This window comes from Heptranchias perlo, chromosome 31, assembly GCF_035084215.1.
Source record: "Heptranchias perlo isolate sHepPer1 chromosome 31, sHepPer1.hap1, whole genome shotgun sequence".
NCBI classification, from domain to species: Eukaryota; Metazoa; Chordata; class Chondrichthyes; order Hexanchiformes; family Hexanchidae; genus Heptranchias; species Heptranchias perlo.
In genome coordinates, this window is record NC_090355.1 from 6930306 (window position 1) to 7051563 (window position 121258).

Below are 121258 nucleotides of genomic sequence, written 5' to 3' on the forward strand. Positions count from 1 at the left end.
CTATGATTAATCGAACAATTCCATTATAATCCAATGTATCATGCGACTACCAGGATGGTAGAAGGCGAACTAGATGGACCTTGGGTTTTTTTCAGCTAGCAATTCCGATGTTCCTATGCGTCAGGTACTTGCAGTTTGGGGTAAGCACATGTGTAAACTCTAGACGCCACATTGTGTGGCACTGGACCATTAACAGTCACACTGTGCAGCAATGTCACCCCATTCTAATCACTTCAATTAAAACTAAGGCACAAATGCACATTGTGAACATCAGATTAATAGTAGATTTTAAAGAAACAGTGCCTAAGGGATTCATTAGTCTTAAATTCCTTTCACTCACCATGTACCCCTACTATACTGACTTCAAAGTTCTCTGGACACTGTGGACCTATAAATCCTCTGGGTAACCATTTGACAAAGTCCTACAAATCCAGTCTGACCAGACACCCAAAATGACGCAGATTTAACAAGGCATTGGTCAGACTACACTTGGAGCAACTGGCCTCGAGACAGAGGGTGATTGCCATGGCGGAGTGCCTGACAGCATCAGTGCCGCGAGCAATCAGGACCAAGCGCCCAGCCACATGAGGGGCACTGGTGCCCACACCGTCTGGTACTGTCTGACTGCCGATTGGGCAGACTTGACGGTAGATGATGTGGCCAACTGCTTCTTTGCCTCAGCAGCTGAAGTCGTAAACTAAATCAATTCTTACAGTTATATAAAGCTCTGGTTAAACCCCATTTGGAGTACTGTGTTCAGTTCTGGGCACCGCACCTCAGGAAGGATATATTGGCCGTGGAAGGGGTGCAGCACAGGTTCATTAGAATGAAACCGCGACTAAAAGCGTTAAATTATGAGGACAGGTTGCATAGGCTAGGCTTGTATTCTCTTGAGTATAGAAGATTAAGGGGTCGTCTAATTGAGGGGTTTAAGATGATTAAAGGATTTTATAGGGTAGATAGAGAGAAACTATTTCCTCTGGTGGGGGAGTCCAGAACGAGGAGGCATAAGCTTAAAATTAGAGCTAGGCCATTCAGGGGTGATGTCAGGAAGCACTTCTTCACACAAAGGGTGGTGGAAATCTGGAACTCTCTCCCCCAAAACGCTGTTGAAGCTAAGTCAATTGAACATTTCAAAACTGAGATTGATAGATTTTTGTTAGGCAAGAGTTACAGAACAACGGTGGGTAGATGATCTAATTGAATGGCGGAACAGGCTTGAGGGGTTGAATGGCCTACTGCAGTTCCTACGTCCCTATGAATCTAGAGTCTGTGACCCTTTCATCCATTAAGCAGGGTTCTGTGAAGATAACTGTAATGGTACAGTTAGGTAAAAGCAAAAGGCCTTTAGTTTTACAATGTGCTCCATGTGCTTAATTATTTCATTGTATATCAGTGCCTGTGTTGGATTGATAATTTAATATGTCACAGCATTAAAATTAATGTATAATCAGTTATCAGAATTATTTACTTATCTGAATAGCAACATTTTGCCAAACTGTTTGGATAAAAGGTGTCCCGCTGTACTTGTCAGGGATTTATTTATACAGAAATTCTTACAAAGAAAATCAATTACATGAAGATTAAAACATAAACCTTTGGAGAAACGGAGAAATAAGGGATATTGATTTTAATAACTGCTCAAGCTCTATTTGGGGGTCCGTTTGTTGTTTCAATACTGTAGTTGTAGGTGTCAGCTGTGACTCAATGGTAGCACTCTCGCCTCTGGGTCAGAGGTTGTGGGTTCAAGTCCCACTCCAGAGACTTGAGCACCAAATCCAGGCTGACAATTCAGTTCGGTATTGAGGCAGTGCTGCACAGTTGGAGGTGCCGTCTTTCAGATGAGACGTTAAACCGAGATCCCCGTCTGCCCTCTCAGGTGGCCATAAAAGATCCGATGGCATTTTTCAGAGAAGAGCAAGGGTGTTATCCCTAGCGTCCTGGCCAATATTTATCCCTCAACCAACATCACATTGGTCATTATCTCATTGTGGGACCTTGCTCAGTGGAAATTGGCTGCCACGTGTCCTACCTTACAACAGTGACTACACTTCAAAAGTACTTAATTGGCTGTAAAGCGCTTTCGAATGTCCTGAGGTCATAAAAGATGTTATATAAATGCAAGTCTTTCTTACTGTGGTTGATAAATTATGGACGTTGTTATGAAGACTGTGGTATAGAAGTCAGCTTGTGGTCTTGAACCCTGACAACTTCCTCATCACTCAGACACTAGTGTCAGCTTGGCTCAGTTGGTGGCATTCATGTCTCTGAATCAGAAAGTTGTAAGATCAAGCCCTGTTCAAGGACTTGACTACATAGATAGGCTGTTACCTCACTGCAGTACTGAGGGAATCTATGGATGAGACGATAAATTGGCCCCGTCCACCAATTTAAGTGGACGTAAAAGGTCCTATCGCACTATTCCAGGAGCAGGGAGATCTCCTGGTCTCCTGGCTAACATTCCTTCCTCAACCAGCACCACCAAGAAACAGATGAACTGGTTATTCATCTCATTTGCTGGTTGTGGGACTTTAGGATGCATAAACTGGCTGTCACGTTTGCCTACTATGACAACAGACACTACACTTCAAAAGTAATTGGCTGTGAAGTGCTTTGGGATGTCCCGAGGCTGTGGAATAAAATTTCTTTCTGTATTCAGAATCTGCTTCAATAACTTGTCAGTTTAAACCTACTCAAGACAGACCTTCTGAATTATTAAGTTTCTGTATTCATTAGACTGCTACTAATGAATAGAACAAAGTTAGATCAAGTCTCCTTGCAAATATTACTGACCAAGTGATTTAGAAATCAATTCATTGCATGGAGCTGTGCACCTTCACCAATGAAATCTTACCTGTCTTAAGGAACTGGTTACGTTCTTCATCGGTGTGGATGCCAGACAGAGGCATGGGACAGTATCAAAGACGTAACCATATCTTAGCTACAATGCTGCTGTATCAGGCTGAAGAAACGCTGGGGGTAATTTTTAACTTTGAGCGGTGGTGTAAAATGGGCAATATCGAACTAGCCATCTGTTACACACAACACCCAACATTCCTGTCAACAAAAGGGGAAAATCAGGAGAGATCAGTAACAGACGGATGATTCAATATCGCCCAAAGTTAAAATTACCCCCTCTCCCCGTGTCTGAACGCCGTCTTCTACAGTGACCAAGTACACAGAGCACACTACATGCTGTGAAACAAAAACAGTTTTTTTTTTACTTTCAATCTTTAATTTAAAAAGCCTTATAAGATGTCCCATTATTGTTTGTTAAACATGCACAGTCAGTGTTTCTTTTTAAATTGATATCCACCATTGTGTATGATAAAAAAATAAATTGGGGTAAATTACACTTCATTTTAATTATCTCCAGCAAGTTCACTTTGAGCCGAATGGGATGCTTCACTCATTGCTCTCGTCGAGGCCGTTGTCTTCAAAACTCACTCCAGTGGAAGCCTTTGTTCTGAATGAAAGAGGATAAAGACTGTTTGGATCTATGACAGAGAGTGCAACCTTCAATCTGTACAAAGCACTGATGGCGCCACCTCTTTGCAAAGTATAAAACTTGGACTGTCGGTGCTCAGCGTAGCTGAAAACATCAGGGAGCAGGTTCCACACTTAAAAGGGACAGGGCTATAAAGGCAAATTGCCTTGTGAGACACCTCTCTTTGAACAGGGTGAAAGGAAACATCAGTTGCCATCACTAATCTTTCTTCGTATTTTTTCATTATTGTCTTCACTTGGCATCAGCAGCAATGTTCTGGGCCATTCCTGGAACTGATGGACGCCTGAAAATTTCCTCGCGGCGATGAAGCTCCTACAAGTGTCATTTGTGAGCCACACCGCTTTGAAACAAAAAAAAAAGCCAGAGGAACCAGTGGCGCAGTGGGTTAGACACTGGCCATTCACTTCTTGGACTTGAGTGAAAGTCTAGCCCAGGCCGGTGACAGGAAAGATTCCTCTGGCTGTAAGGATCCTTTGTGAAATGACTTTGCGCGGTCTAATAAAGGGGTTGGGCCTACAGTACAAAATTGGCACTCATCACTCTGGTCAAGGCTGATCAGAGTACAGTAGCCTAGTGGTTATGGTACTGGACTAGCAAACACTAGAGGTTGTGAATTCAAATCCCTACATGGTAAATTGTGAAATTGAATTCAGAATGACCAAGAGAGCTGCTGATTGTAGTAAAAACGTAACTAGTTCGCTGCTGCCCCACAGGGAAGGTAAACTACCACCTCTACCTGGTCTGGCCTACATGTGACTCAAGTTCCACACTATGTAGTTGACTCTGAACACCCTCAGGACACCCAAGGATGGGCAATAAATACTGTTATTGCTAGTGACGCCCATCCAAGAACAATTAAATAAAAAAAGAACTGGTAATGTCACTCAAACTGGCCCACAGATGGTTGGTGTGGGAAATGGAACAAGTGGCAAGCTGGTGCAACAACAACTTGCATTTATATAGCACTTTTAACATAGTAAAACATCCCAAGGCACTTCATAGGAGCGTTATCAGACAAAAAAAAACAGTAAGGCCTCCATGGCCTCGCCCCCTCCGAGATCTCTGCGTTCTTCCATTTCTGACCTTTTGCGCATCCCTGATTTCCATTGCCCTAACATTGGCGGCCGTGCCTTAAGCACTGGCTCTAAGGTCTGGAATTCCCACCCTCTCCACCTCTCTCTCCTCCTTTAAGACGCTCCTTAAAACCTACTTCTTTGACCAACTCTTGGTCACTTGTCCTAATATCGCTTTATATGGCTTGGTGTCAAATTTTGTCTGAGTGCCTCGGGACGTTTTACTACACTAAAGGCGCTATATAAATGCAAGTTGTTGTTGTTGTTGTTGTTGTTGTAGTGGGTGCTCTTCTAAGGTTGGGGTTTGGACAGAGAAACAGCAGCTTTACTTTGCATCAAACTGTACTATACCTTGCTGGAGACAGGAAGGGCCTGAAATGGAAAGTGTCTCATTTCCCTCACTAACATCCCTCACCTCGGTGACTGCAATAAGAAATGAAGGCTATGGCACTGGGAGCTACCCTCGTACACCTCACCGTGGTTAACCCAAAGGCTGTGCCGAAAAAGCCTGGGACGGGTCTCCTTGCACCCGGAGTGTGAGGGTGAGTGGATTAAAACAACTGAGTAAGTGGGTTACCTCTTACTGCCTGGATTTATAAGGGACTCTCCTACGAGTCTCTTCTTGGCCACTGGTGAAGACCCATTCCTCTTTCTCTTGGAATCAAAGTCTGCAATGAAATAGCCACACACAATTCAATCATTCTTTTAGATTACAGCGCCATCTCGAATTAAAACAGTTGAATTAACCTAGAATTTTCTATAACTGAAACAGAGAGGAGGATGCAAAGAGGCTCCAATGTGATTTAGACAAGTTGGGTGAGTGGGCAAGAACATGGCAGATGCAGTATAACGAGGATATATGTGAGGTTATCCACTTTGGTTGTAAAAACAGAAAGACAGATTATTATCTGAATGGTGATAGATTGGGAAAAGGGAAGGTGCAACGAGACCTGGGTGTCCTTGTACACCAGTCGCTGAAAGCGAGCATTCAGGTGCAGCAAGCAGTTAGGAAGGCGAATGGTATGTTGGCCTTCATTGCAAGAGGATTTGAGTACTGGAACAGGGATGTCTTACTGCAGTTATACAGGGCCTTGGTGAGACCACATCCGGAGTATTGTGTGCAGTTTTGGTCTCCTTATCTGAGGAAGGATGTCCTTGCCATGGAGGGAGTGCAACGAAGGTTCACCAGACTGATTCCTGGGATGGCAGGACTGACGTATGAGGAGAGATTGGGTCGACTAGGCCTATATTCACTCGAGTTTAGAAGAATGAGAGGTGATCTCATCGAAACATAAAATTCTAACAGGACTAGACAGACTAGATGCAGGGAGGATGTTCCCGATGGCTGGGGAGTCCAGAACCAGGGGTCACAGTCTCAGGATACAGGGCGTGCCATTTAGAACCGAGATGAGGAGAAATTTCTTCACTCAGAGGGTGGTGAACCTGTGGAATTCTCTACCACAGAAGGCAGTGGAGGCCAAGTCATTAGATGTATTCAAGAAGGAGATAGATATATTTCTTAATGCTAAAGGGATCAAGGGATATGGGGAAAAAGCAGGAACAGGGTACTGAGTTAGATGATCAGCCATGATCATTTTGAATGGCGGAGCAGGCCCGAAGGGCCGAATGGCCTACTCTTGCTCCGATTTTCTATGTTTCTATGTAACATAACATAGTGTGCATAAAAATTATCGACATTTCTACCATTCCAAATTTCTTCAATATATTTAAACTGTTAGAATCAAAAAAATAACTGGATAGGTTCAATATTTCAAAGTATCACGCTGAAGATTTGATGAAGCCAAATTCTTCTAGATATTAAAATTATTTTTCAGCTTCCCTCAATGATTTGCGGGGGGAGGGGGGATAAATTTCTGAGTACGCACTGGTGACAGGGAACCTCGGTTTCCGACAGCTCCTGCGACTTTGCGCTATGTGTTGCCAGTGTACTCGAGATATTACCTACGTCCCCCGCCTGTGAGTAACTGAGTCAAACAGACCTGGAAGAACACAGCGTTTGATACCCGTTCTGGGCAGGGTTAGCCGATCTCAGTGATAGTGGTCCTAACAACTGGTCTCATGGACGCTCCTGGGTTAGAGAGGGGAAAATCATCCAGGGTTCCCAATCTTGATCACTATCCAGTAAATCCTCCGAAAGGTCGGGGGGGGGGGTGTGTGAGAGTGTGTGAGTGTGAATGTGAGTGTGTGTGAGAAAAAGAGAGAGAGAAAAGAATGTTGGGTGAGGAGGCCAATTGAGATGTGATGCCCTCTACAGTCGAGTAGCCTGATGACATACACCATTAGGTGTCAGCCATGGCTCAGTGCTAGCACTCTCGCCTCTGAGTCAGAAGATTGTGGGTTCAAGTCCCAATCCAGGGAGTTGAGTGCAAAATCTAGGCTGACACTCCAATGCACTGCTGAGGGAGTGCTGCACTGTCAGAGGTGCTGTCTTTCGGATGAGACAGAGAAGATCTACCCGATCTAATCGAAGAAGAGCTGGGGAGTTCTTCCCAGTGTCCTGGCCAATATTTACCTCTCAACCAACACCACTAAAACAGATGATCTGATCATTATCTCATTGCTGTTTGTGGGACCTTGCTGTGCACAAATTGGCTGCTGAGTTTCCTACATTACAACAGTGACTACACTCCAAAAGTACTTAATTTGCTATAAAGCTTTTTGGGGTGTCCTGAGGTTGCGAAAGGCGCTGTATAAATGCAAGTCTTTCTTTTTTTTTAAATCAAGGCTTACCCATCAATATTGGCCAGTTGGGTAGGGTACCAGAGGGCTCCCCGTTGCTTGTGGAAATTGTTCTTCAGGGAAGATGCAAGGCATTCGGGAGAGGAAGGGAGAAAATAATTTTACATCAAATCATGACAAATGGCATGGTGGTAATTGTAGAGAAAACCATGACCACTGATCCGATCCTATAACACTAGGCCCAGTGGGGTTTCCACCTGCCTATCTACTTTCAGCTCAGGTCAATCACTGAGGCAGCGTGGTTGAAATAAAAAGGCAATCGGTAAAGGGGAGAAATAGATTAAAAACAGAAAATGCTGGAAATACACAGCAGCTCGATCAGCACCTGTAAAGATCCCGCGTCAGAGCGCCATGACTGTCCTTACCTGCTAGAAACATTCTTTGTGTCCTCTGCATCGTCTTCTCAAAGTTCAAGGCGTTGCTTTCTTCAGACGCTGCAGGGGGAAAATGTGGCACTGAAGTACAAGCTTAGGTATTCGTCAGGGCACTGCCCCTCTGTGTGACGGTGAGGATCGACCTGCACTGTCCATATACAAAAGAGTCATCAGTCGCATCTCTCAGCAGTTGTGATCGCTCAAATCAGCCACGACAGTGACTTAGTGATTGAAGTCAAGCAGCCAGCTCATTACGAAGGAAGGTTAACACAGGTGATGCTCTTTTCCTCCTCTTAGGTGTCAGCTCTGGCTCAGTGGTAGCATTCTCGCCTCTGAGTCAGAAAGTCATGGGTTCAAGTCCCACTCCAGACACTCAGGTGGATGTAAAAGATCCCATGGCACTATTTCGAAGAAGAGCAGGTGAGTTCTCCCCGGTGTCCTGGTCAATATTTATCTTTCAACCAACATCGCTGAAACAGATTATCTGGTCATTATCACATTGCTGCTTGTGGGACCTTGCTGTGCGCAAATTGACTGCAAATTTCCTACATTACAACAGTGACTACACTTCAAAAATACTTTGTTGGCTGTAAAGCACTTTGGGACGTCCTGAGGTCGTGACAGGCGCTATATAAATGCAAGTCTTTCTTTACTTCTTTCCTACAGTGACATCCCACTCTGCCAGGCTGCTACAGTGTGCTGCAGAGTGGAGGCAAGAATAAATTAGGGGTGAGGCCCTCTCACAGGCTGCTAACAGAATGTTGGTGACAGAGGCCAGGGAACAGGACATCTCTTAGCAATCTGACCCAACCTAGAGGACAAGAGATTGGAAGGAAGATAAAAACGAACACAAAGAAAATTGCAGACAAATTTTGCAATTCAATTTATCTCGAAGCTCCACTCCCCGAGACAATCGTATCACTTAGTTCATGGCTCGATAGGTGGATTGAGATTAAAATGTAAGTATGTTCTTTAAACTGTGCTGAGAAAGGTTGCAAAGAGTTAAAACACTGCTACTGACCAAAATAACCACCTTCACTCTCCACCTCTGCCCCCCCAAAAATATTTGGGCATTTTCCCTTTTCCTAGTCCCCCCCCCCCGCTCCCCCGTACCTTTCAGTTGGTTTTGTAGGTCACGTACTTGATCCACCAGGTGAAACATGACAGACTGGATCTCCGCCTTGGCTTCACAAATGGGCAGCTTGTAGAGGTCAAAGGTTAGTCCCAGGTCATCTTGGCTGAGTTTCAGTATGATTGTGTTGTCCAGGACTGTGAGGCTGACAGCGGCCTGCTGGAAAGCTTCTCTGTGGGGATAGCAGAAAATGTGAGCGGTAACGTTGAGTTATTATATCGAGTATTGGCCTTTCGTGATTTGCAGGACAGTGTGTCAGGATCTTTCACAACAGCTGACTTGACTTTCTCACTGACGGTTATGGACCTATTTTATCAATTCCTTACTGATTTCTCTCCCCATTGACAGGACCTTCCGAATAAATAGGATTTTAGTATTAAAATAAAATACTTAGTGAGAGTGAAATGCCTCAGCCACACTGTACTGAGTTACACAGGAACAGAACTAGGCCATTCAGCCCCTCTAGCCTGATTCGCCACTCAATCTGTACCTTAGCTCCAGTTACTCGCCTTGGTTTCATATCCATTAACACTCTCTGATTCAGTTAGTCCATTTTAGTTCCCAAGTTGGCTCACTGCGTGGCTGAGCCACACAGCTTTGGAAGATTCTGGTTAAATGCTCAGACAGCTGATCCCAAATGGGGTAGCGATCGGGACGCCACAATTGAAGGTACAATAAGAAGGTTGAATTCAGCTAGACTTCCCACTCCTGATCGCTGTCCAGTAACCCCTGCTGGAAGTGTGTGTGTCTGGACGTCAGGTGATGCCTTTCCTGTCAGATAGCCTGCCAACCCTCACTAGGCTTCTACATGGAGGATGGCCACCTGTGTGAGGAACTGCATCGTGCCTGGGACCATGGAGCTGGCAGCCAACAATGAGTCTTTGGGAGGAAGGGTGGAGAGAACAATCAGCAAGCAGAACTATTCTGGTTAAATGGTCAGTGGCTTAACAGATCGTATTACACAGATTTCATGTCCAAATAACTCTCCTTAACAATCACAATGTATTGTAAGAAGTTGTCAAGTATATGACTGTGTGTGTAGGTAGATACTGCAGGCCACTGAGTTTGATGCCTGCTCCAAGGTGCTGTCATGCTAGCAGTCAGAAAAGGATCTTTCTGTGACAATGTTCCCTTGTGAGCTTTTGCAATGCATTTCTGGCTTTTCTTTTTATCTTATCCTTTCTTCCTCTTAATTTTTTTGATCTCTCGCTGGCCCCGTCCCCTCTGCTCAGAAACTTTGTGCACCCAGGCATCAGCAATGCCGCACTTGCTTTGTGGTTAACCAACTGCCGCAGACTCCCATCTATTCAGGTGTCAGCTGCGGCTCAGTGGGTAGCACTCTCGCCTCTAAGTCATGAAGGTTGTGGGTTCAAGTCCCACTCCAGAGACTCACTGGATAAAATGTACGTCAGGACCGTTTGCCTGGCGCCAACAGCACAATGGAAGTGAGTGAAAGTTTGCTACACGTCGGATTTATGAGAAACCACAGTGAATGCTCACGATCTGATTGAGGTGTTTAAAATGTTGAAAGGATTCGATAGCGTAGATGCAGAGAAAGTATTTCCTCTGGTGGGGGAATCAAGAACAAGGGGACACGATCTTAAAATTAGGAGGAAAATCGAGAAGCACTTTTTCACACAAAGGGTAGTAGAAATCTCTCCCCCAAAAGGCTTTGGATGGTGGGGCAATTGGAGCTTACAAGACTGAGATCGATAGATTTTTGTTGGGTAAGGGTATCAAGGGATATGGAGCAAAAGCAGGTAAATGGAGTTGAGGTACAGATCAGCCATGATCTAAGTGAATGGCGGAGCAGGCTCGAAGGGCTGAACGGCCTACTCTTAGATTTCCATCAACTCTCCTTTCCCCTGAGGAGTTAGTTACACACCTGGTTCTAGTGTGGTATTCTTCAGTGGTTTTCACCCCATGCGCGGATTTCTGAAAAAAAAATTAAGCACTGTTATCTTCCAGTGTAAAACATGGAGCTTAATGGCAGCACAGTGGAGTGCTGGTGAATCGTGCTACAAAGGGGATGAACCCAGCTCAAGTTGGGAGAAAGAACTTGGGAAAGTAGTCAACAAGGTGCTACGATTAAGCATCACCTAGGCATCATCCAGCTGGGGTACTTGCAATGATCTGGGATCAGGTCATCCACCCTATACCACTCATCTCAGCTGAAGGAGGCATGTAGGCCAAGAGACACTCTAGTAGAGAGTAAACGGGGCAAAACTAAAAAGATAATACAGTCTTAGGAAAAAGCGAGCGTCAATATTCCTCTTCATTAACTCGAGCACTGAATTTTCACAACATGACTCCAAGCTGCAGGTTCTCAAACTCTGCCATGTTGCCACAGAGAGACACTGAGTAGAGGACATGTTCTCAAGGAGGGACAATTGGAAGAAGAGTCATATCAGGGCCATACTCGTGTAACTTCTGCCGCACTCACAATCCACCCCGGCCCACCAGACTCTGCTCTCTCTCTCAGGGCCATGTGCAATGACAGTATCATTACTGAGCCAATAGAATCTGGCCCTGTGTGACGGTTGCCTGGGCAATGGCGTCAGACTGCACCTGGGCGGGAGCCAGTCACTCACAGATTGGCATTCTATTGTTCTTCCACTTAATGTCCCATGACATTGATCAGGGTGGGTCACAATTTTATAGCAATAACGATGTTAACAGCAAAGCATGATGAGTAAAGTGAGTCAAGAAAAGTATTTCGGAAGTAAGTGATATTTACAGGATGTGCATACTATACGCAAGACTTTCACTATATCTACATAGTCACATAGAGTTACATAGAGTGTACAGAACAGAAACAGGCCACTCGGCCCAACTGATCTATGATCCACGTGAGCCTCAACTATTCCTTGTGGTAGTGAGTTCCGCATTCTTACCACTCTTTGGGTAAAGAAGTTTCTCCTGAATTCCCTATTGGATTTATTGGTGATCACCTTATATTTATGGCCCTTAGTTTTGGTCTCCCCCACAAGTGGAAACATCTTCTCTACGCCTACCTTATCAAACCCCTTCATAATTTTAAAGACCTCTATCAGGTCACCCCTCAGACTACTCTTTTCTAAAGAAAAGAGCCCCAGCCTGTTCAGCCTTTCCTGATAAGGATATCCTCTCAGTTCTGGTATCATCCTTGTGAATCTTTTTTACACCGTTTCCAGTGCTTCTATATCCTCTCTATAATATGTGCACAGTACTCCAAGTGTGGTCTAACCAAGGTTCGATACAAGTTTAACATAACTTCTCTGCTTTTCAATTCTATCCCTCTAGAAATGAACCCCAGTGCTTGTTTTTTTTTTTACGGCCTTATTAACCAGCGTCGCTACTTTTAGTGATTTGTGTATCTGTACCCCTAGATCCGTTTGCTACTCTACCCCATTTAGACTCTTATTATTCAAGCAGAATGTGGCCTTATTCCTCTGACCAAAATGTAACATCTCACATTTATCTATATTGAAATTCATTTGCCCATCTAAAAATCTAGGTTCTAGTAAACATTGCCTACAGTCAGTTGATAAAAGACAAGTATTTTTATAGATAAGATGGTGACGGAGTTAGTGGATGGACTTCAGAAACTTGCTCTGCGGGGCCATCTAGTGGTCATGGCCTGCAGCTACACTGTGACAATTGACATATCAAAATTGAATGGGAAATGTTGACACAAAAGCATGACCAAAAATCTGGACAATAGGAACTAAGGTTTGTAGACAGGAACTATGCACCATATGCAATACTTTTATCAGTATATAGATATAAAAATGTGACCAATTGTCAGCAGCAGAATCACACACCTATCTATTCCACCAGCAATGATTCTATCTCAATCCTCCAACATTAGGAAAATATGTAGATTTTTGTCCTGCTACTTACATGTTCCTCCAGCTTTTCCGGATTGAAACCTGTACTCCAAACATCCACAACATTTGTAACACTGCGAAGGAAAGATGAGACAGTTGTTTTCAGTACTTTATCTTCCAGAGTCATATACGTAACAGGAAAATGAGAGGATAGACTTGGAGGCACAGTGGAGTACGATCCTTTCAACTCAAGGACTCCATTTAGGATCCAGCTCAGAGTAATGGGGAGTAAAGAGTCTCCTCTGAGATCTGTAAAGGTTCTAAGTGAAAATGAGTGCGCCAGTCTGTGCCCAATGGCAGTTTGGCTCACTTGATGGCACAGTTGGTTCTGGGTCATTGGCTCAGTTGGTAACACTGTTGGTTCTGGGTCAGAGTCCCTAACTGGAGCGCAAGTACATAATCTAGGTTGACACTCCAGTGCAATGTTGAGGGAGTGCTGCATTGATGGAAGTGCTGCCCTATTTCTTCCTGTTCAGGTGGACATCAAGGATTCCATAATACTAATTGAAGAAGAGCAAGGAGTTTCTCTGCTATTCCAACTGGCATTCTTCGAAAACCAGAGGACACAGATTTAAGGTGATTGGCAAAAGAACCAAAGGCGGTGAGGAAAAACTTTTTTTACGCAGCGAGTAATGATCTGGAATGCGCTGCCTGAAAGGGTGGTGGATGCAGATTCAATCATGGCTTTCAAAAAGGAATTGGATAAATATTTGAAGAGAAAAAATTTGCAGGGCTACGAGGAAAGAGCGGGGGACTGGGACTAACTGGATTGCTCTTACAAAGAGCCGGCACAGGCTCGATGGGCCGAATGGCCTCTTTCTGTGCTGTAACGATTCCACAATTCTTCAATAGGTTTCTGTTTGTGGACACAGGAGGCATAGAGTAACTATTATATCGGTCTACATAACAACAGTCACTACATGCTGAAAAATAATTCATTGAGTTAAATAAGGAAAGAACTTGCATTTATTTAGCTTCTTTCACAATCTCAGGATGTTCCAAAGCCCTTCACAGTCAGTTAAATATTTTTGAAGTGTTTTCACTGTTGTAATGTAGGAAACTCAGCAACTAATTTGTGCACAGCAAGGTCCCACAAACAGCAATGAGATAAATGACCAGATAGTCTGTTTTGGTGATGTTGGTTGAGGGATAAATATTGTCCTGGACGCCAAGAGAACACCCTGCTCTTCTTCGAATAGTGCCATGGGATCTTTTACATCTACCTAGAGGGGCCTCAGTTTGACGTGCCATCTGAAAGACGGTAACTCTGACAGTGTAGCACTCCCTCAGTACTGCACGGAAGTGTCGGCCTGGATTATGTGCTTAAGTCTCTGGAGTGGGGCTTGTACCCACAATCTACTGACTCAGAGGCCAGAGTGCTACCACTGAGTCACAGCTGAAATCTAAGTGTTTTGAAGTGTTTAAATGACATAATAAGGCATGAAATAATTAGAAGGGTAATTTTCTTAATTCAGTACATTCCGCAAAGAATCCCAGTAGGTCTGCGATTACTTCTAAGTCTAGATTGGTGACGGCTCGTGCACTGTCTGTCTTTTGGATCAATAATTCTGCTGTTTCTGTGAAATTATCTCCAGCATTTTTTCTACTACTGAGCTTTGTATCATTGCCTTGAATGAACTCCTTCCATTTGGTTACTTGCTATGTCCAGGCATAGCCTCTATATTAATGGAGCTCCTCATATATTAACCATAGCCTCTCCTTGCTCATTTCGTTGAGGATTCTAAGGCCTGTCCCACTTATTCAGGTGCGTTGTACACATTTGAGCCTTTGAATTTTTTATTATTATTACACTTGTTTTTCTGACCTCAATGGACAATGGAATCCTCAGACAGATTGAGCCTTCAGGGGTGAAGAATTTATTTCAAATACCTGCCCTTCCCCATAACAGTGTAAATTTGCAACGCCAACTCATTTTCTCCGTAGTCTTACAGGATTGGAGGTAGGGAGGAGTCACAGAAATTACAGCAGAGAGGGAGGCCATTCAGCCCACTGTGCCTGTGCTGGCTCTTCATCTAGAGCTATCTAATCCCAATTTCCCTGCACTTTCCCCATACCCTTGTTACAAAGGAGGTGGATGAGGGAGAGATTGAGGGTAGGAAAAGAAGATGGAGGGGGAAGAAGGAAAATATTAGAAGCAACGCTGCCTGGGCACTGATCCTTGGGGTCACATGTGGACCTGATACATGAGTATCTGACATCAGCAGAGCAACTGGTGAAGTAAGTGGCCAGAGGTGGGTTTATATTAGTAATTCTGTGCTCAGCAGACCAATAAAGAGGAGAAACTGAGCAGGGCGCAAATTAATTCTGACATGTTCCTTTGTGCTTCCTGTGGCCAACTCATGGGCAAGCTGGGACAAAGACCTGGGAGCAGAGTGTCTGCCTGCCATTTCCGTCGAGAAATGGTGCAGGGAAGAGGAGAGCTGAGGGAGCAGGGGAGGGGGACAGTCCAGTAGAAGATTTTTTTCTTGGAATCGATCTCGATTGTAAGCTTGTGATATTTCACATTTTGGTGGGCCTCATAGGATTAAAATGAAAATGAACTGCAGAGTTCCAAGTGCAATTTCGCAACAATGTGCGGGTACGTGTGTGATTTTCAAAATAGGGTCTGGTAGGTGCTGGATCTGGATCACTGTCATTCTAACATTAGTGTGATGTTTCTGTAGTCAACACTAATGGAAGCTGTTTTCTTTCTCCACAGATTCTGCCTGACTTGCTGAGTATTTCCAGCATTTTCTACTTTTGGGTTACTGGAGATTTAAATCTAAGGGATCGCTCGGAGTGGGCCAGTACTTGGAGGGGTCCCTTAAGTTGTGCCATCCTTTGCAGGGAGCCCTAAAAATGTGCCAATACTTGCGGGGGGGTGGGTTCGGTCTTTGAAAGTGTCCCAACCATTACAGGGGCCCCCGAGGATGCATCAATTTTCATAGATAGTCCCTGCGAATGTTTGCTCAGCTCTCTGAAAGTTTGCCAATCTTTGCAGGTGGCCCATGTGTAAATATTCGCAGGCCCTCCTCCCACATAGAGAAGTTTGAAAAGCACCGAAGTCCTCTTTTGGCTGACCCCCAACATGCAATAATAAAACAAAATGCTCAATTATCTAAGTACAGAAAATATCCCAGATCTGTGTCTTTTAAGATCTGTGAATGTTACACTCCTGTTCCAGTGAAAACCTTGGATATTTCAATATAATTTTTAAAAGGATGTGAAATTTAATAATTTAGCCAAAAAAATACCTTTCTGTAAATCGCTCTGAGGATGGTTGCTATATAATTCCTTGCATTTAATAATCTCAACATTAAGAAGATGTGGTTGTTGGCACCCCTGCAGAATGCATCCACTCCAACAACATTACCACCTGTTCAGTTTTAGATGGGGCAGTCTGATTTTTATGTAGCGCGTCCAAAAGTTTCTAAAATGAAAACTGGTCACCAAGAGTCTGATTTTTTTACAATAATCCATTTTCTCAGTTGCTTCTGTGTCTTATACTGTTTCATACATCAGTTATTAGTGAGTTACTGAGGTTGCTAGTTATTATTGAATTACTGCAGTTACATGTTTATTAGAGTTACTGAGGTTAATAGTTGCTGAAGTTTCTAGTTAATTAGAGTTAGTGAGTGTATTAGAGTTGATGGAAGAGTTTTGTTATTAGAGGTTTTAATTGCGAATTATTGATGTTTTTGGTTATTCGAGTCACTGAGGTAAATCCTAAAAGCACAGTCTTGTGTGTTTGCTTTCTCAAAACACTAAAAAAAAATGACTTTAGATAACTTCAGACCATAACCACTGCTCCAATTTTTAAAAAAATTGGACAGCAGGTGCTGGTAATGGTTCTGATGTTGCCATTTACATCTCTTCTAGACCCATCTTGTGTTTCTTAACCTGTCCCATTACCACCCTCCTTGCCTTGCACCATCATCCCTTTTGTCATTTAATCACTCCTGCCCTCCATCCTATCACAGACCTTCCCTTTTGTTCTTTCCTCCCCTCCCCTTTCCCTGGCTCTGTACTTGCTTAAAAACTTTAACATCTTCCAGTTTTGACGAATGGTCATCGACCTGAAATGTTATCTCGGTTTCTTTCTCCGCAGATGCTGCCTGACTTGCTGAGTATTTCTAGCATTTTCTGTTTTTATTTCAGATTTCCAGAATCCGCAGTATTTTGCTTTTGATTAAAGAAAACATTCCTGTAAGTTTATAAAGTGACAGAAAATCCAATGGGCAAACTGAGCACTTTTAAAATCTGACCTGACGTTATTCCGGAGTTGTACTATACACAGCGTCAAAGTCAAGTGGTGTGTGGCGGCCTCACCAGGGAGGCTCACGCTGCTGTACTCGAGAGTCAGATCAGCACCTGACTCCAGAGTTGTACTGTAACTTCACATCGATATGCAGCAGAAAGGGACTTTCAAATGGCACGATAACGAGGCCCTAGAATGTCCAGTGCAGCCAGCACTAGCAACAAAGTTCATTTACTGGAATTATTTTCTTGTCTCTCATGGACTTACCACAGATTGATGTTGTGAGGGCTGGGCCGGGTGTAGCAAAGGTACCTCTGGTGGCTCCGAGGGAGGGTGTGGGTGTGCAGAGACCCGACGGGGGGCAATTGCTGGTCAGCTTCCATCTTCCAGCAGCTGAGTGGGTCAGTTTCTTGAACACGATAAAGCACAGTCAATACTGTCACATACAAACACTAACGCACAATATATACACTAATGTACAATACTAACGCAATGCATACTGTAACAATACTGAGCACATGGTGTAACAAATAGACCCAAAGAACATAGTGTAATGTACACTAAGTACTAACAGACATGCTATAACATACATTAAATACTAACACAGCACATACTGTAGTGTGCATAAAATACAAACACAGCACATACTGTAGTGTGCATAAAATACTAACACAGCACATACTGTAGTGTGCATAAAATACTAATATGCAGTACATACTGTAATTACATTAATACTAAAAAGGGACAATATATACCGTAATGTACAGTATTACAGTACTGCCTGGACATACAGTATATACTGTAATATAATTATAATAAAACAATCATGTAGCATAGCGTAGTGTACAGTAAATACTGTAACGTAAATACTGTAACACGTACTGACATGAAATACTGTAACAAAAGTACTGACAGGAAATACTGCAACATAAATACTGACAATACTGTAACAAAAATGACAGTAAACATATATAGAACAAATACACAGTAAATACTGTAACACCAGGTAAATACTGTAAGTCACAGTACATACCGTAAATACTGTAAATACTGTATAACTAAATACTATAACAAATATAGTAAATACTGTAATAAATTCTGTAAATACGGTATAACTAACTATAACATATAGTTAATACTGTAACACTAAATACTATAACAATAATACCTAAAAGTTGTAATACTGTAAATGTTGTATAACTAAACACAACTTATATACTGGTAATACTGTAACACTAACTAAATACTATAACAAATACATGCTGTATAACTAAATACTATAACATATACGCAGATAATACACGGTAAAATATAACACAAAACTTTAAACACGGTCAAACAGCAGAGGACGGAGTCTGCTCCTCCCATCTTCAATTATAAAACTGTTAGCAGTTGTCCAGATATTTGTATTTAACAATCGTCAGTAAACGCAAGTTACTTTGTAAAATGAACAGAATGGCCTTTCTCACCGAACCCTCCCTCTCCCTCTCCCTCTCTCCCACCAGCTTGTTTGTGAGCCTGGTTTAGTACTGTCTGTGACACAGTCAGTGGGTCTGGGTCTCTGAGGGCGCTGCCAACTTGTATCCCCTTTCTCAGCCGCACTGATACCGACCTGTGAAGCCGACTCCTCGCACACCATCGGGAATAAACTGCGGAAGAAAACTCTCCCAGAAAAGTTCGTTTAGTTTCCTTTACAGCACCATCTAGTGTTGTGGGAGTACAACGGGACGGGCGGATTTTCTATTTCCTTTTTGATATAATCAGAAGATCACAGAATGTTGCAGCACAGAGACAGACCAGTAACTCCGTGAGGACTCTCTGGTTTCTTGTCCAGCTGGACTAATTCCACTCTCTTGCTTGCTCCTTATACCCTTTCAGCCAGGGGACATCTTTCTATGTTAAAGGCACTGTATAGATGCAAGTTGTTGCCCTTTATTATTCCTCTTTTTCAAGGAAATTCCTCCTTTTAAAATTAGTCTTGCGATATTTAAGTTTAAGAAGTATACAGAATCACACAGCACAGAAGGAGGCCGTTCGGCCCATCGTGCCTGTGTCACTCTTTGAAAGGGCTGTCCAATTAGTCCCACTCCCCTGCTCTTTCCCCATAGCCCTGCAATTTTCTCCCCATCAAATATTTATCTAATTCCCTTTTGAAAGTTACATCGAGTTACATCGAATCTGTGGCACAGAAACAGGCCATTCGGCCCCAATTGTCTATGCTGGCATTTATGCTTCACACGAGCCTCCTCCCTCCCTACTTCATCTAACCCTATCAGGATATCCTTCTATTCCTTTCTCCCTCATGTGCTTATCTAGCTTCCCCTTAAATGCATCTATGCTAAGTCACCTCAACTATTCCTTGTCGTAGCGAGTTCCATATTCTAACCACTCTTTGGGTAAAGACGTTTCTCCTGAATTCCCTATTGGAATTATTGGCGACTATTTTATATTTATGATCTATAATTTTGGACTCCCCCACATTTTCTCTACGTCTACTCTATCAAACCCTATCATTATCGTTAAGACCTCTATCAGGTCACCCATCAGCCTTCTCTTTTCTAGAGAGAAGAGCCCCAGCCTGTTCAGCCTTTTCTGACAAGGATATCCTCTCAGTTCTGGTATCATCCTTGTGAATCTTTTTTGCACCCTCTCCGATGCTTCAATATCCTTTTTATAATATGGAGACCAGAACTGTGCACAATGCTCCAAGTGTGATCTAACCAGGGTTCTATACAAGTTTAACATAACTTCTCTGCTTTTCAATTTTATCCCTCTAGAAATGAACTCTAGTGCTTGATTTGCCTTTTTATGACCTTATTAACTTACATCGCTACTTTTAGTGATTTATGTATCTGTACTCCTAAATTCCTTTGCTCCTCTATCCCATTTAGACTCTTATTATCCAAGTAGTACGTGGCCTCCTTATTCTTCCTACCAAAATGCACCACCTTGCACTTATCTATATTGAAATCCATTTGCCAATTGCATGTCAGATTCAATAGTAACCAAGTTACTACTGAATCTGTGTCCACTGCCCTTTCAGACAGTGCTTTCCAGATCACTATCATCAGCTGGGTAAAACATTTCTCCTCATCTCACCTCTGGCTCGGTTGCCAATTACCTTAAACCGGAGTCCTCTGGTTACAGACCCTCCTGCCAATGGAAACAGTTTCTCCCTATTTACTCTATCAAAAACTTCATAATTTTGAACGCCTCTATTAAATCTTCCCTTAACCTTCTCTGCTGTAAGGAGAACAATCCCAGCTTCTCTAGTCTCTCCACGCAGTCTCTACGTGCTGTGCCTTATGATAAATAATAATGTTTGCATTTATATAGGGCTTTATCTTCAGTCTAATTTTGCTCTCACAACCTTTTAGATAATGTATTACTCCTTGGAGTGCAGTTCTGTACAATTTGCACAAATAGTCACCAGAATGAACGGTTAGTCTGCTTCATGTTTGTAGTCACTAGAAGCCCTGGGTTTTCTGCAAAAAAAAAGTAATGGGATCTTGAGGGATTTAGATAGAGTAGATAGGGGGAAACTGTTCCCACTTGCAGCAGGGTCGATAACTAGAGGACTCAGATTCAACATAATTGGGAAAAGAACTGGGGGGAGAGGAGGAGAATTTCTTTTACGCAGCGAGTTGTTATGATCTGGAATGCACTGCCTGAAAGGGTGGTGGAAGCAGATTCAATAGTAACTTTCAAAAGGGAATTGGATAAATACTTGAAGGGGGGAAAATTGCAGGGCTATGGGGAAAGAGCAGGTGAATAGGACTAATTGGATATCTGATTCAAAGAGCCGGCACAGGCACAATGGGCCAAATGGCCTCCTTCTGTGCTGCATGATTCCATGATCTTTAATGACTACCTGTAGGCATGAGCGCAGTTTAATGTGTCATCTGAAGGTCGACACTTCCAACAATGCAGCACTCCCTCAGTACTGCACGAGAGTGTCATCGTGGATTGTGTGCTCAAGACCCAATGTGAGGCTTGAAACCACAACCTTCCCACCCAAAGGTGAGAATACTACCAAGTCAAGCTGATGCATACCCTGCATGTAGTGAGGATAATTTTAGACTTGTTTGAGAGGTGTGGTTTGTAGAGTTTGTTGTGCCATAATCTGGTTGAGTAACTACCCTTTGTCAAAAGAGAAACAGGTCAGAATCGTGGCTTGAGTTCCAATTTTATGCTGACGAGAATGAATTGAAAACTTTAATAACGAACCACCTCGATGTTATGACGCAGAACCAAGTGGACATCAACCGACTTCTGTTTAAAATTCAGAGTCTTGGGCCTAGATATTGGAACGCACTGGACCCATTTTACAAGCGTAAAATGGATGCCTAAGGGTCCAATATGGTGGGCGGCATGGGTGCGTTCATTCCGCGCTAGAAGTGTACTACCCGCCATATTGGTAAAGGCTCCTCCGTAGGCGTCCAGGGTGCATGCCTGAAACAGGCATTAGGCCCTTTGCATGTGTAAATAGGGGGCCTAATGCCTCTTTCAGGCTCCCTTTGCAAAATCCGATTGTGCATGACTGCAGCATGTGTTGTGCACGCTGCGATCAGTTTGCTCAGGCATTTGAAAGCAAATTAACAAGGCCATTATTGTAAACACAAGGTTGAGGATTTTGGAGAGTGTTGCAATAGTTAAGTCTGGAGGTGACAAAGGCATGGATGAAGGTTTCAGCAGCAGATGAGCTGAGGTGGGGCCAAGGCAGGCAATGGTACAGAAGTGGAAGCAGACGGTCTTTGCGAGGGAGAGAATATGGGTTCGGAAACTCAGCTCAGGGTAGAATAGGATACTGAGGTTTGCAATGGCCTGGCTCAGCCCAAGACAGTGGACAAGGAGTGAGTTGGAACTAGTGGCAAGGGTACGGAGTTTGTGGCGGGAACTGAAAATGATGGCTTCAGTTTCCCTAATGTTTAGCCTGAGAAAACTGTGGCTTTTCCAAGCCTGGATGTCTGATAAGCAACCTGACAACACAGTGGAGGGGTCGGACAGGTGATGGAGAGGTAGAGCTGGATGTCATCAGCGTACATGTGGAACCTGACCCTCGTGTTTGTAGGTCATGTCACCAAGGAGTAGCATGTAGATGAGGAAGTAGTGGGGGCCATGGATAGATCCATGGGGGATCCGGAGGTAATAGTACAGGGGCGTGAAGAAAAGCCAATGCTGGAGATGTCCTAGCTATGACTGGATAGTGGAACCAAGTAAGGGCAGTCCCGCTGAGCTGGGTGATGAAGAATAAGCTTTGGAGGAGGAGGGTGTGGCTGACTATATCAAAGGCTGCAGAAAAATCAAAGAAGATGAGGAGGGTGACAATCACAGAGGATGTCATTTATAACTTTGGTTAGAGCCAAATGGTCACTTTGGTTCGGAGCTGTCGCAGGGGCGGAAAGGAGCCCCCCCCTCCATGAACTCGAGAATGTATCCAGAATATTATAAAACTTTACAAATGCGTGTCCATCCTCTCTGTCACACTTCCGATGCCACTTGCTATCTGCATGGCATTGTTCAAAGAAGAGCAAGGGAGTTCTCCCTGGTGCCCTGACCAATATTTATCCCTCGACCAACATCACCAAAACAGATTATCTGGTCATCGCTGTTTGTGGGACCTTGCTGTGCGCAAATTGGCTGCCACATTTCGTGCTGTACAAAAGTGACTGCACTTCAAAAGTACTTACTTGGCTGTAAAGTGCTTTGGGACGTCCTGAGGTCGTGAAAGGCGCGAGTCTGTCTATCTTCCTTACTTCCTGCATTAGTTTATTAGCATAGAATAAACGGGGGATAATTATCAAGGTGAAAATATATAGTTGTAACAGTAACTTGCAGCACTTTTGGTTAAAACTGTGCTGGGGGATTTTTTTTATATATATAGTACAGAATGTGAATGAGACCTGAAGGAAATCTGCAGCTTCCCATTCACAGCTTACTTAAGGCGGGAGGGGCGGGCAGAGTCCGGCTGCTGCGAGGGTCAACCGTAAAAACATGAAAGGAGTAACTAACCATCGCCCTCTCTCCATGGCCATTTCTCCCTGTGGGGAGTGGGGCGGCTCTCTGAGCCTGATTGGAGACTCGGGGACATTTTTCATCCTGGGAGGACAAGGGGTGGACCGACAGCGACCTGTCAGCGTGTGAAATATGGGCAACTGCTTAAGGAAGGCTTAGCAGCCCGGCGAGAGAAAAAAAAAAGAGGCACAAGTTAGAGGGACAGAATGCAACAATCCGGATAAAGTGCGGGACCAAATTTGCTTGTTGCACCGTGTAACATCAGTGTGGTTAATTACACCGCCACATCTGCCATCTGAATTGCATGGAAATTGACGAGCGTGACATTGAGGTCTGTTACACTTTGCTCGGATTCGGGGCTCACCTGTTCTCAGGGGAGGCGATTTTTACACATCGGAAGGGAGACAACGCGCCCCAGCTCTTGCCCCAAGATGTTGCAGTGCGGCAGCGCTGAAGGGGCGGTCGGACACGGTCACTTCTCGCAGTTGCTGTCTGCGGACCAGAAACAGATCCAGCAAACGGTGGACACGCTGGTGCTGGGGCTGCACCGGGATAAGGAGAAGCTGGTCCGGTCCTTCCTGGAGGATCCCAGCAGCCAGCAGCTGCTCTTAGCTCTTTGCAGGTCCCTGGCTTCGGGAGAGACGCGGTGAGTGTGTGTGTGTGTGTGAGAGAGAGAGAGAGAGAGCCCTCCCCATCTGTGATAGCGGGTGTCTGACAGGTTTACTGGCGATGGGCACTGATGCTGTTTTATTTGCACCACTCCGACTCTCCAGAATGTTATCCATGTACCTAACCAGCTCCTTAACCACCTGCAGTATATTGTAATATAATGGAGAGAAAACTTACTGCAAATGTGAGAGCGGCCGGCAGACCACGTGTATGTTTGTGTACTGTGTTTGCGTGTGTATATGCATGTGTTTGTGTGTATATATGCATGTGTTTGTGTGTGTGTTTGTGTGTATGCATGTGTTTATGTCTGTATGTGCATGTGTTTATGTGTGTTTATGCATCTGCGTGTGTATGTGTTTATATATGCATGTGTTTATGTCTGTGTTTATGTCTGTGTATATGCATGTGTTTATGTGTGTTTATGCATCTGTTTGTGTGTATGTGTTTATATATGCATGTGTTTGTGTGTATGTTTCTGTATATACATATGTTTGTGTATATGCATATGTGTTTGTGTATGTGTGTGTGAGAGACAAGAGGATAAGGATTATCCATTAGATAGAATTCTAATACAGTACATCGAAATTATAACATGGAAGCAGGATGTTCAGTGTGAACAGTCCCTGTTGGTGTTTATCCTCCACACGAGCAGTAGTCCTAATCCCATGCGCCCACCCTGTTCCCACGTCCCTTTATTCCCCTTCCAACGACCTATCTAATCTGTTGTGACCCACTCCTGGGCCCATTGTGTTCCTGGCCCTTCTTGCCTGCCATGTTGCTTGTCAAGTTCCCAGCCCCAGCCTCCTAACTAACTCCTGACCTGTTTCCAGCCATCGAGTGGTCAGCATACCATCCCCCCGCCCCCCCCCCCCAAGAGGTCCCAGGCCATCAGCCCTAGTTTTTGGACTGAAACCAGTTTTAAGCACAAAGAGCATTTTAAATATTGCAGTTGACAATTTGATTGCTGACAAGCAGTAACAGTGGATTTTTCACAAAATCCAACTTCAGCCTGGGACCTGAGCTGATTGATGGCTGGGCCACTTCAGGAGGGTGGGGGGGGGGGGGGTGTTGTACTGGGCCTGCCCATCTCTGGGCCGTCATAATACTACCAGACCCCTGTGTGTATCAGGATGCTCCTAAACCCTGGGACCCCTCCTTCTCCAGTGCCTCTGATTCCAGGACCACCTGTTGCCAATGCTCCCAGACCCTGGGACCCCACCTTCTCCAGTGCCTCTGATTCCAGGACCACCCGTTGCCAATGCTCCCAGACCCTGGGACCCCACCTTCTCCAGTGCCTCTGATTCCAGGACCACCCGTTGCCAATGCTCCCAGACCCTGGGACCCCACCTTCTCCAGTGCCTCTGATTCCAGGACCACCCGTTGCCAATGCTCCCGGTCCCTGGGACCCCACCTTCTCCAGTGCCTCTGATTCCAGGACCACCCGTTGCCAATGCTCCCAGACCCTGGGACCCCACCTCCAGTGCCTCTGATTCCAGGACCACCCGTTGCCAATGCTCCCGGTCCCTGGGACCCCACCTTCTCCAGTGCCTCTGATTCCAGGACCACCCGTTGCCAATGCTCCCAGACCCTGGGACCCCACCTCCAGTGCTGCCACACACTGGACCCTCTGTCACTTGTACAGTACAGGACTTCCACCTCATCCATACTCTTAGACATTAATACATTACCCCCAGGGACTCAACTATTGCTTTCAGGTGTTACATTTAAAATCCCACTGCCGCCAGACCCCCATATCCTCCCCAGCGCTGCCACATCTGGGCAACCTCTGGCTCAATGCTGACAGATCCTGCTGTTACATCTTTACAGAATCCCCCCCCCCCGATACTTGTTTTGTGCTCGGAGCGAGAGACCACCACTGTAAGCGAGCTTCTGCTCCCCACCAATAGGAATGCGCTTTTATTCGCTTAATATCCAGTAATGTAGCATTGCCAAGGTGACGAAAAGAATAAATATTCTGTGACTAAGGCTTTAAACTATTAAGCGGCTTTATTATCATCAAATAGAATCATAGAATGGTTACAGCATGGAAGGAGGCCATTCAGCCCTTCGAGTCCATGCTGGCTCTCTGTAAGAGCAATCCACCTAGTCCCACTCCCCCGCCCTTTCCCCTTCAAATACTTATCCAATTCCCTTTTGAAAGCCACGATTGAATCTGCCTCCACCACCCCGTCTGGCAGTGCATTCCAGATCACAACCACTCGCTGTGTAAAAAAGTTTTTTCTCATGTCGCCTTTGGTTCTTTTGCCAATCACCTTAAATCTGTGTTCTCTGGTTCCAAAAAAAGTAGACAATAGCACAGAATCAACACAGCAGATCTCGCTTCATTGGAGCTTCTGACTTCCACCTCTTTGGCTACAAAAAGATATGAAACTTCACAAACTTTTGCCAGTAACACTAAACTTGGAGTAACATGAGGTTTCATTTATCAGCAGGTGTTGTCTAACTGTGAGGAAAAATAATGCATCGAATAATAGGAGAGGGGCAGCTGCTAAGATTTTAAATATAAAACGTGCCTGAGATAGAGCTTTGAGAATTCAATTTCAAGAGGGGCCGCAGATGGGGAATGGGAGGAGTTTGACAGATTGGTAAGCAGTGGGTGGAGGGAGGATGCCTGATTGTCAGTCTGAAAGAGATGTACGACAGTTTGGGTCCCATTCTCTTGGGCCCAAGCCCCACTCAAGGCTGCTGGACCTTGCCCCCCCCCCCCCCCCCCCCCGATGCTCCCACACACCTCTCCTGAGTGCTCCTGGACCCCAGAGCCCCTCTGGGTCTTTTTAATGCAAATTTGTAGTGTTCAGGTAGCAATTGGAGAGATAGTATAGAAATTAGTGGAATTTGTTGGAGGATGTCAAAATGCACCAAATCACCTAGTCTAAACATGTCCAAAGTGGAGGCTCAGATAGCTTGCAAGGGACAACTGGTTTGTGATATTGAGGATATTAAATATGTGTAGATTTGCCATGGCATTGCTTGCAGTGAATCAGAGGATACATTGCGTTATAACAGTAGCGGTGTTATCAACAAAGTCTGATGGAGAAAGTGTTATAGGTGTGACACTTTTTTATATTTCAAAATAAACTTCATAAAATTTGTAAAGGTACATACAATGCAATTCAAGTCACGCTTCAAACAATACAGTGCAGGTCATACAATTTGCAACTGTACATACAGTAGAAATCAATGGTCCCGGTACAATCAATAGTTACGCACCATACATTATATCTACAGTTCATGGCACCCTAGGGTGCCTCCTTGCATTACAGTCGTTACCGGTTACTGATACTGTATATTTCATTAGATTCATTTATGACACTTACAGTAAATGCATGCTATGCGCAAGACTTTTAGTAAATAACAATCGGTGCTGATGTTGATGTATTTATACATGTCCGTTTCCGGATGTATATTTGAAGGACTATAACCTGGTGTTGTGCAAGTCCTTACATTTGTCCACCCCAGTCCATCACCGGCATCTCCACATCATTATCACCCCAGGCCTTGGGGAATTCTTTCCTAATGTTGACAAAGACTTGGTGTAAATTACTTCATGACAACGGCAGAAAAACATCATCGCATTGTTTGCAAGTGATTGTGTTCTGCTACTGTATTTGCACTGTGTTGCTCACCGCGCTCCTGCATGCAGTATGTCACATCTGGTGCCATGTCAAAGATGGATAGTGGGAGCATTCCTTGCTCATTTCAACATGCATAAATATCACTCTGTAAAACTCTGTAGTCACGGTGGTGAGCAGGCAATGGCTTCTGTTGCTTAAGCTGTTATACTATTTAGAAGAAGACAATATGTCATGATATAGCATAATATAGTATTTGTTGTAAGGAAACGTGTGTTATAACAAACTGTGTGGGATGCATTGTGTTCTGTAGTTTTTGAAAATATGAAGAGTTATTATTAGCTTCAAACAGAAAACCATTTAAAACCTTGCTAAGTTCCATTGGCGTTGGAAAAATGATATAATTCCCCACAACAATCGAGACAAGATCGTTCGGCCCATCTAGTTTGCCCATCACACAGGCCCATGTTCAGGATCTGTGCAATCTTCAGGGGTGAAGCCTGTCCAAACTGGAATAAATTTCTGTTCTGTAAGTTAACAACTCTTGAGAGGTGATACACTCCTTGGGCTACATTTACTTCACGGTTTTGTTAGCTTCCTTCATTGTCCTTAAATAACTTCTCTGCATGCCCTTTGTGATTTTAAAAGACCGTGTCTGCTCCTCTGTGCAGTCATCTTTCTCTTTTTCATATGCAAAAAGGTTCGGTTCTTTCAGTCTCTCTCCATATTGCATTCCTTGAAGAGTTACTACCTTCTTTGCTGCTTTTTTGCCATCCCTTTCAATGCTTTTTTGCCCTCCTGTGAAGTGCAGGAGGTTAAATTGGAATCGTTTGACATAGGAGTTTAGGAGCATGAGGAGTTTCAGGTGCAAACCTAAGAGGTAATTTGTCTGTGCTGTAGAGAATTGTTTTGTCAATATTCTATGTCACCAGATAATTCTTATTGAAGTAGCCTTTAATGCTTTTGCAAATAGTGCTGTCCTTGAAAACTGCACATCTACATCGATCAGGTAGGTAGTATTGATAATTATGGTCTATGGCTCTGGGCTGTAGCATTAATAAATATCATGACTTTTGTCAATCATAAAAAGAGACACTTACACAACACACCTTATCCTGTCTCTCAGAAATGTATCCAAGTACTTCATATGCAATGAATCACTTTTGTATGAGGTCAAATGCAGCAGCCATTTTGCCCAATGCAAGATTGCATCAACAGTAAGTGAGGTGAATGACTAGTTAATCTATTTTAGGGAATGGACACTTTTCTTTGAATTGCGTCATGGGATCTTAAATATCCACCTGATCTGGCCATCTGCTTCCATGTCTCATTTGAAGTATGACACTTCTGACTATGTTGCACTCCTTCGGTACTGGACTGGAGTGCTAGCCTAGATTATGTGGTCAAGTCTTGAAGTGGGGCTTCATCTTGCAACCTCCTGACTCAGAGATGACAGTGCTACCAACTGAGATGACAGTGCTACCAACTGAGATGACAGTGCTACCAACTGAGATGACAGTGCTACCAACTGAGATGACAGTGCTACCAACTGAGATGACAGTGCTACCAACTGAGATGACAGTGCTACCAACTGAGATGACAGTGCTACCAACTGAGGTGACAGTGCTACCAACTGAGGTGACTGTGCTACCAACTGAGATGACAGTGCTACCAACTGAGATGACAGTGCTACCAACTGAGGTGACTGTGCTACCAACTGAGATGACAGTGCTACCAACTGAAATGACAGTGCTACCAACTGAGATGACAGTGCTACCAGATGAGATGACAGTGCTACCAGATGAGATGACAGTGCTACCAGATGAGGTGACAGTGCTACCAGATGAGATGACAGTGCTACCAGATGAGATGACAGTGCTACCAACTGAGATGACAGTGCTACCAGTTGAGATGACAGTGCTACCAGTTGAGGTGACAGTGCTACCAACTGAGGTGACAGTGCTACCAGATGAGATGACAGTGCTACCAGATGAGATGACAGTGCTACCAGATGAGATGACAGTGCTACCAACTGAGGTGACAGTGCTACCAACTGAGATGACAGTGCTACCAGATGAGGTGACAGTGCTACCAGATGAGGTGACAGTGCTACCAGATGAGATGACAGTGCTACCAGATGAGATGACAGTGCTACCAACTGAGGTAACAGTGCTACCAGATGAGATGACAGTGCTACCAGATGAGATGACAGTGCTACCAGATGAGATGACAGTGCTACCAGATGAGATGACAGTGCTACCAACTGAGGTGACAGTGCTACCAACTGAGCCACAGCTGACACTGAATATATGGCATCTGTTTTCTAGTATGAGTGACAGGGCCACAAAAAGGTGGCAGCCAGTTTAGTGAAGTCACATAGGGGAATCGTTTTGATTCAGGATGTTTTGATTCACATAACCAGCTGCTTCCCTTAAATAAAACTATCCCCTTGTACTGAGTAAAGAATCAAACTAAAGTCTGCTGCTGTCTAAATTCACATCTGTCTATGGACGCTACACTGAAATCAAAATGGTGGGGTTTGAGCCTCTTTCTGCCACTTTCAGAAGGTTCTTTTTCTAAGGGTTCCATTCCTCATGTAACCATCAGCTCCCCTGTACCTCAGTCTGCACTGCAACCACTAACTTAGTGCTCGAGACTTGGTTACCACTGAAGGAAGCTGTCTGGCTGGTGTGATACTCCTCGGAGGCCCTATGTTTCCAGTCGCCAGCCTCTGATGTTAGGTTGCTCTGAGCCCAGGTATTTTAATGTGGTTACGATAAATCCTGTGTCTCTATTGATGTCCCTGGCTCCCATGTCTCATTCTCACCTGTACTTACAGCTTTCCTTCTGGTGGCTGCTATTTTATTGACTGCCCCATTCGCACACTGTTAAAATGGACCGTTGACCTACCCTAGGTAGATAAACCGCATTGGTCATGGGATTCAGGATTTTTAGCTGCAGTGGGAGAGGAATCTGACTGAGAGTTCATTAGAACCTAATTTAACATTTGTTGCGAATTATATTTCGGTACATTGAGTTCACCTGGTCAGCTTGACTGATACTTTGAACAGATCCTTGTGATTGCTTGATGCAGAAACAATAACGTGGCAGTCCATTGGAATGAATTGGGTTTTTCATTTTGCTTAGCCGGTGATTCTATTAACTGGATTTCACTATAATAGTATATTTTAAAGTTCACTTTTATTACCTTACAACTGTACCTTTGTTAGAAATCAGCCGTTGGCAAAACTTTAATCAAGTTTGACTGAAAGGGTTTTGCTAACACTCGATTGAGGAGTGGTGCCAGCACATTTTTGTGGTCTCCATGCTTTCCTACTTGACTGCACATGGCTGTTTATTTGGTGTTCAAATCAGTTGCTGCGTGTCCTCCATTTAGGCCTCTTTCGAAGGAAGATCCTTTGAAAGATTTTATGATCACCTGCCTCATGCAACTCTTTCGGTCAAAATTTATTCCCTTGCCATTCCATCATTCCTAACAAAGGAGGAACGTTTATTGTAATGTTACCTGGTGTATGTTTAAATGTTCTTGTTTATTTAGTGTTTTTTAGATGCAGGCCTCTGTACACTTGATTTTGTTAACTCCTTTTATTCTGGTGCAATTTTGAAAAAAAATCCCATGTTACAATTTGGGGAGACGAGTGAAAATAAAAATGTTATGTCAATCTTTTAGAGAATCCCTTTTGTATTGGTATTTCTTATGAATGTCAAGGTAAGGGATGACGGTGCTGAGAAAGGAATATTTCACTTTTCAGGCACACAGGGCTCGATTTTCGCACCCCCGATCGGGTGCGTTCGTGGCGGGAGGGGCTGCGAAAATCGGGGATTCCCGGGGCAGGTTTGGAGCCCGGCTCCAACCCGCCCACTTCCGGGTTCCCCAGTGACGCGCTGACATGCGCGCGCAGCCCCCGCATGTGGGACTCCTGCCGGCAATTAAAGCCAGCGGGGTGCCACTTAAAGTACTTAAACAGGTATTTCAGGTCGTTCACAGACCTGATTGACCTGATATTTTAGGAGGGCTGGGATTTTGAAATGAACTGAGACTGTTTCCTGCACTGGGGGAAACACTCCCAGTTCAAATGGACGTGTTGCAGCCCATCAGCCTGTGGCAGCTGCAGAAGTCCATTTGACAGGTGGGGCGGGGGGAGACCCTCACTCATTGCAGGAGGCCACGCTGCCCCTTTGGACAAAGTTTGGCCTCCACTACCCTCCTCCTAACAGTAAAATTCACAAACTTGCACACTTACCCCGGTGTCCAGACACATGTACCTACCTTGCGGACCCCCTCAAATGTACATCTTCCGGATGGGGGCCGCCGTAGCTGCAGTCATGATCTCCTCGGAGGGCGAACAGCATCACCAGCCTCGCCAGCCACGCCACCCACCTCTGACACGTGGAGCTCTGCAACACAGTGCTGTGTCACATCCACCTGCACAGCAGGAGGGAGGGCAACGGCAGAGAGAAATGCGTCGCAGAGGGCACTACCCTCGCCACAGGGTCCACAGACCGAGGCTCAGCTTCCTGGACCTCTCTGAGCAGCAGTGCACATGGAGGCTCACAGTTACTTGACATGTAGTCGTGGACATCTGCAGCCTCCTTCATGCCGAGCTGCTCCCGGCTGGCCCGAGCACCATCTTCTTACCTGTCGCTGTCAAAGTCACCACTACCCTCAACATCTTCCCCTCCACATCCTTCCAGGGTGCCACTGGGGACATCGCCAACATCTCTCAGTCGTCTGCACAAAAGAGCCCTGCAAATACACCCACACCCAATCTGCAGTGACACAATGGGTGGCATCAAGTGTGCGTGTTCATGGTGAACCCCATGAAAGGGACCTATTCCACAAGCCAGTCAAGAATGGGCAAGACGTGGCAGTAGTGGTGATAATAACAATATTTATTGTGCATGTAAAAGAAAACAAATATAAATAAAAAACATGACAAATTGTCAGACACCCTTGTGCATTCCCTTTGTGCTCACAAAACCTTTGCCTTGCATTTCCGGGAACCCCTACGTGGTGCTACCCCTGTGGCTCCAGTAGAGGTAGTGGCAGGTTGCTCTTGTCCATGCCCTGACCGATTAGATGCTTTGGGCCGACGCCCTCTGGGTTTGGGTGCCCGTGAGGGCCCCTCCAAAGACTGCTGCACCTGCACCTGTGCAGGGGCAGACTCGACCACCTGGAGAGGGGGCAGCATTGCGGGTACTGGTTGAAAGGGGGGCAACGGGTGAGACGTGGGAGCGCTTTGAGTGGCGTCCCCACTTCCATGTCCCCTTTCACCATTATCCCTCTCGTGGCCCAGGCCCACATCACTCCTTCCACCCTGCTGGATGACAGTTTGGAGGACTTGTGTGAGGCCTTGGAAGGCCAGTTGTAAACTATCTGTCAGCCTGTTTAAGGTGGCAGAATGTTGGTCACCCGGAATCCGAACGGCTGTTGTCAGGGCCTGAATGGACTCATTGTTGAGCCGTGCTTGATGCTCGAGGGAGGCTAGCCTTCCCTCCATCGCAGACATTCCCGCAGCTATCCGTGACACTATCTCAGCGATGCCTTCACGTCCCTGTGACAGTATCTTGGAGATACCCTCCTGTACCTGTGCCACCATTCCCCTCATACAGGAGTTGGACTCCTCCATCCTCTGCGTGATTGTGGAGAGTGCACGTGGCACCTGTTCCAGTACCTCGGCAATGTGCTGCTGCCCCTCGATGACTCTCCTTTTCATGGCTGGCCCCCAGGGTTCAGCATCTGGGTCCAGCTGAGCAGAGCCTGGAGAAGAGTGCTCCCACCGACACAGATTCTCCACAGCTGCCCCTGCCACCAGGGTCTGCTCGTGCTCACACGTGCGTGGTGACTCACCATGTGCAAGCCCAACTAAGTGAGGACGGGGACCCACCGAGGTATGTGTATCTGCGCTGCTGGATGCATGGCTCAGATGTGATGATGTACTCTCAGAGACCTGCAGGTCCTCTGAGGAATCGCCCTCCACGGTCATGGCGCTCGCAGATGGCCCTGCAAGAGAACAGAAAGCAATATTAGGCATGTGGACAGATGTTGAGGTGCGGCAGATGCCAAGTGATGCTAAGCTCATTCGCTATCATGAGTGCTGAGTGTTAGCTTTCTGTCACCGGCCGCTTGTGCAATCCCAGCCTCGGCATCCACCAGGGACAGACACTCCAGCCTGCGGCTTATCTCCAATGCCTGCTGCTCCGCGTCTGTTAGTGCCACCTGGTGTAGCGGGCCCCCTCCGGTCCGTGCCCTCTCCTGGGCGTTCTGGCATCTCTTCTCCTATCAAGGCAAAACACAGAGGCGTGATTGGTGTGGCTGGGGTTGAGCGTGAGGGAGCTGCATGGGAGGGTGCGTGTGCAACATAGCCATGATATTGTATGAGGATTGGGTTGCGTGGTAGTGTTCGAATGGGGACTGGGGCGGTGAGTAAGTGCAGGCAAGGTGAGGATGATAGTTGAGTGGATGTGAGGAGTGATGCGAGAGCGTTGTGGTGGCAGTGCAGAAGGAGTTGTGTGGCGGTGGAGGTGATGTGGAAGACTCTTCCTGCACTGGACCCAGGTTCGTGGCACATTGCCGCTGTTGGTGACCTCCATGGCCACCTCCAGCCAGGCCTTCTTCGTGGTGGAGGGAGGGCATTTCCTCCCATCAGACGGGAAAAGGATTTCCCTCCTCCTCCTCACCCCATCGAGCAGCACCTGGAGTGAGGAGTCCAAAAATCTTGGGGCAGCATTCCCTCTGGCCTGTTCCATGGTTCAGCATTGGTTGTTTGCTGCAGGAGGAGCATTGGTGGACTGCCCCTTTAAATAGGGCTCCTCCAGCTGACAGACCTTGCTGTGCGTGCGCAGTCCGCCCGCCGCGCAGCTTACCAGCGGGAAATCCGGAAGCACAGGTAGGTGGCTTCAATTAGCCTGCGATTCCGTGTGGAGCACACTGATTGCACCGGGCGCGTTACCCACGTGCCCAGTTGACCCCCCGCTGAGAACCCGCCGCCCTGCTAATATCGGGCCCACAGTGTCAGCATCAAGCACACCAAGGTCAGATCTAGCACCATAGCATGCAGAGCAAAGCTCCCTTGACTCTCTCCCAATATTATTCCTAAGATGTCAGCCTTGGCTCAGTGGTAGTGCTCTTGCCTCTGAGTCAGAAGGTTATGGGTTCAAGTTTCACTCCAGAGGCCTGAGCACATAATCTAGGCTGACATTTCAGTGCAGTACTGAGGGAGTGCTGCACTGTCAGAGGTTCCGTCTTTTTGACGAGGCATTAAACGGAGGCCCTGTCTGCCCCCTCAGGTGGACATTAAAGATCCCATGACACTATTTGAAGAGGAGCGAGGGATTTCTTCCCGGTGTAATGGCCAGTATTTATTACTCAACCAACATCACTAAAACAAATTATCACATTGCTGTTACTGAGAGCTTGCTGTGCGCAAATTGGCTTCCACGTTTCCAGTGACTACTTCAAAAAGTGATTTGGGATGCCCTGAGGTCGTTAAAGGCACAAGTTTTTTCAGTTTTCCTTTCTTCCTTCCTTCCCTCCCTCCCTCTTTCCAGCTAATTTTTACATTACTATTAATTTGAACAATACGTAAAGCGGTAAGAGTACGAAAGGGTCAGTTCGACATCAAGCTGCAACCCAATTCATGGATTTCTCCATTGCTTCTTTGAACACCTCTTCGTGCCCTCATTCATTCTGCTGGGGCCAGTCTATTTCTCAAGTTAACAACTTCATATAGAGTAAATGGGCGTGGGGATTAATAATGATCCCAATTGCTACTGGATTAAGTTTAGCCTCATGCTAAACTCCCATAGACAATTTGGATAGCTGAAAAATAGTAGAGATCAGAGATTCAACAGGTTAAAATAACTAATAAAAATTTATTTACTAAATCAGGTAGAATTATAAAATACAGCATATTAAACTAATACTAGAGTACAAGACAACTATGATTGGTAATGTCAGTTTTTTAGAGCTCTCACTAGTCATTCTCCCACAGTAAGAGATTCTCCCACAGAATGATTCTATTTACATGGGTAAGATGGGTATAGAGGGATATGGGCCAAGTGCAGGCAATTGGGACTAGCTTAGTGGTATAAACTGGGTGACATGGACATGTTGGGCCGAAGGGCCTGTTTCCATGTTGTAAACTTCTATGATTCTATCTATGAAGAGTAACCTCTTCATACAGTGAATGTTAACAGTTCAATCCTCTCCAGCTGTATGTCTTAGTTGGAGAATGTCTCGTGCACTATGTAAGCCACATGCCTGTGGAGCTCTTTAACTTGAACAAGATTCAGAATCAAACAGGAACTGAAGGATTTGCAGACTGACCTCGCTTTTATTCCTTTACTTTGAAGAAGGAATGAAGATGGATTTAAAAAATATTAGCAAAACAAAACTACTTTATAACTTTTGTGTATCACTTTCACACATATGCCAGTTGGCCAGTTTCGAGAGACAACACAACAAAACCGTGTTTGAGTCTGACTTTCACCATTGTGCAGTGACAGACACAAACATGGCTGTGTGAATGTCAGCATTGTGTAATGACATGTAACCACTTTTGTGTCTGTCATTACACAATGGTGAACTTCACATAAACAATTCCTGGAACTGAATGGCTGGAACCAATTTCAGAGTCTGCAGGACTTGGCATTTACACTCAGCATTTAGACGAGCTAATTACATTAGTTCACAATAACAAAGGCCACAAAAACCCTTTGCTATGAAAGAAAACAAGTCATCTTTGTAATCCTTGCTTGGCGAAAATACTGCTGCTCCTTTAAACATTCAGCATACATTTCATAATTTGGGAGGGTTACCTTTATGCTCCTGATTTCTTCAATATATCACCTGCTTTTCAGTTCTATATAGAAAGAAAAATATCTTTGTCTCCTGTTTGTTATGACTTGTGCTGTTGTGGTGGCAGAGCAATGCTGCCCATGGTAAATTCGAATTGATTAATGCTTTGAATGCTCCTCTCTCTGACCTTCTCCCCTGGCAGGTTATGTTGGCACCTCTGAAGGAGGGAGTTCTTGGAAGGTGGGAGAGGTTGTTTGGCGTTGATGTACTGTGTGGGCTCCGGCCTTCATGAGAACAGTTCCGTTTAAACATTTAACAAAAGAAAAGTGCTCATCTGAACTCGGGCATCTTTAGCTTTGGCTTGTTAAGGTTGAAGGAATTGGCTTTGCTTTATTTAGAAACAAGGGGAATTCCAAGTAATATAATTGAAATTTTCCTGACAATGAAAGGACCTGACCAGCTTGATCCAAGCAAATGACAAATTCAATTGACAATTTGAAATACATGACACTGGACTTATAGAGTTAAGGGAAGCTTGGTATAAGTACAAAATTTGGGTGGAACTTTTTCACCCAAAGGTTGATAGGGTTATGTTATAAGTTGCCAGAGAAGACCTTTGAAACTATAGGGAACATCAGTGCAAAGTCTCTAAAAAAAACACACTATGCATGGAGAGCAAAGTCACAGTCCCTGTATATAACCCATATTAGATGAAGGACATCAGATGAATCTTCCCTCCTCAAAATTTGTATCAGAGAAATGGATTGGGGATTTACCACTTGCATCCAATTTCATAGATGACGCCTAAGTTAACTTGCTTTGAGCCATCTTATATAAACCTGTCCAGTAAGTATTGATTATTAAGCTAGCTCAGTCAACAGCAGGCCCACTGTTTTCATGTCAAGATCTTAATGCATTGGCCCAGCTAAAAAATATATGAAAATATATAACACAGAATGCAGGACGGAGCCCATGTCTGTCAGTCACATTGTGTTTTGTAAGTTATGTCAGTCTGAAGTTTGGCATCACAGAAAAATGGTTGAGTTCAAGAGGAAAGATAGAGCTGTAGATGGCAAGTACCAATCCTCCGGTGTAAGGATGCCATTGAGAATTGTAAGGGTGAAAATGGAAGCCTGCCGGTGAAAGGACACTTCAGGTGTGTTTCTGGGGCTGTGAAACTACAGGGGCACTTGTTTTCTTAAGGGAGAGGTTTTTGAAAATATTATCGTAGGCTTGTTTTTTCCTTTGGGATTTTGTTAATGGTTTATGTTTACGAGCTTGAGAGCTAGAACAGGGGAGGGGATGAGAGGGAATAGGGACCGTCGACCTATGTGTGTGCAAAAGTAACTGCTCTGGGCTTGCAGAGTACAGAGGCTGCTTCATAACTCTGTAAATGGAGCCATTGCCTGGCACTGTAGCTTGCGGAATGACTGTTTTTCATTTGTTTTTGAAGGCCCTGTTACTGGCCATCAGGGGACACGCAGGATGAACTCAGATGCCTGGCCTCTGAGCTTCCCTCCACTTTCCCTGAGGGGTACAATCTTGCCTTGATTTGGCACTTTCCCCTTGATTGTCTGATCATGAATCCCTGTACTGGTGTTAGTCCCAGTTAGTGTTAGAAACACACTGCCACAGTGGTGCACTGCGGTCAACTTCATGCTGCCGTTGGAAATCTGTTGAGGTGAGCAGCTCAAATAACAGAAGCCTTTAACCATGAACAGCTATAAATTGCCAATGCATAAAAAGAAAGAACTTGCATTTGTATACCGCCTTTCACGACCTCGGGGCGTCCCAAAGCGCTTTGAAGTATAGTCACTGGAAACACGGAAGCCAATTTGAAGTGTAGTTACTGTTGTAATGTAGGAAACTTGGCAGCTGATTTGCGCAGTGCAAGGTCTCACCAACAGCAATGTGATAATGGGCCAAATCTTGCTGGAGTGGGGCATCTCACGGCATGCGCTGTTCGTTTGACTTTTTTCTGCACCCTTCAGCTCAAATATAATTTGCGCTGTAACCTGCTGGAATTTCTAGCTGATAACAGCGCGGCATCTGGGACCTCAGTGAATGGCCGGACCAACAGTTTATCTCCTTAACCAATGAGATTTAAGGATTCATTGAAAGTTACGGCACAGAAGGAGGCCATTCGGCCCACTGTATCCGTGCCGGCCGAAAATGAGCTATCCAGCTTAACCCCACTTGGTCCATAGCCCTGTTGAGAAAGAAACAGAGGAACAACGGAGAAAGAGGGTGAATTAGAGTTAAATCAGGTACAGAAAGAGAAACAAAGAGAGGGAAAGAGCATATTAAGAGAGAGAAAAAAGAGACAGAAAGGATAAGTAAGGAAAAGAAAATTTTAAAAATTTGAAATTTTGAAAATCTCTTAACAACAATTTACTACATGCAGGAATGAGACTCAACAGTTTAAATTGTTCTCTTTTAGGGCCGGAGAGATTGATTGGCAGTGCAGTAACAATTCTCACATTGTTAAAAGGGTACTTACACTGTTCATTATGAGCCATAATTTTCTGCGGCAAGTTTGATGGGCAATTTATGTGCAAATCCAGCCAGTTCTTAAAAATAACAGGGAGGCTAAGGATGAAATACTGTTCGTGTGCGACCAGCAAGTTCTGGACATTCGCAACTCACGCTGTATCTCTTCATCCCCTGAACTTGCTGGCAGATTTGTGTATTAATAACAGCATGCACCGTTAACACACTGTTATTTTTCCAGGAAGATTTGGCCCAATGACCAGATAAACTGTTTTAGTGATGTTGGTTGAGGGATAAGTATTGGCCAGGACACCAGGGAGAGCTCCCCCACTCTTCTTCGAAATAATGGGATCTTTTATGTCCACCTGAGAGGGCAGACAGGGCCTCGGTTTAACGTCTGAAAGACGGCACCTTCTGACAGTGCCAGCACTCCCTTAGTACTACACTGGGGTGTCAGCTTAGATTATGTGTTCAACTCTCTGGAGTGGGACTTGAACATACAACCTAATGACTTGAAGGTAAGAGTGCTACCACTGAACCACGGCTGACACCTGCAACAGCAAGTTGGAATACTTGCTGCCAGAATTTGCCAAGGACCTAAAGCTTAATAAAACCACCCAAGTTAGTTGTAATCTCATTACAAGCCACGACTAACACCTGCATGCACAAATTCTCCAAACAGGTGGTTTTGCAGAAATTGGATCTTTATGTGGTAAATATTTTTTTTAATTCCTGATTAGTTACCTAGTACTCCATTTAATAACATCTTTCCCCTGCACATTACAACATTGTTGCTTATTAACGTGTAACTTTTGAACTTTCTATTGTTCAAGATGTGTGGGCTTGATTTTAATGGTTCACACAGGCAGAACCCAGCCAACACTGCAGATATTTCTTTGGTGACTTTATGAAGGTCAGTTCAGATCCACAATGATTCCAGTATCAACTCCCAAATACTCTCACAGTTGGCCTGTCTATAATAGGATTCCATTCGGCTCCAAGTAGTCTAGACTACCTTCTAGCACAGAATCAAATGCGCAAACATGAATAGCATCCCAATGCACCCACCCACAATGTCCTTTATTGTTTTACTGTGTTATCAGAAATCAAGCTTTGAATTGCCTAGAACATTCTGTAGCTAAAGATGGAGGAGGGTGGAGGGTGTGTGTGGTGTGGGTTGTGGAAGTAACCAGCTTTTACCAGAACAATTAGTAATATTTCTCCCAACCACAGTAAACAGTACTCCAGCAACATATTAACTGTAATGATGCTCAGCCTTTCAGAGACGAGCTGTGTGAGAGCATCTTGTACCAATTTTATCTTATCTGGATAGTTCCAATAGTTTACATACTGCATTTGACAGTAAGGGGTTTACAAGGCGCAAGTTTCCGGTTGACGTTGGAGGACCTTTCGTGATGCAATTGATGATATTGTTGGCATGGTGAAGTATTTCTTTATTGCAGTGACTCCCAAGGATAGAGCATGTTTGGACATGAAATGTTCAGTCAACAGTGTTACAGTGACAGTCACCCCGTTGCTAATGTATTTTACCCACATAACAATAGCAACTGCGCTTCAAAAGTAATCGTTGGCTATAAAGCGCTTTGGGACATCGTGCTATATAAATGCAAGTTCTTTTCTTTACACAGTCTGCATGTTTAACAGAATCAGACAAAGCTTGATTCTCTTCCGCATCTATAAACTTTTCAAAGTTTAAAGTCTTCTAATAGAAACATAATTGCAGTGTGAAGCAAAATAAACTTGGTCTCAGTGCATTGAGAATTCAATGGGATAGAGGCTTTGTGAGGTTTATGGTCCTTATAATGTTTATTATTCTTTTGTCTCATCTCCAATTCCACTCAACTCTCAGGCTTCAAGAGGGTTCTATTGCCCTTGTAAAGTTGCTAGGTGATTTTAGAGCTCTGCTTATAAAGCCAATAAAACAACAGTAAATAATTGGTGCAATAAAGACCCCATGTAAGGAGACTGCCTGAAACTTTATCTAGAAGGACTGAGCTTCAAGATCTCCATGCTTGGCGGGGCTTATCTTTCTGTCTGTCTGTCAGAACCCCATCGTCCTGTTTTGTTGCCTGCCCGAGAATGCAGCTGAATTTCTCCATGTACCTTTAACTGCTTCCAGCTGTGGCGGCGCTATTGAAATCATGGTTCCAGAAGTACAAGTGACACTCATCTCTCTGCAACTTCACTGACCCCAGCCGTGCCTCCATGCAGTAATTCTGAGTTCTCCAAGGCTGATGGTAAAAGCTTTCAAAGAAAAGGTACAGCATTTGGAAGGGGAATCCGCGTTTTCAACTCCAAGTACTGAGTTCATATTTAGATACGTCAGTCTAACAGGGCGTCTTTGGAGTGGGGAAGCAGTCTGCAAGTTTAGTCCTTAATCAGCGATGTGACAGTAAGGGGAGGCACTGGGCGGACACGGAGAAAAATCAAATAGAGATTCAAGCTGGAGCAGTTCTTGTACATCACCCAGCAGATGATTCGAGTGGCATTGAGAGAAAATTGTCTCTGCTGTTATTATGGGGAAAGAGATATATTTCTTGGGTTCACTGTATCCGCCCACTCCTGTAAGTGAGCCCTCACTCATTGTAACCTGGCACGTGCCTTTAACTGACCGATGCCTAGTAATTTGTAATTGTAAACAATTTTACAACACCAAGTTATAGTCCAACAATTTTATTTGAAAATCACAAGCTTTCGGAGGCTTCCTCCTTCCTCAGGTGAATGTTTACAATTGTCAACCCCAGTCCATCACCGGCATCTCCACATCATAGTAATTTGTAGCCTAGGGATCGAAATTAAATCCCTCCTTACTGTATTTTGTTTTGCTGGTTCTATCATGTGCCCTCATTATTTTCCTTGACTTCAGAAGGCGATAAAATAAACACTTCACTGAACAGTGGCGTAGGCTATAAACTGACAAGCCAGATTTATTAAACAATAAATGGATAAGTCAACAGAAGTAATGACACACTGTAGATTTACAGTACAAATCCCCTGAATATTAACCTTTTAAATAGTTTGATGCTCACCATCCACAGAGTTTTTTCTCTGGCCTTTCTTTCACGCTCTGGACTGCTCAATTTTTACAAGACAGGCTGAGAAATATTTTTCATCAAAAATGACCAGGACAAAGAAAATTTTAGTATTTGTTTCTTAAAACTCAAAAAGAGCTGGCAATCAAACATTTATACAAAGAAATCTCACGAGGTGCTTGTATTTGAATTGAGTAGCCTGGTCCTCCCTCAAGTACCTGACCAGACAAAACGGTTATATTCTGCAGCTATTATTTAAAAACAAGCTGGGCATTTTCGGTGAGTGTGCTACACTTTTAACCCCATCTGTACCGTGACAGAATGAAAGAAGCCAATATCATGACACATAATCAAACAAAAATGTTTCATTTTTGCCATGGCTGTTCCAGAGAAACAATGACAGGGAGTGAAAAACAAAAAAAGATCCATGTGGAGATAGGATCAATTGAGGGGAAAATGGTTAAAAATCAGGGGGATGAAATAACAAAGAAGAATCTGACAATTCTGCAAACACAATTCAAAAAGGAGCAGAGTTCTCCGAGTGTGCTGGCCTCTCTTCCTCCTTCAGCCAATAGCATCCAGAAACAGAGTTAAACAGTCACTCATCTTATTGCTGCTTATTGGATGTTGCTCTGCACAAAATGGCTGCCTCATTTGTCTACATAACAACGGTGACTGCACTTCAAAAGCAATTCATTATGTGTAAAGTGCTTGGAGGCACTTCAGGCAGCAACCTTGAGGTGCCGTGCAAATTCAAGTTTAAAATACTGAAATGCACTCGTTGAACAAGTAAACGTCTTGTGCAAGTGTCCAGTCCAGACCTGATAAATTATAATCTGGTTATGACCATGGTAGAGAGTCTCCTTGTCTGTCACCATGTTCATATTTCGAGTCAGTGCTCCTTAGCACTGTCTGTTCTTGTCAATTGAATAATCTTTTTGATACAACATTTTACTTAATCGAGAGTGTTCTCTCATCAGTAATTTTCCAGCGGAAATATCGGACAATTTAATAGCAGAGTTTCTCAGATTTTTAATTCAAAGCTTATGAGATAGAAGTCATACCTAATTTTCAAAAAATAAATGTTATTTGTTTAGAAAATCCCTTTTGAGTTGGATACCGGGGCAGTCAGTTACCTATGTATTGTGTGTTTAGCGTTATTTTGTGCATGAATGCACTCTACTCCTGTTTGTGGTTTTTTATTCGAAACATTTGCATTATCCAATATGAATAAAGCAATTTTAATTAAACAGGACAGGAGGCTTTTTCTTTGCAAAATTTCAATTCAAATTAATGGGTGATTTGAATAAAGAAAGAGCTTGCTTATATATAGTGGATTTCATACTCTCAGGATGTCCTAAAGGGCTTCACAGCCAATGAAGTACTTTTGAAGTGTAGTCACAGTTTGTGGAAATTGTGGCAGCCAATTTTTACACAGCAAGAGCTCACAAACTGCAACGAGGTGAATGAGTAGTTTATCTGTTTTGGTGCTGTTGGTCAAAGGATGATTGTTGGCTTGGACGCAGGGAAAGTTCCTTGCTCCCCTTTAAAAAGTGCCACTTACGTTAAGTTTGGTTTAATGTCTCCATCAAAAGATGGCATCTCTGACAAGGTAGCATTCCTTCCACACTGAAGTGTCAATCTAGATTATATGCTCAAATTGTGGGTCCTGAACCCACAATATTCTGACTTAGAGGCTAGTGTGCTATCACTGAGCCAACCTGAATTAGGACTACATATTGCACTCTGGCTATTTGGCTGCACATGAATATAAGTTCCATTGTAGTTAACAGGCTACAAGTAGTTCTTGGGCCTACTAAAACTCCCCTGTTCAGCGGGAGCCTCAAGACTGTAGCCTCCTGCCCTGCCACTTCAGGAAGAAGATCCCCTAGCATTCTCACGCTCTCCACTCGGAGGAAGCAAAAGAAAACCTTTGTAGGTCGCACAACCAGATAGGCCGTGAAGCGACAAAGAGAAAAAGAGGAATGAGAGAGAAGCAGAATATGTTACTCTCACTTGGCCATTCCAAGTGATCCATGAAGCATTTTTGCACCATGTGTTTTTGGCGTGAGGCAAGCCTATAACTTGCTGGACACAGCTGTGAACTGGAGACTGACCGATGTGGCAGGTGTTTCCTGCAATCACCTGGAAGAATCTAGTGGCAGAGAAGGCCATGGCGGTTTGAACTGAAAATCACAAAGCTGGGAGTCGCTGAATGTTGCTACCTCTGGTGGTTCTGTAGCAGCCACTTTATGAATGATGTGCTTGAAATACTTAAACTGAAGTATTCGACGAATACACTACACTATATTTCCATATTGTATATAGATATTCCTAAAGTGGAAGTGTCTAACCTAATTAAGCAACTGTAGGATTGAAACCCCTACTTTCAGGATTATAATTTAATCCAATCCAAGGACTGGTTCTTGACAACAACAAGACCAGCGCAGTACTAGTATTATGGTTAAAGGCAAAACGGATTTATTAAGCACATCACAATTAGTACAAAGAAAGTGATACTTAACAAAGAGAAACAGTCACAGTCTGTTCCTTGAAACCTTGGAAGTATCGCTCCAAGTGACTGCCTCTCTCTCTCTCTCTCTGGCTGTGTTCTGTTGACTGAAGAGTTCTCTTCTTCCTTGCCAGAATCTTGCGCGCCTTCCTCAGCTTTTGAGGTCTCTTCTTATCCCCTTTTTCAGTCGATGTGTCAGTTCACTATCACATCCACATCTCTCAGCCTTACTATTAGCCATGTCTCTCAACCTTCAGAAGTTACATCCCAAGCATAACTCCTGGTGCCATCCTTGTTGTTACAGACTTAACGGTACCTTATCTTAGAGTTTACATTGCCAGCCTTCACAGAACTGTTTACATAAACAGACTTCTATTCACTAGCTTGCGGGGGCTTGAGATAGGGAGGCCTAAGCCTGTGTGACTCCTTGATTCATTTCACCTTCAGTCCCTTTATCAACATGTCTTTAGACACTATGCTATTACAGCACATCCTCCCTTAGCGCCTGTGATCTCCCACTTTAATGTTGTCAGCATTCTCTTAGTTTTAACTGCAAACTTGACTATAATAACCATCATGCATCCTCCTTGGCCCACCAGCACTTTCTTATTGACTATACGTTACATGGTTCATACTATGTTAATACACAGTACAGTTTACACTTATAGATACATAGATTCATAGTACATTTCATTATACTTCTACTATTGATTATAATTATACTAAATTGTATCTTATTGGGTTAATTCTTACACAACAATGGAATTAAAAGTCTGCAATTATTGTGGGTTACAGCACACCAGGTTTCTCCTAATATGTTAAAACACACCCCTGTTAATTCAGTATTGCTATTTATTCGTTTATTAAACTGTTTCAAAGTCATTTTTTGTTGCTGGTTTGTTTATCGTCCTGTCTTAACAGCAGGATCTCAGACTGGGCAATTAAATATTCTGGGCCTGAGAAACCATTTAGTAACAATAGTTCTCGTCTAATTGGAATCGTACATTGTGATCTGTACCACACATCAGGGTAAAGTTTGAGGGCTCATAAAGTCGGGTGCGTGACTTGTAAAGTACCGGGCTTCTAAGAGAGATGACCTAGGTCATTTTTTTAAAAAAGAGGTCATGCTAGAGGCGGATTTGTATCCTGGGTGATAGACATCCATCCCGTCTGTGCACGAGGAATGCAGGGGTGAATTAGGAGGACTGAGCAGACATACTAACTTCTCCGGCTGAGAAGGCAGGCTAGCAAGAGTACGTGGAAAGCTCAGATCTTCGGAACGGCTGCATCAGATACTGCAGCCCCCCCTCACCTGGTCTTGGCACTGGATTCAGATGTGGAGGGTGGAGAGAGTGAGGCAAACTCTGTGCAAATTTCCCTCACTTAAATCAATCTCAAGTCCAAGTGCCATGCCATGATTCCTTCACACTGTAGCATCTGCTCTCCTCACATTGTTTGAAGGTGGTGACAAGGAAGGCTTATGGGGAATCAGGGCTACCCTTTGTTCCCAAGGTTCATCACACCATTTTGGAGCCCCAGCTCATGAAGCCCATGCCAACCTTGGGTTACAGTGCAAACTGATGCCAAAACTATGGGCCCAATGTTAGCAGGGCTGCGGGTTCTCGGCAGGGGGGCTATCGGGCGCGTGGGTAACGCGCCCGGTGAAATTAGTCAGCTTCCCGCGCGATTGTAGCATCCAATCCACTAATTGGATCCACTTACCTGGTCCTCCGGGTTCCCCACTGCTGATCTGTGCGTCGGGCGGGCTGTGCATGCGCAGTAAGATCTGTCAGCTGGAGGAGCTCTATTTAAAGGGGCAGTCCTCCACTGACAGATGCTGCAACAAACAGAAAAAATTATAGCATGGAGCAGCCCAGGGGGAAGGCTGCTCCCAGTTTAATGATGCCTCACTCCAGGTATCAATACATGGGGTGAGGAGGAGGGGGAGGACAGAGATCTTCCTCCTGGCGGGCGGGAGGAAGCGGCCTGCCTCTGCCACCAGGAAGGCCTGGCTCGAGGTGGCAGAGGAGGTCACCTGCACCACCAACATATCGCCCACCTGCATACAGTGCAGGAGGCGCTCCAATGACCTCAGTAGGTCAGCCAAAGTGAGTACACTTACTCTTTCCCCTACACTCCGTCTGCCACATCACCGCCCCCACCCCACATCTCCTTCAGCACTGCCAACACTACTCTGTCACATCACCCCTCATACCCACTCAAACCTCATCCTCATCTTACCTGCACCTACTCACCTCGCCAGTACTCATCCCGCCACTACCACTCAACCCAATCCTCATACAATCTCATGGCTCCATCTCGTACTCACCCTCTCATGCATCTCTTTCACGGCCAGCCTCACTCAACCTGCCACTACCTGTGCTGCAGCCACAGGGCATGCATCACATATGTGCAGTAGGCAGCGTAAGGCAAACGTGTCGTGAGCATGAAGGGGATGCACAAGGGTGTTTGAGGGTTTGTCATGGTTGTTACTTATATTGAATTTCTGACCAACTCACATCACATATTATTATTGGCACCACTACTGCCACGTCTTTGCGAATCTTGTCTGGTTTGTGCAATAATGCCCTTTCCTGAGGATCACTATGAAGACCCACAACTGATGCCACCCATTGTGTCACTGCAGAGTGGGTGTAGGGGTATTTGCAGGGCTCTTTTGTGCAGACGGCTGAGAGACGTTGGCGATGTCCCCGGTTGCACCCTGGAAGGATGTGAAGGAGAAGTTGTTGAGGGCAGTGGTGACTTTGACAGTGACAGGTAAGAAGATGGTGCTCGGGTCAGCCAGGAGCAGCTCGGCATGAAGGAGGCTGCAGATGTCCACGACTACATGTCGAGTGACTCTGAGCCTCCGTGTGCACTGCTGCTCAGAGAGGTCCAGGAAGCTGAGCCTCGGTCTGTGGACCCTGTGGCGAGGGTAGTGCCCTCTGCGACGCATCTCTCTCTGCGGTTGCCCTCCCTCCTGCTGTGCAGGTGGATGTGTCACAGCACTCTGTTGTGGAGCTCCACGTGTCAGAGGTGGACGGCGTGGATGGCGAGGCTGGTGAGGCTGGTGATGCTGTTCTCCCTCCGAGGAGGTCATGACTGCAGCTACGGCGGCCCCCATCCGGAAGATGTACATCTGAGGGGGTCCGCAAGGTAGGTACATGTGTCTGGACACCGGGGTAAGTGTGTAAGTTGGTGACTTTGATTGTCAGGAGGAGGGTGGTGGAGGCCAAACTTTGTCCCAAGTGACAGAGTGGCCTCCTGCAATGAGCGAGGGTCTCCCCCCCCACACCTGTCAAATGGACCTTTGCAGCTGCCACAGGCTGATGGCTGCAACAGGTCCATTTGAACTGGGAGTGTTTCCCCCAGTGTGGGAAACAGTCCCAGTTTGCTCTAAAATCCCACCCCTCCTCACATCATCCCTTAATCAGGTCTGTTAATGACCTGAACAAGCCAAATAAATATTTTCAAGTGGCATCCCGCTGGCTTTAATTGCCTGCGGGATTCCCACCAGCGGGGGCTGCGCGCGTACGCCGGCGCGTCAGCGGGGAACCCGGAAGTGCGCGGGTTCGAGGCGGGCTCCGGTCCCGCTCCGGGATTTCACGATTTTCGGGGCCGCCCCCCCCCGCCAGGAGCGCACCCGATAGCGGGTGCTAAAATGCTGCCCAATGTTTCTGCTGTTTAGATTGTCCTAATGGGGTGCTGCTCTACAGTCCAACCAAAGTGGCCAAGACTAGCTCCGCCTGCTGCATAATAGAAAGAGGGTTGACTGTGCCGCTGGAGGATGAGAAGGCCAGTCGGGCAGCACTCCTGGAGGAAGAGGACGATGAGGAGGAAGAGGGTAAAATGGAAGCCCATGATGTTGACACTGGCTGAACGGACTGAGACGCAGTCATCCACCGCGATTTACAATAAAAAAGACCAACTCCCACCTGCCATCTGACTTGCCACTCCTCTGCAATCCTAAAAAAACATATTCCCTGTTCTCATGGCAGGCTGCCCGCCCTTCCTCCTATTTATAAGTCATAGCCTCTCAAAAATGCAGTGAATCAGATTTAACTGGTACATTGACATTTATGATCAGGGCCAAGGCTGGTGGGGGAGGGGAGAATGATTTACCTGTGTGCTATCTTTACTCAAATCATATAAAATCTTCTATAAAGATGCCTCTTACAAATTTGGGGCTTGCCGTAGATATTTTCTTGAGTACAGCAATGCTGCTCATTCCTGAAAGTGGGCTGAACATCTTAGCTTTTAGGAGCGTGTTTGTACTGCCCAATATTAAACTATATGATAGGGTAAGTCAGGGGTATAACAATAGTACTCCCTTGTGATTCAAACATGCACTCACCAATCCTTTTGAAGGTGGACCAAGAAAGCACTCGATAAGACAAGGCCAGATGCAAATCGTTAAGTTGCTTTATTTCACAGGCAGCCAGTGAACATACAGAGTAACAGATATGATTGGACTCACTTAATTCAATCAGTACAATTCGCCTTCCTGTAATTATACAAAATAATGAAGACGCTATGCTTCTCCACATCAGTGGGTCATAGTGCTTAAATTAAACCAGAAATATTCAATCATTCTCAGCCGCCACAGCTGCCTGAGACTGAGTGAAAGGCTTCTTCGTGCAGTTTTCTGCCTTTTTTTTTAAAGGAAAAGACTGTTGGTATGTGTTTCTGTCCCTGTTTTATCGACCTTTGTTCACAACCAGAGGAGAGGACTCTTGCTGGATAACTCCAGCCCAGGACCAGGGACTTCACAACACAATGGGTGTGAGCTGTTCATCAATTACTGCGACAGGCTAACTAATTATTGTTGTTTTCAGTCTTTGGGTAAACATCATCAATGCTTAGCTCATTAGCATTTTAGCCGCCCTTTTAAAAAAATATTTGGGTGAATACACTTTGCTTTAAAAACCGAACATTTAAATGTAGTTCTTTTCCAAATCCGTTCCATGGATAAATAGTCAAAAAGTCCTGAAAAGTGGCAGAAGTATTTGATTTTGCTGCTATTAGAGGACAGAGGACATCTCCCCTCCCACCTACCCCTGTTCTGTTGTGTCCAGATTTGGGGGATTGTGTTATCTCTGATGTCACAGTTCCAAATTTCACATTATTCAAGAGTTTCTGAATGGTTGTGCCTTTGTCATTTTATTATCTTTCTCCTTTTATTTCTCTCCCTCTCTTTTTTTCCCTCTCCCAGTCTCACTTTTTTCCCTTCCTTTCGTTAAAGTGTCAGTCTTACTGGGACTATGGTTTCATGGGCGTGGACTGTTTTACGTTGCATCTCCCATGGCTCAATTTCGAGACGAGCAGGGGAGTTCTCCCCGGTGTCCTGGCCAATATTTATCCCTCAACCAACACCTAAGAAGCAGATTATCTGATCATGATCACATTGCTGTTTGTGGGAGCTTGCTGGGCACAAATTGGCTCCGCCTTTTTTGTTTGTTCATTCATGGGATGTGGGCGTCACTGGCAAGGCCAGCATTTATTGCCCACCCCTAATTGCCCTTGAGAAGGTGGTGGTGAGCCACCTTCTTGAACCGCTGCAGTCCGTGTGGTGAAGGTTCTCCCACTGTGCTGTTATGTAGGGATTTCCAGGATTTTGACCCAGTGCTGATGAAGGAACGGCGATATATTTCCAAGTCAGGATGGTGTGTGACTTGGAGGGGAATGTGCAGGTGGTGGCGTTCCCATGTGCCTGCTGCCCTTGTCCTTCTAGGTGGCAGAGGTCGTGGGTTTGGGAGGTGCTGTCGAAGAAGCCTTGGCGAGTTGCTGCAGTGCATCCTGTGGATGGTACACACTGTAGCCACTGTGTGCCGTTGGTGGAGGGAGTGAATGTTTAGGGTGGTGGATGGGGTGCCAATCAAGCGGGCTACTTTGTCCTGGATGGTGTTGAGCTTCTTGAGTGTTGTTGGAGCTGCACTCATCCAGGCAAGTGGAGAGTATTCCACCACACTCCTGACTTGTGCCTTGTAGATGGTGGAAAGGCTTTGGGGAGTCAGGAGGTGAGTCACTCACCACAGAAAACCCAGCCTCTGACCTGCTCTTGTAACCACAGTATTTATGTGGCTGGTCCAGTTAAGTTTCTGGTCAATGGTGACCCCCCAGGATGTTGATGGTGGGGGATTCGGCGATGGTAATGCCGTTGAATGTCAAGGGGATGCGGTTAGACTCTCTCTTGTTGGAGATGGTCATTGCCTGGCACTTGAGTGATGCAAATGTTACTTGCCATTTATCAGCCCAAGCCTGGATGTTGTCCGGGTCTTGCAGCATGCGGGCTCGGACTGCTTCATTATCTGAGGGGTTGAGAATGTAACTGATCACTGTGCAATCATCAGCGAACATCCCCATTTCTGACCTTATGATGGAGGTTGTACATTACAACAGCGACTACACTTCAAAAAGTACTTCACTGGCTGTAAAGTCCTGAGGACGTGAAAGGTACAATATAAATGCAAGTCTTTTTTCACATTGCATCTCCAGGTCAATTGAAAGCTAATATTTTGCTCTTACGGTAACAAAATTGTATGCTGGTTTTATACTTGCAACTCACAAAATTATTGATATCCCCTTCATATCACAGTTTAGTTCTGGGACTTTACCATACCCTACCAAAAGTGCAGTAATTACATTGAGTAGAAGTCCATCTTCATTTTGAACTTGAAATGCTCATGTTCCACACACAGACATACGATTCTTTCTGAATCCAAAACGTTGTGTATTTATCTGCCACTTTATGTCAAACAAGCTGTAATAGATTGTTCCCAATCAGCCCTCCCTCTGCAGCCAAGATATATTGGAGTTTGTTTACTTGGTAACCATGGTAACACGGGTCCTTTTGTCTGAACTATAGCAGTCAATAAGTTTGTGCAGGTAGGCCCTGATGTGCCTGTAAAACTGAGCAAGTAGAAACCAGCTCTTCTGTTGAGAATTACCTGGCTGTTTGTTGTAAATCTGAGATGAGGTCTGTCATTATGCGACCGAATCCACCCTTTGCGACAAATACTACTGCTGGTCGCAGTTAAAATTAAGATTTGCTAAGGCAGCGACAGGACCAGTACTGACTTGGTCAGAAATAAACTGAACCCAGTAATGATTTGCTTAGAGCTAATATAAAACCTGTGTAAAAAAGGATTACTGATGATTTCAACCAATGCACTTAAATTTTATTGGGTGGTAATTTTTTTTCCCTGCAAGAGAAAAGAAGGACTTCAGGCAGGGAGTAATTTGTCAATGTTTGTGTTTGAACATGCAGCTATTTCAGGGGGTGTCATAGGTAATACTAGTCCTTGGTCGAAAATGTGGTGGGGGAGGGAGGAAAATCTGTTTTCCTATTAAGTTTCTGCTCATTTAAATCTTCAACCCTTGCTCTACTGGCCTAACTGACCTAAAGTAATATTTCGGGTCCGTCTGATCTATGCTGTTGAATGCTTCTAATACCTGAGGTTCCCTTTAACCTTCTCACTAGAATGTGAAGCTTAACCTTTTCCCACCTTTCCGTTCACCCATCACCCCTGTGTTCGCTGAGCTACATTGGCTTCCTGTCCGGGAACTCCTCGATTTTAAAATTCTCATCCTTGTTTTCAAATCCCTCCATGGCCTCGCCCCTCCCTGTCTCTGTAACCTCCTCCAGCCTTACAACCCTCTGAGATCTCTGCGTTCCTCCAATTCTTGCCTCTTGCGCATTCCCGATTTTAATTGCTCCACCATTGGCGGCCGTGCCTTCAGCTGCCTAGGCCCTAACCTCTGGAACCCCCTCCCTTATCCCCTCTGCCTCTCTACCTCTCTTGTAAACAATTTTACAACACCAAGTTATAGTCCAACAATTTTTATTTGAAATCTACAAGCTTTCGGAGGCTTCCTCCTTCCTCAGGTAAATGTTGCAATTCTTCTTGTTCTCTGCTCCCATCCTAGTGCTTAGTAACCATGGTTGCATACTGCCCTGCCGTCTGATCAGTGTGTAACTTCTGTTGACTTATATTCCGCACTTCTGGCTATGTGTCCCAACATTCTATGTTGCCTTTTGAATTATTCTTCATGTTGCCTTGACACTGAAATGTCAAGTTTACTATAACTCCCTTTCAAAGTCACCAGGCTAATTCTGCCCTATTCTTTGTACACATGTTTCAGTATTCTTCCAATATCACAGAATCATACTGCACATCGTTCCTGTACCAGTTCTTTGAAAGAGCTTTCCAATTAGTCCCATTCCCCCGCTCTTTCCCCATGGCCCTGAAAATTTTTCCTTGTTAAATATATATCCACTTTCCTTTTGAAACTATTGAATGTGCTTCCACCACCCTTTCAGGCAGTGCATTCCAGATCATAACCACTCGCTGAGTAAAAAAATGTCTCCTCATCTCCCTCCTGGCTTTGTGACCAATTATCTTAAATCTGTGTCCTTTGGTTACCGACCCTCCTGCCAGTGGAAACAATTTCTCCCTATTTACTCTATCAAACCCCTCATAATTTTGAACACCTCTATTAAATCTCCCTTTAACCTTCTCTGCTCTAAGGAGAACAACCCCAGCTGCTTTAGTCTCTCCACTTAACTGAAGTCCCTCATCCCTTGTATCATCATCCAACACTTATATTGTTAAAGACTATGGCAAAAATTTTGTTTTTCCACCACCAATTAGGTTGTTTATCCTAATTTGCAAAGAAATTGCAGACTTTTATGAATTGGTTCCATCTGTTGCTAAATCTAATTTTCTAAATGGTTTTAAAATTGCTTGTGCAGTGATCACAATGACATAGAGCTACTCTCCACCAATTGATGCTAGCAGTCTTCCTCCCCTCCCTCTCACTGCCTCTCGCCGGGCCTAGTAGATGCTGTGGAAGGAATTGAGCAGGAGTTTCTGATGCTGCACAACTATCGTGAGAATTCCTGCCCTGGTGTGAGGCAGGGTTCTGGCCCCCCGGAGCAGCGGCAGGTGGTAGCTGGACGTGGCAGGGAGAGGCGAAGCTGGGAGCGGTGCTAATTTTCCACTGCCAACCTGACCAAGCAATCACCGACTCCAAAATGCTGATTGTCAGCGTGCAACTTGGATGGTTAACATGTATGCAGGTGCTCCTCCAACTTACTCCTTCATATAGTTGCCATTATCTTACTTGGTCTTGATGTAAGGCTAATGGGCCTATTGTTCTCTGGATCTCATCTTGTCCCCATTTTAAATATCCGCACTGTCTTTGCTGCTTTCAATCCTGCGGAGCCGCTACAGTACCCATTAAATCTTTCCAAACTGTAACCAGTGCCCTGCAAATTCCTTCCCTAGTCTCCTTCATCAACCGAGGCTATATGTCTTCTGGCCTAGGGAATTTGTTAGTCTTCAGTCCTTTCAACTAGTGTACCACCTCCTCCTTGGGAAAACCATCCAACTTGAATGTACCTGAACCCCAAATGAATTTCCAAGTTCTGCTTCCAATTTCAGCACTTTATTCTTAGCATTCATGGAAAGAAACAAATAACTTACATTTATATAGTGCCTTTCACGGCCTCAGGAGCTCCAGTGGAGCACTTTTGAAATCACAGTTGTGATGTAGGGAAATGCGGCAACCAATTTGTGCACAGCAAGGCCCCACTAACATCAATGAGGTAAATGGCCAGATAAGTGTTTTAGTGAGGGATAAATGTTGGCCAGGACACCAGGGAGAACTGGAATGAAATTGTCAAATCCTTGGACCCATTTCTACCATTTTAGTCCATGTTGCCATCTTTCCACTGTGAGATAATAAAAATTTACCTGCTGTCATTTCTCTGTATATTTGTTTTCAGTTCCTGCTCAGGAAGCTTCCCCTTGCTGCGTTTCCCCCAAACGTACAGCTTGTACATGTTGCTATGATACCCTCACCTACAGTTCACGCATGTAAACATCAGGTTGAAAGAAAAAAAAGAAAGACTTACATTTATGTAGCGCCTTTCATGACCTCAGGATGTCCCAAAGCACTTTACAGCCAACAAAATACTTTTGAAGTGTAGTCACTGTTGTAATTTAGGAAACGAGGCAGCTAATTTGTGCACAGCAAGGTCCCACAAACAGCAATGTGATAATGACCAGATAATCTGTTTTAGTGATGTTGGATGAGGGATAAATATTGGCCAGGACACCGGGGCGAACTCCCCTGCTCTTCTTCGAAATAGTGCCATGGGATCTTTTACATCCACCTAAGAGGGCAGACGGGGCCTCGGTTTAATGTCTCATCAAATTATCTTCCTTACCCTATCCGGAAGTAGTGAGTCTATTTGTGGTCATATTTTAATGATGCAAATGTAAGATCTAAGTGTGTTTTTTTCTGATCAGATTAATTATTTATAAGAGAATGGAGGAGGCAGGTAGAGGCAAGCTAAGGAAACCTGCTGCTTCTGCACAGATTGCTTCATTCCTAACCTTTGGGGGGCTGTCAGATAAGCAATATTTATAGAGTATGAAAAGAGGCAGATGGCAGGAGAATCCTCAGACCTTTCCGATGGGGGAGTCACTGCCAAGAGAGATTAAACTCACATTGAATCAGCACGCTGTTATTTACTGCGATGAGTGGAATACATGACCACTGCTTTACTAATTGCGGCCCCCAGGTGGAAACTGTTCGATTGGAGTATGTTGGAGAGTTGCACGATGCGGTAGTGTCTGCTCCGATCACTTCTGGCATCGATTGAATTTTGCTTGTGACCAAATGCTTTTCTCCGAGTTATTGTTCTTCCTTCGGTGCATGAAGCATTTTGTTTTTGGCTGGGATGGGTTTGTAATGAGATTACAACCACTTGCGGTGGTTTTATTGAGCTTCAGGTCCTTGGCAAATTCTGACAGCAAGCGTTCCAAACTGTTGTTGCATGATAATGTCCGATTTGAAGGTCTAGTGATTGTGATCGCCAAGGATGAAGAGTTAATTACCAGGAAACGATAGCCAGCACCTGTCAGAAATAATGCATACTCTGAGTATACGTCTGGCCAATTCCACATTCTGATTGGTTTCTGACCATCCTTTCAGAGTTGAGAACACTCTGATTGACAGGATCATACATACCTAAGTGAGACAGGTTACCACTATGGTCAGCCTTGGCTCAGTGGTCGAAGTCTTGACTCTGAGTCAAAAAGTTTTGGGTTGAAATCCCACTCCAGACACTTGAGCATATAATCTAGGTTGACACTCCAGTGTAGTACTGAGGGAGTGCTGCTGTCAGAGGTGCTGTCTTTTGGGTGAGACGTTAAACCGAGGCACTATTTCGAAGAAGAGCAGGGGAGTTCTTCTGTTGTCCTGGTCAATATTTATCCCTCAACCAACATCACTAAAACAGATGATCTGATCATTATCTCATTGCTGTTGTAAGACCTTGCTGTGCACAAATTGGCTGCTGTGTTTCTTACTTTTCAACAGTGACTACACTTCAAAAGCACTTTATTGGCTGTAAAGCGCTTTGGGATGTCCTGAGGTCATGAAAGGCGCTGTAAAAATTCAAGTCTTTCTTTCTTTCACTACGCTTCGCATGGCAGGGTCCCCAGCCTATGTTGTACGCAGGGTTATTGTAAATACAAAAACACTCGTGATTTATTCATCGTGATGTTTTATGGATGTTGTGACAGATCAGTAATATCGTACGTGTACATTTTACAATCAGAGGGATTTGAGGATGGGCCAGTCAGTTGAAGCACTTGATGTTTCACCTTGTCCTTTTTTCTATATTCAATTTTAAAGAGTTTACAAAAAAAACATTTTTATGTTTTGATTACAGGATGGGGAGAGTCCATTGAGATTGTTGTGCATGGACTGTGCCTATATGAAGCAAAACATTTGGTCTTTGTCCCTGGATTTTGGTTGGGCTGAGGGGGAAAGATGGCCCTGCCAGGGTTAGCTAGAGGTCCTTCTGTTTGGGGTCGCTGTCTTTACCTGGCTTCAGGCAGCACACTGCTGCTGTCCTTTCTCCCCTTTCTGCCTTAGTGTGCGTTCTTCTCCAATGTAGTATTTTTGGGTATTTGGGGGAGATCTGTGTTGAGTGAATCCTTTATATAGAGGCACCAGGTGAAGGCTGAACAGAACCTTTCCAACATATGTCTCAACCACACATTGGCGCAGTGCAGTCCTCTCCACACCTTTGGGCTGGCAGTCAATGTTGTGCTAAACTCCGTGCTGTGGGAGGGGAGGGAAGGGGATCTGCTATCTGGTGAGTAGCCTAGCAGCCATGGGGTTGGGTCTGGGTGGGGGGTGGCGGTGAGGGGATTGCAGTGCTATAGTCCTTGTGATCTTGAACCACCACCCGGAATAATTGGATCTGGGGACGTGATTACAACATGTAGGGGAATGCCCTCTAGTTAGAGTTATCCAATAGGGAAAGGTGGAATTTGTGGCACCTATGCAGAGTTTGGGCTATGAACTTGAGTTGGCCCTCATGAATTTTGCTGGATATGGCGGTGGTGAGACTCTGCATGCTTCTGGACCACAGGTCTTCAAACTAGAGTCAACTGATGGATCCCTGGGGCTATGTATGTGAGGTGATCAGGTTTCTGTCTGTCAGGGGCCAGGAATTGATAACAGTTCTGTGTTCTTTATATATTTTTTTCTGAATTTATTGACTTACTAACACATTATTCTTTTGCTCTCTACTTCTCTGCAATGGCAGCACTTTAAAAAAAAATCTTTGACTAGCTGACACTGCCTTTTGAAAGTCAGGACAGGGGGTCCCCTGGACTGCGTCAATATTTACGGTGGGTCTCCCACACCGAAAACCCAGTGTTCCAGACGCTCCCTTTGTTTGGTGAATTCTTCAGCACAACACAAATTGGCGTGTTATTGCTTCACCAAAGGGTATCCCAGCAGTAAGAGTCGCATGCGATTGCGAATATTCAATATTTACTCAGCAGCAGGTCTAATAACCACATCTCTTTCTGTGAAAATCCATCACAGGGTAAGTGACTTTCTCCTTGATGGATTGCCTGACCATTCTGTCAGCCGTCATTGTGTTGGAGCAAAACTGGAGGAACAAGCCGGTGGTTACATGACCAGGATTATAAATGGGAGCAGGGGCTGAACCATTTTATAATGGCAGTAATGATCATTGATGCAAAATGCCTCACACTGAGATTAATGATGATGGAAATAACCAAGTACTTTGGTTGTTGGCCATATTAACATTTTAACACATGGTCCGCGTGAAATGAAGAATTAAATGATCTACAGGGTGGCCGCTGGTCTGCACAGGGGGGTGGGGATGGTGAGATCATATTTCCGAATCCTGAACCGAAGGCCTCTCTGTTCTGGCTTGAATTTAACTCTTTTCAATCCTGTCTCATGGTATGGAGGCACTTGGCCGGTGTTGCCAATCATTCACTTTAGTAACAACGTTTTGATAATTGTTGACACGTTCCTGACTTAAATGGAAAATTATTTTGGGGAAATTTGCTGCAGGGTGAGAGATATCAGTGCTGAGGAATTCAATGTTTTCCCGCTTTTTTGCACCTCGGGTCAGGTCAAGTATTCCCATTGTATGGGTCAGTTGTAGAGCAAAGGTGGCTCTGCTCTGTGCAAACTCAACCCCCCACCCCATACTCCCTCCCTCAAAAAAAAAGCACCTCCTACTGCATCTAGGGTTGCCAACTCTGGTTGAATGTATTCCTGGAGGTTTAATCACATGACCTCCTACCACCAACTGCCCCACCCCCATACTCCCGCCATCGGTTGCCCAAAACGGCTCACCGCCTTTCTGCACCAATTGGAAAGCAAAAAGACTCTTCGTTACCCAATTGGATGATTCTTGGCTGCCAGATAGTCCTCATCTCCAATATTTTAATAACTAATAAACAGAAATGTTCAAAGAAAATGGGAAAAAAACACACAATTTTTTTAATGCCCCATTGATTTTTCCCCAGAGTTGCTCACAACAGTGTCCTGAAGATTAATCTTCAATTCCTGGAGTCTCCAGACCAATCCTGGAGGGTTGGCAACCCTAACTGCATCTCTGATGTTTCCATTTTCCAGCCCAGCAAACTCTGTGGCATCCCTCAGAGAGCTCGCTCACTGTTTGTTTTAAACAGATTAATGATGGCATTGAAAACAGTGCAGACAGGAATTCAAGGTGAACGTGTTAACTAGGGTGGTAAAAATAATACACAGAGGGAATTAAACCCACTAGTTAGCAGTGCTGAAACGTAAAAACTCGAACCTTGTTTCGCCAATCATCGGGTAGAGGAGACTTTCAATCCCACCTGTCTGGGCTGGATTCAAACCCAGATCCAAACGATGAAAGGAACAAGTTCTGTGGCAACGGAAAAGGCCCAAGAACCACGATACCGAGTGAGCATTCTGTACTTTGCCATCGGAAAATCTCACCGTAAAGGAGAAGGTAAGTTGATAGCGGGCACTTTGGACATTAGAGGGCTTCCTCCACCTCTCCGAATTTGAGGTGTGAACAAAAACGTAAAACGATCTCCTGCTTGTTGGCCGATGCAAGTTGTTTTTGTTTTGTTTCTCCATCCGATGAAACCTCCCCTCTCGGTGCAACGGGTTGATGCACTAATCATGCTCATCAGAAAGCAGTTCCACTGGGCATTCTACAGAATAGCCCTGGATACCAGTTGGTGAGAATCAGTACTATCTGGTACTGATATCAGCTTCTCACCTGTACCAGGATATCATCTCCTTGCATGGAGGTAGAGGCATCTCTGCATTCTGAGGGAAGCAGATTAAGACGACTATTGCATCCTAACGGGTGGGGGATTTATCATGGGGGTAATTTTAACTTCAATGGGAAAGAAAATGGGGTGGGGTCTAAAACAGGCTGCCGATTCGCTATCGCCTGGCAAAAATGTTAAAATGACTCGCCCCCCGCTCCCCCATGTTTCGCCCAATACCATGATTGGGGGAGGGCAGAAGGAGGAGGAGTATATTTTTATAATGTAAGTATTGCCTGCTTCTCCTGCACACACACACAGGGCTTTAACAACAGAAAGCTTCAACTGATCTTACGATGTGTTTGTAAACTCTCTGTTCATGCAGAATCAATAAACCTATTCACAGCACCTCTGTTGACTCTTGTAAGATGGTTTACGGTTACTGGGCTCGGTTTCAGGGCGATTGTCTGCTGTATCCAACTGAGCCAATCATTGTTCACAATTACCACTATATATCTAAGCCATGTGCCACCCTATTTAATTCATACTGGTGTTTATTTGGAGTCCTTTTTTTGGATCAGCCAGGTGTCTAACGTACAATGGAAACCCATTTCATATTTGAGTCTCCAAGTTAAGGTGCTGAGAAACCCATATTCAGTCTTTCTGTTTGCCCAGTATGGAACCCACACTCTGATACAAAAGAAAAGAAAAAAGACTTGCATTTATTTCATGACCTTAGGATGTTCCAAAGCGCTTCACAGCCAATGAAGTGCTTTTGAAGTATAGTTGCTGTTGAAAGGTAGGAAACGTGGCAGTTAATCATCAAAATCCCACACTCAGCAATGTGATAATGACCAGATAATCTGTTTTTAGTGATGTTGGTTGAAGGATAAATATTGGCCAAGACACCGGGGAGAACGCTCCTGCTCTTCGAAATGCTGCCATGGGAACTTTTACGTCCACCTGAGGTGGCAAAAGGCCTCGGTTTAATGTCTCATCCGAAAGACGGCGCCTCCGACAGTGCGGCGCTCACTCAGTACTGCACTGGAGTGTCAGCCTGGATTATGTGCTCAAGTCCCTGGAGTAGGACTGTGAACCCACAGCCTTCTGACTCTGGGGCGAGAGTGCTACCAATGAGCCACGGCTGACACCTATCCCTGCAGGAACATCCCACTTATCTGAATTCCGAGAGCTCAGGCACAGGTTGACAGAGCTAACACTTGGGCACCTCCAAGTGTGCAAAGGTTTATTGCTGGAGCCTTTTAGCACTGGGCACAGCTTCCCACCAGGACAACCCTACCTGTTGGGGCAGTGGTTTACAGGGCTATCTGGAGGTAAATGGGAAGAATCCCAGCTCCTAGTGGTGGGTCCATCCCCCAATGTTTTGTGAGTGAGCCAGGCTGGCTGATCAATAAGCAAGAGTACCTTGGAGTACTGGAGATCTGATTGACCCAGGTGTTGGATTTTGAAGTCTGCTATAGATCATTGACTTGGTTCTGAACTTTCATCACAGGCCTCTCATTTTGGAGCCACATTTACCACCTCCGCCCCAGAAATAGTTACTGGTTGTTATTTAAATTAAAGTTGATGAAATGATTGCCTCAATTTTTTAAAAACCGCTCTAAAAATGGAATCATCGCAGCATTGTCATGATTTGCATGAGTTTCTAATCTGCTTAGAAGTTGTCTGGTATTGGGATTCACTTTGAAATAAAATCAGGCCTCTCCTGAAGGAGGTTTGGCTCTGTTAAACTTTGGAGTTTGGAGCTGGTGGGGAGGGGTCCGTTGAGTTTGATGTGTATCCAGACCCTGTGTGTGCAGAGACGTAATGCACCATTGCATCAGCCCCCTTGTTGAGAGTCTGCACGATGCAGTCAGAATCCTCCTCAAACCGTTGCAGTTTAAACCGGGCTGGGTTCAGCGTGGTTTCCGTTCGCTCGCGAGCATAATTTTTTCCAAAGGCTTGTTCGTGAGGCCCCTTTAATGTTGGTTGATTTTCAGGACTTCGAGTCCGCATGCATGCACAGAATATACCGTGCAAGGTCCCATGACCCAGGGTAGAGCTGTGTCGCGGGTACGACTCTCCTAATCTTCCCGAGTATCATACAGTGCATGATGCATGTTGGCTATACTGGTTGATGAGCCATCTACAGTAGGTTGATTATCTTTCTATTGACCTATGCTATGAAATGCCACTTAGTTTTTGTGGAATGATTCAGTAAATAAAAAAAGTCTGGACAGTAATATAAACACTGGTCCATAGAAAAATGATGTTTGTTGTAACAGCCACCTGTTATTAACAGTTGGGATTTATTTACCAAGTGCTCTTTCCATTTACTCAGTGCTATATTTTCCCGAGTGTTCGAAGTGTTATTATCATTTCTTTGTATTTGATTTTTTTCCCCAACAGGAAATATTATTAACTATACTCACGATTTGAAAAGGGATCTTAGAAAAATCATCATTAGCAAATTCATAAAAAGCCCGTCTGTGTAAAAACTGTGTTTGGGACAATGATTTTCATTCCCAACATATTTTGACAATTAATTTCTAAGTGTAAAACATAAATATACTATTGCCATATTGATTTTTATATATTAATGACCTGGACTTGGGTATAGGGGCACCATTTAAAAGCTTGCAGATGACACAAAACTTGGAATTGTAGTAAATGTAGTAACAGACTTCAGGAGGACACAGACAGACTGGTGAAATGGGCAGACACATGGCAGATGAAATTTAAAACAGAGAAATGTGAAGTGATGCATTTTGGGACAAAGAATGAGACGAGGCAATATAAACGAAATGGTTTTAAAGGGGGTGCAAGAACAGAGAGACCTGGGGGTTTACGTACACAAATCTTTGAAGGTGGCAGGACAAGTTGATAAAGCTGTTAAAAAAGCATTTGAGAGCCTTAGCTTTATTTCTTTTTTAATTCTTTCATGGGATTTGGGCGTCGCTGGCGAGGCCGGCATTTATTGCCCATCCCTAATTGCCCCTGAGAAGGTGGTGGTGAGCCGCCTTCTTGAACCGCTGCAGTCCGTGTGGTGAAGGTTCTCCCACAGTGCTGTTAGGAAGGGAGTTCCAGGATTTTGACCCAGCGACGATGAAGGAACGGCGATATATTTCCAAGTCGGGATGGTGTGTGACCTGGAGGGGAACGTGCAGGTGGTGTTGTTCCAATGTGCCTGCTGCCCTTGTCCTTCTAGATGGTAGAGGTTGTGGGTTTGGGAGGTGCTGTCGAAGAAGCCTTGGCGAGTTGCTGCAGTGCATCCTGTGGATGGTACACACTGCAGCCACAGTGCGCCGGTGGTGAAGGGAGTGAATATTTAGGGTGGTGGATGGGGTGCCAATCAAGTGGCCTTTATAAATGCTTTATAAATAGAGGCATAGAGTACAAAAGCAAGCAAGTTATACTAAACCTTTATAAATCACTGGTTGGGCCTCAGCTGAGGTATTGGCCCCGATATTCACTTGGAGCGGGGAAGAGAGTTGGGTGGGGGGGGGTTTGTGGATGGGAAACCCAGAGTAAGGGTTTCCCGTAGGTCCGACCGAATTTAACGGTAGGACCTGTTTCCAAATTTTTCAAAAGGTATCCCACCCGTCAGCCAGCTTGATTGACAGGCTGGCTTGGCTGCCTGTCGGGTGGTAAAGCAGCCAGGCCGTGGATGGAAGGTAAGTCAGAGTCGGGGTGGGATGGAGGTGAGGTCCGATCGCGGTGGGGGGGGGGGCGGGGGGGGGAGTGGACATCGTTGGGAGGGGGAGGGGGTAGAGTCACAGATCACATCGGCAGTCGGTGATTGGGGGGTTCGATTGTGGGGTGTAAAGAGGGTGGCTGGGGGAAGCACTCCAGGTCGTCCTGGCCCACAGTCAGTGCTGTAAAGGCACCTACCTCATGGATCCGGCCCTTCTCTCCTCCTTATACCTGCCAGGATTCCGCTAGCCCGGGAAACCTGGCCTCCATGAGTTTAAAAATGAAAATGTAGGTAAAATGGAGGTAGCAGCCTCCTTAAAAGATTTCACTGACTTACCCACCTCCTGAGAGCGGATTGGCTGCCCGCCCCCCCCCAGCCCGCCTCCGTTAAAACCATAAGTGGGCGGGTTGGGGTCGGATTTGAGAAATTTTAAATTTTTACCTCGCACCCGTCTCCAACCCCCCCGTTCTTGGGGGTTAAAACTCCCCCCTTTGTGTCCAATTTTGGGCACTACACTTTAGGAAGGATGTCAAGACCTTGGAGAGTGTGTAGAGGAGATTTACTAGAATGGTACCAGGGATGAGGGGCTTCAGTTATGTGGAGAGACTGGAGAAGCTGGGATTGTTCTCCTGAGAGCAGAGAAGGTTAAGGGGAGATTTAATTGAGGTGTTCAAAATTATGAGATGTTTTGCTAGAGTAAGTATAGAGAAACTGTTCAGCTGGTGAGTGGGTTAGTAAGCAGAGGACACAGAATTAAGATAATTGGCAAAAGAACCAGAGGCGAGATGAGGAGAATTTTTTTATGCAGCGAGTTGTAATGATCTCGAATGCACGGCCTGAAAGGGTGGTGGAAGCAGATTGAATAATAACTTTCAAAAGGGAATTGGATAAATACTTGAAAAGGAAAAATTTGCAGGGCTATGGGGAAAGAGCAGGGGAATGGGACTAATTGGATAGCTCTTTCAAAGAGCCAGCACAGGAACGATGGGCCGAATGGCCTCCTTCTGTGCTGTATGATTCTATGATATGATGTACGGTCTATATTGAACTGGGAATGTATCTTTTCCAGTATCTACATGGCAGTAGATTACAATGCCAGCATGTATTCTTCCACTTCAAACAAAATGTTTTTGTGAATAGGTATTTAGGCGGTGTGCGTGTGCAGTGATTTAACAGGAGAAGCAGGGAACAGTGTGCCGAAAATTACTTTAAGTTGCACAGAAAAGAAAAAATGAGTTTGAAATTGGAGCGATTCAGTGCTGAAAATAAAAGTGACGGTTTTATTTTAAAGGTGAAAGCTTAACAAATGTGGCTGTCGTCCTCACTAAAATTTTAATAACAATACAAACACCCTCCTGGGTTATTTGGTTCTAAACTTGATAAAGCCGCAGATTAGCTTAATGGTTACAGGGTAATTTTATTTTCAACAGCATTTTTCTCAACGCAATGCAGCACTTTTTATTTTGCATGTTTATTTGCCTTACCTCAACACACCCATTTTGGATTTTATTGAGTTTTCTAATTTAACCAGTTCAAGCCCCATGGAGATGCTCACGGTTGTAAGAATGGGAGAACATTAACACAGGACCGGAAAGTGGTAAAGTTATATGACTGAGCTGAATTTCAACAGCAGGACAAAAACAGTCAGACATTTGTATGGGGGTGGGGGGAGTGGAAGGAGAAAGCACAGCGGAAGAACAGGATAAAACAGGCAAGGTAAATAATCACAGCACACTTCAAACGCTGGAAAATGTACCCAAAAACATGCACAAATTTCCTGGGGCAGCCTACAGACCCGGAGAAAATAAATTTTGCACCTGCAGAACTCATCCCTTCTTCAAAAATTTCTAAATCCACAACAGTGAAAACTACACTTTATTGTACTTAATTTTTTTCATATAGTACAACTGATGGAATGTTGGTTATAGCTGATGACCAGTTCTTGTCCCAGTGAACTACTGTAAATAATTCTTTTTATATATTAAATGTGAGACCATTGAGTTTTAGTTTTCACAGAACAACAAACAATTGCAGAATTTGATCCCGAAACACCAATAAAAATCCTGAAAAAGGAAGTAAACTTATTCAGTCATCTTGAAGCAGTGGCCTTGGTCGTAGACCTTTATTAAGGACTATTTGTCAGTTGTACTTTGTTTTTTTTTTGGGTTGTCTGCTTTTAGGGGGGCTATTCAGCTGTTGGTCTGTTTTGCTGAGTTTTATAGATTGGCACCTATCATTTAGACTCCGTGAAATGGCCCAATAACAACAACTGCATTTATATAGCGCCTTTAAAGTAGTAAAATGTCCCAAAGCTTCACAGGGGCGTAATCAGACAAAAAAATTTACACTGAGCCGAAGAAGGAGATATTAGGACAGGTTGCCAAAAGCTTGGTCAAAGAGGTAGGTTTTAACGAGCCTGTTAAAGGACAGAGAGGTGGAGAGGTTTAGGGAGAAAAATCCAGAGCTTAGGGCATGGAAGGTTGAAGGCATGGCCGTCAGTGGTGGGCGAAGAGAGTCAGGGATGCACGAAAGGCCGGCATCGGAAGAACGTAGGGTTCTCGGAGGGTTGTAGGTCTCGAGGTCGTTACAGAGATAGGGAGGGGCGAGGTCATGGAGGGATTTGAACATGAGCATGAAGGTGGGGCGATTGAAGTAATCCAGCATGAGTTAGTTCCAGTTATTATCAGATCCCCTTAGCAGGACAACTCCAATAACCCAGCCATTCATGTTCTGCATACTTGGAGCGGATCATAGTGTCCTTTCCTCCACATTATCTTTAATGTTGCTGCGTATGTGCATGTGTGATGGTGGTGATTTTAATTAGAAAGTTTTTTTTTAAAGGGGCAATGTCTTTGCAAAGCAAGGCAGGGGGCAGACCTCTTTCTGTTCCAAAATGTATAGAGTAATAAAATTGATGCAGATCCCATTAAAATACATTGTCATGTCATTTGACCATGCCCCTCTGTTCGAATTCTTCCAGTTATCTCTCTGCAAACTGAAAACGTAGGGAGACTGCTACAGGATTAATAGTTACCCTTTCACCTTGATATGTTACTTTGAAGCTTCCATGGCCTACCCACTATGGACTCCTGTCCACTCTGAAAAAAACACAAGATGTCAGATCATATCATTCATGCTAAAACTAATAGCCAAATTTAGTTGCAAGATTTAGAAATTAATCTTGAAGCGAATACAATACCTGACTTATACAATACTCTGAAACTCCCTTGAAAATAATAACATCGGGAGACTTAATCCTTTTGATGAACGAAACGTGGTCGGTTTTTCATTCCATGGGGTAGAAGATCAACCATGATCTTGTTGAATGGTGGAGCAGGCTCGAGGGGCCCGACGGCCTACTCCTGCTCCTATTTCTTATGTCCTTATGTTATGGAGTCCCAGCTAACTGCTGTGACATGGAAACAAGTGGTGGAAACAAGGTTACTGCAGAATAGGGGAAGTCCAGCCGCAATTGGACTACTCTACTGGGATACTCCAGACCAAAACAGTCCTCCCACACACAGCATGTAAACATGTTATTAATCAACTTTACTTTTCTCGGTGGATAAAGTGTGGCCTACAGACTTTGAGCATTTGATGGGTTTTGATTGCTTTTAACGCCCAACCTATGTTCTCAAATGCAGGAGAGAATTGCTGATCCAATGAACTGGGAAGTATAGGCAATGAACAGCTGTAGCTATCCCTAGACAGATTTGAGGAAAAGACAAGACAGTTCTTTTCAGGAGAATTAAAATCACAAAACACCACAGTATTTTGGTTCATCTGAAATTCCACATGAAAAAGATATTTATAATATGAAGCAGGTTGGGGTTTTGTCACTGTCACATCTTCATCATCGTGACAAGTGTAACATATGGTACCCCTACATCGCCAAAGCAAGAAAAAGTAGCTAAATGCTTTTCGAGAAGTCAGTGTCCGGTTAAAGTAATGTGGGAAGGTTGGGGTGGGGGGGCGGTGAACATGATGCTGGAGGAATTAAGCACCTATGGTGCACAGTATGGGCTGGAGATGCAGTGTGGACAACACCAGGGTATCTGAGTGAATGATACTTGAATATATATAAATCATGATGGTGTGGAACTACCATTTTTAATGTTCCCAGAATTGTGCTCAAACACCTTAGCTGGCAATTACCCAACAAAGTGGAAAATTGCCCAGGTATGTCCTGTCCACAAAAAGCAGGACAAATCCAATCCAGCCAATTACCACCCCTTCAGTCTACACTCAATCATCAGCAAAGTGATGGAAGGTGTCGTCGACAGTGCTATCAAGCGGCACTTACTTACCAATAACCTGCTCACCGATGCTCAGTTTGGGTTCCACCAGGACCACTCAGCTCCAGACCTCATTACAGCCTTGGTCCAAACATGGACAAAAGAGCTGAATTCCAGAGGTGAGGTGAGAGTGACTGCCCTTGACATCAAGGCAGCATTTGACCGAATGTGGCACCAAGGAGCCCTAGTAAAATTGAAGTCAATGGGAATCAGGGGGAAAACTCTCCAGTGGCTGGAGTCATACCTAGCACAAAGGAAGATGGTAGTGGTTGTTGGAGGCCAATCATCTCAGCCCCAGGACATTGCTGCAGGAGTTCCTCAGGGCAGTGTCCTAGGCCCAACCATCTTCAGCTGCTTCATCAATGACCTTCCCTCCGTTATAAGGTCAGAAATGGGGATGTTCGCTGATGATTGCACAGTGTTCAGTTCCATTCGCAACCCCTCAGATAATGAAGCAGTCCGTGCCCGTATGCAGCAAGACCTGGACAACATCCAGGCTTGGGCTGATAAGTGGCAAGTAACATTCGTGCCAGACAAGTGCCAGGCAATGACCATCTCCAACAAGATAGAGTCTAACCACCTCTCCTTGACATTCAACGGCATTACCATCACCGAATCCCCCACCATCAACATCCTGGGGGTCACCATTGACCAGAAACTTAACTGGACCAGCCATATAAATACTGTGGCTACGAGAGCAGGTCAGAGGCTGGGTATTCTGCGGCGAGTGACTCACCTCCTGACTCCCCAAAGCCTTTCCACCATCAACAAGGCACAAGTCAGGAGTGTGATGGAATACTCTCCACTTGCCTGGATGAGTGCAGCTCCAACAACACTCAAGAAGCTCGACCCCATCCACCACCCTAAACATTCACTCCCTTCACCACTGGCGCACAGTGGCTGCAGTGTGTACCATCCACAGGATGCACTGCAGCAACTCGCCAAGGCTTCTTCGACAGCTCCTCCCAAACCTGTGACCTCTACCATCTAGAAGGACAAGGACAGCAGGCATATGGGAACAACACCACCTGCACGTTCCCCTCCAAGTCACACACCATCCCGACTTGGAAATATATCGCCGTTCCTTTGTCGCTGTGTCAAAATCCTGGAACTCCCTTCCTTACAGCACTGTGGGAGAACCTTCACCACACGGACTGCAACGGTTCAAGAAGGCGGCTCACCACCACCTTCTCAAGGGCGATTAGGGATGGGCAATAAATGCCGGCCTTGCCAGCGACGCACACATCCCATGAATGAATTTTTAAAAAAGCTTTACATTGGTACATATCTGATGTACTTAATGATGGGCCCTGTGCATTATTGGTTAACAACAGTTGCTGTATTAATCATTTGCACTGTCCTAATTTGCAGCCTCTGCAGTAATGTAGCGTACATACTGGGCACAATTGCTGAAAACGAGCTTGGAGCACAGCGTTTGGTGACAATGGCACGGACCCAGCTTTTGGAATCTGACAATCTCCTTGGCAACCTGAATTCCATGTTAAAGTGGACAGATGCTGAAGCAGTGATGAATGCAGCTGGGACACTCAGCACAATGGTAAGAATTTTCATCAGCTGTGGGCGTTGGGCAGGAGTGTCCAGCCTAAGGGTCACCAGTGTGACTTTTACATCGATTCAACATAGGCATAACTTACATTAAAACAAATCCGAGGAAAATGTAAGAGATTAAGGAACACTGTTATCAACGTGTGATAAATTGAATGGAATTTTAATGTTTATTTTGGAATTATGATGTGCTGCTCCAAATGACAGTCTATCTTTACAACTTCTCGTCTGCTTCATAACACAAGAAAAAGCTCTCACTGAACATTTTGAGACATTTGTAAATGAGTTTGAACATCCACATACACACAGCAGAACCCAAATGGCACGATCAGTAATTACTGAACTAATCGGCAGAACCATCAGTTTCAAAAGAAAGCCTTTGCACAAAATCCTTCCTCAGATCACCTCTCCACATGAACTTGTGCAGTATGATCAGTTCCTCAATGTATAACCAGTGTTTTTTTAATTTGTACTTACTGAAAAAGGCACCTCCCTTGTCTTTTAGTTTCTTTTTCAAACGTATCTCTCCTTACCCTCTTCAGGCTCACCTGCGCCATGCACCATGCATGGATTGGGATTGTTTGCCTTAGTGCTGGGCTAGGAGCCTGCCTGTAACTGGCTCCTCCTCCTTCTGTTGGGACAGGAACATAGGAACCGGAGTAGGCCATTCAGCCCCTCGAGCCTGTTCCGCCATTCAGTTAGATCATGGCTGATCTGTATCTTAAACTCCATTAACCCACCTTGGTTCCGTAACCCTTAATACCCTTGCCTAACAAAAATCTATCAATCTCAGTTTTGAAATTTTCAACTGACCCCCAGCCTCAGCAGCGCTTTGGGCGAGAGAATTCCAGATTTCCACTACCCTTTGTGTGAAGACGTGCTTCCTGACATCACCCCTGAATGGCCTAGCTCTAATTTTAAGGTTATTCCCCCTTATTCTGGACTCCCCCACTAGAGGAAATAGTTTCTTTCTATCTATTCTTTCAAATCCTTTATTCATCTTAAGCACCTCAATTAGATCACCCCTTAATCTTCTATAGTCAAGGGAATACAAGCCTAGTCTATGCAACCTGTCCTCTTAATTTAACCCTTTTAGCCCCGGTATCAATCCAGTGAATCTGCGCTGCACCCCCTCCAAGGCCTCTGAGGTATGGCGCCCAGAACTGAACACGTTACTCCAGATGGGGTCTAACCAGTGGGATTGTGGAAACACTGCTTTTGTGGGAATCACTTGCATGGACCCAAATCCCAACACCCATACCACAGCTCACGTCAGGGCTTTAATAACTATCAAATACTCTTTATCTCAAAGAGAAGCCAACACTTCAAGTGCTTTTTGTATACGTGCCTTGTTCTTTTTTGTTTCAGGCCGAGACCGGTGAAGGCCGACAGTGGTTACTGAATGACTCTCACATTGAGGAGATAGTGGGCAATGTGACTGCTCTGCTGGACAGTGTAAATGAGTGGACAGCCAGCAATGCCGCACTGGTACTGGCGAGGGTCGCCATCTGCGAGTCTGGCTGCAGGAAGCTCTTGGAGCAACCTAACTCCCGGCACACGCTTGGCAAGCTGATCGCATCTCTGGGCGTGGACGAGACGGGTAAGCAGCATTCCTCTTCTCCGTGTTGTATCCCTTGCCACATACCATGAACACAGAAGCACATGGATATTCAGATTGGGACACCCTACGAACAAAATTACTTTTTTAAAAGCCTGGAAATTTCCCTGTTGGTGGTGTAGTGGATAACATGTGGTGCAGGATACCCCAAGCCATCCATACGCTCGTGTGGAGCATAAACACAGGCATAGACCTGTTGGGCCAAATGGCCTGTTTCTGTGCTGTGAAATTCTATGCACCCTGCACAGTAATGGGCTATGGTCTTGTACCCTCAGCTCCGACCATAACAAGTTTCCAATTGTAGTCATCGGGTAAACATTTTGCATGAGATAACAGTCCCCCTCCCCCAGTTGGCAGAAGGTAAGTCACCCAGGCTGTTTCTCAACACCTCTAGCAGCTTACTTGAATGGCATTGACCGAGGCCTGTGCAAAAGTTGCCTCATTGTTCAGGCGTATTGCATAAACGTAAAGAGAAGAAAACTGAATACACATAAAGGAGAGGTACAAACAGAATGGTTAGAAGCGGGAGTTACATTTTTGGGCTTTTACTCTAGATTATTTTTCTAAGGTTCAGCATCTCAGACCACCCTTGTAAGTGAACCCTTGCTCCCTAAGGCCTGGAGTGGGCCTTTACCTATATCTAGGTCATTTCTCTCAAGCCCTGAGATTGAACATAAACCCCTTGTTTAGTGTACTTTGGCTCACTGGGTATATTACGTGACCTCTCGTGAGCTTCATTAACTTTGGAAGACGACAGAATGAACACTTCATTAAAATGTGGCTTGGGCTATAAATGCCAACAGGTTTATTAAATGGATAAGTGAACAATAACAATGACTTAGTGTAGGTTTTATGTTAACCATCTCTGCTTGAGTTGGTAGAAAATAATCAACAGTCATGTCTACTGTGCTAAACTGTAATATAAATATCAACCTTGGCCGGTTTTTTTTCTGCTAGTCTACGAAGTCTCTCTGGCCCATCTATTTCTTTGATGGCTTCAGATGGACTTTTAAATTTGATTAAGATAGGCTGAAAAATACTTTTAAAAAATGATGGGGGGAAAGGAAGTTTAAATGTATCACATAAAAGCAAATAGAATTGCTAATCAAGCATATATTCCTTAGCCTCTCATTTGGACACTTGGCCAGTCGTATGTTCCAGCGTCAAAACAAGCTAGGTCATTTTCTGTGAGTGTGCCTGGGTTTTAATCCAACGTGTACTGTGACAAATAGAAAGAAGCCATCGCCGTATACATTAGAGACAGAAAACGCTTCCTTTTTGCTGCAAAGCTCCGCGTATTGAGTTCCCAATGCCAACTCTGCTACAGAGGGAGGGAAAATTGGAGGAAACGTTGCCTCGCGTTATGATAAAACACTTTCCAACAGCTGATTTGACAGCAGCATTGATGGGTTCAGGGAGCAGGGCTTCAGCACATCCTCAAACTAGAGAAGGTATGTGGCACCTGGAAAGATAAAAGGAACAATGAAAAATGGAGGAGGAATAAAAACAGGAGAAAATGAATTGGCCTCTCAAGTGACACTCTGAACATATTAGCATACGGAGGCTCACTGCATTTATATGAAGTTCCTTGTACAATATCTTAAACAGCAGCATTGGTAAATTTAGTAAAAAGAGGAATTTCACACAGTGCAATGTGCAATAATCCAAGTGGCTGTGGAAACTTTCACTTTCCGTTCCTCCCTCCCAATCTTCCTCTACCAGTGTAGGTACAAAGATATCTTGCCTCTGCCAGGAGATCACATGGATGCTGGTGGGTGGGGGGGTATTGGAGATCATGATGCCCAGTGTAACCATGGTCATGTAGGCCAGGCTCGATGCTGTCTTTTCCTCTCTGCCATTTTCGTATGTTCATATTAACGAGCCTGATGGCTGAAATGGTGACGGGCGCATTGAGACAGGGGATTGTTGATGAGGTGTTTTTTTTCTAGACAATTTATAGAATGGTGAACCTAACATCCAGAGATAAAACACATGCCACCATTTTCTGCATCACCGCAACTTGGCATTGGCTGGCAGGTGGCTGTCAACTGTGAGGAATAATAGATACCCAGGTCAGATTACAAAACTGCAGTTTAATTGTGGCATTCTGCTGGTTGGTGTATCGAATAGCGGATCACTGGGGAGTGGTTAGAAGGGAGGCAATGATCTTATTAGGGAGTTTAAGTGACATCATAAATAGCAAGAGCGAAGCTGATAAGGCTCATAGCTTGTCATCTGAACTGCAAGATGAGATTCCTGCCTTTTATATCTCTTATAAGTTGTACTGCGGGACAGTTTTGCTTTCCATTGTGTATAATTTTTCTCACTTGACAGAGGCCACGGGGAAGAGGTGACTAATGCATGACGTTTACTTTGAAGGATTCATTATCATGATACCAGATACATTTTACAAATCCACATTTTCCGTCTATTAGTGGATGGAAAATTCCTGATGTGTGCTCCCGACAGGTCAGCATTAGCACTGGGAGTGTGCGTTTGTAAAATTTATCTTATAGCTTCTACAAACATATTAAATGGAAATTAATAACAACTTGCCTTTAACGTAGAAAAACCTCCCAAGGTGCTTCAGAGGTGTAATTGTAAAAAAACAAATTGATTATATGCAAATAAGAAAGTTGCCACATCAATTATTTTTTGTTTTTGTTTTTACTTTGTAATCTACTAGAGCAGTGACTGAAGTTGGTGTGAAGTAGGGAGGTATAATGTGACTGGATCTCTGTTCAAGGGTGGCCAATCTCTGCTGATAGATTTTGGATGGGATCTCTGGATATGTAGTCAGCAGATGTTCAGTATTCTCTCCGTTTTTTCCTTCACACTGTTACCAGGATGCATCAAATCCTGAAAGTGTAGAAGTGAGAGTGCATTTTGTTCGGTAGGTTGAATGAGCTGGGGAAGGGTTTGGTCTCAATCTCTTGACATTGTAGACAGGAATTATGTTCCTTTTTTTTCGTGCGGCGACACCTGCGTGTTCCCCGGTGGCCTCAGGAGTCTCAACTGCAAGTTGTTGGGTTTGAAACTTTTTTGGGAATGAACTGACTTTGGTCTCAGAAAAAAAAAACTGAAAGAAAATAGAACCTTGTCACCTATTGAATACATTGCTTATAGATACCTTTGTGGAAATTGTCACACTGACCCATTATTGGCACTGCCCATTGCTTCCAACTGGTACATTCAACATACATAATACAAGTTTCAAACGTGATGGATGCACTTTATCGTTGGGCTAAATCTCTTTTTTGGTCAAGACACAGGAATCAAATCGTCAGAAACTATAAAAATAATACACGTTGAGCAGTGTTGTCCATTTATACCCTCCTTCTGGTATCAAAAACACACAGTAGTTCAAATTCCAGAAGGTCCACACTTACAGTCTCCAACTAGTTAGAATCTTGTTGGGGATAAGCAACAATACAAATTTATTTTACTTTTATGTAGCTGCCGCTTTGTCGTCCTGTCACGGATTAACATCATCGAAGGCTTAAACTCTGTCCTTTCTGGAAGTGAGGGAAGCAACTGGCTGCAGACTCTTGACTGAAGAGTCTTACTTAAACCGAGGACTTCAAGCTGCAGCTCCTCGTGACCCCAATCCTTGACTGTAGCACACATGCTCATAAACCATGAGTCAAGACCTGAATCTAGAGAGCTCAGACTTTGTCAAAATGGACAGCTGCCTTCCTTGGGCTTTACCTGTGGGGGACCTTGAAGAGTTTGCACCGTTTATTCTTTCTTCCCTCTCCTGCTGACAATATTCCTCGTCAGTTGATGTTTGCGGGCGGTGCTTAAGCAGCGTTCTCTGGGCAGCTGCAGTTTTCCCTTCAAATATATTAAATGGCAATTAATAACAACTTGCCTTTAACATAGAAAAACCTCCCAAGGTGTTTCAGAGGGGTAATCCCTTCAGGATTCCACCTCTCTTTGTTATTTGCGGGTGTTCAGTCTAATTTCCCATTCTCCCATTTGACCCTGGGAGTTGACTTCCCATTAACTTCAATCCTGATTGCTCTGGTTTCAGTTGGATAGTTGGCATCCTCCAATACTTACTGGGTATTCGTGGTTCCAAAGATCTACCTTATACTCCTTGATCTGTCACCTAGACCAAAGCTGCACGTAAATGCTTTCACTTAAGTTCTACTAATGATTTACCCAGTTTTGGACCGGTTCTGCTTTTGTTGGCTTCACTGTGTTCATTTTTGTTTTGCTTTAATAAATAAACAGTTCCAAAAAATCATACTGTTTTGTGTCTGTGGGAGAGAGATTTAAAGATAAGTTCTTTCTTTTACAAGATGGCTTTTTATTCTTCTTCTATCCTATCTCAACAACCATCTTCCGACTTGTTGATCTTCCACATCTCAGCCAAGCACTTAACAAATGAATAAAAACATTACATCCGAAACATGACTCCCTCTGCTGGATACTTGTGTAATTACATATTACGCTGAACATGACACTCACCAGGAGTGGCGAACGCTGAGAGGTCACCCAATGTTTTGTAACGGACAGCGAATGAATTGATAAGAAACTCCCATATTGTGCATTCCTACATTACAACAGTGTCTACACATCAAAAAAGTAACTCATTGGCTGTAAAGCGCTTTGGGGCGTCCTGAGGTTGTGAAAGACACTATATAAATCCAAGTTCTATCTTTTATTAAAAATAGAACAGATATCTGGGAGTGAATTACAACTCAAGAATTTCCGGGAATCAACTCGAGAGTTTCCGATAGCTTATTATAAATTTTCCTAGGTTCTGTTCCAGGCAGGATTGGAGAATTGGGTGTTGAGCTCAGCATGCCTGATTCATGGCACTCCACTTCCAATTCTCTGATCTACACACCTGTCAAGCAAAGTTTTGCACTGGGACATGCCTTGCAAATATACTCCCAAGAGTATTGTCTACTAGGGAGACACTTACAGGCTGCATCTAATTGAGGGGGTGTCATGATTAGAGCTCTTGAATAATTTTTGCTCAAGCCCAATGCAAAAAGTTCACTTGCTGTCTTCTGAACTGAAACTCGACTTTAAGCATGAAGTAACTGGAATTGGAGGATAGAGAGTTATCAATGAACTCTTTTATCATTGAACTAATTACTGGGAACAATATGGGACACCTCTGATCTTTCCAAGAGTCTTTACCAAGGAAGAAGATACTGCCAAAGTCACAGTAAAAGAGGAGATAGTTGAGATAGTTGGGCTAAAAATTGATAAAGAGGAGGTACTAGAAAGGCTGGCTGTTCTTAAAGTAGATAAGTCACCCGGTCTGGATGGGATGCATCCTAGATTGCTGAGGGAAGTAAGAGTGGAAATTGCAGAGGTGTTGGCCATAATCTTCCAATCGTCCTTAGATATGAGGGTGGTGCCAGAGGACTGGAGCATTGCAAATGTTACACCCTTGTTCAAAAAAGGGTGTAAGGATAAACCCAGCAACTACAGGCCAGTCAGTTTAACCTCGGTGGTGGGGAAACTTTTAGCAACGATAATCCGGGACAAAATTGATAGTCACTTGGACAAGTGTAGATTAATAAAGGAAAGCCAGCACAGATTTGTTAAAGGTAAATCGTGTTTAACTAATTTGATTGAGTTTTTTGATGAGGTAACAGAGAGGGCTGATGAAGGCAATGTGGTTGATGTTGTGTATATGGACTTTCAAAAGGCGTTTGATAAAGTGCTACATAATAGACTTGTCAGCAAAATTGAAGCCCATGGAATAAAAGGGGCAGTGGCAGCATGGATACGAAATTGGCTAAGTGACAGGAAACAGAAAGTAGTGGTGAACGGTTGTTTATCGGACTGGAGGAAGGTATACAGTGGTGTTCCCCAGGGGTCGGTACTGGGACCACTGCTTTTTTTGATATATATTAATGACTTGGACTTGTGTGTACAGGGCACAATTTCAAAATTTGCAGATAACTCAAAACTTGGAAGTGTAGTAAACAGTGAGGAGGATAGTGATAGACTTCAAGAGGACATGGACAGGCTGGTGGAATGGGTGGACATATGGCAGATGAAATTTAATGCAGAGAAGTGCGAAGTGATACATTTTGACAGGAAGAACGAGGAGAGGCAATATAAATTAAATAGTACAATTCTAAAGGGGGTGCAGGACCAGAGAGACCTGGGGGTATACGTGCACAAACCTTTGAAGGACAGGTTGAGAAAGTGATTAAAATAGCATATGGGATCCTGGGCTTTATAAATAGGGGTATAGAGTATGAAAGCAAGGAAGTTATGATGAACCTTTATAAAACACTGGTTCGGGCACAACAGGAGTATTGTGTCCAATTCTGGGCACCGCACTTTAGGATGGATGTGAAGGCCTTAGAGAGGGTGCAGAAAAGATTTACTAGAATGGTTCAGTTACGTGGATAGACTGGAGAAGCTGGGGTTGTTCTCCTTAGAGCAGAGAAGATTGAGAGGAGATTTAATAGAAGTGTTCAAAATCATGAAGAGTTTAGATAAAGTAAATAAAAAGAAACTGTTCCCATTGGCCGAAGGGTTGAGAACCAGAAGACACAGATTTAAGGTGATTGGCAAAAGAACCAAAGGCGACATGAGGAAAAACATTTTTTTACCAGCGAGTGATTATGATTGGAATGCACTGCCTGAAAGGGCGGTGGAAACGGATTCAATTGTGACTTTCAAAAAGGAACGGGATAAATACTTGAAGGGAAAAAATTTGCAGGGCTACGGGGAAGAGCGGGGGAATGGGACTAACTGGATTGCTCTTACAAAGAGCCGGCACAGGCTCAATGGGCCGAATGGCCTCCTTCTGTGCTGTAACAATTCTATGATTGTAAGCGACAGCAAACACCATGCTGACAGACCGTGTGTCTCAGGCTGAAAGCTATGAATGACACTTATTACAAAGTAATAAACAGAAGTAAGAAAAAACAGTGCATTCAGCTAAATTGAAATACTGACTTATAGTATTTGTTTCAAAACAATACAAGTCCCAAACTGCTTGCTCTACTGCGCAATAGCAATGCTCTGCTATAACTTACGTAACTTGGAATATGTGTTTCTGATGATCAGCTTTTATGTGAGAAAGAAAGGATTCCCAGTAGCCCATATAGCAGTTTAGTAAGAAAGGAACTGGAATGCTACAGAACTAGCCTCAGTTATATCGCTCAGTCCTTTCATCTTGGCTGGTAAAAGAAAACGGACAGATAACGTTGACAACTAATAAAATTGACTTATGGTGAATCAACTCTCTGCTGATGCTTCAGTCAAGTCAGGCTTCAACGATTTCGGGGTAGGCCTCTGGGATACCTGACTCAGGAAACTCACCCACCTCCTGGGCAAAGCAGAACTCTGAGTCTGGTAGACAGGGCCCCCCCCCCCACCTTTGTAACAGACATTACAAGTAACGGCCCTTCAATTGCAAATGCCATAAGCCGTACGTCTAGGCAGTTGACAGCCTGGAGATGGGGGACTGCCTTCAAGTAATCAATTGTAAACAATTTTACAACACCAAGTTATAGTCCAGCAATTTTATTTTAAATTCACAAGCTTTCGAGTAATTCAAGTAATCACCATAAGCAGGGAAGAACCATGTGTTTTTTCTGAAGACAATTTTCCAATCAGCAACTTCCTATATAAAAAAATGTATAATGTAGCGATCCTCTCCACCTGAAACAGGACACATCTCCCATCTGTCACAAGGGGTTCAGACAACTTTTATATATAGAATAATGGATACCCGAGAGTGAGTTACGGACTGGCATCTAATTGAGTGGTTTGGATGGTTTATATAGAGAATAATGAATACCCAGGATTGAGTTACAGGCTGGAACCTAATTGAGTTTGGATTGTTTATCTATATAGAATAATGGATACCAGGAGTGTTGGAGGCTGGAATCTAATTAAAGCATTCAGATCAATTGTATATAAGAAAGACTTGCATTTATATAACACCTTTCACAACATCCCAAAGCACTTTACAGCCAATTAAGAACTTTTGCAGCGTAGTCACTGTTGTAATGTAAGAATTTGCACACAACAAACCACAAACAGCAATGTGACAATGACCAGATAATTTGTTTTAGCAGCGTTGGTTGAGGGGCACCAGAGAGAATTTCCCCTGCTCTTCTTCGAAATAGTACCATGGGATCGTTTATGTCCACCTGAGAAGGCAGACAGGGCCTCGGTTTTAACATCTCATCCGAAAGACGGCACCTCCGACAGAGCAGCACTCCCTCAGTAATGCACTGGAGTGTCAGCTGGATTATTGTGCTCAGGTCTCTGGAGTAGGATTGTGAACACACAACCTTCTGACTCAGAGGTAAGAGTGCTACCCACTGATCCACAGACGACACACACAAATAGAACAAAGAATACCTGGGAGTGATAAAGTCAATTACATCAAGGAATGCAGATAATATAAACCACCAGATTGTCTCTTGAATACTTCGAAGCTACTGTATGGAACCTCAGATGAGACTAAGCCTCGAATTACTCCACGGTATTTTACTTTAATCTGTTCTGTGGAATTTCTGGCGGGTGTTCCCTCCTCCAGCAGATGCTACTTCCTTTCACCATTTATCTGGGAGCTGCTTTCTTCTGAATTTAAGATGCCGGGGCTCACTTCACTCTGATTGAGTTGAGAAGTGTACCCTCTTCATACAGATCTTGGTGCTCTTAACATTCCTTTTCCTTTTGAGACATTCTGTTTTGATGCCTTGAATGGAATGGGCAGAGCAGGAGTGCCAAGTCTCTCACATTTCATGGAAGCCCTGCATTTTCTTTCCTCCCATCAACATTGTAATTGAAATAATATTGGCTCCTCTCACATTTCCTCCCCACTAATACCCCCTGTGAAGGCATTCAACTTATGGCGCATTTTATACTGGGGCTTGCTTCGGAGTTTATAGTAACACCGATGCAGATATACTTCAGCTCTTGTCCTTGGTATTAAATATTTCACTCTGCAAAGATTATTTAAATCATTGACCAACACGGGAGGTTAACACAACCCAGGGACGTGGGGAGCCTGTTCAGGTCACAATGTCCTGTTGGGAGAACGCCATGCTGAAATAAAAGACGGCTTGAGCCAAAACGTCAGCTCGAGAACCAGTTGCCAAAACTGCAACACAAACCTACCAACAATCCTGGTGTTTCCATTATCTGCATCATGATTTGCAAGGTGGACAAATAATAGGCCGACATTGTCTACCTCCAGGTTTTTTGAGAGGACCCATTCCATAGAAACGTGAAGAAAACCTCTGGGTTATCTTTCTGATTCAGACGGATGCTGGATTTCAACAACACCAATCTGGGTCACAAAGTTTGTATTATTGTGGTGTGGTTTGTTTGCGCTTCCATAGCAACGCTGCAGACACGGTTGTTGCCAATGGAAGGTGTAGTTTGTGTATTATGAAACAATGCAGGGATACAGGCAGCAGGCCGCATGACAGATTATGGATTCACAATCTCCACATGGTGAGTTCCTGATCTTATGTGGGACATTAAGCAAGCGGGGATCAGGTGGAGAGAAAAACAGGTGGCTAAATCTTCTTGGGCTGTCACATGCACACCTTCCAGTAGTCAGATATGGAGCAACGTTGCCAGACTCATAGTGGCATGTGGTCTTTTGTCCCTCCTGGACAGGCGTTGGTATATAGCATAGGAGAATTGATAGTTTTTTGTTAAGTAAGGATATTAAGGGATGTGGAACCAAGACAGGTAAATGGAGTTGAGATACAGATCAGCCATGATCTAATTGAATGGCGGAAAAGGCTCGAGGATTTGAATGGCATATTCCTGTTCCTATGTTCCTAGAATCTCAATAGGGGGATGCTTATCTTAAAGTGGAAGGAAACGCCTGATTAAAACACAGCTATTAACAGGGCATCTGGGACCTTGGTGAACAACAGGACAAATAGTGTATCTCCTTACACAATTTGATTAAAGGATTGAGAAATAAACAGAGGAAGGACTGAGAAGGAGAGTGAATTAGAGTGGGTGAATTCAATGTCAAATCAGGTACAGAAAGAGAAATAAAGAGAGGGAAAGAAAGATTGGATTACGAGAAAGAGTAAAAAGAGGCAGAAAGGAAAAGTAAGAAAAAAAATTTAAAATTTGACATCTTTAAAATCTCCAACAATTCACAACCTGAAGGAATGAGTCTCCCCACTTATAATTGTTCACTTTCTGGGCAAGAGAGGTTGATTGACATTCATTAACAATTATCATGTCGTTAAAAGGGTACTTACGCTATTAACTACTAGACTTAACTTTCTGTGGCGAGTTTAATGGGCAATTAATGTGCAAATGCAGCAACTTCATGAAACTCACAGGAGGTTAAGGGCGAGATGTCGTTTTTGCGAAGATAGCGATGGAGCGGTGCAAGTCGGCCAGCAACTTGTGACGATTTGCAATTCAAGGGGTATCTCTTCCTCGCCGCACATTGCTGGCCAATTTGTACATTAATAACGGCGTGCATCGCTCACACCATTGTTTTTTCCGCAAATTCTAGGCCCATGTTCCTCGTCTAACCATGTCTGTCGAAACCTGCTTGGCAACCGGACACTAAACATTCTATTATCAAAAGTTTGATGAGTCAATAAATAGAACGTGTTCATCATCGTCATATGCATACTTGACCTCAGAATCACCTTTTCCTTTAACTGAGAATGAATATGGCAAGAGGACGTGTAATCACTGGTCCTGTTCAAACTCAGTCAAACAACTCTAGGAGAAAATCAAAGGAGAGCAGGGAGCATTAGTTATAGTTATTAATATTAAACAGAAAGTTAAGGAACAATAAGTTGCTCTGAAGTAATCCTTCTCCTTAGCCGTCAGCTGTAACCGTGCAAATACAGATATTTATTGTGCACTTTTATTAAAGCTGTTACTTACACTGTAGACACGGGAAGTGGCAAACTTCAGATAAATGAACAAACAGTGCAATTAACAGCATGTTCAACCTGTTGGTACATTCCTCCGCCATTCCATCAACTAGAACAGGAGTGCGTGCTGCAGGGGTGGGGATTAAGATCTGTCAAAGACTATCTGTTGGGAAGTGATATTGAAAGGGTTCTTGTGCAATGCATTCAGAGTTCAAAGTGACCCGTTAATTGATTATTAATTTATCGTCTGGTTACAAAAATGCACTCGGCTTATTAGAGCATGTGATCCTTTTAAAGGGACAGAAGTCCCCCTTAAATCCACGTCTCAGCCCTTATATCCCCAACAGGAGTTAGTCATTGTTCTAAAAACCAAAGTAAAGGGCCATTGTCCAAAAGTGCTAGGAAATTGAGGAGTGTCGGAGAGAAGACAAAGTAAATCAATAAGTACTGATTAGATGCAACTGAACTTGGGTCTTAGAAGCTTGTACGTTTGGAAGACTGAGGAGTGCAAGGTGTTCCACAGTGCTGGGTCCTGGGAACGAATGAGGCAAAGTAGGAAACAGTGCGGTGAGTCTACATTTCAACATATTGAGAAAGCAGCGAGAAGAAGGTCATGGAGGACGGCATATTTAGAGAAACAAGAGAGGAAGGTTCAGGGGAGCACTGACCGTATCTGTGTAGATTAAAGAGAGACACAAGAAAGTCAGAGAGAGGGAGGGATTGTACACTAGAAGATCCTTTCAATTCGTTGAATTGCATCCATTATGTGCTAGACGTGACTTGTTTGACCTTGACGCTACCGTTGAGTAGCTGGAATGGGCAGCAGTTCCAATTCTAAGCACTCACACTCTTCATCTTGATGAGCACAAATTGAACGAGAAAAGAGAAAAAAATTCAGAGGAAGGCATCATCTCTGATTAGCCCTGTTGCACGTAACTCTCTCTTATTTCCTGCTGCAGGCTGTGGAATGAGTGCTGCGTTTGCACTCGGTCGCCTCTGTGACTTGGACATTGGTCACAAGCAGATACTGGACATGGAGGAGGCTCCAAACATGGTGAGTCGGTGCAGTCTTAGCTTATAATGAGACCAAGCGGGCATACACCAACTGATGAAAAGTAGTTTTGAGATGTTTTTTGTTCATTTGAAAAATTGATAAGAACGAGAAGTGGCTTTTCCACCCACCCAGGTCACCCCACTCGTTTCGGTTCACATACTGGACTCTTTCGGACTATTTGGATTTGTCTCCTGCCATGGCGCCAAGCCTGCATGCCCATCCGTTGAGGCAGGAATCTGTCCATTTGTTCTTTGAACACTTAGCCAAGTCTACATTCACTGTAGCCGTCCATTTCACGAACAACTCCCAGTTTGAGGTCAGTGAGACCAAAAAAGGAAAACTTACTCCATTTGAAGTTGACATGGAGTGTGGAGCTTGAAACCTGTATACAGGTTAACTTGCATAACGCTTTGTTACTGGTCAGTTCAGTCAGTATTGTTCCTGAGGGACGCGAGGTAGACCCAGTATTAATGCGCTTACATACACAACTGAAAAAAGAACAATTGCTGCTCGGTGGACTAGGCTACAATATCTTTTTCAACCTTGTGTGGATTTTTGAAAATTAAAATCTGTATCTGAAGTGGCCAAATATGAATGTAGCAAACCCATCCTAGTGGCGGGAGAGGGGGAGTTATCGAACCTGCTGAACATTGTTTTATTGGTGATATTTTGTGACTAAGTTTTCTGTTCTCTTTACCATACGTGCTGTTAGACACCAATCGATAGGCTTGAGGGAGTCAAGCAATAGTTAAGTTCGACAGATAATGCCAGAAGTTCAGTGTACCCCCACCCACTGGCTCATCCTTTAAAGCTATGGCATTTTTGATACTTAAAATAAAAAGTTCACAGTCAATGAACGAAAGTGGTTTCAGTGTTAGTGTTTTTATTAAAGCAATCAATCCCCTGTCTCAACTAGCACGAGTTCTGCTGAAGCTTTATAAGGACGGAAATGGGCAGAATTCTCACGTTGGCCTGGGAACTCCCCTAGACTCTTCCCCCTTGACATGAGGGGACAGGCAGAAGATCTGCCAACAGCTCTTCCTGCCAGCAAATGGCTGGAACATAGTAGCAGGGGTAGAGCATTCAGCCCCTCGAGCCTGTTCTGCCATTCAATTAGATCATGGCCTAAGATAGTAGACTCATGACTAAAGTCAGAACATGTGGAGACAGGGGACAGGTAGCAGAATGGATAGCAAGTTGTCTACAACGTAGAAAACAGAGAGTAGGAGTTAAGGATAGCCACTCAGACTGGCAAAAGGAGGGATGTGATGTTCCACAGGGATCGGTGCTGGGACCACTGTTGTTCACCATTTACATTAACGGGAATTGGAAGTACAATTTCAAATTTTACGGATGACACCAAGTTGGGGGGTGTAGTTAATACAAAGGAAGTCTGCGACAAAATACAAGAAGGCATTAATGAACTTGCAGAATGGGCGTGTAATTGGCAAAAATGAATTTAAATATAAATAATTGTGAGGTGGTGCTTTTTGGTAGGAAGAATAAGGAGGCCACATACTGCTTGGATAATACGGGGAAAAAATTGAATAGGGCCTATTTTTGGGCGGGAGTAGCAAGAACCGCTATTACCCCGCGCCCAATAGTCCCTGTGCCTGATTTTTGTCAGGCCTGAGGACTGACCTGCAATCTGCTTTGGAAATCAGCGTTGAACGACGATTTCATGCAATTTGCACTTTCCACCAGCAGGGGGAAGCTCCAATCTCTATAAGGCAGGCTGTCTGTTAGAAAGCCCTTAAAGGTAGCCGGTACCAGTTATTTGCTGAATGTAACAGCTTGCTGTCTGCAAGGAGTCTGAATGGAGATCAGACATCGCACACGTAAAGCACAGCTGCAAGTCCCATCCCTATTTTTACATACTGATGAGCTATGTTAAAACATTGAATAAAGGTTGCGCACTAGTAAATCCCATATCCTCCAATCTGCATGCCAGACCTCACCAATCTGCCGATCTGAGACACCGTGCACCAAGGTTCTCTGCTGATGCACCAGAGGCCTTGGTGCAAGAGGTGGTCAGAAGGAGAGGCATCCTATATCCGTGGGGGTGGGGGGGGGGGGAGCAAGAGGCCCTCCAGACATACACCCAAAAGGTAGTGGGAGGCAGTAGGGAATGAAGTCAATGCCAGGCTCACAGCATCATGAGCATTTAAAAAAAATTTGTTCATGGGATGCGGGCGTCACTGGCATTTATTGCCCATCTCTAATTGCCCTTGAGAAGGTGGTGGTGAGCCGCCTTCTTGAACCGCTGCAGTCCGTGTGGTGAAGGTTTTCCCACAGTGCTGTTAGGCAGGGAATTCCAGGGTTTTGACCCGGTGACGATGAAGGAACGGCGATATATTTCCAAGTCGGGATGGTGTGTGACTTGGAGGGGAAAGTGCAGCTGGTGTTGTTCCCATGTGCCTGCTGCCCTTGTCCTTCTAGGTGGTAGAGGTCGCGGGTTTGGGAGGTGCTGTCGAAGAAGCCTTGGCGAGTTACTGCAGTGCATTCTGTGGATGGTACGCACTGCAGCCACGGTGCGCCGGTGGTGAAGGGAGTGAATGTTTAGGGTGGTGGATGGGGTGCCAATTAAGCGGGCTGCTTTGTCCTGGATGGTGTCGAGCTTCTTGAGTGTTGTTGGAGCTGCACTCATCCAGGCAAATGGAGAGAATTCCATCACACTCCTGACTTGTGCCTAGTAGATAGTGGAAAGGTTTTGGGGAGTCAGGAGGTGAGTCACTCGCCACAGAATACCCAGCTTCTGACCTGCTCTTGTAGCCACAGTATTTATGTGGCTGGTCCAGTTAAGTTTCTGGTCAATGGTGACCCCCAGGATGTTGATGGTGGGGGAATTCGACGATGGTAATGCCGTTGAATGTCAAGGGGAGGTGGTTAGACTCTCTCTTGTTGGAGATGGTCATTGCCTGGCACTTATCTGGCGCGAATGTTACTTGCCACTTATGAGCCCAAGCCTGGATGTTGTCCAGGTCTTGCTGCATACGGGCTTGGACTGCTTCATTATCTGAGGGGTTGCGAATGGAACTGAACACTGTGCAATCATCAGTGAACATCCCCATTTCTGACCTTATGATGGAGGGAAGGTCATTGATGAAGCAGCTGAAGATGGTTGTGCCTAGGACACTGCCCTGAGGAACTCCTGCAGCAATGCCCTGGGGCTGAGATGATAGGCCGCCAACAACCACTACTATCTTCCTTTGTGCTAGGTATGACTCCAGCCACTGGAGAGTTTTCCCCCTGATTCCCATTGACTTCAATTTTACTAGGGCTCCTTGGTGTCACACTCGGTCAAATGCTGCCTTGATGTCAAGGGCAGTCACTCTCACCTCACCTCTGGAATTCAGCTCTTTTGTCCATGTTTGGACCAAGGCTGCAATGAGGTCTGGAGCCGAGTGGTCCTGGTGGAACCCAAACTGAGCATCGGTGAGCAGGTTATTGGTGAGTAAGTGCTGCTTGATAGCACTGTCGACGACACCTTCCATCACTTTGCTGATGATTGAGTGTAGACTGATGGGGTGGTAATTGGCTAGATTGGATTTGTCCTGCTTTTTGTGGACAGGACATACCTGGGCAATTTTCCACATTGTTGGGTAGATGCCAGTGTTGTAGCTGTACTGGAACAGTTTGGCTAGAGGCGCGGCTCGTGCACAAGTCTTCAGCACTATAGCCGGGATGTTGTTGGGGCCCATAGCCTATGCTGTATCCAGCGCACTCAGCCGTTTCTTGAAATCACACGGATGCAGGGGAAGCTAGATAAGCACATGACGGGGAAAAGAATAGGAGGATATGCAGAAAGGGTTCGATGAAGAGGATTAGGAGGAGGCTCATGTGGAGCATGAACACTGGTATAGACCAGTCGGGCCGAATGGCCTGTTTCTGTGCTGTAAATTCGATGTAACACGATGATGGCTGATCTTTACCTCAACCCCATTTACCCCACTTTTGCTCCATATCCCTTGATAAACTTACCTAATAAAAATCTACCCAATCTTGGAAATTTCAATTGACCCAGCATCCACCGGCTTTTGGGGGAGAAAATACCACATTTCCACCACCCTTTGTGTGAAAAATTGCTTCCTGATTTCACTCTTGAACGGCCTTGCTCTAATTTTAAGATCATGCCCCCTTGTTCTGAAATCCCCCACCGGAGAAAATAGTTTCTCTGTGTTGAAAACTAATGGAATAGAATCCCAGGAAAACCTCAAATTCCGGCCACTACTGTGGAATCCACCCGATCTCTATCCTTGATCTGGGCCGGAATTTGGGCCTCATCCTGTTTAACTGCGTAGATTTATACACCTTCCAATGAGCCATTTTCTGATGGGCCATCTAGTGCACTGAATTTTTGTTTAATCAGCCCATTCTCCAATGCAGAAAAACAAATTTCTCACATCATTAGGGAAAGTGATTGGAATTAATGGTAATATCAATCACAATGTCTCAGATTCATTATGTGGAGATGCCGGTGATGGACTGGGGTGGACAAATGTAAGGACTTGCACAACACCAGGTGATAGTCCAACAGTTTTATTTTAAATCACAAGATTTCGGAGCTTACCTCCTTCGTCAGGTGAGTGAAGGGATTCTAAAAACGCATAGCATATATAGTCAGAGAACAATGCCAGGTGATTACAGATAATCTTTCCAACTGCCCCCTATAACACCTCGCCTGGGAGGCAATCACAGCAATCAAAGATGTCGTAGGTGTTCAGACAGGTTAGCCTCGAGGGCAATTAGGGATGGGCAATAAATGCCGGCCTCGCCAGCGACGCCCACATCCCGTGAACGAATTAAAAAAAAATTACATCCCAGTATACTGAATACACAATGGGTCAGATTACAAAGACAGAGAGAGAAAGAGACCCGAAAGGCAGAGAGAGAGAGAGAATGTCCAGTTGTATTAAAATCGGATAACTTATTTTTCGCTGGTGGGGTGACATGAACGTTGCCACGACTACCCTGCCTGCTTATGTTAAAAGTACATTATGTTAAATTTAAAAGTGTGTTGATTTAACACCAGATTACAAATTCCAATCATGCAAGCTCTGTTAACTTTATATTTGAGATGTACTTCCTCGTATTTTAATTTTCTCTTTTTCTTGTCTTGGGCTAAATCGCCAAGCTAGGTGAAAGGTGCTTGCTTCTTTCATCTGCTGTCACTGATTCTGGTGTTTCAATCCGTCAGAATCTAGAGAGCAGGTAGCGAACTGAGGGTTGTACTGAATAAAGTTAATGGCTCCCTAGCTTCACCTTGGAGCCTGTGAAGGTGCCTCGCCTGGCTCTGTGTTTCTTCCAAAAATAATCAAGATGTGTCTCCATCTGATCCTCGATCCCCCTCTGCTTCTTTCTTTTCCTGAGTATTGATTCTGGCTGCTTCTGCTTCAAGGAGGTTCCCCTGCTCATGCCCTGTCCCTCTCCCGAGGTCTCTCAATGGCTGCCCCTACTCCAGTTTGCCAAAAAGACCACAACAACTTGCATTTATATTGCACCTTTAAACGTCCCAAGGCGCTTCACAGGAGTGTGATCAGACAAAACTTGACACCGAGCCGCATAAGGAGATTTTAGGACAGGTTGGTCAAAGAGATACGTTTTAAGGAGGGTCTTAAAGGAGGAGAGAGAGGCGGAGAGGTTTAGGGAAGGAATTCCAGAGCTTAGGGCCTAGACAGATGAAGGCACAGCTGGCAATGGTGGGGGCGAAGGAAATCGGGGATGCACAAAAGGCCAGATTTGGAGGAACGCAACTCTGTAAGCTCTTGCTGGCTCTTTTATTTTTTTGAAAATAAGGAATAGTGACTGAGGTCTTTTCTTTATTTTGAATGCCTGTTCTTACCCTGTAGGAAAAAGGAAAGCACCGAATGATACAGAACTGGTAAATGTCTAATAGCTGACACAGCACCCATTGGTTTCAATGGCGGATTGGTTAAACTCCCAGCCTAGTCTCATGCACAGTTTTAGCCAACAAACTTGATGCACTTTTAAGCAGGCCTCAGTGTATTTTAATCTTTTGAAGGATTTTCTTGTATGCTCTCCTTTTCTCCTGCTTCATTCTCTTATTCATTTTGTGTTTGGATTAAAAACCTGGAGTTCAAAGAACGTTTTGAAAGCATTCTGAGCAGATGAAATGAAAACAGAAAATGCTGGAAAAACACTAAGCAGGTCAGGCAGCGGAGAGAGAGAGAAACAGAGTTAACGTTTCAGGTCGATGACCTTTCATCAGAACTGGTCTGAACTGACCTTCATCTGAAAGGTCATCGACCTGAAACGTTAATTCTGTGTTTCTCTCTCTCCACAGACGCTGCCTGACCCGCTTTCCAGCATTTATCTGTTTTTATTTCAAATTTCCAGCATCTGCAGTATTTTGCTTTTGTCTGAGCGGATGAATCTTTTGCTGTGAAGTCTCAGTTGGCCACTGACCCTGATTGTGGAATGTAGTGTGCTGAACCTTGACCTTGGCGTTGGAGGGGAGGTGGTTACCAAGACCTCCGACAGGCTTGGTATTCACCCATGTTCCCATCTTATAAGCGATGTCTCTGACCTGAGTCACTGTCCTCTCCTTATTCAGATCACGGCACTGGAGAAGATGATGGCAAATGGGGATACTGGAGGAAGCAAAAATGCCTGCTTTGCACTGAGTTGCCTGGCAACAGACAAAGATGGCCACGCCCATGTCCTGATGAACCCCATCTTCCCAGAAATATTAAACACTTTGTGTGTGTTACTGGAATCCGAAGAGCAGGAGTCAGCTTGGTTTGCTGCCATGTACGTAACTTAACGGAACTGTGCACAACGTGTAAACCAATTGTTTAGTGGATGGAAATCCTGTTCAGTGGAAACAAATATAAGGACTTCTTCAAAGTTTAGCATTTCGGTGTTGTTTTAAATAACGAGCTTTAGTTTTCAGACCTGACTGCTGAGGATTAATTTTGGGTGCACATCAATGAAACAATGTGGGATATTGAATAATTGTTTTAGCACCCATACTATTTTGAAGAGTGTTCTATTCTATTAGGTTTGAACAGCTGTTGTGCCATGATAGTTAAGCATAACTTAACCTATTAGCCAGCCAATTGTGTTTGGAATCTTTGTGATTTTTAACGTGTCTCTAGACTGTTAGCATTCAGTAACCTACAGTGGCAATGATAATGACGCTCTATTCCAGCGTACAACACAATGGACTGTTCCACGGGGGAGGGGACGGGGGATTGTCCCAGTCTCCAGTCTCCTGCCATATCTTCAATTGAAAATGGCCAGTTACACTGTTTATTTGCAGGTTAACGAGGTCTCCCGCCAAAGTTATGGCAGGAGACGGAGACCACCGCTGTGGAAATTCAGGGCCAAGTGATGTGGTTATCAAACTTCCACTGTACAAAGAAAGTAACTTTAACTCAGAAAGCAGTAAACGTTCTGCGAGGATTCAGCAGGAGCGACTCAGTACTTGATTGTTTCGTGTTTCAATGTTGTTTCCGTGCTTCACAGGACACTAAAAGTGTTAGGCAGTCATCCAAAAGGGGTTGTGAAACTGAGAGAGCACCCGAAAATATCAGCACTCTTAAAGGTAAGCGATGGCCAAGGAATGGTCAGACTACATAGACTCACATAACACTCACATGAAACATGATCATGAGAACAAGAGAGAGAAATTCAACACTTTACCTCCAGTGATGCTGTCAAGCACCAAAAGTCAGTGATTTATGAGTTCTGAAGCACATCCTCTGAAAGAATTTCACGCTCTGTTAGTGAGCCCACCCAGTCAATAGCTGAGCCATAAAGACATGGAAGGTTCGACCTCCGGTTTGTGCGGAGTTAGCTGATCTCAGATCAGCTGGTGTTCAGTGTGCTACAGTTGGCCTCATTGCTGGGGAACAGGAAATCAACTACAGTCCTCAATCCCGATGACTGTCCAGGGATTCCTGCTGGAAATGTGTGTGTGTGTGTGTGGATGTTGGGTGAGGGTAGTATCTTGCTCAGCTCCTTTGCCCCCCACTGCCCCCCATGGCTAAAGATCCTGCTGACACTTGCTGTCCAGACTCGCACATACGTGTCACTTAGGGGAGCTACCAGAAAGTACCCAGTGCCCGTGGAATCATTCCCCCAGTCAGGAGTCAATGGGCGCTAAATTGAGCTGTGTATTGCCAGTTGTTTCGGCCTCTCGAGCATCCAAGATGGCATCTTGGGTGTGCACGCACGTTACCAGTGTGACGTGTGCCGGACGCCATCTTGGTATAGGAGTTAGCGCATGTGCAAATACCGAACACTAGAAGCATGTAAAGTAAGGAGAAAATGGATACAGTGTGCAATGCTGATTTAAAGTGATAGACACCATTTTGGGACTTAACGCTCAACTCAACGCACAGTCGTAACCACGATCATCTGAATGTGTCTGAGAATGCCTGGAGGACCCCCAGCAGTGCTATTTACATAGAAACCATACGAATTAAGAGGAGGAGGAGGCCATTCGGCCCTTCGAGCCTGCTCTTTGTTTCTCTCTCTCCACAGACGCTGCCTGACCCGCTTTCCAGCATTTATCTGTTTTTATTTCAAATTTCCAGCATCTGCAGTATTTTGCTTTTGTCTGAGCGGATGAATCTTTTGCTGTGAAGTCTCAGTTGGCCACTGACCCTGATTGTGGAATGTAGTGTGCTGAACCTTGACCTTGGCGTTGGAGGGGAGGTGGTTACCAAGACCTCCGACAGGCTTGGTATTCACCCATGTTCCCATCTTATAAGCGATGTCTCTGACCTGAGTCACTGTCCTCTCCCGTTTCAGGTCGATGACCTTTCAGATGAAGGTCAGTTCAGACCAGTTCTGATGAAAGGTCATCAACCTGAAACGTTAACTCTGTTTCTCTCTCTCTCCACAGATGCTGCCTTACCTGCTTAGTGTTTGAGGTCAATATCAGATCAGCCATTTGATAAGATCATGGCTGATCTGATATTGACCTCAACCCTACTTTCCCGTCCACCTACTATAACCTTTGGCTTCCTTGTTAATCAGGAATCTTTCTAACTCAGCCTTAAAATATTCAATGACCCTGCCTCCACCGCTCTCTGGGGAAGGGAGTTCCACAGACTCACGACCCTCTGAGAGAAAAAAAATTCTCCTCATCTCTGTCTTAAATGGGAGACCCCTTATTTTTAAACTGTGGCCCCTAGTTCTAGTCTCTCTCACAAGGGGAAACATCCCCTCAGCATCTACCCCTTTTAGTCCCCCCAGGATCTCAAATGTTTCAATAAGATCACCTCTCATTCTTCTAAACTCCAGTGTGTACAGGCCCAACTTGTCCAACCTTTCCTCATAAGATAACCCCTCATCCCAGGAATCAGTCGAGTGAACCTTCTCTGAACCGCCTCCAAAGCAATTATGTCCTTTCTTAAATAAGGAGACCAAAACTGCACACAGTATTCTAGATGTGAGGGACCATGCAGGATTTATAGGTTAGTGGCTGGATTTTTGCTTCCAGCTGCCGATACATTTGTAACTGTTTTTGGAAGTCTTCCATACTTGAATACTAGGACTATGGGACATAGCCTTACATTTAGAGACAGGACGTGCAGAGGTGAAGTTAGGAAACGCCTCTACATGCAAAGGTGGGAAAAGTTTGGAATGCTCTTCTGCAAACGGCAATTAATGCCAGCTCAATTGTGAATTCTAAATCTGAGATTGATAGATTTCTGTGAACCAAGGGTATTAAGGGATATGGGGCTAAGGTGGGTATATGGAGTTAGGTCACAGGTCCACCATGATCTCATTGAATGGCAGAACAGGCTCGTGGAGCTAAATGCAACTGCCACTTGCTGCCTCCTGTTACGCGCCACCTTCTGCAAGAAAGTGGGACGTGTGTCTGGGTGATGCGCCTGTCATGGTTGAATAGCTGCCAGTGTGTGTAGCCTGTGTGGTGTGGGTAGGTGGCTTGCAACAGTGGTAATGTGTGAGGGTGAGCCGAAGCATCTGATTGGAAAAGTTGAGTACTGATAGAAAGAGTTTGTTGGTATATGGGTGATGGGGGTGTAGTGTGTGGTACAGTTGGTAGGAGACGCCACTTGACAGTTGACCTCACTCACCTTGACCACTTGTGTCAAAGCATTGCACTTCTTCCTGCACTGCATCCATGTTCGTGGTGCTGTGCGCCTGGCATTGACTTTGTCCCCCGCTGCCTCCCACTGCCTTCTGAGCATATGTCTGGAGAGCCTCTTGCTCTCCCCACACCCAATCCCTGTGGATATGGGATGGCCTTCTCACAGGCCTGGTACAAACTCAGTTCAGATCTCCGTGCAGACTGCAGACTGTTATTTTTAGCAAATAACAGGTACCGGCTACCTTTAAGAGATTTTAAGAGACATCCTCCCTTTAAGAGATTGGGGACTCCCCCTGCTGGTGGAAAGTGCAAATTGCATCGAATCAACGTGCAAGGCCTGGATTTCAACGCAGATTGACGGTGAGTACTGAGGCTGGACCAAGTTCCCGTCCTGCCTGCACGGGGCCTTTGGGTGCGGGTTAATGGCGGATCATGCTACCTACGTTCAATAAGAGGCCCGATGGAATTTTTCCCCCAATATCTTTAGGACGATAGGAAGGAACAGGAGAACAGGCATAGGCCATTCAGCCCCTCGAGTTTGTTCTGTCATTCAATTAGAACATGGCTGATCTGTATCTTAACTCCATTTGCCCATCTTCATTCCATATCCTTTAATACCCTTATCTAATAAAAATCTATCGATCTCAGTCTGTGGGAGGGGAGAAAATTGGCAAGAAAAAAATAAAGAATTTCATGACTCTTTAGCGCAGGGAGTAGCAAATATGCATCCGCATCTGTCTGTGACCCGAATTACACCTTTGATGCCCTGCTCTTGCTTGCAAAGGAGAACTGACTCACTACTTCTGTAGGTTTACTGATAATGGGAGCTCTTTTTGTGACTCACCTGTGCTCTTGTCAGTTTTCCTTTCTCCACTTGTGTCTGCGTTCACTGAGTGTGAGTCACTCTGTAAAACTGGCTTTTTGAATTCTAAAAAAAAACCTTCTGATTCTAAGATTTCTTGCATCACACACTGCAGCTTCCCTTTTGAGGTATCCTAAGCTTTCATTTGCCTATTGATAGCCTTAAACTGCTAGAAATAACTTCAATAGTCTTAAAAGGTGCAAGGTCTTCAGACTCCATTTTACCATGTATCATTTTTAAAAATTCTCTTCAAAGACTCGCTTAAACAGTGTTTTCCAACTTTCCAGTCAACATTGGGCTGTCCCCACTATTCAAGAAAGGAGGGAGAGAGAAAACATGGAACTACAGGCCAGTTAGCCTGACACCAGTCGTTGGGATAATGCTGGAATCCATTATTAAGGAAGTGGTAACAGGGCACTTAGAACATCATAATATGATGTGGAATCTGTATGGGCGGAGCTAAGAAACACCAAGGGGCAGAAAACATTGGTGGGGGTTGTCTATAAGCCCCCAAACAGTAGTGGAGATGTAGGGGAGGGCATTAAACAGGAAATTAGAGACGCATGCAAGAAGGGTACAACTATAATCATGGGTGACTTTAATCTACATATAGATTGGTAAAACCAAATTAGCAATAATACTGTGGGGGAGGAATTCCTGGAGTGTGTATGTGATGGTTTTCTAGACCAATACGTTGAGGAACCAACGAGAGAACAGGCGATCCTAGACTGGGTATTGTGCAATGAGAAAGAATTAATTAACAATCTTGTTGTGCGGGGTCCCTTAGGGAAGAGCGACCATAACATGATAGAATTCCTCATTAAGATGGAGAGTGAAGTAGTTGAATCCGAAACTAGGGTCCTGAATCTAAATAAAGGAAATTACGAAAGTATGAGGTGTGAGTTGGCTATGATAGATCTATATGTAGATTAACTTTACTAAAAGGGATGATGGTGGAGAGGCAATGGCTAATATTTAAAGAACGTGTGCAAGAATTACAACAATTATTCATTCCTGTCTGGCGCAAAAATAAAACAGGAAAGGTGGCTCAACCGTGGCTTACAAAAGAAATTAGGGATAGTATTAGATCCAAAGAGGAGACATATAAAATTGCCAGAAAAAGCGGCAAGCCTGAGGATTGGGAACAGTTCAGAATTCAGCAAAGAAGGACAAAGAGATTGATTAAGAGGGGAAAAATAGAGTATGAGAGTAAACTAGCAGGGAACATTAAAAACTGACTGTAAAAGCTTCTATAAATATGTCAAGAGAAAAAGATTAGTGAAGACAAATGTAGGTCCCTCACAGTCAGAAATGGGGGAAATTATAATGAGGAACAAAGAAATGGCAGAACAATTAAACACATACTTTGGTTCTGTCTTCACAAAGGAGGACACAAATAACCTCCCGGAAATGTTAGGGAACCAAGGGAGGAACTGAAGGAAACCAGTGTTAGTAAAAAAAAAGTGCTAGGGAAATTAATGGGGCTAAAGGCTGACAAATCCTCAGGGCCTGATAATCTACATCCCAGAGTACTAAAGGAAGTGGCCCTGGAAATAGTGGATGCAGTGGTGATCATTTTCCAAAATTCTATGGACTCTGGAACAGTTCCTACAGATTGGAGGGTGGCAAATGTAACCCCACAATTTAAAAAAGGAGGGAGAGAAAAAACAGGGAATTACAGACCAGTTAGCCGAACATCAGTAGTGGGGAAATGCTAGAGTCCATTATCAAAGATGTGATAACAGAACACTTGGAAGGCATTAACAGGATTGGACAAAGTCAGCATGGGTTTATGAAAGGGAAATCATGCTTAACAAATCTACTGGAGTTTTTTGAGGATGTAACTAGTAGAATAGATAGGGGAGAACCAGTGGATGTGGTGTTTTTTGGATTTTCAAGAAGGCTTTTGATAAGGTCCCACACAAGAGGTTAGTGTGCAAAATTAAAGCACATGGGATTGGGGGGAATATACTGGCATGGACTGAGAATTAGTTGACAGACAGGGAACAGAGAGTAGGAATAAACGGGTCTTTTTCCAGGTGGCAGGCAGTGACTAGTGGGGTACCGCAGGGATCAGTGCTTGGGCCCCAGCTATTCACAATATATATCAATGATTTGGATGAGGGAACGGAATGTAACATTTCCAAGTTTGCAGACGGTACAAAGCTGGGGTGGAATGTGAGCTGTGAGGAGGATGCAAAGAGGCGCCAATGTGATTTAGACAAGTTGGGTGAGTGGGCAAGAACATGGCAGATGCAGTATAATGTGGATAAATGTGAGGTTATCCACTTTGGTTGTAAAAACAGAAAGACAGATTATTATCTGAACGGTGATAGATTGGGAAAAGGGGAGGTGCAACGAGACCTGGGTGTCCTTGTACACCAGTCGCTGAAAGCGAGCATTCAGGTGCAGCAAGCAGTTAGGAAGGTGAATGGTATGTTGGCCTTCATTGCAAGAGGATTTGAGTACAGGAGCAGGGATGTCTTACTGCAGTTATACAGGGCCTTGGTGAGACCACATCCGGAGTATTGTGTGCAGTTTTGGTCTCCTTATCTGAGGAAGGATGTCCTTGCCATGGAGGGAGTGCAACGAAGGTTTACCAGACTGATTCCTGGGATGGCAGGACTGACGTATGAGGAGAGATTGGGTCGACTAGGCCTATATTCACTCGAGTTTAGAAGAATGAGAGATGATCTCATTGAAACATATAAAATTCTAACAGGACTAGACAGACTAGATGCAGGGAGGATGTTCCCGATGGCTGGGGAGTCCAGAACCAGGGGTCACAGTCTCAGGATACGGGGTATGCCATTTAGAACCGAGATGAGGAGAAATTTCTTCACTCAGAGGGTGGTGAACCTGTGGAATTCTCTACCACAGAAGGCAGTGGAGGACAAGTCATTAGATGTATTTAAGAAGGAGATAGATATATTTCTTAATGCTGAAGGGATCAAGGGATATGGGGAAAAAGCGGGAACAGGGTACTGAGTTAGACGATCAGCCATGATCATTTTGAATGGTGGAGCAGGCCCGAAGGGCCGAATGGCCTACTCTTGCTCCTATTTTCTATGTTTTCTCTGTCTGTGTTTTCTATGATTAGGCAGAGTCAACATGGTTTTATGAAAGGGAAATCATGTTTGACAAATTTATTAAGAGTATTTTGAGGATGTAACTAGCAGGGCAGATAAAGGGGAACCATTGGATGTAGTATATTTGGATTTTAAAAGGCATTCTATAGGGTGTCACATAAAAGGTTGTTACACAAGGTAAGGGCTCATGGGGTTGCGGGTAACTTATTAGCATGGATAGAGGATTGGTTAACGGACAAAAAACGGAGAGTAGGGATAAACGGGTTATTCTCAGGTTGGCAGGCTGTAACTAGTGGGGTACCGCAAGGATCGGTGCTTGGGCCTCAGCTATTTACAATCTGTATTAATGACTTGGATGAAGGAACCGAGTGTGATGTATCAAAGTTTGCTGATGATTCAAAGCTAGGTGGGAAAGTAATCTATGAGGAGAACACAAAGAGTCTGCAAAGGGATATAGACAGGTTAAGTGAGTGGGCAAGAAGGTGGCAGATGGAGCAAAATTTGGGGAAATGTGAGGTTATTCCCTTTGGTAGGAAGAATAGAAAAACAGAATATTTTTTAAATGGTGAGAAACTATTAAATGTTGGTGTTCAGAGAGACTTGGGTGTCCTCGTACAAGAAACACAAAAAGTTAGCATGCTTGTACAGCAAGCAATTAGGAAGGCAAATGGCATGTTGGCCTTTATTGCAAGGGGGCTGGAGTACAAGAGTAACAAAGTCTTAGTACAATTGTACAGGGCTTTGGTGAGACCTCACCTGGAGTACTACGTACAGTTTTGGTCTCCTTATCTAAGGAAAGATATACTTGCCTTAGAGGCGGTGCAATGAAGGTTCACTAGATTAATTCCTGAGATAAGAGGGTTGTCCTAAGAGGAGAGGTTTAGTAGAATGGGCCTATACTCTCTGGAGTTTAGAAGAATGAGATGTGATCTCATTGAAACATATAAGATTCTGAGGGGGCTTGACAGGGTAGATGCTGAGAGGTTGTTTCCCCTGGCTGGAGAGTCTAGAACTAGAGGGCATAGTCGCAGGATAAGGGTTCGGCCATTTAAGACTGAGATGAGGAGGAATTTCTTCACTCAGAGGGTTGTGAATCTTTGGAATTCTCTACCCCAGAGGGCTGCGGATGCAGAGCCGTTGAGTATATTCAAGGCTGCGATCGATAGATTTTTGGACTCTAGGGGAATCAAGGGATGTGGGGATTGGGCGGGAAAGTGGAGTTGAGGTTGAAGATCAGCCATGATCTGATTGAATGTTGGAGCAGGCTCGAGGGGCCGCAAGGCCTACCCCTGCTCCTGTTTCTTATGTTCTTATGTCAAATAGGCAAAGTGGCAGAAACATTTTTCTGTTTTTCCTCCAACTGAGCTGCCGGTGAAATTTAATTTGAGAACGTCCTTTTACAAAGGCAATGGAGTTAATGTTTAACCAAAGTTCGATCAAATGAGAATAGGCAGCCTTTATAGACTCCAAGCAAAAGCAGTTAATGCTTTGCTGATGAACTCCTTTTTTAAAAGATAAACTGGGAGAATATTAAACTTTTCTTTCTCCCTGGCAGGACTAATGAGTCCTGTGTAAAAATGAGCTTGGATGGTCTCAAACTGCTTGTGAATGATTGTGGTTCCACAGCATGAACCTGTCGAGTATTCGATATGAGACTGGACCTGTGTGACAGTCCCGAGCAGAGAGGCCACAGCATTAAGGGTGGCTGTTGTGAGGGCAGTGGAAAATTGCACATCAGGGCAGCAAAGGGGCAGTCCCCTCACCCATCTGTGAAATTGTCCCAACAGTTTGAGTAAAGTCTAAGAGGCTGAATCGGATTTAAGGGAAGACAAACCTAGTCGAGGAGCAATAAGCGGTAGTTACACAATTGAGGGTATTTAGCCTCTTAACTCCTTTTGTTCTCATTGTCCGTGTAGCAACTGGGAGAGCAATCTGCTCTCAGCCCTTCCCTAACACCCCTTTGAACAGCTCAGCACTTCCCATAGCTATGCAGATGAGATCACCTTACTGCAGCATTTTACCACTCCCACCTACTAGCTATTATACTTTAAAACTGATAGGTGCATCACACCATTCCATTTCCAAATACATTGTAAACCCCCGTGTCACCTCCCCCTGTTGGAATTTCTCATTTGAAGTTTCCACATTTCAATATTAAATGTCACATAACGTTAGCTATTAAAACAATAGCTGATATTTTACAATGGCAGTTTCACATCCAGACCATCAAGTGGCTCAGCACCAATATGTTCGCTCAAAACCCTACGTCTGAGTGTGAGGTAATGAGCAAGTCATTTTTGGAATTGTTATTATTTTGATTAATCCAATTACTTTAAAGCCCAGTTCTTTCGACCCTGAACAGCCCGGCTGTGATTCAAAAAATGTTATGCCTCTCACCAATCTCACCTGGCCAAGTTTCAATCACACTCTGAAGTTGCATTTCTGCATGTCCTTCTGTGACTTTGCCCTAATTAGATCGATCAGGCCTGAACTCTTCCCACGCCCCCCCTCCTTCCCATATGAGCCTGCTTAGCTCCATTGATTGTTCTGATCAAAGTGTTGTATACCATCCCCACCTCCAAGAGAATGGTGTTCGGCGTGCCCCCCACCCCCCGTGAGAGGTGTTGCTGGCCTCTCCCCTACTACTGAGATGTTTGGCAGGCAATGAGAGGGGGTATGAGCCGGTTTGGAGATTGCTGGGGTGGGGGGAGAGGGTGGATGGGCTATGGGGGGGGGGTGGGGGTCGGTCAGGAGTCGGCTATTGGGGGGGGGTGGGGAGTAAGAGTCAGCTGTGAAGAGTTTGGAGCAAGCTTTTTGTGGGGGGGGGGGTGGGTAGGATCGGGCTATGGGAGGGGGGTTTGAAGCAAGCAACGGGGGGGTCGTAGGAGCGGGCTACGGGGGGTTTTTGGAGCGGGCAATTGGTAGGGGAGGGGTTCGGAGATTGCTGGGGTGGGGGGAGAGGGTGGATGGGCTATGGGGGGGAGGGGTCGGCATGGGCTATGGAGGGGCTCTTTTCTCAGAGGCAGGAGTTGGACCGACTAGGCTACTCTCAATGATTTTCTGATAAACAGCAAAGAGTGGACATGGGGTGGTCAGGGAATAAGCCTCCAACACCACTGTTGTGGCCACAATAGGTGTGTGACTCTGGACAACTTGGAGAGGGGCCAAATCAGATGGAAAGGTGCATCACATACACTGGTAAGAATGCGCAAACATTAAAACGTCAGGAATATATGGGCCAGCTTTCTATTTCTATTACTGTGGGAACAGGATAGATTTACTGTAAAGTTGTATTATTTTTGGATGTGGTGCAGGGACACTGGTGCAAATCGTGCTGTCGTGATAAGAATCAACCAAAACTCTTTGTCATCGAGATAGATGACGTTGATGTTCGGTTTAATCCTGGGGCTCAAATGTGTAGCCGTCAAGCAGCGAAGTAACTAGCATAACTATTGCATTACCTCAATAGTCGCCCAGTCCTGGGAGTTATGATGCACTCTGAGTCCTGATTTTAATTCTACTGAACAGGCCGTGGCCTGCTCTCCCACTGCTGGCAAGGATCTGCTGGAGGAAGTGGACTTCACCTTGAGAAAACTGCAGCCTCTCGCCAAGCCTTCTCCTCCACGTGTAGACGTTCTGAATATCAATTCAATCCGAATCACCTGGAGTAAGCTTGTACTTGACAGCGGACTGGAGGTGACATACAGGTGAGAAGACTGACCAAGATAAGATAGCGGTAACCTTTTCTCAAATTAGTTTGGGAACGATTTAGACATCGTAACCCTTGTGTGATTGAAAGAGCAACGACCAGTTTACTGTTCATTTTTGTAGCTCAAAATTAATTCTGACGACGTGACTTACCAACATATTCTATTATATACATATATATGTTTTATTAATGTATCAGGATAACATTGTGACTTAAGTATAACTGAATTGGAAGCACTAAGAATCTTTGGGGAGAGAAATTAAACTTAAAGATCGGGGAGCTCTTGCACTTTGGTTTGTGAGTTACGTCTTTCCAACTGTATTTCCAACTGGTGAATTATTTTCAATCTGACCACTTGTTGCCAGCAGTTACTCTGTCTGTACTCAGTAGAACAGTGTTGTAATTTTGCCAGTAGATATACAGAGCCTAAAAAAGGAACATTCCCAATTATTCTTATTCCCCTTCTTTGCTGAAATATTGAAATCAGACAACCAGTCAAGTTGAGTCTAACGCCAGCTTACATTCGTATAGCGACTTTAGAAAGAAAGAGAATGAAGGAACTTGCATTTATATAGTGCCTTTCATGACTTCAGAACCTCCCAAAGTGCTTCACAGCCAATGAAGTACTTCTGAATTGTAGTCACTGTTGTAATGTAGGAAATGCAATAAAATGTCTCAAGGTGTTTCACAGATGAAAGAAAGGGCTGAACGGTTATAGGAGATTAGGAGAGATGCACAGTTGAAAAGATAGGCTTTGAAGACCCTTAAAAAGCCGGGAAGGAAAGAAGCAAGACAAAGAGGGAGTTGCAGAGGAGGACAGCTCAAAACCCTCTCACCCTGATAAGATTGTTGGAGGTTTTTCAGTATCAATGGACATGTTGTCATGGAGATTGGTAGCCTTATTTCAGAAACCCTTCCTCTGGGCCGAATGAATTTAATGTTGAACGTTCAGCCTTTTCACCAAGCTTAATGGAGATGGTAACTATGGTGAGTAATTTCAGTGTAACTTGCTTTCCCGGATTTGTGTTCCAGTTTCTTGTTTTTGAAATGCCTTCTTTTATTCCACAGAGATTCTTAGTTGCAGACATCCCGCCTCCTGGGCACATCTGATGGTTGGTATTAATTTAAATGTGGACAGATTGGGAGTCACCTCACCTTGCTGAGTTTTCAACATGTGTTAGTGCAGACATGAAACTGTACAAATCTATACTGGAAAGACCAGTTTCTTCGAAAAACTATCCAGAGGTGTTACGTTGCCTTATGATCATTCTCTGTCTTTTGCCTTATATGGATGTCATTTATCAAGTCGTGCTACTTTTTCAGTTATGCGAAAATGTCCCTTATTGTAAGACTCAGTATCGAATGTGTTCATAGCTATCTTCTCAGAGGCAGGAGTTGGACCGACTAGTCTTGAAGATAACCTGATGTTCTAGTCTGCCAAATTACCATTGCTCCACCGTCTTGGGCGTATTTTCATTACTCAACCTGAGCAATTCTTTTAGTTTTTTCACAATCTTCCTAAGAAAATTATCTCCCGGCCGATGCGTGAATGGACAGCTTATCAATAGTGGTTAGTAGCCTCAATCGAAGGGATCTCCCCGCCTACTGTCAGCGCACTGCACTCTCTTCCTCGTGATATTGCTCTGGGTTCCACCGTGCAGTCCCTTTCAATGTGGAGATCAGTGAAATGAAAATGGCATTTAGAAAAAATTTAACCTGTGGAGCACATGGGGGCGAGAGTTCAGGAAATCGGCATGCTGAGAATTATCTTCATAATCCACCTGCTGCAAGGGTGGTGAGACTAATTGTAACACCCCTGCAGCTTACCCCTTTAACTGAGATCAACCAACTCAGCGGTAGTGATGGACCCTGAGACTTTCCCAGTCAGGTAGTGCGTTCACCCACTGAGCCACTGGGGGAAACCTGTTGGAGGTGGTTAATCTTGCACCATGGACACTGTTGCTGGGCGGGGGGCATTCTGATTTAGTGTTGGAGGTAGAAGTTTGCCGTAAATCTAGTTGTCTTTGGTTCTCTTTTGCTGTGATTTCAGCTTGTTCGATGGAGATAAACCACTGTATAAGGGCCCGGACTGCAGCTATGTTTTAACAGACGTAAAACTGTGTAAAGAATACGCTTTCAAACTCCATGTTTCCACCGAGGGAGATGACGGCCCCTACAGCGACGTTACCACGGTGACCGTCGAAGAGTCCGTGCCAAGCTGCCCACTTGATTTTCGAGTGATAGGCTGCACGCCGACACAGCTGAAGCTGGCGTGGGCCCCACCAGCGGAGCCCAACGGTGTCATTAAATGTTACATGGTGTACAGAGGTGACACGGTGATCGAATCCACCTCAGAACGCAGTTGCATAGTGAGTGGCCTCGCCCCATCCAAATCCTACGGATTCCACGTCTGCGCCTGCACGAGCAAAGGAAAGGGCGAGAAGTCCTCTCTTGCGGCGAGTACAGCCGACCCCGGCGACCACGCTCCCAGTAAACTGACCCTCAACGTTCTGGGCCGCAACGAAATGTTCATCACCTGGGACATGCCGGAGATGCCCCTGGGACGGCTCTTCAACTTCGAGCTGTGCATGAACGGGAAGGTGGTGTACCTGGGACCAGACCGCTCCTTCACTGCAAGGCGCCTGACTGCGAACACGGAATATGCCTGCACCGTGAGCGCCATCACGAGTGAAGGGAAATGCGAAAGCAAGCCAGTAATGAAGAAGACGGCCAAGGATGAGTACGAAAATACAACCAGGTACGTTATCAATTATTGCACGAGTCCATTTTGGAACGAGTTAGCTCAATAGTCCAATGGATCTTTATCAGTTCTTTTCAATGGCACCCTGTTCCTTTTGAATGTAAAAGAAAGAACTTTGAAAGAAAAAGCTCTGCTTATATGCCCTCTCCACTATCACCTTTGCCATTACTTTCACCTCCGTAACATCGCCCGTCTCCACCCTGTCTCAGCTCATCTACTGCTGAAACCCTCACCCTTTGTTACCTCTACACTCAACTAATCCAATGCTCTCCTGGCTGGTCTGCCATCTTGCACCCTCCGTAAATTCAGCTTATCCAAAACTTTGCTGCCCATATCCTAACTTGCACCAAGTCCCATTCACCCATCACCCCTGTGCTCACTGACCTACATTGGCTCCTGATCACGCAACACCTTGATTTTAAAATTCTCATCCTTGTTTTCAATTCTCTCCGTGGCTTCGTCCCTCCCTATCTCTGTAACCTCCTCCAGCCCTACAACTTGCGTATCCCCAATTTTAACCACTCCACCATTGGCGGCTGTGCCTGCTGCTTCCTAGGCCCTAAACCCTGGTGTTCCTTCCCTAAACCTCTCCGTCTCTCCACCTCTCTCTCCTTCCTTTAAGACGCTCCTTAAAACCTACTTCGTCACCTCTTCTAATATCTCCTTATATGGCTCAGTGTCAAATTTTGTGTGTTAACGCTCCTGAGAAGCGCCTTGGGACGTTTTACTACATCAAAGGCGCATATAAATGCAAGTTGTTTGTTGTTTTAGTGTTCCCACCTAAGGGATGAAGCAGTCGCTTTCTAATGCTGTGGGAAAGCTTACTGGGGCGTTTTGAATTCACATGTGGGAAATATCAAGTAGGGATTGGGGAAAAGTCTGAATCTGAGTATGTCAATGGATAAAAATAACTTCCTATTGATGGGGGTCACACATCACTATCATCTCATTGCTCAGTTGACTTGAAAATCAATTGTCAATAAAAGCTCCTCTCAACCAGCAGTTGTGGTTTTGACAACTTGTCATCCACAAGATGTTTGGGAATGCTTTACCCCATTCCCACTAGACCCCAATTTGGTGATGGGTTGCTTGTTGCTACACCAGGCCATGGAAATCGTTTGGTTGGATATTTTCGGTTGGGATCCCCACCTGTCTATTTCTTGGCTAGACATCCATTTTGAATGGGTTGTCTGTATTTTATTCATTTGAATTTAAACTAGACAAGCAACGACACTTTTTAAAAAGTGTGCGGCCAGTTGTTCTCAGTTTATTTTGGGCCATGCCAAATCTCACGGACGTTGATTTACCTGAGTGGAAGGTGGCAGAATTGAAGATACAATGGGGCATGGGGGGCGACACTGAAATGAAGATACAATGGGGCATGGGGGGTGACACTGAATTGAAGATACAATGGGGCATGGGGGGTGACACTGAAATGAAGATACAATGGGGCATGGGGGGGTGGCGACACTGAATTGAAGATACAATGGGGCATGGGGGGCGACACTGAAATGAAGATACAATGGGGCATGGGGGGGGGGCGACACTGAATTGAAGATACAATGGGGCATGGGGGATGACACTGAAATGAAGATACAATGGGGCATGGGGGGCGACACTGAATTGAAGATACAATGGGGCATGGGGGGCGACACTGAATTGAAGATACAATGGGGCATGGGGGGCGACACTGAATTGAAGATACAATGGGGCATGGGGGGGTGGCGACACTGAAATGAAGATACAATGGGGCATGGGGGGCGACACTGAAATGAAGATACAATGGGGCATGGGGGGCGACACTGAATTGAAGATACAATGGGGCATGGGGGGGGGCGACACTGAAATGAAGATACAATGGGGCATGGGGGGCGACACTGAATTGAAGATACAATGGGGCATGGGGGGGGGGCGACACTGAATTGAAGATACAATGGGGCATGGGGGGCGACACTGAATTGAAGATACAATGGGGCATGGGGGGGGGGGCGACACTGAATTGAAGATACAATGGGGCATGGGGGGTGACACTGAATTGAAGATACAATGGGGCATGGGGGGCGACACTGAAATGAAGATACAATGGGGCATGGGGGGCGACACTGAATTGAAGATACAATGGGGCATGGGGGGCGACACTGAAATGTGTTAACAGAAGGATAAAGAAGTACATATTTAAAACAAACGCACTTGAACTGAAGAAGCTTCATAAACTCTATAATACATGCAGTGTTGAAATTCTAGGGTAACTTCATGCAATTGGATTTGTTTCTACATGAAAAACCAACCTAAGGTTAGGTCTACTCATCCTAAGAAAAAGTCCTTCAGTTATAACTTGATTGCTTTTGCAGAGTGATCTGAACTTCCTTCAACTTTTCCAAATGCATATTTAGTGATTGTTTTCATTGAATACTCTTCTGCCCATAAGCACTGACCTCCCAGTGGCTTTAACTCTCTCCTCTCCCATTCTCATCTGACCTTTCCATCTTTGATCTTTAACACCGCTCTAACCAAACTTAAACTAAACTTTAGGAACTGTATTTACACTTTCACCTGGGCCTGCTGGCCTGGGCATTGATTTCAACTTCAGTCCTTAGTTGCTCTGCTGTTTTTCTGCTGAATTCTCCCAAAAAGGTGTCATTCACATGTTTCCCCTTCCATTTTTGGAACTGTGTCTCACTTCCCCTTTCCAATGTTTTGGCTTTTGAAATTCCTCAGTACTGAACTCTGGTTCGACATGACCTTTGTATAGTGTTAACCATTCTACATTCCTTTGCTATATTCCAAAATCTAATAGGCTGTATGTCCATCAGCTGGGACTTTGTGAATGTATTGAGCAGTACTAGACTTTTGGACCTCTTACTTGTTCACTCTTCTTTGTCCTTGTGGATGTCCTGACTTGTCACTCTTGCAACGGATGCTTCCATCGCCTGATCAAAACAGTTCTGAAGAAGGGTTGCATCGAAACATTAACCAATTTTTGTCTTTCAGATGCCGACTGGCCTGTTGTGCAATTCTGATGATTTCTGTTTTTATTTTGGTTTATGCATTACGTTTTTCTTTTTATCTCTGACATTTTCATGCTGCATTTTATAGCCTGTTACAGGACACTCACTGCAAGATCCATCTCTATGTTACTTAATCAAGGGGATTTAAAGGGACTTCAGTTATGTGGAGAGACTAGAGAAGCTGGGATTGTTCTCCTTAGAGCAGAGAAGGTTAAGGGGAGATTTAATAGAGGTGTTCAAAATTATGAAGGGTTTTGAGAGAGTAGATAGGGAGAAATTGTTTCCATTGGCAAGAGGGTCAATAACCAGAGGACACAGGTTTAAAATAATTGGCAAAAGAACCGGGGAGAGAGGAGGAGAATTTTTTTTATGCAGCGAGTTGTTATAATCTGGGATGCACGGCCTGAAAGGATGGTGGAAGCAGATTCAACAGTAACTTTGAAAAGGGAATTGGATAAATACTTGAAAAGGAAAAATTTGCAGGGTTATGGGGAAAGAGCAGGGGAGTGGGACTAATTGGATAGCTCTTTCAAAAAGTCAGTACAGGTACGATGGGCTGAATGGTCGCCTGCTGTGTTGCATGATTCTATAAACATAGCTCCTGAGGACTTCAGTGGAATCAGTGGTTTAATATGAAGATTACAGCCAGCTTTAATGCCTAGCCCCATTTTTTAATTCAATTTCTCGTATTGTTTTGTTTCATTTACAGATGTCTTTATTCCCCTGCCCGGATGAGCCAGCCGATTGCTTCACCTTCAATCAAAGAGGTTTCTGAATTATCCGAGCGGCTCAGGAGGTCGAGAGCCCAACCAGGGATTCATAAAGAACAGTCCCCTGGCAAAATATCTAAAGCTCACCCAACCCTAAGCAAAGGGAATCTAAAAGGAACCCATAAACAGTGTGACAATGATGTAATGTCCAAAACTGTTACCCGACACAAGTAAAGGCCTTGATTCTAACATTTTTAGAATTAATTTTGAAATACTAAATTACTTTCAAAACGCACACACACATTTATGTCATACAGCATCTGAAATTCTATGGTTGTATTAGCAATGAATGAAGTGCAGGATTTTGCTGAAAAGTCCTTTGTTGCATGTGCAAATCTATGTACAAATACTGCTGAGCGGCAGGACTTAGCTGTGTATGTAACAGTGAGCTCAATTCTGATAAAGGGGGTCTTTGTAACCTAACTCCACCGGGTGGGAACCCACGGGATCGGGTGGAACACCTGTTTTACACACGCCCGATATTACATTCCGTTGACTTCATCAAAATTCAAAGATCCTAATTGGTTTGAAATAGGGCCGAGCTTTGTTGAGAATTCCCATTCTTCTCAAGCTTTCCCAGTTATAATGCCATGTATTTATCCCAGTGTAGGTGTAAAACCAGTGATGTACACGATACCATCAGTTTCCCAACAGATGGGTTACGTTAAAATTGTCCCCCCAAAAAAAGAGTCCGCGATCTTAGAACAGCAGCTGGATTTTTACATGATGATGGTTCTAAAGGACCAGCCTTGCAGATGATACAAAGATGGGAGGGAAAGTAGAGAGTGAGGAGGACATAAAAATCCTACAAGGGGATATAGACAGGCTGGGTGAGTGGGCGGAGATTTGGCAGATGCAATACAATATTGGAAAATGTGAGGTTATGCACTTTGGCAGGAAAAATCAGAGAGCAAGTTATTATCTTAATGGCAAGAAACTGGAAAGTACTGCAGTACAAAGGGATCTGGGGGTCCTAGTGCAAGAAAATCAAAAAGTTAGTATGCAGGTGCAGCAGGTGATCAAGAAGGCCAACGGAATGTTGGCTTTTATTGCTAGGGGGATAGAATATAAAAACAGGGAGGTATTGCTGCAGTTATATAAGGTATTGGTGAGACCGCACCTGGAATACTGCATACAGTTTTGGTGTCCATGCTTAAGAAAAGACATACTTGCTCTCGAGGCAGTACAAAGAAGGTTCACTCAGTTAATCCCGGGGATGAGGGGGCGGATATATGAGGAGAGGTTGAGTAGATTGGGACTCTACTCATTGGAGTTCAGAAGAATGAGAGGCGATCTTATTGAAACATATAAGATTGTGAAGGGGCTTGATCGGGTGGATGCGGTAAGGATGTTCCCAAGGATGGGTGAAACTAGAACTAGGGGGCATAATCTTAGAATAAGGGGCTGCTCTTTCAAAACTGAGATGAGGAGAAACTTCTTCACTCAGAGGGTAGTAGGTCTGTGGAATTTGCTGCCCCAGGAAGCTGTGGAAGCTACATCATTAAATAAATTTAAAACAGAAATAGACAGTTTCCTAGAAGTAAAGGGAATTAGGGGTTACGAGGAGCGGGCAGGAAATTGGACATGAATTTAGATTTGAGGTTAGGATCAGATCAGCCATGATCTTATTGAATGGCGGAGCAGGCTCAAGGGGCCGATTGGCCTACTCCTGCTCCTATTTCTTATGTTCTTATGTTCTTAGGGCCAGTATACAGAGAATTGACTCTCCTGTCAGTTACTTCTCCCCGTCTTAAAGGAAAATTATATGGCCCATGTGATCAAGATATTTGAGTGCTAGGTTTTGAACAAGGTGGTCCCTAGTTCAAGTCCCCTCACTACTTGTCTACCCACTTGCTCAGCGAGGTACCAGCGTTGCTGGGAAGTCAACAGTGTCCGGTGCAGAAAGACTGGCCCCATCCGCAGGAATTGAGCTCCTTCCCCTATGGGTCAGCCTTTCTAGGGTTGGCTATGGCCGACCTTGATCTCAAAGGGGAAGGAGAAGGTGGAAATACCACACATGGCTGAGGTTGCCTGCAACAAAGGACAAAAACCAAACTTGCTGAGATGAATAAATATGCCCCCTCTATTCTACCATAACACCTTATCGAACGAGAACCATTGCCAGGAAGTCAGTACATTGACAGTGTTCAGTAATGTTAAGAACTTTGTGCAAATACCTATCCCTTGTGAAATTAACTTGACTTTTATGAATCCTGATCAGAAAGAATGTTCTCAGTCCATGCAGCCATTTTATTTTACAATCTCACCTGAGATGGGAGAGGAGAGGAGAGGAGAGCAGAGGAGGGTCTTATCCCTGTTAGACCAACACAAAGATGATGACCAGATCTCCAGGAACCACCCCGTAGCTTCCAGTCACTGTGATTTGCAGCAAGCTGAGAGTTCACAGATCTTTTAAATTAATCCCTGTGAAGAGGACTTGCATAAAGGCACTAAGAACAATAAACAATATGACGTTGAACAGAGTCCCCGAGCAAGTTTTGAAAAATGCAGTCAGTAGCCATGTAGAGAGGGGTCGGTTATCAACAAATATTGATGGTTTTGCAAGCAAATGAGCACAAGACTGGAAGCCATTATTAATGCTCTACGTGTGGAGACTCTCTTGTTCAACTTAATTTTTTCTGTAATTTGGTACAGTCTGTACTTAGATTGTTTACATTTTATAAAACATTTTCATTTAAAAAAATGGCTTAAATGTGTTGTGATATTATTTACTGTTGTGATTTAGGCAGGGGTTTTGATAGAGTAGTTAGGGAGAAACTATTTTCACTGGCAGGAGGGTCGGTAACCAGAGGACACAGATTTAAGGTAAGTGGCAAAAGAACTGGAGGGGAGATGAGGAGAAATTTTTTTACGCAGCGATTATTATTATGATCTGGAGCGCACTGCCTGAAAGGGTGGTGGAAGCAGATTCAATAGTAACTTTCAAAAGGGAATTGGATAAATACTTGAAAAGGAAAAATTTGCAGGGTTATGGGGAAAGAACGGGGGATTGGGACTAATTGGGTAGTTCTTTCGAAGGGCCGGCACAGGTACGATGAGCCGAATGGCCTCCTTCTGTGCTGTAGGATTATATGACTCTATTCTATGATTCTAGGTGGCCAGTGAAAGGGATAGTTGCATTGGAATGGCCTGGAACCATTGGAGATTGGTGCAGCGCGAAACAGGCTGTGACACTCGGTGGTAAGACACAGGTTCGTACTTCCTGTTTTACAAACGGCGGGTGTTCCATTTTGGCGGATTGTCAGTATGAGTCACTGACATGGAAGGAAGCTGCATTCCCACGGGAAGGGAAGGAGAAGAGTGTGGATCAAGCCAACAAATCGCAGACCTTCTGGTGACTTTCTCAAGAACAGCACAGGCACAAGGTTGGAAATATGTTGCCGACCTATCTTCTTGACCGAGGATAGGTGTAAAGCATGGGGAATATGGAAGGAGAGAAGACAAAATAGCAAATTTGAGTGATTAAGCCAAACCAAAGTGTAATACTTGGATTAATGATAAAGTTTATTTTCATTTGCAAGAAGCCTTCAGTAAGATCGGTGACTGATTCGAGCGAGATGTCCCCTGATTGTAACGAATCCCCCTCACCTTCTGAGGTCTGCAAAAAAAACATCGACTATTTTTTAAAATGTGGACTGGTTCCGTTAAAAATGGAAAATAATGTTCCAAATTGAGTGCTGAAGACTAGTCGTGTTCCTAACACACAATTGTACCACGCAAATTGTGCAGCAGCTTTACAGCCAAGGTAGCCATTTTTTTTCATCCAGGCCGGTTTATCATCTGTGTCTCTTTTGTAAATTTGAAGCAGTTTTGTCCAGATTTTCTTATGATTGCTTTCTCTCTCTTCTTCCGTCTCCTGGAGCTGTTAGGGGTTAAAATGGACAACCCCTGAAAACGGGCGCTGGGATCGGGGTGCCCGATTAACCCGCGCCCGTTCATTGTGATGCAGGCAGCACGTTACGTTCGTGCTGCCTGCTGTTTTAAATGATTGCTGCGTGCAGCCAATGCTACCTGAACTGTTGATTGACTGCATGCATCAGCAGGGGGCTCCGGTATCGCGAGTGGCTAGCGCTACTTAAAGGCAGCCTGCACCTCTTAAAGGGGCGGTGCGTTGTGGCTGCAAGTGGTGGGAGTAGTTTCAAAACTGAATCTGTGCTGTGATACTTTGAAGAATGGCTGCGCCTGGGAGAGAGCGTGCACCAAGGTTTTCTGATGATGCACCGGAGGCCTTGGTGCAAGAGGTGGAGAGTAGGAGGGACATCCTGTATCTGCAGTGGGGCAAGAGGCCCACCAGACACATGCTGAAGAGGCAGTGGGAGGAAGTAGGGGAGGAGGTAAATGCCAGGAGCAGAGCTCCAAGAATATGGATGCAGTGCAGGAAGAAGTTCAGTGATTTAAAACAAGTTGTCACGGTGAGTGAGTTCAAACTTCAAATGGAATATCGTACCAACTGCACCACTAGCCTCATCCACTGCTCAATTCACTACACCCCCATCAGCTACCTACCAACAATCTTTTTCAGTCAGTACTCAACCGTTCAAATCATCCGCCTTTTATCTCACCTTCACACACTTTGCATTGTTGCAAGCCTCACACCCACAACTCACAGTTCACACACACTGGTAGCTATTCAACCATGGTAGCCACATCACCCAAACATCTTGCAGGACATTCACTGAAACACTTCCCTCTTTCTTGCTGGCGCATAACAGAAGGCAGCAAATGGCAGTGGATCCATGGAACACGAACTTGCTGTCCTCTCTCAGGATGACAGCATTCTTGTTCCCACCCCTGCCACTCCGCCAGTGCCCTTGCTGTTGGCGGTCAGCCAGCCAGCCCACTCCCTGTAGGGTATCGAAACTTTACCCAAGTATAGGAAACCTACAAAAACACATAGAAATGCACCAGCAGTCAGAAGAAATAATCCAGCAATTAACCTGTAACTCCTGCGCTGGTGGGGGTTCCTTCATGCTCTTTAAGTCATGGGATGTCAAGACAGTGCGTTGGGTGGAATGTAGAGTTCCAAAATAGCAGTGGTCCCTTTAAATCAACGTTGCAGACTGATGCGCGTCATAATCTCCCTACTCTGCATACTGCTGGCATTGGTTAGCTTTTTTTTTATTAGTTCACGGGATGTGGGCGTCGCTGGCAAGGCCGGCATTTATTGCCCATTCCTAATTGCCCTCGAGAAGGTGGTGGTGAGCCGCCTTCTTGAACCGCTGCAGTCCGTGTGGTGACAGTTCTCCCACAGTGCTGTTAGGAAGGGAGTTCCAGGATTTTGACCCAGCGACAATGAAGGAACGGCGATATATTTCCAAGTCGGGATGGTGTGTGACTTGGAGGGGAACGTGCAGGTGGTGTTGTTCCCATGCGCCTGCTGCCCTTGTCCTTCTAGGTGGTAGAGGTCGCGGGTTTGGGAGGTGCTGTCGAAGAAGCCTTGGCGAGTTGCTGCAGTGCATCCTGTGGATGGTGCACACTGCAGCCACAGTGCGCCGGTGGTGAAGGGAGTGAATGTTTAGGGTGGTGGATGGGGTGCCAATCAAGCGGGCGCGCAAGCCCCTTTACCAAGATGGCGTCCTGCGCACTTCCTCTCCACCCCATTTTGGAGGCTTAGTTGGCCACCTAGTGCCTAAACAACGGGCGCTAAATGGCCTAATTTCACCCCCATTGTCTTCTTCCTAATTTTCACGCCTCCGAGGGTTTAATGCCATCCGTGGTTGAAGGGGTAGATGGGATGGAATTGGGTGACCTCTTTTCCAAGGCATTGTCTACTGCTTTCGAGCGATTGCTGGGAGGTGAACGAGAGTGATCTGTAACTACTCATCTTCAGATATTCTCCTCAATTCCCTCAACAAAGCACCTGCTGGATTGATAACAGCTGAGAAGAGGGTTTGAAGATTATAAAGAAGAAAGAACTTGCATTTAGATAGCGCCTTTCATGAACTCAGAACTTCCCAAACTGCTTTACAGCCATAAAAAGTACTTTTGAAGTGTAGTCACTGTTGGAAATGCAGCAGCCAGTTTGTGCACAGCGAGGTCCCACAAACAGTAACAAGTTAATGACTAGATAACCTGTCGGTTCTGGGATAAATACTGGCCAGGACTCCAGGGAGAACTCCGCAGATGGGTCCATTTCACCCAAAAGACGACACCACCAACAGTGCAGCACTCCCTCAGTACTACACTGGAGTGTCAGCCTAGATTATGTGCTCGAGTCCCTGGGGTGGGACTTGAATCCACAACCTTCTGACTCAGAGATAAGATTGATACCACTAAGCCAAGGCTGACACCTTAACAATAGTGTTGGAACTGTGAGATTTTTTTGGGGGGGAGATATGGGAAGAAACGGTGTTCCTTAAAATTGAGGATCCAAAGATGGTGATGGGGAGAAGCACATGATAGAATAGTCACATGTGGACTCTGGGGGGAGTAGACCTCATGCGCTGGGTTGCCTTTTCTCGCTCTAAACTTTCTTCGGTTTGATTCCCAGTCTCTGCCGAGTTAGCTGATCAAGGCACAGCAGCAGCAGCAACAGGTACAATTTATTCCAAAGGCCCAGATTAAGTAAGTGTTTCTCCTCCTGATTGCATCATAGTGACTCCTGCTGGAAGTGTGTGTCTATATTGGATGACGATAAAAGTGGCCTTGGCTGTGACGGTGCCTGCAGTCAAATAGCTGACATTATAATCTCCAAACAAGGCTGACATACGAATAATGGCCAGTTAGGTGTGGTTCTGGAGGGACAGCCATTGCCTGTGGAACTGAACCCCATTAGGGGAGTCACTGCCTTCAGGGAAGAGAGAAAACTGCAGGGAGAATGAAAAAAAAACTTCAAAAATGTTAGCGAATTCACCTTTTTAGGTTTGTCACTGCAGGCCCAAGGACAAAGATAACAAACAGGAAAATCGTAATTCCAGAGCTAGGATAGCACCTGATGGATAATAGATGTAGAGACTGTAATTGATCAGTATGGAAAGGGTTAATCAGGTTAGCAGCAGAAATCCTGCGGCCGACTGATTGTTTTGAGGGAATCTGTTAGTTTAGTTAGCATTGCTATGCTTTGTTTTATATAAGTGTAAATTGTAACTTTTATTTGATCCTTAAGCCACAATGTCTTGAAGTAACTGTGATGTGTTATTTAATCGTGCACTATGTCGCTGCATATAATTTGGATATCAATTTAATCTTTATTTAGGAGAAGTAGCTATGTTATTAGAAGTGCCTAGTTACTGGTTTGCAGTTGTGCGTAAGGGGATGTTTAAACAAGTGATCCTTGAGTGAGCAAATGGATCAGGACAATGTACAGATGTTCTTGTAAGAGTGATGAAGTTGGGAAAACAGCAGGACTGTCTTCTGATTTAACACAGTGAGATTAATCAGTCAAGGCAAAGGTAACATTGGGATGTGAAATGGGTGACTGGAGAAACACGGGATAAGACAAGCCCAGCACTAGGAGCAATACAGAATTACACTGGGGGCTGTCAGGACACTGGGGTGTTAACTCAGGAGGAGAGGACTATTTGGACAAATATTCTCAATATAATAGAGTTTAGTAGAGTGTGAAAACAAAGGGGAGTAGGGCTGCTGAGCCATGCTGACTGTCACGTAGTAGTGAAAGGAAAGGGTATAAAGGGAAAGAGTCTGTGTTGGACCTCCTTCTAATTTTCACAACACGCTTCGAGTAAGTACCAGACATTTGACAGTGGAACACATGGAACAGACTTTATTCACATACAGTACAGGTGATCAGTCTGTACTGTATACAGGTAGCTACGGGTCCCTCTCATGAGCTCTCCCAACTAACTCTGGAAAAAGCCCCTCTTATACGCCTACTTCAAAGGTATATTTCACAGATAAGACTTTATGATTGATCTGTTCTTGGATTCTTTCAAGAACATCTTATTTACATAAACAGTCTTAGTTGCTTACTTCAAAAGTACATTTCATAAACAAAACTTACTGACAAACTGTTCTTGGAACCTCTCAAGAACATTTTATTTACAGCTCTACTTAACATCCTCTCCATACCATGGTTAATTGATCCCTCTGTCAATGTTTATTACACTAGTCCTTAAAGTTATACCTTAATCACGGTCGATATCATCCCAGTCAAGATCTCTTTGCACAGGCATCCCTTGTACCTTTGAAGTAGGCCGTATAATCCATCCTCTCTTCTCCCAGTTCCCTCCTGGTTTACTGTTTATCTTAGAAAGCCTGTTGCTTCCATGACCATTTGTAGTTATGCAGGTTAGTTCGATCATTAACCCTTCACTTTCCAACATGTCCAACAGTCTGCTGGGAGCTGCGGTGAAACCTCCATAGAAAGAAATAGATGTCGGCTGGCCCTGCCCCCGGGATAAAGATAACCACCCTATCCTGTGAGTTAAGGTTGCCTCAGGGTGGCATGCTCTCTCATAGCACTGTGGTCAATGTTGCATGGTTTGCTGGAATACTTGGAGCTTCTCCTAAATAAAGATTAAATTGATATCTAAATTATATGCAGAGACATGGTGCATGATTATGTAACACACCAGGATGTTGGCTTTGACCTTTGTCAGGAAGGGGTGAGGGCATGGCTAAAAAGATACAAAAATAGAGGGAGCTCGATGGATGGACTTGCACTTTTAAAGGAGCGTAGATTTGAGATTCTCAGTGGGGTGTACATTTTTGTTTTGAGACAGGCTGCCCTCCCTACTGCAACAGCATTTGATGCAAGCAGTTTGTCCTCACAAGGGGAGGAGGGTGGAACTCATATGAAGATACTGTGCGATGGGTTTGCTCGGCCTGACGAGCGGAGCCAGCCACTAACAGTGAAGACGACCCCCTTACACTCCCCGCAAGGGAGCTGTGACGTTCAACGAGGTCGGTAAACTCACGAACCGTCTGGATGAACCGAAACCTGCACTCGTTCTGGAGAGGAGAGGCAAAATGGAGAGTGACCTCGTACGGAGAGATCACCGGAAGAAAAAGGAAGACCCAGAGATGCAAGCTCCTCAAATGGAAAAGGTAAGGACAGGCCATGCAAAGCAGTGCGGCATCCTGTATAGAAAGAGAGAAAGACTTGCATTTATAACGGAGAGGGTTGGTGAGGGTAGTGTAGTTAATATTGTGTATATGGACTTTCAAAAGGCGTTTGATAAAGTACCACATAATAGATTTATTAGCAAAATTGAAGCCCATGGGATTAAAGGGGCAGTTGCTGCATGGATACAAAATTGGCTAAGAGACAGAAAGCAGAGAGTAGTGGTGAACGTTTGTTTTTCAGAATGGAGGGAAGTATGCAGTGGTGTCCCCCAGGGGCCGATGTTAAAAAACCGCTCTTTTTGATATATATTAATGACCTGGACTTGAGTATAGAGGGTATAATTTCAAAGTTTGCAGATGACATGAAACTCAGAAATGTAGTAAACAGTGAGGAGGATAGTAACAGACTTCAGGAGGACATAGACAGACTGGTGAAATGGGCAGACACATGGCAGATGAAATTTAACACTGAGAAGTGTGAAGTGATTCATTTTGGTAGGAAGAAAGAGGAGAGGCAATATAAACTAAATGGTACAATTTTAAAGGGGATGCAGGAACAGAGAGACCTGGGGGTACACATACATAAGTCTTTGAAGGTGACAGGACAAGTTGAGAATGCTGTTAAAAAGGCTTTATAAATAGAGGCATAAAGTACAAAAGCAAGGATGCTATGCTAAACCTTTATAATTCACTGTCAATTCTGGTGTCACTTCTGGGCATCACACTTCAGGAAGAATGTCATGGCCTTAGAGAGAGTGCAGAGGTGATTTACTAGAATGGTACCAGGGATGAAAGACTTCAGTTATGTGGAGATGCTGGGGTTGTTCTCCTTAAAGCAGAGAAAGTTAAGCGGAGATTTAATAGAGGTGTTCAAAATCATGAACGGTTTTGACAAAGTAAATAAGGAGAAACTGGTTCCAGTGGCAGAAGGGTCGGTAATCAGAGGACACAGATTTAAGATAATTGGCAAAAGAACCAGAGGTGACATGAGGAAAGAAACATTTACGCAGCGAGTTGTTATGATCTGGAATGCACTATTTGAAATGGTGGTGGAAGCAGATTCAAAAAGCAATTGGATAAATACTTGAAGTGGAAAAATTTGCAGGGCTACGGGGAAAGAGCAGGAGAGTTGGACGAATTGGATAGCTCTTTCAAAGATTCAGCACCGCCACGATGGGCTGAATGGCCTCCTTTGTGCTGTATCATTCTATAATTCTATGATATAGCACTTTTCACAACTGTAGGACATCCCAAAGCATCTTACAGCCAATGAAGTACTTTTTAAAGTGCAGTCACTGTTGTAATGTAGGAAACGTGGCAGCCAATGTGCTCACAACAGGGTCCCACAAACAGCAATCTGATAATGACCAGATAATCTGTTTTAGTGATGTTGGTTGAGGGATAAATATTGGCCAGGACACCAGGGAGAACTCCCTTGCTCTTCTTCAAAATGGTGCTGTTGGATCTTTTACATCCACCTGAGAGGGCAGACAAGTTCTCGGTTTAATGTCAGATCCAAAAAACAGCACTTCTGATAGTGCAGCACTCCACTGGAGGATCAGTCTGGATTATATAATCAAATCACTTGAGTGGGACTTGAACCCACAACCTTTTGCCTCAGAGGTGAGAGTGCTACCCACTGAACCACAGTTGATACTTAACTAATAGCAGAAGCGGGATGTACTCACATGTAGCCAAGAGAGTAGATGGTCAACCACCTTCGAGGTATCTACCAGTGTCACTCTGAGCCGGCCACCAGGAGGTAGAGGACAGCAGTACAACAATTAAATCTTTGTTTCCCCCCCTTTCTCGCAGGGAGACCGCCTACATGCACTTGGCACTTCCCCACACAAACACGGTTAGGATTGGGTGGTTGGTTGCATGGGTGGTCAGCTCTGCTCTTCAGCGTGTTTACGCTCCAATGGAATGTGCCACCACAGTCTCCGAGCTTCAGGTTTTCTCGCAGGTGCTGATGGTCGGCTTATAAACCCCAAAGCCGCACTGCAGAAAGCAAGTGAAAGAACCTCCTGACCATGCTCATCTTCATCACCAAGTCATATCCGATCTTAATCATAAACTTTCTTCACCTTCACTGAAGTCTGTTTAACATGCTTTCCTATCAGGCACCTCATTTGTGAATGAGTCAGCTCTCTCCAGTCAATACCTCGTCTATAAATGCATTTTCCTCCTTGAGAAATCAAACAGCGCCAAGGGATGGCCCTGAACCAATCTCACAATGGTCTGCAAGGCCTGCCAATGCCTAAAGACCCCTTCATCCGTTTACTTCACTGCACACTTACAGAGTCTGTCAAGGAGGGTGAGCGAGGGGAGACTAACTCTGAACACCGCGTCAGTTCAGGTAAAATCACCGATCCTGGATTCATAAAGTAAGTTTTATATCCGTCTTTCTATATAAATAGGAGTCGGGTTTTCTTTTTTGCGGTGGTCACGTGCAAAAGGCTCCGAGTCACGGCAATGTGCAAATTTTCAATTATTCTCTGTGTGCTGCAGAGGGTGAATGGCACGTTTTAAAATACACGCATGAATTAAGAATGAGGCAACGGGTCGTATGGTTGGAGGAACCAGAGCCTGGCTTTCCCATCGTTGGCCGCCCGTTGTTGTGGTGTGAGTTGGGCCGCTGGAAATGGAAAACAGAGGTGAGTTCCATCCTGCTGTAACTCTGGCCACTTTACAATCTGCCGTAATTTCTAGGGGGGGGGGAGGAGGGGACCAGAGGTGGTGTTGATTTGGGGGCTTGACTGTTCTGCACACCATTTCCCATTGTTCAGGCATGCAGTATGTCCAATCTGAAGGATGCTTATTTAAAGTATGTGTCAAAAGCTGCTAAGGAATAAGCTGTGACGGGAGGTGATTTAAACGGCTTGGGTAAGTAACTATAGTCTTTCATATTTTAGTCATTTTGGACAGTTCTAGTTTTTTTTCTGTTCTGCTAGCACATAGGTTTCTTTATGCTAGTTATTTACCTCCCCCTGCCCCCCCACCTCCCCCCAATATCAACACCTTCCTTTAATAGCACCACTGGGTTTCCCAATGGGAATTCCCCTGTCGGAACTATTTGGAGGAAGAGGAGGGATGCCAGGCAGGTCGATTTGCTCTGTGTCCACCTGCTGGCATCTACACAGCCGCATCACCTCACTTTCCAGAAGATTGGTGCGTGCAAAGGCTCCTCTTCTCAAAGGAAACTGGGACAGCTGACCCGATGGCACCACTAACGTATGTGAATACCTGAACTAATCGTTATATTGGATGTTTCCTCCAAAGTGCCATTACATTTTGAGGGATTACACTAGTTGTTTCCTCAGATCCAGTATCAGCGACCGTTCCTGTAAGCAGAGCTTGCATCTCCTACGACCTGGAGTGTACACTTTCTGCCCAATACCCTGGTGAGCAATAGAGAGTCCCAGAGATTGAACAGAGACCCTTAATCTGCACTCCAGTTACTGGAATGTCCTCTCTCTCAGGCTGAATGTACACTCTTATCAGACTGATACCCAGGCTCTAAACTAACATGATTTGTTTAAATAAAAAGATAAATGAGAAATGTACAGTATAAAACAATGAATTGTTATTCCCCTTGATACATAAAGACTCCACTCAACCCTCTCTCTATCTGCAGACTTTAAAACAGAAACTGTGGAACATGCTGCACTTTCAAACTGGCCAAGCTTCTCTACTCGCTGACACAATCTTAAAATACAAAACCTCGTCTGTGGCCTGGAAAACTAAAAACTGACTGTTTATTGGCATAAAGTCGGCCTTCTTGTACTCTTGCGGTCACAGTTTAGGTGAAATATCCTCTAACAGTCACGTTAATCTTGGTCTTCAGAGTTGTAAAGAGGCTGTGAGGCACAGAACTACACTTGGGAGTATTCTGTCCAGTCATGTTGAAGACAAAGTGTAGAGGCTTTGGAAATGGCTCAAAGAAGGGCAATGGGAATGGTACCGTGTCTGAAACCACTGAGCTGTGAAGAGCAGCTGAGGGAGGCGGTTCATGCTTGGAAAAAGATTAGGGGTGGAAGAGAACAATGGTTCATCTTATACAAATCATTGAGAATCAGATGGGCAGCATGTGTTGCAACAAGATGAAAGAACTGAGCGAAATGTTTCAATCAATAAAGAAAGACCAAGCTGAACAAAATTGATAGAACAACTACTTCAAGTTGAAAGGTTATTAAGTGTGAACTGTTTAAGGAACTAAGTCTGACTGAAACTTGCTTAGACAGAGACACCTCCCCTTGAATCAAAACGAGAAAAGTACCAAGATTTTGCTAAGTTCTTGTCAAAAGAAAACGCTAAACATAACAGCTGCAGGTTTCTTGGTCCGAGCTATACATTTTTAATATTTATGTTATTCCTGTGTGTTCTTCTCCTACAGTCTTAGTCACGGTTGGTGAACAATCTTCATTGCCATGGCTCATCAGAAGGATGAGTAGGTAGAGCTCAAATCTCATTCACTCTTCTGCCAACACAAATTGTTGAGACATTGGAATGGGATTAGTCACTTACCTTCCCAGATCTACAGGACGTCTTGTGTAATCAGCAGGACAGTGCTGACAGGACAGGGACTCAGTGTGCAACACTGGGCAAACCAATACATTCTTCAGTGATCTACTGACACGTGTCATCTCCTTAAATAATACTGAGCACCCTTTTTACCCAAAAGCTATTTTACACAGCAGTTATTAGACAGTTTTGTTTACAGGTGCAATGTGCCAATCGATGGAGTGTTTTGTGTGTTCTGTTTAAAACTGGACAATACTTATGCTTGGATCGAGATCATCTGCTTCGATATTCTCCTTAGATCGGGAACTTTAAACAGTGACCCTTTTTATATGAAGTCAACAATGTTTCCTTCCTTATATCTGAAGTGATTTTAGGTAAATATCTGACTGATAGTGATTCACTGATCAATAATTTGCTTCGCATTATAGCTTCAATATTGCCTTGTGACCAATGTAGCACTTCCAATCACAGTGGGATTGTCCCTCACTGAGCAATGTGATATCTCCAATCACAGTGGGATTGTCCCTCACTGAGCAATGTGATATCTCCCATCACAGTGGGATTGTCCCTCAGTGAGCAATGTGATATCTCCAATCACAGTGGGATTGTCCCTCACTGAGCAATGTGATATCTCCCATCACAGTGGGATTGTCCCTCAGTGAGCAATGTGATATCTCCAATCACAGTGGGATTGTCTCTCACTGAGCAATGTGATATCTCCAATCACAGTGGGATTGTCCCTCACTGAGCAATGTGATATCTCCAATCACAGTGGGATTGTCTCTCACTGAGCAATGTGATATCTCCAATCACAGTGGGATTGTCTCTCACTGAGCAATGTGATATCTCCAATCACAGTGGGATTGTCCCTCAGTGAGAAATGTGATATCTCCAATCACAGTGGGATTGTCCCTCACTGAGCAATGTGATATCTCCAATCACAGTGGGATTGTCCCTCAGTGAGCAATGTGACACCTCCCATCATCATGAGGTTGTTAATCACTGACCACCTCCCATCACAGACTCCCTAAAGAGAATAAATAGTTAAAATACAGACTCAGATAGTCCATAACAGTGTGGTTAGCAGGTTGATAACATGAATGTGCTGGCTTGCTATTTTAGGTCTGAGTATATGGAGTGGAGGGGGAGAGAAGATGAAAGGAAGAAGGCAGATTCCTATTGACTCTTCACTGTAATTAATCCAACAGTCCAAAGCAAGGTGGTTCCTCACAAAATGGATGCTGCCATAATGGAGCTTGTAGCCTGGGAAGATCTTAACTGTTTGAAACATTGGTGAATGTTTATTTGTCATTCAGGGTAGAAGGAAAAGAAAGAAAGAAAGACTTGTATTTATATAGCGCCTTTCACAACCTCAGGATGTCCCAAAGCGCTTTACAGCCAATGAAATACTTTTGAAGTGTAATCACTGTTGTAATGTAGGAAACATGGCAGCCAATTTGCTGCAAACTGGCTGGCAAGGACCCACAAACAGCACTGTGATAATGACCAGATAATCTGTTTTTTATGATGTTAGTTGAGGGATAAATGTTGGCCAGGACACTAGGGAGA

The 121258-nt window shown here is 44.5% G+C and overlaps 2 protein-coding genes across 5 annotated transcripts; one reads left to right on the forward strand and one right to left on the reverse strand.

Annotated features, from left to right (window-relative positions):
- Positions 1-1524: 1524 nt before the first annotated feature.
- On the reverse strand, positions 1525-18665 carry paxx (PAXX non-homologous end joining factor). 4 transcript variants are annotated; one of them, XM_067969566.1, is made up of 8 exons: positions 18587-18665; positions 17242-17383; positions 12730-12790; positions 10733-10782; positions 8829-9019; positions 7707-7775; positions 5159-5249; positions 1525-3466 (listed from the first exon to the last, which is right to left on the reverse strand). In XM_067969566.1, exons 2-8 carry the CDS (start codon positions 17355-17357, stop codon positions 3406-3408), a joined length of 639 nt encoding a protein of 212 aa, XP_067825667.1. In that variant the 5' UTR covers positions 17358-17383; positions 18587-18665; the 3' UTR covers positions 1525-3405. The 4 variants fall into 4 exon arrangements, with proteins under 4 accessions (XP_067825667.1, XP_067825668.1, XP_067825670.1 ...); XM_067969567.1 differs by lacking the exon at positions 18587-18665 and adding an exon at positions 18444-18525; XM_067969569.1 differs by lacking the exon at positions 18587-18665 and adding an exon at positions 18477-18498.
- Positions 18666-23009: 4344 nt separating this feature from the next.
- On the forward strand, positions 23010-108823 carry LOC137300489 (uncharacterized). The gene is made up of 9 exons (XM_067969565.1): positions 23010-23635; positions 68103-68289; positions 69666-69897; positions 81740-81834; positions 88409-88605; positions 89323-89401; positions 99401-99579; positions 101632-102339; positions 106060-108823. The coding sequence occupies exons 1-9, from the start codon at positions 23421-23423 to the stop codon at positions 106292-106294; spliced, it is 2127 nt and encodes a 708-aa protein (XP_067825666.1). The 5' UTR covers positions 23010-23420; the 3' UTR covers positions 106295-108823.
- Positions 108824-121258: the final 12435 nt, after the last annotated feature.

Bases quoted from the DNA above. Each gene is read 5' to 3' on its own strand.
- paxx (XM_067969566.1), bottom strand. From the start codon at position 17,357: ATGGAAGCTGACCAGCAATTGCCCCCCGTCGGGTCTCTGCACACCCAC. The intron at 7,776-8,828 runs GTACGGGGGAGC...TTCCCCCTGCAG, and splicing joins CCTACAAAACCAACTGAAAG to CGTCTGAAGAAAGCAACGCC. The intron at 3,467-5,158 runs GTAACCCACTTA...TCTTTCATTCAG, and splicing joins ATAAATCCAGGCAGTAAGAG to AACAAAGGCTTCCACTGGAG.
- LOC137300489 (XM_067969565.1), top strand. From the start codon at position 23,421: ATGTTGCAGTGCGGCAGCGCTGAAGGGGCGGTCGGACACGGTCACTTC. The intron at 81,835-88,408 runs GTGAGTCGGTGC...CTCCTTATTCAG, and splicing joins TGGAGGAGGCTCCAAACATG to ATCACGGCACTGGAGAAGAT. The intron at 99,580-101,631 runs GTGAGAAGACTG...CTGTGATTTCAG, and splicing joins GGACTGGAGGTGACATACAG to CTTGTTCGATGGAGATAAAC.